At 40.3% G+C, this 144,179-nt stretch overlaps 6 protein-coding genes across 10 annotated transcripts; 5 read left to right on the top strand and 1 right to left on the bottom strand.

Annotated features, from left to right (window-relative positions):
• Positions 1-57,361: 57,361 nt before the first annotated feature.
• prdx6 (peroxiredoxin 6) lies at positions 57,362-62,500 on the bottom strand. The gene is made up of 5 exons (XM_004068172.3): positions 61,769-62,500; positions 60,576-60,732; positions 59,961-60,104; positions 59,509-59,655; positions 57,362-57,625 (listed from the first exon to the last, which is right to left on the bottom strand). The coding sequence occupies exons 1-5, from the start codon at positions 61,858-61,860 to the stop codon at positions 57,500-57,502; spliced, it is 666 nt and encodes a 221-aa protein (XP_004068220.1). The 5' UTR covers positions 61,861-62,500; the 3' UTR covers positions 57,362-57,499.
• Positions 62,501-62,655: 155 nt separating this feature from the next.
• On the top strand, positions 62,656-70,876 carry plpp6 (phospholipid phosphatase 6). Its single transcript, XM_004068174.5, has 2 exons — positions 62,656-63,124; positions 67,809-70,876. Exons 1-2 carry the CDS (start codon positions 62,656-62,658, stop codon positions 68,180-68,182), a joined length of 843 nt encoding a protein of 280 aa, XP_004068222.1. The 3' UTR covers positions 68,183-70,876.
• Positions 70,877-82,232: 11,356 nt separating this feature from the next.
• Positions 82,233-87,879, top strand: LOC101173929 (flavin-containing monooxygenase 5). The gene is made up of 11 exons (XM_004068171.5): positions 82,233-82,385; positions 83,865-84,003; positions 84,361-84,549; positions 84,628-84,793; positions 84,872-85,014; positions 85,178-85,374; positions 86,197-86,332; positions 86,421-86,640; positions 86,764-86,836; positions 87,066-87,318; positions 87,409-87,879. The coding sequence occupies exons 2-11, from the start codon at positions 83,872-83,874 to the stop codon at positions 87,556-87,558; spliced, it is 1,659 nt and encodes a 552-aa protein (XP_004068219.1). The 5' UTR covers positions 82,233-82,385; positions 83,865-83,871; the 3' UTR covers positions 87,559-87,879.
• A 3,606-nt stretch (positions 87,880-91,485) lies between these two features.
• Positions 91,486-95,985, top strand: LOC101173695 (flavin-containing monooxygenase 5). Of its 2 annotated transcripts, XM_011474347.4 has the most exons (11): positions 91,486-91,626; positions 91,800-91,933; positions 92,066-92,254; positions 92,352-92,517; positions 92,611-92,753; positions 92,867-93,066; positions 94,398-94,631; positions 94,760-94,881; positions 94,948-95,020; positions 95,104-95,173; positions 95,254-95,985. In XM_011474347.4, exons 2-11 carry the CDS (start codon positions 91,802-91,804, stop codon positions 95,578-95,580), a joined length of 1,656 nt encoding a protein of 551 aa, XP_011472649.1. In that variant the 5' UTR covers positions 91,486-91,626; positions 91,800-91,801; the 3' UTR covers positions 95,581-95,985. The 2 variants fall into 2 exon arrangements, with proteins under 2 accessions (XP_011472649.1, XP_004068218.1); XM_004068170.4 differs by lacking the exon at positions 91,486-91,626 and having other exon boundaries at positions 91,639-91,933.
• Positions 95,986-96,128: 143 nt separating this feature from the next.
• On the top strand, positions 96,129-103,288 carry LOC101159254 (flavin-containing monooxygenase 5). The gene is made up of 11 exons (XM_020702602.2): positions 96,129-96,200; positions 98,160-98,244; positions 98,980-99,159; positions 99,294-99,482; positions 100,093-100,258; positions 100,335-100,477; positions 100,553-100,749; positions 100,947-101,082; positions 101,164-101,383; positions 102,093-102,165; positions 102,687-103,288. The coding sequence occupies exons 3-11, from the start codon at positions 99,028-99,030 to the stop codon at positions 103,075-103,077; spliced, it is 1,647 nt and encodes a 548-aa protein (XP_020558261.1). The 5' UTR covers positions 96,129-96,200; positions 98,160-98,244; positions 98,980-99,027; the 3' UTR covers positions 103,078-103,288.
• Positions 103,289-106,339: 3,051 nt separating this feature from the next.
• On the top strand, positions 106,340-112,753 carry LOC101159005 (flavin-containing monooxygenase 5). 4 transcript variants are annotated; one of them, XM_011474344.4, is made up of 10 exons: positions 106,340-106,479; positions 106,751-106,894; positions 107,303-107,491; positions 107,625-107,790; positions 107,921-108,063; positions 109,702-109,898; positions 110,060-110,207; positions 111,327-111,534; positions 111,620-111,692; positions 111,781-112,753. In XM_011474344.4, exons 2-10 carry the CDS (start codon positions 106,760-106,762, stop codon positions 112,205-112,207), a joined length of 1,686 nt encoding a protein of 561 aa, XP_011472646.1. In that variant the 5' UTR covers positions 106,340-106,479; positions 106,751-106,759; the 3' UTR covers positions 112,208-112,753. The 4 variants fall into 4 exon arrangements, with proteins under 4 accessions (XP_011472646.1, XP_011472647.1, XP_020558260.1 ...); XM_011474345.4 differs by having other exon boundaries at positions 106,355-106,479; positions 106,670-106,894; XM_020702601.3 differs by having other exon boundaries at positions 106,359-106,479; positions 106,678-106,894.
• Positions 112,754-144,179: the final 31,426 nt, after the last annotated feature.

The raw sequence follows: 144,179 nt of genomic DNA, 5'->3' as shown, positions 1-144,179 counted from the left end.
CTCAAAACTGTACGGCTGGATGGCTCCAATATTGCTTGCATTGGTAATGTTAGTTTGGGGTTGTGAGGAGCTGTAAGCTAAGGGGAGAGTGGATAAATAGAGGGGAAGGGGCGTGGGCTTACTCCGCACCAACAGTTCCACAACCTAAATGGGAATTTCTGAAGAACTCTTGCCACTCTGCAGAAACTAGGTACAAGAAAACAACAGGTTTTTTGATTTTGTCTAATGGCATAATCATAACTAAAAGACCACTGGGAACACTTTTAAAGTAGATGAAAAGATTATTGGAGTGGGACTTTAACTAGCTTTTTCACAAATGCAGATTTCATAAAGTAAACAGTAAACCCTTGTTTTTCGCTGGGGTTACGTTCCAAAAAGAACCCGTGATAGGCAAAATCCGTGAAGTACAAACCTTTAATTTTTTTCTTACAATTAATATACAATTAAATACTCTATTATACACTGAAAAGAAAGAACAGACCATTTTACAGGCTCAAGCATTTGTTTCACAAATAAAGGTACTTTAGAAACGTTTTTTTCAACAAATAACTTCTGTACTGTACTGTCAAATAATAATTTTAATCATCAATGCTTCAAATCGCTGAGATTAGCCCCGCCCACCGCGACCCGAGTATTGGATTAAATGGGAGAAAATTTAAAATGATTATGAAAAAATACAAAGTACAGTAGGACAAATAGTGACTCAGGTGTATTTCACTGCTCTTCAGACTGAGCCGCTACATCCTGACTCCGCTCTGCAGTGTTTTCTCCTTTTGAAGCCCGCAGTGCAGGTGTGTTTGTTCGGGAGAAGAACATAGTGATTGGCAGTTGTTGTCGCTCTTTTATCTATGGTTTTTAGAGAAACTCGAAATTGCAAGAGAATTTGTACGTACGTAATGTTAATTTGGCAAGCTGTTTTACGTACCTGTACACTTTAAACTGCAACGTTATTGACGCACAGGTAGAGAAGAAGCGGAGTCACTTTTTAGCCAATCAGAATGCAGAACACAATGCACGATGCAAATCCGTGAAGTAGCGAAACCGTGAAAAGTAAACCGTGTTATAGCGAGGGATCACTGTATAACAATATGTTTGACTAAAAGCTGTCTTTTGATGACAATAATGGTTCCCTTTTCAGAGTGAAGAACTGCATTGTAAAAACAAAGTGGTAATCAGAAGGTAAGTGGCTCGCGAAAGAACGCACAAAAAAGCACTCTGACACAACAAGAGACTAAAAACACAAACACCATACCTATGATGGTGACTGTCATTTGTCTTTTAAGAGAAATGAAATCTCTAACGAGACTGGATTTAAATTAGCCAATATACAAATACAAGCTTGGTTTCAATTTTCTTTTCAAAATCAAACTAAGATGCTGTAGATTAGGTATTTAGGATAATGAAACCAGTTAAATAGTCTACAAAACTCCACTACCATATACTTATTGCTGCAAGCACATCTGCAGAAATCTGTCTGAGCCTGACTCAGCCATCTGTGGGAGAGGCAAATTATGTCTGACTGTTGAAAAATTAAAAGCAGCGCATGCACCACATTTCAGTTACAAAAAACACTAATAATACTTCAAAATGTTGCATTATATTATTGGCTGCCTCTTTAAAAAAAGACTCAATGGATGAGTCAGAGTTCACTGAATAAAGCAACAATATTATCCAGCTTAAATCTTTTATACAAAGGCCTCTGCCTTTGAATATGAATATCCCAATACAATGGTTGGGATATTCATTCAAAAGAAAATGCTGGTTGAGCACAAAAGAGGAAAATGAGATATTAGTTTATTTTGTAGAGTCAATGTGCTGCAAGTCGTCATGGCAAGTCGCCACATTGTGTGTGGCCCTCAAGTCTGCACCACTGGACTTTTTCTTCACTGAAGCTCAGCTCGGATCAACAGCACAAGATGTAAACATCCCTGCAGCAGCTGTTTGCCTGACTTCCCATACCTGCTAACAGTGTGAGACAATTTTCAGAGATACAGCTGCCAGTTCTGCTTTCGGCACTCTGCTTCAGATTCAGTCGTGAATCATCGAGTTAGAAACCCGCAGTCCCATTAGAGCCTGTTGCCCTCTGACATCTGGGAGAAGGTTAAGTATGGGAATGAAAGGGTCATTGAGAAGTGAAGGGTTAATTGTCATCTCTATTAGAACTAATCGCCTTCATCACCCACAGTTGATGCCCCCCCCCTCAACAAATGCCTCACAGCACACACAAGTACAGCAGCAGCTCAGCTCTCCATCTTCAACTGCATCTCTTCATATCCTGGCCCTCAGGCAAACAGTTCCCCTCTTTGCAGACAGATAGATGTTGTACTTGTTTCCTGCTGCATGTTCCGCATACCACAGAGAGTCAGAAGGTCAGCCCTTGCCCAAGCTTCACCCTTCTGGACTGAAACTGGATTGTGCCCCAAGGGTCACCCAAACGCACAACAGCAGCACAGTTTCAGACAGCCTTGCTCAGTTGAATGTGTAGAAGGAACCAAATGCCTTTATCTTATCTGTTTTGACCTGGAACACTTGGACATGACTCCAGCTAGAGGAGGATTAAATTGGACACCAGGAATTCTAATTAGAGGGATTTTTAGATCAGTTGGATCCTCACTTTATGTCTATTGAACAGTTGTCATTTATCATCCACGTGTTTATTTGAAGGACAGTGTGGGAGTGTGCGCACATATGTGCGAGAAGTAATGGTGGGGTGGGCGTGCATGTGAGGCATAGTGGATGTGATTAGAGGCTTGGATGTTGGACGGAGGGGGGGAAGACAGGGAAGCAGACGAAGGCCAGGTTTGAACAGGAGGGTAATTGGCTGAGATGAAAAATGTGAGTCCTTGACCTTTTGTTACCTTGTGGGACAGCATGCAAGCCCATCCCATTGCCATGTAGTCAGGCCACTCCCTCCACCGTAAAGATCTTTAACTACAGGGTTGGAGGACAGGAGCGATGGAGGTAAAAGCCAGCGGCGAACCTCAGGGGGGAGTCCCTAACGCTCTCTTGGGCGTGGTGGTCTTCCATTGTGTGTGTTGGGGTCTCAGCTGTCTCAGCCTCCATTAGGCACTAATAGGGCTGTCACTCTGGGCTTTTAACTGTGCTTGTTAGCACGGCAGACATTGAACCAACCTGCTCTCAGCTCGCAGCTCCAATCCCACAGATGTCTCCATTAGCATTGTTGGCCGTCTGGGTGGTTGCACTTAACATACAAACAGACCTCAGTTCTACAGCTACTGCAGCATCCAGAAGGGAAGGCTCTCCCCGGAGCTGCCATTTTAGTAATAAATCAGTATTGACTTTACAATACATTGTGAAATAAGGTTGAGCACAGCATCCCCACTCTTTTGCTCTGTGACAGGTAAGTTCATTCAAGTCCCACTCCCGTCATCTTTTAATCTATTGTAAAAACGTTCCCAGTGGTCTTTTAATTATAATGATGATAATGTTTTTAGCCAAAATTTAAAAAATCTGTGTTTTCCATGACACAGATTGCAGAGCAGCAGGAGTTCATCAGGAATTCACCTCTGAGTTGTGGGCGCAACTGTTGGTGCAGAGTAAGCCCGTCCCCATTTCCCATCATCCATCTATACATGCTCTACTGCTGGCTTACAGCCCCTCACAACCCCAACCTAACATTAGCAGTGCAACAAAAATGGCGAGCAATATCAGAGCTATCCAGTTCTGAGCCTGATGCCAGCTCAGACGAGGAAAACCCTTTTGCTGTTTTAAGACTGAACCCAACAAAGATGAACAACATAGTGGGCATCTCCGCTTGACTTTTTGGAAGAAAAAAAAATTTCCACAGTAAAATGTACATTTATGTGCATTTCCATTCATTAGTGGTAAACAAATCTCTATGAATGGTTTACAGAGATAAGCTGTTCTCTTAATTCTCCAGACAGAAGAAGGAGGCACATGGTTTGGATAGGAGGGAGATCCAGTCAAACCTTAAATGAAGGCAAAGTAGTAGTGTGATGGAAAGCCTGGTGAGAGCACAATTAGACAATTATGTGTAATGAAAGAAGTGTGCCAATAACACTGAATGCACGCTTTCTGTTGTCTTTTATCCACTGATGACTATAACAATGGAACTGCAGAACCAATGGGTACAACCCAGGAACTATACATAAATGTCCTTAAAGACTAAATCATGAATTTATTTGGCTGTTCAATTGTTCTTTTTAGCATTTTGTTATATCTGTAGATTGGATTTTCTTTCCAAAATGGAGAAACCAGCATTATACCATTTAATGAATCTACACATTTAAAGAAGTCCTGAGGCTCAAAAACAACATAAAATAAAATTTGTTGTTAAATGATGATCTGTGACTTGATGAGCCGACACACTGGACATGTCAGAAAAAGGTGGCACAGTGATCAGACATGTCATAAAAATAAAAACTGAACAGGGATGGACTGAACTCCAGGAAGCGAGCAGCTGCGCAGAGGTGTTCTTGTTAAAATCTCAGCCATATGGCCAGCATCTGAGCTAGTGCTGGGGGTTATTTTTATAACGGCTTTTATAGCTTGGCTGGCTTTCACTGCTCCAATGAGAAAGTGCCTGTCTACCTGCCAGTGTGGCTGTTCAGCTGATGAAGAGGAACGTTTGTGAGCAACAATCCTGAACCTTATTTTACCTTTTCATTTTTACTTTTTTAAACCACAAAGACGTTTTCTCTTAAAAAGTCACGAGCTGAGATTCAATGTCCTTAATCCTTTTGCTTCTCCTGCTACTTCTTTTCATCTTTTCCTGCATCCATCATTGACCGCTCCAGGCCTCCTTGGCCTATTATGATCAACCTGTCCATTTAAAATGAAAACAAACAAAGCTTATTTCAATGGGGTTGTTGTGGAGCTGATGGACGAGCTACCATAGCCCTCTTTGGAGCTGATGTGTGAGGGAAAAGAAAAAAGTCCTAATTCACTCTTGGACGCGTAGCAAAGATTTCTCTTCCCAAAGGTACAGTTGTTAGAAAAATGACACCCTGATACCCCAAAGTAACAATAAAGTACTAACCTTTACTTTCTGCTTCTTTTTAAAGAAGGCAGAAAATTGTCTGCAGTAATTGTCCCTTTGATAACCTTGAGAAATAACTCGGCTTGCCAAACCTAATGACAGATATTTTATTGTAGAGCAGATCTGGCAGTTTAATCAGTGTTTCTGGTAAATGCTTTCAATTTTTTTCAGTAACTATCCCCTTTCTTTCTATTTAGTTATTTCTATAATTACTTTTAATAGGATAATGTCAATCTATTTGGCTTTCTACATGCATCTCAGCTATCATTATACATGTGTATTTGACATACAAAAAAAGAGGCAACATTGTTAGGCTCTTTAGAACTTTTGCTTGTCGGAAAAAAAAAATCATCTGAGGTCCTTTAATGCTGACTTCGCATATTCCTTTTTAATGCGCCAAACAATTTAAGAAACATGATTGCCTTTATAGCCTTGTTTACGCTGAGCAATACTGTGCAGTCTGGTTTAGAATTCTTCAGGCAATGCAGGCGAGCGCTTCCACTTAAGGTTGGACCGTCAGGTCAAATGAGTGATCTTGATCGGTTGCATAGCTTTCCCTCATAGTAGAGCAACTACAGCAAAAGCAAAGCTATAAACAACAACAGTGGAGGTCATCCAGCAGCTCATTGTTTTTCCACTTGGCTTTTGGTGCCTCGTATATTTACAAATCATTAAATATCATTTGAGAGAAGACTGACGAAGAATAATATGCTGGCGCTGGTTTATCCGCTTTCTATTGTAGTAAGGATCTTCTGCTAATCAATGGGTTTCATTGTGTGACAACAGTGGCTCCGCCCTAACCGATACGTTCCATTTTTCTATGGACCTACAACTAACATGGACCCAAAAATGGTACAGTAAGGCCATGTTAAGGTTCCTCTGGTGCAGAGGTAGAGCGGTTCACCTGGTTCAATTCCTGCCTTGTCCACCCATGTGGCGAAGTATCCTTGAGCAAGACACTGAACCCCACGTTGCTCCTGGTGGTCACAGGTTAGCTTCAGTATAAGGCAGTAGAGTCGTACTTACCTTTTGCTAAAAGCGCTTTCAAAAGCTGAATCTGATAACAAATAATTAGAGGGGTGGCATAGTCTATATCAATACTGATACTTTTTCTTAGAATGTTTAATTATAGAACATTATAGAAATACACACAAAATTCTTTATAAACTGTCTGTCACAGGACAGAGACTTTCTTCACATAAAAATGTTTAACTAATTACAACAATCTGATGCATCTTATGAACTGAACATGCATCAAATAAAGAACGTGCATATTAATAATAGCATACTACTATCAAGCATACTATTATTGAGAAAACAGTGACCAGTGCAGAATAAAAAATAAAAAAACTACTACAATGTGACAAAATAAACACGCAGCACCACAAACATATTTCTTAAAATAAAGACAGTACTAAAGTAACAAATAAATCAAATAAAGTTAAATTAAAGTTCCATTAGTTGTCACACATCTTTTGTTCTCTACATTTGACCCTGATAATACACGAATGTAAAGAACACAACAATCCTGCCATTAGTACAAATATGTGGCTCTTTAATGAATCTTTCCACTGCCCAATAAAACGGAGAGAGAAGGGGCAAAAGGGGCAAGGTGCAGGCAGCAACGGGTGGGTTAGTGCTCAAATTGGACCGTTTTTCTGCCTTATCTGGCAACCCTTGAGACAGACTGGGCTAGCATGAACTACGTAAGTGAAGTCAAGCTCTTTACTGTATGTATTAAAGAAAAACTGCAACAAAAGTATCAATCTCATCACGCTAGTATCGTATCAATACTTCACCTTGGTATCGATACTATCGATACTCATTTGGTCAATCCGCCCACCGCTACTCTTAAGGCATTTAGATGTGAATTGTAGGTTAGTATGTTTCATGGCTCCACCAGCAGACTAAATAAAAACATGCTTGTTAGTTTTAACTCCAAGTATCATAGTGATCATATTATGCAATAAAATTCAGGAATAACCTGGACAGTAGTCATTTTCCTGGCAGGAGTGAGAGATATTGAGGAAACTGTCGGAAAATGTGACGCTGTGACATCATGGGCTGCTGACTGTGTGTTACTCAAAAAAATTCACAGAGACTTGTAAGCTTTAACTTTATTTAGGTGCATCACATGTAGGATTGCTCTTCAGAATTTCTTGGATGTTTTTTTTAAAAAGTGGAATGCATGTGAACACAACATAAATTTAGTCTCATATTTAAGATATCAAGAATAACTGCACAACTGAAAAGTTCTGCAACATGTTTAGCAAACCTGGCATACATTTTAAGATCCATATCTCCCCTCCACAGAAAATTTACCATTTTGGGATCCCTTGTTTTTTCAGTGCCTACCAACCAAAAGGGAAATACGCTGGAGGCTGTGCCATATCACTATCACGCGTGTTCCATTAGTTACTCATTACAATCAAAGACAATTGTTGTAACAAATGCTTAATAATAACAACTGCGATTACTTTTTTTAAAGATGTGAGACTACTTCAGGAATTGTACACTTAAAACTTGCTTAAAAAAAGCCAGTTTTTTCTTGAAGTAGACCCCCACTATGGGAACCTAGCCCCCTCCTGAATCACATTCATACATAATTTCAGCCATAAAGCTAATTTCTTTTTATCTTTTGCCACAAAGTTCATTAGGTTTTCCTGCCGCTGTTGTTTGAGCTGCCAAGCCTCTCCAGCAAATTGGATTTCTCAGGCTTTTCTCTCAGCGTTTGAACTGGAAATATGAAGAGGATCAGGTTTCACCAAAGGGAATTAGAGAGAGCGTGCATTCTTGTTCTCTGTGAGACTTGTGTCGACACAGTTGCCCCACACACTGCTTCAGGAAGCCCCGCCTACATGTCAGAAATGTTGACAGGCTACAACAGCTTTTTTTTGCAGTCATAAAAAAGAATGTTAAAATCTTGCGAGACAATAAATCATAAATTTATTCCTGCTTCTGTCTAACAAAAAGTTCAAGTGCAGATGGACATTGTAAGTTTGATATCAGAGTACAAATTTTGATGAGTTATTTTTCTTCAACAGCTTCTTAACAAAATTTGAAGCATTGCAATGAATCTGCTCTACATAAGATTCATTGCAGCATTGACAACAGCAAATCTTTTGCTCTGGTGCAAGTATTTTTTCACTTACAGGTGTGTCTTCAGCTCGTAAAATTAAGACATTTGACATTAGTAAAAAAAGTGTTAGAAAATGCTTCTTTTGCCCCTTTGTGAGTTGGGGGAAACAAGGCAACAGTAAACAAAGATGTGCTTCACAAAATGAAACAAAAACTGAGCTCTGCTTTCCAATAACAGACTGCTTAAAAATTCCACCACTTTTCCAAATATGATGAGAAAATGTTTTAACGCTTCTCTGGCATAAAGAATGAAATCTCTGCAGAAGATTGCATAAAATCGTGACCATAAATTAGAACAAAAATACAAGTTTTGTGGGTTTTTTTGTACTTTCTGTATTTTCTGCAAGATATAGGTCGCAATGAATGATAAAGGGAACTGTCAATAAATGGACTGTTTTTGAACACAGGCCACATATAAGGCGCACGGAACTAAGACACATAAAGCAAGACCAAAGAGTCAGAGATAAGTCTTTCAGTCAGTCAGACTTTAATAACTGCATTCACAATAACTCTAGAACTTGTTTGTAAGACACTACACCTTAGCCAAGTTAACATATTAACAATACCTATTAGTTCTAACCTTTTTTGTATAACATAAAACAACCAGACCAACAAACGTTACTGTGACCATGCTAACTCCCAACTAGGGTTGGGTATCCTTAAGGTTTTAACGATACTATGTCTCTTATGTATAATGCTTATCGATCTGGTATTTTAACGATACTCTTATCAATACTTTTTGTGGACGAAAAATAAATAAATAAATAACAAATTAAGAACATATAGTGTTTTATTTCCTCATAATGCAACATTATTTTTTTAACAAAACATTTTACTTTATACATTTTTCCAATTTGAAAAGTAAAATACATGAAAAAAGAAGTTATTTAAAGAAAAATAAACAGCAATGTTTTGACATATTGCTGCCACAATGTAAATATTAAACAAATTAAATTTAACTGTTAACTCTAAAACTCTAAAATAAAATACGGTTGCATAGAACAACATGGTGGAGTATGCAGAAAGCCCCACGTTCCTCATATATATATATATATATATATATATTATATATATATATATATATATACAGCTGAACATTTGCGTATTTACAAGACCACACAAGATAACTTGTAAAGAAGACAGGCTGACATTTTGACAGGGCGGTATACCTCTCAATATCACTTTGACATCAATGAACACAACCAGAATTAATCCATGTGTAAGAAACTCTGGATAAAAAGGCACACTGTCACTTTTCTGAAAGAAATGAAGGCTTTGAATTTGCCTTATAGTACAATAAACAAAACCACTTAGAAGTCTAGTACTTGAAGTTCCTGTAATGCTAGAATAATATTAATAATAACAATAGATTTAATTTTTCTGCGCTTTTCCAAATGCTCAAAGCGCTTACAATGTTTGTCCATTATTCATTGACTCCACATTCATACTTGGTGATGGTGAGCTACTGATGTAGCCACAGCTGCCCTGGGGCAGACTAACAGAGGTGTGGCTGCCAGTGTGTGCCTATGGCCCTCTGACCATCACCGGGACATTCATTCGCATCCACACACCAGTGGAGCCACACTGGAGACAGGGAGTTTGAAGTGTCCCGCCCAAGGAACCAACGACGGTTGACTGGGGGGGAGTGGGGATTGAACCACGATCCTTCAATCAATGGCAGACCTGCTCAACCACCTTAGCCACTGCCGCCAGAATGACCTGGCACCATGACCAGTCTGTTGTTTTCCTATGCAATGAGCATACACAAAAGCCTTTGCACTCTGACGCACTCTTTATTAGTACAATAAAATTGGTTTGGGTTGGTGATCTGTGAAACCAATTGTATTGCCTCACATTCACAGGGAACCTTTGATTTTAAAGAAGACTGTCATGGTACCCCCGGAAGTCCTCTCCTCCCCCCTCCCTTCTCTGCTCTTCCTCCTCAGATTGGACCCAGCTGTGGGCACTTCCCTCATCAACCCTCCAGTATTTAAGATGGCCTTGCTCCAGTATTCACTTCTTTGCTAGTTCGTTGCCCACTATGAAACTTCATCCGCCACAAGTGCCGACCTGGGTTCATTCTCAAGCTCCTGACTATTAAATCCACCTCGCCGTCCAGACCTCCAGCCACGCCATCTCTCCATGACACGCCACACCTCGCCACACCCCGTCTCGCTACCTGCTAACTCCACCTCTCCTGCCTCGTCACAACGGTGTCCCCAAAACGCAAAGGAGATACCTACCGTTTACCTACTCCTTGTCATGTCACATGGATCTCCTCGTCAACACCCAAGAACAAAATAAAACTCTCTTAGCCAAGTCCTCGTGCGTGATCATTCCGGGTTCCAGCGATTGGATCTGTTCTAGTCATAGCCAATAATGACAAAGACAAATGAATGGTATAAAAATGAATGGAGCAAAATGAATGCACAGAATTAGTATGCATTAGTTTCAGAGAACATGAAACAATTGTGATGGGCTGTACTTACATTTTTTTCCACGATTCTAGTTACTTCTCGGTGTTGTGTAAATTGTTCTCACTTATTCCCTAACATTTCCCTAACTCTGGGATTATGAAAAGCAGACTGAAGTCCAATGCAAGCCCTATAGTTGCTCCCTTTCACTATCAGGCATTTCTCTCACTCCAAAATCACGTTTATGGAGTTGGAAAGACGTCCAGATGGACACCTGCTGCAGCCTCCCTTCAGCGGAAAATAAGTGCGTATTGTTGTTTTCCAAATCTTAAATTTGTGCAGAGCTAGTCATGAAACGATGAGGTACTAAAACTTCAAATGCGCGCCTGTATTTGGACGCAGTTCATACAGAGGCCTCATTGTGGAAACAGGCACCCAGCTGTAGATACAGTTCAGCCGCAGCAGCAGTGCTTCATTAGCACATTCCTGATGTTTACGTACAGTTTTTTTTTCCTGCATGACAATTTACATGAGTCAAGCATAGTAAATACAAGTTGTGCATCTGAATTTCACACTTTTACTGGAGGTTTACAAATTATCATTGTACCACCTTTTTTGACAATGCCAAACTCCCAGTTGTCCCAAACCTGGATACATCAAAAGTTGCAGTTCTCTAAATGACCACTGGTGGCAGGTTGCAAAAAGGAGCAATTTCTAAATTAAAGCTACAAGTAGCATTTAGCGGGCCCGAGCACGTGCCACCGCCTGGCACGAGCGACCGCCCCGTGAGCAACGCCCTGCTCGAGCCATTCTCGTCGTTTTTTCTTGTCCATTCTGGAGCTCCAAGCTAATGTTAATATGACAGCAGCCTGTGGGGGGGGGGGGGGGGGGGGGGGACTATAATCTGTTGCCTTAAAGGACAAAGACTTTTGCATATAGCATGAAAAAAATTCTTAAATCTAAGCCTCGTTTAGACCTGCTCATTTTCTCATCAAGTAGAAGAAGGTTTTTATCAGATTAAGAAACAAGCAATGATGATAATTGCTATCACTGTCCCTAAGGATGAGAACAATAGAACTCATTCAATTTCCACTACAATGTCTAGATGAGTGTCAGCTATGTCTGATAACTTGGCCAATTAGCTGGACCGGGATCTTGCAAAGTGCAGGTGGTTAACGTCCAGTGTGATGAGTCTGTGGACGGCAACAGTACAGCATAGCTTTTGGTTTCCACAAGAGAAGAATTCCTGACACATCTGCCCTAACAGACAACTACAAGAGGAGTTGAAATGTATAACACGGTGAAGGAGTTTTTGTGCAGAAAAAGGTACCATTAGAAAAGCTGGTAGCCATGCCTGCAGACGGGACTCCTGCTATGATTGACCGACAAACAGGTTTCATCACTCACTGTAAAGCTGACCAAGACTTTCCAAAATGTCTGCATTACTGCTGCGTCATTCACTAGTAGGCCTTATGTGCAGAAGTGATTGGCTCTGGACATATAATGACTCCTATTGTGAAAATCATAAAAAACCTCAGCTGCAAAGCAAAACAGAACAGGATTTTTAAGGTGCTATTGGTGGAGATATCTGCTGAATATGGTGAATATGAATATGGTGAATCTGAACTTGTATTCTTGACTGACATTACTGGAAAACTAAACCACTTGATCTGCGAGCTGCAAGACATTGGTAAAACTATATTTTTTTATTGACCAGCCTGCCTGAGCCAGTGTTTTTCTTGTGGGGATCTTTTCTGCCAGGGCTTGCCAGCTTGGTCAGTGGATGTTGCTGCAGTTGTCTCCCTTGCTGGGACAGCTGGAGTTAAACATAGCAGCCTCACAGCTGTGAAGTGGACCCCGTTGCTGTCCCAGTCTGGATGGGCACTGTGGTGATGTTCCAATGTTCAGGCTGGCTCCTGGTATAAAGAGATTCCCAATTACCATTTCCTAACCGCAGAGCCAAGGATGTGTTTACATGTTTAGGTCAAAAATGTGATGAACAGCTTCATGTTGTCTATTGATGTAAGTTTAAACCTAAACATGTTTCCCTGTTACTAATCCAGTTGATGTGGTTCTCCATCTGTTTCTAGGTGATAGAAAAGCATTTTTTTATATTTAGAGCTCCAAGCAAACAAACAGTTGTCTATATAAGAGCTTTTACAATTGTGGACTTTTAGCAGGTCTCTGAATACATGTGACCAATGTATGGTGGATTTTCACAGACTTTGTTTAAAACTGAAGGTGACAGAGACTTTGGAGAAGTGGCTACATTGCTCTGGACTTCTTTGTTTCATCCACAGAAGAGTAAAATATGTGATTGATTTTGAAAAGCTGCTGAAAAATGTATCTTTTTAAAATTGCAATTTCTAATTTGGGTTTTACATTTTGTGTTCCATTTTTTGTGATTGTATTAGAAAGATTTGTTATTTATTTGGTGTTTAAAGGTGGTACATATTGTATATACACAATCTTCTTAGAGACATTTGCTATATGTTGTGTTTGTTGTCGTTGTAGTTTAATTTCTTTGGATGTATTGAAAGGAAATGAAAAGAAGTTGCAGCATTGATTAAAAAAGCATAAAAGAGACATTTACTGTCTGATGTTACATCTGTAGGAGTGTACTGAGACTGGGTTTTGTTTTGGAGCACATTCATATATTTTGTTTGTAAAAAAAAAAAAGATAAAATATAAAGTTAATTGTATTTTGGATGAATAAAAAAGCAATGATTAGTGCTAAGGATGTATAAAAGACAAACAAAACAAAGGAAATTGCTGTATTTTAGTGTTGAACTAGGCTTTCTAACTGTTCTACTTTCTGTCTGCCACTCCTGGCTAATTTACATGTGAGCACACAGCCGGGGGTTGGGGGGGGGGCTAACTCCACTCCTGCAGCAGGGGAGACTGATGAAAAGCTTGAGGATGTAAGATTGAATAAAATAAAATCCTAGAGTTGACCAGTTCATTTTATAAATGTAAATATTTTTTATTTTGGTGCTGATAAACTAAACAGAAGTTATGATAAAAATATTTGCTTGAGTCAAAATGTCCAAAAATTTGCTTTTAGCACAATAGGGTGATTAAGGTGGTTAAATGTTTCTCGTACGTATAGTGCTGCTTTTCAAACGTGGAGCTTTGTAAGACGCATCTAATTCTGAAATCTCAGCTTCCTGAGACAAACGGCTGATTTCCTATGAAGCTTGATTATATGATCATGCTTCATGATCATTTATGAACATATATAGCTCGTCCAAAATTGTCATATCCATGGGTTCAGAATGGAAGTTTCATCAAATCTATTTAATTTCAGTGAGATCAGACAAGGAATGTGAACGTGAGAGCAACATTTGTGCATGGCGAGATACCCAACTTCGCCGCTCTGTCACGACCACACCCCCGCGTTGAAAGATTTGTTTTTCATCAGAGTAAACTTCAATGGTTTTTCAACAGGTGGACGTCATTTTGAGGTGTGTCGGCTCATCCTACTTGGAGCAGTGATGCTCCAAGTAAAACATGTCATTTCCTGTTGCCAACAGGTGGCGCTACACCTGTTCCGGATTTTTCCACTGCAGATGTGTTCAAAGTCAGACTACAATCATGCACAACAAATTTGGATCAGATTAGATTATTTATGGCTGAGTAATGGCCATTTTTCTTTTCATGGCGTGATTTCGAAACGACCTCAAATTTTGACGCGCCGCCACGGTCACAAACAACCGTAAAAACTTAAAAGCTTCGCAATTTAAGATCGGACATGTGTTTAGTTTACAAAACCAAAGTTTGGAGTCATTGTTCAAAAATCTCTAGGAGGAGTTCGTTCTAGAACGAGGCCTGCAAATGACCAAAATACAGCAAAAATGACATATTGACACCAATATAGCAGACTTCCTGTGCGACTGACAGCTTGGTCCCAAGAGACTTTTTTGTAGGTTTCTATCTGATGAACATGTCCTGTAAAAATCAAGCTTGTATGTTAAAGAACATGGCGGGGCTCTCAAAAACAAACATGGTAGGTGGCGCTATTGAGCCGTTTTTTGTTCACCCATGCAAGTGCTGTGTATCTAAGTTGGAGATATGTAAGAGGCCTCTCATTCTGAAATCTCAGCCTCGTGATACAAACGGCTGATTTTTTATGAATTTTTAATTATCTGACTGCAACGCAATCAACCACTTCCTGTTTGGTGGTGGCTTGCGCAGGCACCGTCAGGTGTACACCCATGAAACTTTAGACGATGAGAGAAGACCCTTATGAGTATCTCCTGTTGTAATTTTATGAATGTCGGACAAAGCACAGAGAAAAGATAGGTCAGAATGTGACATAAAATGTATTTGTCAATATCTAGGTGGCGCTATGGAGCTCGTCCAAGATTGTCATATCCATTGGTTCAGAATGGAAGCCTCATCACCTCTATTGAATTTCAGTGAGATTGGACAAGGAATGTGCACGTGAGAGCAACTTTTGTGTGCATGGCGAGACGCCCAACTTCGCCGCTCTGTCACGACCACACCCCCGCATTGAAAGTTATGGCTTTTTATCAGAGTAAACATCAATGGCTTTTCAACAGGTGGACATCATTTTGAGGTGTGTCGGCTCATCCTACTTGGAGCAGTGATGCTCCAAGTAAAACATGTCATTTCCTTTTACCAGCAGGTGGCGCTACACCTATTCCAGATTCTTCCACTTCTGATGTGTTCAGAGTCAGACTACAATCATGCATATCAATTTTGGATCAGATTGGATTTTGCATGGCTGAGTAATGGCCATTTTTCTTTTCATGGCGTGTTTTCAAAATGACCTCCATTTTCGACGCGCCGCCACGGTCACAAACATCCGTAAAAACTTAAAAGCTTCGCAATTTAACATCGGACATGTGTTTAGTTTACAAAACCAAAGTTTGGAGTCATTATTCACAAATCTCTAGGAGGAGTTCGTTCTAGAGCGAGGCCTGCAAATGTCCAAAATGGAGCAAAAATGACATATTGACCTCAATATATCAGACTTCCTGTGCGAGTGACAGGTGGGTCCTTTCAGACTTTTTTGTAGGTCTCCATCTGAAGAACATGCCCTGTAAAAATCAAGCTTGTACGTTAAAGCGTATGCGGGGCGTCGGGACAAAAGTCACTGTAGGTGGCGCTATCGAGCCGTTTTTCTGCGCCCATGCCAATCTCCTATAAAATACGAAATTTTTCGCGACTCCTGATGTGTGTGCCAAATTTGGTGAGTTTTGGGGTATGTTAAAGGCCTCAAAAAGGCGACTCTTCCGGTAGAATAATAATAATAATAATAATAATAATTAAAGCTACAAGTAGCATTTAGCGGGCCCGAGCACGTGCGACCGCATGGCACGAGCGACCGCCCCGTGAGCAACGCCCTGCTCGAGCCATTCTCGTCGTTTTTTCTTGTCCATTCTGGAGCTCCAAGCTATTGTTAATACGACAGCAGCCTGGGGGGGGGGGGGGGGGGGGCTGTAATCTGTTGCCTTAAGGGACAAAGACTTTTGCATATAGCATGAAAAAAATTCAAGCAATGATGATAATTGCTATCACTGTCCCTAAGGATGAGAACAATAGAACTCATTCAATTTCCACTTCAATGTCTAGATGAGTGTCAGCTATGTCTGATAACTTGGCCAATTAGCTGGACCGGGATCTTGAAAAGTGCAGGTGGTTAACGTCCAGTGTAATGAGTCTGTGGACGGCAACAGTACAGCATAGCTTTTGGTTTCCACAAGAGAAGAACTCCTGACACATCTGCCCTAACAGACAACTACAAGAGGAGTTGAAATGTATAACACGGTGAAGGAGTTTTTGTGCAGAAAAAGGTACAATTAGAAAAGCTGGTAGCAGTGACTGCAGATGGGACTCCTGCTATGATCAATAGACAAACAGGTTTCATCACTCACTGTAAAGCTGACCCAGACTTTCCAAAATGTCTGCATTACTGCTGCGTCATTCACCAGCAGGCCTTATGTGCAGAAGTGATTGGCTCTGGACATATAATGACTCTTATTCTGAAAATCGTAAACAACCTCAGCTGCAAAGCAAAACAGCACAGGATTTTTAAGGTGCTATTGGAGGAGATGTCTGTTGAATATGGTGAATATGAACATTGTGAATCTGAACTTGCATTCTTGACTGACATTACTGGAAAACTAAACCACTTGATCTGCGAGCTGCAAGACAATGGCAAAACTATTTTTTTTTGACCAGCCTGCCTGAGCCAGTGTTTTTCTTGTGGAGATCTTTTCTGCCAGGGCTTGTCAGCTTGGTCAGTGGATGTTGCTGCAGTTGTCTCCCTTGCTGGGACAGCTGGAGTTAAACACAGCAGCTCACGGCTCTGAAGTGGACCCCGTTGCTGTCCCAGTCTCGATGGGCACTGTGGCGATGTTCCAATGGCCAGGCTGGCTCCTGGTATAAAGAGATTCCCAAATACCATTTCCTAACCGCAGAGCCAAGGATGTGTTTACATGTTTAGGTCAAAAATGTGATGGACAGCTTCATGTTGTCTAAACATGCCACCCTGTTATTAATCCAGTTGATATGGTTCTCCATCTGTGTCTAGGTGATAGAAAAGCATTATTTTTTATATTTACAGCTCTAAGCAAACAAACAGTTGTCTATATAAAAGAGCTTTTACAATTGTGCACTTTTAGCAGGTCTCTGAGTTCATGTGACCAATGTATGGTGGATTTTCACAGACCTTGTTTAAAACTGAAGGTGAGAGAGACTTAGAGAAATGGCTTCATTGTTTTGGAGTTCTTTGTTTCATCCACAGAAGAGTAGAATTGGTGATTGATTTTGAAAAGCTGCTGAAAAAAGTATCTTTTCAAATTGCAATTTCTAACTTGGGTTTTACATTTTGTGTTCCATTTTTTGTGCTTTATTTGGGAAGCATTTGTTATTTGTTTGGTGTTTTTAAGGTTCTGCAAATATACACATCATTTTTTAGAGACATTTGTTATCAGTTGTGTTTGTTGATTTGTAGTTTAATTTCATTGGATGTATAGATGTCGTGTGGGGGGGAGGCTCGACAGCAGGTAGGACCCAGGCGCAGAGACGGGAGGCAAACGGGTTCAGGGCAAGTGGGTTTATTTAACTAACAAAAAGCGCTGCAGAGCAGGATGACAAAACTAAAAACAAAAACTTACTGTGGCATGGCAAGGGACATGGACGCCAGACAAGAAGACGTGATCAACATGAGCAGAAGTTAATGGACCAGCACAGGAGGAAGGCAGAGACAAGACTTATATACAGACAGGGCAGACAAGACACAGGTGAACACGATTAGGGCAGATGGGGACCAAAGGAAGTAAAACTCAAAAACATGACAAGACAGGAAACCTTTCAAAATAAAACAGGAAACAGAACCAAACAAGACAGAACAAGAACTAAAGCGAAAAAAAAGACAACAAACTGAAACCATGACAATAGAAAGGAAAAGAAGTTCAAACATTGATTATAAAAAAGGATATAAGAGATAAAAAAAAAAGAAAAAGGAAAAGAAAAAAGATAAAATATTGATTTAATTGCATTTTGAATGAATAAAAAACAATGATTAATAGAATCAGAAATCAGAAAATGTTTTATTGCCAGGTTCAGTAGAGCGCACTTTACAAAACGAGGAATTTGACTTGGTGTATAGTGCAATTAAGAATAAGTTAAAAATTAAGTTAACAACAACAACACACTATATACAGTAGAGTCTTCTTCCACTTTCGGCTTCTCCCATCAGGGGTTGCCACAGCGAACAAGTCGCATGGTAAATTTGGCAATGTTTTACGCCGGATGCCCTTCCTGACGCAACCTTCTCAAACCGGGCTTGGAACCGGCAGAGGTAGAGAAGGGAACAGGGAGCAGCCCGGAGTCGAACCCGGGTTTCACGGATGGAAGGCGCCGCAAACCAGCACGAGCTAAACTGGCCCCACACTATATACAGTAGAGTAAGGTGAATTAAAGTGGGAGCACAGATGGGCTGGGATGGTGGGGCCTGTAAGTGGCACCGACAGTCCTTTGGTGGGCGGGGGGGGGGGGGGGGGGGGGAGGGGGGGTCACCTCGGGGAGTTGGGGTACTGTTCAGCAGGCTGACTGCAGTGGGGAAGAAGCTGTTCTTGTGGCGCGAGGTCCTGGTCCTGATGGACCGGAGCCTCTTGCCAGAAGGGAGGGGCCGAAAGAGATTATGTCCTGGATGAGAGGGGTTGGCTACAATCCTGGCTGCCCGCCTCCAGGTCCTGGAGATGTGCAGCTCCTGGAGAGACGGGAGGTGGCAGCCGATCACCTTCTCTGCTGAGTGGATGACGCGTTGCAGCTTGGCCTTGTCTCTGGCCGTGGCCGCAGCGAACCAGACTGTGATGGAGGACGTGAGGGTGGATTCGATGATGGCGGTGTAAAAGTCTACCAGCATCTTTTCAGGGAGGTGAAACTTCTTCAGCTGCCTCAGGAAGTACATCCTCTGCTGGACCTTCTTAGTGATGGAGCTGATGTTCTGCTCCCACTTGAGGTCCTGGCTGATGATGGTTCCCAGGAAGCAGAAGGACTCCACAGAGGTCACCGGGGAGTCACAGAGGATGACAGGGGGGAGGGGGGCTGGGGCCTTCCTGAAGTCCACTGTCATCTCCACTGTCTTCAGAGCATTAAGCTCCAGGTTGTTAGCGCTGCACTATGACACCAGCCTGGCTATTTCACTCCTGTAGGCCGACTCATCTCCGTCAGAGATGAGGCCGATGAGTGTGGTGTCGTCAGCAAACTTCAGGAGTTTGACAGACAGGTGACCAGCTGTGCAGCTGTTTGTGTACAGGGAGAGTAACAGGGGTGAAAGGACACAGCCCTGGGGGGATCCGGTGCTTGTGGTCCGAGTATCTGAGACGAGCTTCCCCAGCCTCACATACTGCTGTCTGTCCGTCAGGAAGTCTGTGATCCACCTGCAGGTGGAGTCAGGCACATTCATCTTGGAGAGTTTTTAATACTAAGTCTAGACAGATTTAACACAGGTTTTTGGATGAAAAAGGATTTTTTATAAATCATCTGTTACACTTTTAAGTCTGAAAAAAATATGGAAGGCAGCAAACACAGATCCCTACCGTTTTTAATTTTTTTGTGCTGATATTTGAAAGATAAGTTATGCAAAAAAATAGGTGTTTGCAGTTTTGCCTAAAAAGACGTTTTCGGACCTTTTTGGATCAAATGTTGTCTAAAAGTTCACCTGTAACTTCAATCATTCTGAATTTTTTTAGGAAAACTAAACCACTTCAACTGTGATCTGCAAGGCAATGGTAAAACTATATTTTTTATGGAACAGCCTGCAGTGTTTCTTGTGGGGATGTTTTCTGCCAGGGCTTGCCGGCTTGGTCGGTGGTTGTTGCTGTTACCAATCCAGTTGATATGGTTCTCCATCTGTGTCTAAGTGATATAATCAGAATCAGAATCGTTTATTGTCATTGTACATGGGGATACAATGAAATTGCAGCAGCCTTGGAGTGAAGGAGTTACATAAAATAAAAATAAAAATAGAATAGAAAAAGAAATACTGTATTTACAACTCTTAACAAAAAATGAACAATATGGACAGAAACTGTTAAATATTAAATATTTGTGAATAAAATAGAATGGAATTACATGAGTTGCTGTGAGCACAGCTTAATAAATATCAAGTTATTGCACAGTGACCCGGTTAGACAGTCAGGATATTGCACGCATTGTAGTAAAATTAGAGTGAGGTGTGGTTGGTGGACGTATGTGCATTCCGTATGATAATTGCCTGTGGAAAAAAGCTGTTTCTTAGTCTGTTTGTCCTGGTTCTGATGGACCTGTACCTCCTTCCAGAGGGCAGCAGTTCAAACAGAGGGAAAGCAGAATGGGTGGAGTTAGTGGTGATGCTAGTCACTCTGCTGAGGCAGCGAGACTGGTAAATGTCCTTCAGTGAGGGGAGGGGGCAGCCGATGATCCTCTGCGCTGTCTTTACCACTCTCTGGAGACTCTGCCGTTCTGCTTCAGTGCAGTGGGAAAACCACACTGTGATGCCATAGGACAGAATGCTCTCAATGGTTGAGCGGTAGAACGTTACCAGCAGCTCCTGGCTGACGTCGTTCCTCCTAAGTTTTCTCAGGAAGTGCAGGCGTTGCTGGGCCTTCCTGATGACAGTCATGGTGTTGTTAGACCATGTGAGGTCAGCAGAGATGGTGGTGCCCAGGAGGGTGAAGCTGTGGACCCTCTCCACACAGTTTCCATCGATGTAGAGTGGGGGTGGATCTGTTCTGTTTTTTCTGAAGTCCAGGATGATCTCCTTGGTCTTGGTGGTGTTCAGGATGAGGTTATTAGCCTGACACCACCTTGAGAGTTTCAGGACTTCGTCTCTGTAGGCCGTCTCGTCGTCCCCAGAGATCAGCCCCACCACAGTAGTGTCGTCTGCAAACTTCACCACGGTGTTGCTGGTGTGGGCTGGTCTGCAGTCTGCTGTGTACAGTGTATACAGCAGAGGACTCAGCACACATCCCTGTGTGGAGCCTGTGCTCAGCGTCCGGGTGGAGGAGAGGTGGGGGTCAAGTTTGACTGTCTGTGGTCTGTTTGTCAGGAAGTCCTTGATCCACGAGCAGGTGAGTGGGTGGAGTCCTAGTTCAGACAGTTTGTTGACCAGAATGTCAGGAATGATTGTGTTAAAGGCTGAGCTATAGTCCACAAAGAGCGTCCTGGCGTAGGTGTCTCTGTGTTCCAGGTGGCTCAGCGCAGTGTGGAGGGTGATGGAAATGGCATCATCCGTTGATCTGTTTGCTTTGTAAGCAAACTGGTGGGGGACGAAGATTGGAGGGAGGGAGTCTTTGATGTGTCCCAGGAGCAGCCGCTCCAGACACTTTGTGATGACAGCAGTGAGTGCAACTGGGCGGAAGTCCGTGAGGAAGGCTGTGGATGAGGACTTTTTGGGTATCGGGATGATAGTGGATGACTTCAGGCAAGCAGGGATGAAAGCCTGAGCTAGCGACAGGTTGAAGATTTTTGTGAAGACCTGGGAGAGTTGATCGGCGCAGGCCCGCAGAACCTTTCCGGGAACTCCATCAGGTCCCGCCGCTTTCCTGGGGTTTACCCTGCTGAACATCCGTGCCATCCGTGCCACGTCCATAAAGGCATTGTTTTTATATTTAGAGCTCTAAGCAACCAAACAGTTGTCTATATAAAAGAGCTTTTACAATTGTGCACTTTTAGCAGGCTGAAAAAATTATCTTTTTAAAATTGCCATTTCAAATTTGGGTTTTAAATTTTGTGTTCCATTTTTCTGTGCTTGTATTGGAAGGATTTGTTATTATTTTGTTTAAAAGTGCTACATATTGTATATACACATAATTTATTTAGAGAAATTTGCTATACGTTGTGTTTTTTGGTTTTGTAGTTTAATTTCATTGGATTTATATTAAGGAAAAGAAGTTGCAGCATTGATTAAAAAAGGATAAAAGAGACATTTACTGTCTAAGTCTTATGTTACATCTGTAGAACTGTACTGAGAGTTGGGTTTTGTTTTGGAGCACATTCATATGTTTTGTTTGTAAAAAAAAAAGATAAAATATTAGGTTAATTGCATTTTACATGACTAGAAAAGCAATGATTATTCATAAAAATCTATGAAAGACATACAAAACAAATGAAAAAGCAGTCTGCCCTCCCTCTTGTGTCTAAACTCTTGTCACCTCACTTCTGGGTTAGTTAGCATATGAACTGGCAGCTGGTGTGTGTGTGTGTGTGTGTGGGGGGGGGGGGGGGTGAAATTTGACTCCAGCAACAGGGATGATTGAGGAGCAGGCTGCAGCATGAGGAAAAGACTTAAGCATGTAAGAGGAAATGACATCCTACAGTTGACCAGTTCATTTTATATCTGTAAAGAATATTCAAGAAGCATTTAGACATGTTCAGCTATATGCGTGTGAAACTTGGTGTGGATATTTGAAGCATAAGTAATTTTAAAACACACTTGTTTGGAGTCCAGACGGAAAAAGCACAGGTTTTGGGATGAATCAGGATTTTTTTAAAATCATCTGTTTCACCTGGACTTCTGAAAAAAATATGGAAGGCAGCAAACACAGATCCCTACATTTGAAAAAATAAATGGTGTTGATATATGATGATTAAGTTATGAAAAAAAATAGGTGTTTGTAGTTTTGCCTAAAAAGACGTTTTCGGACCTTTTTGGATGTAATGCTCTCTAAGATGTCACCTGTAACTTCAATCATTCTGAATTTTTTTAGGAAGCAGTAGCACATAAATGCCTATGAAAGTTGAATTCTTGGTGCTGATAACCTAAACAGAATTTATGCTAAAAATCTTTGTTCAGTCCAAAATTTCATTAAAAAAATCAAGTGATGAAGTTTCTCGTAGACCCTATAGTGTTACATATCAAAGCTGGAGGTTATTAAAGGCATCTAATTCTGAAATCTCAGCTTCCTGAGACAAACGGCTGATTTATAATAAATTTCTATTATTTGGGTGCACATAATCGACCACTTCCTGTTACGCAGGCACCGTCAGGTGTACACCCATGAAACTTTACATGATGAGAGAGGACCCTTCTGAGTATCTCCAGTTTTAATTTCATGCACATCGGACAAAGCAAAGAGAAAATACAGGGCAGAATGTGCCCAATGCAATAACTAGGTGGCGCTATAGAGCTCGTCCAAGATTGTCATATCCATGGGTTCAGAATAGAAGCTTCATCATATCCATTGAATTTCAGTGAGATTGGACAAGGAATGTGCACGTGAGAGCAACTTTTGTGTGCATAGCGAGATGCCCAACTTTGCCGCTCTGTCACGACCACACCCCCGCATTGAAAGTTATGGTTTTTTGTCAGAGTAAACTTCAATGGCTTTTCAACAGGTGGACGTCATTTTCAGGTGTGTCGGCTCATCCTACTCGGAGCAGTGATGCTCCAAGTCAAACATGTCATTTCCTCTTGCCAGCAGGTGGCGCTACACTTTTTCCAGATTCTTTCACTGCAGATGTGTTCAGAGTCAGACTACAATCATGCATATCAATTTTTGATCAGATTGGATTATGCATGGCTGAGTTATGGCCATTTTTCTTTTCATGGCGTGTTTTCGAAACAACGTCGAATTTCTACGCGCCGCCACGGTCACAAACTTCTGTAAAAACTTAAAAGCTTTGCAATTTAACATCGGACATGTGTCTAGTTTACAAAACCAAAGTTTGGAGTCATTATTCACAAATCTCTAGGAGGAGTTCGTTCTAGAAGGAGGCCTGCAAATGTCCAAAATAGAGCAAAAATGACATATTGACATCAATATAGCAGACTTCCTGTGCGACTGACAGCTTGGTACCTACAGACTTTTTTGTAGGTTTCCATCTGATGAACATGCCCTGAAAAAATCAAGCTTGTACGTTAAAGCGTATGCGGGGCGTCGGGACAAAAGTCAGTGTAGGTGGCGCTGTCGAGCCATTTTTGCGCACCCATGCCAATTTCTCATAAAATACGAAATTTTTCGCGACCCCTGATGTGTGTGCCAAATTTGGTGAGTTTTGGGGTATGTTAAAGGCCTCAAAAATGCGATTCTTCCGGCAGAAGAAAAATAATAATAATAATTAAAGCTACAAGTAGCATTTAGCGGGCCCGAGCACGTGCCACCGCCTGGCACGAGCGACCGCCCCGTGAGCAACGCCCTGCTCGAGCCATTCTCGTCGTTTTTTCTTGTCCATTCTGGAGCTCCAAGCTAATGTTAATATGACAGCAGCCTGTGGGGGGGGGGGGGGGGGGGGGGGACTATAATCTGTTGCCTTAAAGGACAAAGACTTTTGCATATAGCATGAAAAAAATTCTTAAATCTAAGCCTCGTTTAGACCTGCTCATTTTCTCATCAAGTAGAAGAAGGTTTTTATCAGATTAAGAAACAAGCAATGATGATAATTGCTATCACTGTCCCTAAGGATGAGAACAATAGAACTCATTCAATTTCCACTACAATGTCTAGATGAGTGTCAGCTATGTCTGATAACTTGGCCAATTAGCTGGACCGGGATCTTGCAAAGTGCAGGTGGTTAACGTCCAGTGTGATGAGTCTGTGGACGGCAACAGTACAGCATAGCTTTTGGTTTCCACAAGAGAAGAATTCCTGACACATCTGCCCTAACAGACAACTACAAGAGGAGTTGAAATGTATAACACGGTGAAGGAGTTTTTGTGCAGAAAAAGGTACCATTAGAAAAGCTGGTAGCCATGCCTGCAGACGGGACTCCTGCTATGATTGACCGACAAACAGGTTTCATCACTCACTGTAAAGCTGACCAAGACTTTCCAAAATGTCTGCATTACTGCTGCGTCATTCACTAGTAGGCCTTATGTGCAGAAGTGATTGGCTCTGGACATATAATGACTCCTATTGTGAAAATCATAAAAAACCTCAGCTGCAAAGCAAAACAGAACAGGATTTTTAAGGTGCTATTGGTGGAGATATCTGCTGAATATGGTGAATATGAATATGGTGAATCTGAACTTGTATTCTTGACTGACATTACTGGAAAACTAAACCACTTGATCTGCGAGCTGCAAGACATTGGTAAAACTATATTTTTTTATTGACCAGCCTGCCTGAGCCAGTGTTTTTCTTGTGGGGATCTTTTCTGCCAGGGCTTGCCAGCTTGGTCAGTGGATGTTGCTGCAGTTGTCTCCCTTGCTGGGACAGCTGGAGTTAAACATAGCAGCCTCACAGCTGTGAAGTGGACCCCGTTGCTGTCCCAGTCTGGATGGGCACTGTGGTGATGTTCCAATGTTCAGGCTGGCTCCTGGTATAAAGAGATTCCCAATTACCATTTCCTAACCGCAGAGCCAAGGATGTGTTTACATGTTTAGGTCAAAAATGTGATGAACAGCTTCATGTTGTCTATTGATGTAAGTTTAAACCTAAACATGTTTCCCTGTTACTAATCCAGTTGATGTGGTTCTCCATCTGTTTCTAGGTGATAGAAAAGCATTTTTTTATATTTAGAGCTCCAAGCAAACAAACAGTTGTCTATATAAGAGCTTTTACAATTGTGGACTTTTAGCAGGTCTCTGAATACATGTGACCAATGTATGGTGGATTTTCACAGACTTTGTTTAAAACTGAAGGTGACAGAGACTTTGGAGAAGTGGCTACATTGCTCTGGACTTCTTTGTTTCATCCACAGAAGAGTAAAATATGTGATTGATTTTGAAAAGCTGCTGAAAAATGTATCTTTTTAAAATTGCAATTTCTAATTTGGGTTTTACATTTTGTGTTCCATTTTTTGTGATTGTATTAGAAAGATTTGTTATTTATTTGGTGTTTAAAGGTGGTACATATTGTATATACACAATCTTCTTAGAGACATTTGCTATATGTTGTGTTTGTTGTCGTTGTAGTTTAATTTCTTTGGATGTATTGAAAGGAAATGAAAAGAAGTTGCAGCATTGATTAAAAAAGCATAAAAGAGACATTTACTGTCTGATGTTACATCTGTAGGAGTGTACTGAGACTGGGTTTTGTTTTGGAGCACATTCATATATTTTGTTTGTAAAAAAAAAAAAGATAAAATATAAAGTTAATTGTATTTTGGATGAATAAAAAAGCAATGATTAGTGCTAAGGATGTATAAAAGACAAACAAAACAAAGGAAATTGCTGTATTTTAGTGTTGAACTAGGCTTTCTAACTGTTCTACTTTCTGTCTGCCACTCCTGGCTAATTTACATGTGAGCACACAGCCGGGGGTTGGGGGGGGGGCTAACTCCACTCCTGCAGCAGGGGAGACTGATGAAAAGCTTGAGGATGTAAGATTGAATAAAATAAAATCCTAGAGTTGACCAGTTCATTTTATAAATGTAAATATTTTTTATTTTGGTGCTGATAAACTAAACAGAAGTTATGATAAAAATATTTGCTTGAGTCAAAATGTCCAAAAATTTGCTTTTAGCACAATAGGGTGATTAAGGTGGTTAAATGTTTCTCGTACGTATAGTGCTGCTTTTCAAACGTGGAGCTTTGTAAGACGCATCTAATTCTGAAATCTCAGCTTCCTGAGACAAACGGCTGATTTCCTATGAAGCTTGATTATATGATCATGCTTCATGATCATTTATGAACATATATAGCTCGTCCAAAATTGTCATATCCATGGGTTCAGAATGGAAGTTTCATCAAATCTATTTAATTTCAGTGAGATCAGACAAGGAATGTGAACGTGAGAGCAACATTTGTGCATGGCGAGATACCCAACTTCGCCGCTCTGTCACGACCACACCCCCGCGTTGAAAGATTTGTTTTTCATCAGAGTAAACTTCAATGGTTTTTCAACAGGTGGACGTCATTTTGAGGTGTGTCGGCTCATCCTACTTGGAGCAGTGATGCTCCAAGTAAAACATGTCATTTCCTGTTGCCAACAGGTGGCGCTACACCTGTTCCGGATTTTTCCACTGCAGATGTGTTCAAAGTCAGACTACAATCATGCACAACAAATTTGGATCAGATTAGATTATTTATGGCTGAGTAATGGCCATTTTTCTTTTCATGGCGTGATTTCGAAACGACCTCAAATTTTGACGCGCCGCCACGGTCACAAACAACCGTAAAAACTTAAAAGCTTCGCAATTTAAGATCGGACATGTGTTTAGTTTACAAAACCAAAGTTTGGAGTCATTGTTCAAAAATCTCTAGGAGGAGTTCGTTCTAGAACGAGGCCTGCAAATGACCAAAATACAGCAAAAATGACATATTGACACCAATATAGCAGACTTCCTGTGCGACTGACAGCTTGGTCCCAAGAGACTTTTTTGTAGGTTTCTATCTGATGAACATGTCCTGTAAAAATCAAGCTTGTATGTTAAAGAACATGGCGGGGCTCTCAAAAACAAACATGGTAGGTGGCGCTATTGAGCCGTTTTTTGTTCACCCATGCAAGTGCTGTGTATCTAAGTTGGAGATATGTAAGAGGCCTCTCATTCTGAAATCTCAGCCTCGTGATACAAACGGCTGATTTTTTATGAATTTTTAATTATCTGACTGCAACGCAATCAACCACTTCCTGTTTGGTGGTGGCTTGCGCAGGCACCGTCAGGTGTACACCCATGAAACTTTAGACGATGAGAGAAGACCCTTATGAGTATCTCCTGTTGTAATTTTATGAATGTCGGACAAAGCACAGAGAAAAGATAGGTCAGAATGTGACATAAAATGTATTTGTCAATATCTAGGTGGCGCTATGGAGCTCGTCCAAGATTGTCATATCCATTGGTTCAGAATGGAAGCCTCATCACCTCTATTGAATTTCAGTGAGATTGGACAAGGAATGTGCACGTGAGAGCAACTTTTGTGTGCATGGCGAGACGCCCAACTTCGCCGCTCTGTCACGACCACACCCCCGCATTGAAAGTTATGGCTTTTTATCAGAGTAAACATCAATGGCTTTTCAACAGGTGGACATCATTTTGAGGTGTGTCGGCTCATCCTACTTGGAGCAGTGATGCTCCAAGTAAAACATGTCATTTCCTTTTACCAGCAGGTGGCGCTACACCTATTCCAGATTCTTCCACTTCTGATGTGTTCAGAGTCAGACTACAATCATGCATATCAATTTTGGATCAGATTGGATTTTGCATGGCTGAGTAATGGCCATTTTTCTTTTCATGGCGTGTTTTCAAAATGACCTCCATTTTCGACGCGCCGCCACGGTCACAAACATCCGTAAAAACTTAAAAGCTTCGCAATTTAACATCGGACATGTGTTTAGTTTACAAAACCAAAGTTTGGAGTCATTATTCACAAATCTCTAGGAGGAGTTCGTTCTAGAGCGAGGCCTGCAAATGTCCAAAATGGAGCAAAAATGACATATTGACCTCAATATATCAGACTTCCTGTGCGAGTGACAGGTGGGTCCTTTCAGACTTTTTTGTAGGTCTCCATCTGAAGAACATGCCCTGTAAAAATCAAGCTTGTACGTTAAAGCGTATGCGGGGCGTCGGGACAAAAGTCACTGTAGGTGGCGCTATCGAGCCGTTTTTCTGCGCCCATGCCAATCTCCTATAAAATACGAAATTTTTCGCGACTCCTGATGTGTGTGCCAAATTTGGTGAGTTTTGGGGTATGTTAAAGGCCTCAAAAAGGCGACTCTTCCGGTAGAATAATAATAATAATAATAATTAAAGCTACAAGTAGCATTTAGCGGGCCCGAGCACGTGCGACCGCATGGCACGAGCGACCGCCCCGTGAGCAACGCCCTGCTCGAGCCATTCTCGTCGTTTTTTCTTGTCCATTCTGGAGCTCCAAGCTATTGTTAATACGACAGCAGCCTGGGGGGGGGGGGGGGGGGGGGGGCTGTAATCTGTTGCCTTAAGGGACAAAGAATTTTGCATATAGCATGAAAAAAATTCAAGCAATGATGATAATTGCTATCACTGTCCCTAAGGATGAGAACAATAGAACTCATTCAATTTCCACTACAATGTCTAGATGAGTGTCAGCTATGTCTGATAACTTGGCCAATTAGCTGGACCGGGATCTTGCAAAGTGCAGGTGGTTAACGTCCAGTGTAATGAGTCTGTGGACGGCAACAGTACAGCATAGCTTTTGGTTTCCACAAGAGAAGAACTCCTGACACATCTGCCCTAACAGACAACTACAAGAGGAGTTGAAATGTATAACACGGTGAAGGAGTTTTTGTGCAGAAAAAGGTACAATTAGAAAAGCTGGTAGCAGTGACTGCAGATGGGACTCCTGCTATGACCAATAGACAAACAGGTTTCATCACTCACTGTAAAGCTGACCCAGACTTTCCAAAATGTCTGCATTACTGCTGCGTCATTCACCAGCAGGCCTTATGTGCAGAAGTGATTGGCTCTGGACATATAATGACTCTTATTCTGAAAATCGTAAACAACCTCAGCTGCAAAGCAAAACAGCACAGGATTTTTAAGGTGCTATTGGAGGAGATGTCTGTTGAATATGGTGAATATGAACATTGTGAATCTGAACTTGCATTCTTGACTGACATTACTGGAAAACTAAACCACTTGATCTGCGAGCTGCAACACAATGGCAAAACTATTTTTTTTTGACCAGCCTGCCTGAGCCAGTGTTTTTCTTGTGGGGATCTTTTCTGCCAGGGCTTGTCAGCTTGGTCAGTGGATGTTGCTGCAGTTGTCTCCCTTGCTGGGACAGCTGGAGTTAAACACAGCAGCTCACGGCTCTGAAGTGGACCCCGTTGCTGTCCCAGTCTGGATGGGCACTGTGGCGATGTTCCAATGGCCAGGCTGGCTCCTGGTATAAAGAGATTCCCAAATACCATTTCCTAACCGCAGAGCCAAGGATGTGTTTACATGTTTAGGTCAAAAATGTGATGGACAGCTTCATGTTGTCTAAACATGCCACCCTGTTATTAATCCAGTTGATATGGTTCTCCATCTGTGTCTAGGTGATAGAAAAGCATTTTTTTTTTATATTTAGAGCTCTAAGCAAACAAACAGTTGTCTATATAAAAGAGCTTTTACAATTGTGCACTTTTAGCAGGTCTCTGAGTTCATGTGACCAATGTATGGTGGATTTTCACAGACCTTGTTTAAAACTGAAGGTGAGAGAGACTTAGAGAAATGGCTTCATTGTTCTGGAGTTCTTTGTTTCATCCACAGAAGAGTAGAATTGGTGATTGATTTTGAAAAGCTGCTGAAAAAAGTATCTTTTCAAATTGCAATTTCTAACTTGGGTTTTACATTTTGTGTTCCATTTTTTGTGCTTTATTTGGGAAGCATTTGTTATTTGTTTGGTGTTTTTAAGGTTCTGCAAATATACACATCATTTTTTAGAGACATTTGTTATCAGTTGTGTTTGTTGATTTGTAGTTTAATTTCATTGGATGTATAGATGTCGTGTGGGGGGGAGGCTCGACAGCAGGTAGGACCCAGGCGCAGAGACGGGAGGCAAACGGGTTCAGGGCAAGTGGGTTTATTTAACTAACAAAAAGCGCTGCAGAGCAGGATGACAAAACTAAAAACAAAAACTTACTGTGGCATGGCAAGGGACATGGACGCCAGACAAGAAGACGTGATCAACATGAGCAGAAGTTAATGGACCAGCACAGGAGGAAGGCAGAGACAAGACTTATATACAGACAGGGCAGACAAGACACAGGTGAACACGATTAGGGCAGATGGGGACCAAAGGAAGTAAAACTCAAAAACATGACAAGACAGGAAACCTTTCAAAATAAAACAGGAAACAGAACCAAACAAGACAGAACAAGAACTAAAGCGAAAAAAAAGACAACAAACTGAAACCATGACAATAGAAAGGAAAAGAAGTTCAAACATTGATTATAAAAAAGGATATAAGAGATAAAAAAAAAGAAAAAGGAAAAGAAAAAAGATAAAATATTGATTTAATTGCATTTTGAATGAATAAAAAACAATGATTAATAGAATCAGAAATCAGAAAAAGTTTTATTGCCAGGTTCAGTAGAGCGCACTTTACAAAACGAGGAATTTGACTTGGTGTATAGTGCAATTAAGAATAAGTTAAAAATTAAGTTAACAACAACAACACACTATATACAGTAGAGTAAGGTGAATTAAAGTGGGAGCACAGATGGGCTGGGATGGTGGGGCCTGTAAGTGGCACCGACAGTCCTTTGGTGGGCGGGGGGGGGAGGGGGGGTCACCTGGGGGAGTTGGGGTTCTGTTCAGCAGGCTGACTCTAGTGGGGAAGAAGCTGTTCTTGTGGCGCGAGGTCCTGGTCCTGATGGACCGGAGCCTCTTGCCAGAAGGGAGGGGCCGAAAGAGATTATGTCCTGGATGAGAGGGGTTGGCTACAATCCTGGCTGCCCGCCTCCAGGTCCTGGAGATGTGCAGCTCCTGGAGAGACGGGAGGTGGCAGCCGATCACCTTCTCTGCTGAGTGGATGACGCGTTGCAGCTTGGCCTTGTCTCTGGCCGTGGCCGCAGCGAACCAGACTGTGATGGAGGACGTGAGGGTGGATTCGATGATGGCGGTGTAAAAGTCTACCAGCATCTTTTCAGGGAGGTGAAACTTCTTCAGCTGCCTCAGGAAGTACATCCTCTGCTGGACCTTCTTAGTGATGGAGCTGATGTTCTGCTCCCACTTGAGGTCCTGGCTGATGATGGTTCCCAGGAAGCAGAAGGACTCCACAGAGGTCACCGGGGAGTCACAGAGGATGACAGGGGGGAGGGGGGCTGGGGCCTTCCTGAAGTCCACTGTCATCTCCACTGTCTTCAGAGCATTAAGCTCCAGGTTGTTAGCGCTGCACTATGACACCAGCCTGGCTATTTCACTCCTGTAGGCCGACTCATCTCCGTCAGAGATGAGGCCGATGAGTGTGGTGTCGTCAGCAAACTTCAGGAGTTTGACAGACAGGTGACCAGCTGTGCAGCTGTTTTTGTACAGGGAGAGTAACAGGGGTGAAAGGACACAGCCCTGGGGGGATCCGGTGCTTGTGGTCCGAGTATCTGAGACGAGCTTCCCCAGCCTCACATACTGCTGTCTGTCCGTCAGGAAGTCTGTGATCCACCTGCAGGTGGAGTCAGGCACATTCATCTTGGAGAGTTTTTAATACTAAGTCTAGACAGATTTAACACAGGTTTTTGGATGAAAAAGGATTTTTTATAAATCATCTGTTACACTTTTAAGTCTGAAAAAAATATGGAAGGCAGCAAACACAGATCCCTACCGTTTTTAATTTTTTTGTGCTGATATTTGAAAGATAAGTTATGCAAAAAAATAGGTGTTTGCAGTTTTGCCTAAAAAGACGTTTTCGGACCTTTTTGGATCAAATGTTGTCTAAAAGTTCACCTGTAACTTCAATCATTCTGAATTTTTTTAGGAAAACTAAACCACTTCAACTGTGATCTGCAAGGCAATGGTAAAACTATATTTTTTATGGAACAGCCTGCAGTGTTTCTTGTGGGGATCTTTTCTGCCAGGGCTTGCCGGCTTGGTCGGTGGTTGTTGCTGTTACCAATCCAGTTGATATGGTTCTCCATCTGTGTCTAAGTGATATAATCAGAATCAGAATCGTTTATTGTCATTGTACATGGGGATACAATGAAATTGCAGCAGCCTTGGAGTGAAGGAGTTACATAAAATAAAAATAAAAATAGAATAGAAAAAGAAATACTGTATTTACAACTCTTAACAAAAAATGAACAATATGGACAGAAACTGTTAAATATTAAATATTTGTGAATAAAATAGAATGGAATTACATGAGTTGCTGTGAGCACAGCTTAATAAATATCAAGTTATTGCACAGTGACCCGGTTAGACAGTCAGGATATTGCACGCATTGTAGTAAAATTAGAGTGAGGTGTGGTTGGTGGACGTATGTGCATTCCGTATGATAATTGCCTGTGGAAAAAAGCTGTTTCTTAGTCTGTTTGTCCTGGTTCTGATGGACCTGTACCTCCTTCCAGAGGGCAGCAGTTCAAACAGAGGGAAAGCAGAATGGGTGGAGTTAGTGGTGATGCTAGTCACTCTGCTGAGGCAGCGAGACTGGTAAATGTCCTTCAGTGAGGGGAGGGGGCAGCCGATGATCCTCTGCGCTGTCTTTACCACTCTCTGGAGACTCTGCCGTTCTGCTTCAGTGCAGTGGGAAAACCACACTGTGATGCCATAGGACAGAATGCTCTCAATGGTTGAGCGGTAGAACGTTACCAGCAGCTCCTGGCTGACGTCGTTCCTCCTAAGTTTTCTCAGGAAGTGCAGGCGTTGCTGGGCCTTCCTGATGACAGTCATGGTGTTGTTAGACCCTGTGAGGTCAGCAGAGATGGTGGTGCCCAGGAGGGTGAAGCTGTGGACCCTCTCCACACAGTTTCCATCGATGTAGAGTGGGGGTGGATCTGTTCTGTTTTTTCTGAAGTCCAGGATGATCTCCTTGGTCTTGGTGGTGTTCAGGATGAGGTTATTAGCCTGACACCACCTTGAGAGTTTCAGGACTTCGTCTCTGTAGGCCGTCTCGTCGTCCCCAGAGATCAGCCCCACCACAGTAGTGTCGTCTGCAAACTTCACCACGGTGTTGCTGGTGTGGGCTGGTCTGCAGTCTGCTGTGTACAGTGTATACAGCAGAGGACTCAGCATACATCCCTGTGTGGAGCCTGTGCTCAGCGTCCGGGTGGAGGAGAGGTGGGGGTCAAGTTTGACTGTCTGTGGTCTGTTTGTCAGGAAGTCCTTGATCCACGAGCAGGTGAGTGGGTGGAGTCCTAGTTCAGACAGTTTGTTGACCAGAATGTCAGGAATGATTGTGTTAAAGGCTGAGCTATAGTCCACAAAGAGCATCCTGGCGTAGGTGTCTCTGTGTTCCAGGTGGCTCAGCGCAGTGTGGAGGGTGATGGAAATGGCATCATCCGTTGATCTGTTTGCTTTGTAAGCAAACTGGTGGGGGACGAAGATTGGAGGGAGGGAGTCTTTGATGTGTCCCAGGAGCAGCCGCTCCAGACACTTTGTGATGACAGCAGTGAGTGCAACTGGGCGGAAGTCCGTGAGGAAGGCTGTGGATGAGGACTTTTTGGGTATCGGGATGATAGTGGATGACTTCAGGCAAGCAGGGATGAAAGCCTGAGCTAGCGACAGGTTGAAGATTTTTGTGAAGACCTGGGAGAGTTGATCGGCGCAGGCCCGCAGAACCTTTCCGGGAACTCCATCAGGTCCCGCCGCTTTCCTGGGGTTTACCCTGCTGAACATCCGTGCCATCCGTGCCACGTCCATAAAGGCATTGTTTTTATATTTAGAGCTCTAAGCAACCAAACAGTTGTCTATATAAAAGAGCTTTTACAATTGTGCACTTTTAGCAGGCTGAAAAAATTATCTTTTTAAAATTGCCATTTCAAATTTGGGTTTTAAATTTTGTGTTCCATTTTTCTGTGCTTGTATTGGAAGGATTTGTTATTATTTTGTTTAAAAGTGCTACATATTGTATATACACATAATTTATTTAGAGAAATTTGCTATAGGTTGTGTTTTTTGGTTTTGTAGTTTAATTTCATTGGATTTATATTAAGGAAAAGAAGTTGCAGCATTGATTAAAAAAGGATAAAAGAGACATTTACTGTCTAAGTCTTATGTTACATCTGTAGAACTGTACTGAGAGTTGGGTTTTGTTTTGGAGCACATTCATATGTTTTGTTTGTAAAAAAAAAAGATAAAATATTAGGTTAATTGCATTTTACATGACTAGAAAAGCAATGATTATTCATAAAAATCTATGAAAGACATACAAAACAAATGAAAAAGCAGTCTGCCCTCCCTCTTGTGTCTAAACTCTTGTCACCTCACTTCTGGGTTAGTTAGCATATGAACTGGCAGCTGGTGTGTGTGTGTGGGGGGGGGGGGGGGGGTGAAATTTGACTCCAGCAACAGGGATGATTGAGGAGCAGGCTGCAGCATGAGGAAAAGACTTAAGCATGTAAGAGGAAATGACATCCTACAGTTGACCAGTTCATTTTATATCTGTAAAGAATATTCAAGAAGCATTTAGACATGTTCAGCCATATGCGTGTGAAACTTGGTGTGGATATTTGAAGCATAAGTAATTTTAAAACACACTTGTTTGGAGTCCAGACGGAAAAAGCACAGGTTTTGGGATGAATCAGGATTTTTTTAAAATCATCTGTTTCACCTGGACTTCTGAAAAAAATATGGAAGGCAGCAAACACAGATCCCTACATTTAAAAAAATAAATGGTGTTGATATATGATGATTAAGTTATGAAAAAAAATAGGTGTTTGTAGTTTTGCCTAAAAAGACGTTTTCGGACCTTTTTGGATGTAATGCTCTCTAAGATGTCACCTGTAACTTCAATCATTCTGAATTTTTTTAGGAAGCAGTAGCACATAAATGCCTATGAAAGTTGAATTCTTGGTGCTGATAACCTAAACAGAATTTATGCTAAAAATCTTTGTTCAGTCCAAAATTTCATTAAAAAAATCAAGTGATGAAGTTTCTCGTAGACCCTATAGTGTTACATATCAAAGCTGGAGGTTATTAAAGGCATCTAATTCTGAAATCTCAGCTTCCTGAGACAAACGGCTGATTTATAATAAATTTCTATTATTTGGGTGCACATAATCGACCACTTCCTGTTACGCAGGCACCGTCAGGTGTACACCCATGAAACTTTACATGATGAGAGAGGACCCTTCTGAGTATCTCCAGTTTTAATTTCATGCACATCGGACAAAGCAAAGAGAAAATACAGGGCAGAATGTGCCCAATGCAATAACTAGGTGGCGCTATAGAGCTCGTCCAAGATTGTCATATCCATGGGTTCAGAATAGAAGCTTCATCATATCCATTGAATTTCAGTGAGATTGGACAAGGAATGTGCACGTGAGAGCAACTTTTGTGTGCATAGCGAGATGCCCAACTTTGCCGCTCTGTCACGACCACACCCCCGCATTGAAAGTTATGGTTTTTTGTCAGAGTAAACTTCAATGGCTTTTCAACAGGTGGACGTCATTTTCAGGTGTGTCGGCTCATCCTACTCGGAGTAGTGATGCTCCAAGTAAAACATGTCATTTCCTCTTGCCAGCAGGTGGCGCTACACTTTTTCCAGATTTTTTCACTGCAGATGTGTTCAGAGTCAGACTACAATCATGCACATCAATTTTGGATCAGATTGGATTATGCATGGCTGAGTAATGGCCATTTTTCTTTTCATGGCGTGTTTTCGAAACGACCTCCAATTTTGACGCGCCGCCATGGTCACAAACATCCATAAAAACTTAAAAGCTTTGCAATTTAACATCGGACATGTGTCTAGTTTACAAAACCAAAGTTTGGAGTCATTACTCTCAAATCTCTAGGAGGAGTTCGTTCTAGAGCGAGGCCTGCAAATGACCAAAATACAGCAAAAATGACATATTGTCATCAAAATATCAGACTTCCTGTGCGACTGACAGCTTGGTCCCAAGAGACTTTTTTGTAGGTTTCTATCCGATGAACATGCCCTGTTAAAATCAGGTTTGTACTATAAAGCATATGGAGGTGCTCGCGAAAACAAATTTTGCAGGTGGCGCTATTGAGCCATTTTTGTTTACCTATGCCGTTCTCCTATAAAATATGAAATTTTTCGCGACTCCTGATGTGTATACAAAATTTGGTGAGTTTTGGGGTATGTTAAAGGCCTCAAAAAGGCGACGGAAAAGTCGGAAGAATAATAATAATAATAATAATAATAATAATAAACCTAACAGATACAATAGGGTCCTTGCACTCCGTGCTCGGGCCCTAATAATAATAATAATAATAAACATTCGAATTACAATAGGGTCCTTGCACTCCGTGCTCGGGCCCTAATAATAATAATAAACATTCGAATTACAATAGGGTCCTTGCACTCCGTGCTCGGGCCCTAATAACCTTTGCACCAAAAAGTCCAATTCTAAGTCCAAGCAATGTATACATAGACTGGATTAATAAATAATTGGGATATTATTTGCTTGAAATATTTTTTTTATGAAAACCATGATTGGGGGTGATATTTACTTTAATGAAAACCCACTTTTTGATGTTTTTTTTTTTTGTTTTAGAAAAACTCAATTTATTTCAGCCCCTTCTTAAAAAAAAGATTTATTTTCTCTGTTAGAGTGCTTATAGTTGATTATCAACAGTAAACATTCAAACGTTGTTGTAAAAAAATAATATTGTCATTTACCATTATTATGCAAAATTATTTGTTGTAAAGCATTTTTCTTTGTTCATTTATGGTAATATACCAGCAAAAATATACTGCTACTCTTGAACTGACTTGATTTCAAATTAAATATGAAAAAAAAAACTGTCTCTGCTGGGCATTGTATTTTATAAAAAAACATTTCCAAAATAAGTTATCTTTTATTATGATAAAGACTATCATCAGATATAAGACGAACTGAGAAAACAATATTTTGCAGCTCAAAGAACTTTTTAGAAAGAACTTTGACCGTAAGGTCTCTATTGTTAACATTAAAAAACACTATCTTCTAAATCTTTATTTATGAGTAGGGTGCAGAAGGGTGGGGTTTCAATGGTATCAGGGAACGGTCTATTCACCTTCAAAACCAAGAGATGTGTCTGAACAAAGAAACTAAAGCCTTGAATGCATGTGAAAGAATTGTTAAAGAAAATATTTTTGTCAGGTTTTCTATGCACTGACTGACAATCAACATTATCCAGAGGTGGAAACATGTTTGACTTCTTGGTTTTTTTTCTATTCACACAAGTATTTAGTTTTAATCTGTGATGTGTTTAGCATGCAAATTTACCTGATGATCTCCACTGTGCAATTTCCAATTTATGCAAGTCTCACACCAAACCTGCATAAGAAAACTAAAACAACATTTAGTCCGCTCAGATTTCTTTCTATATTCCAGAAAGGATTGTTAAAGTTCCATCCGTCAGTCTGGCAACACTGATGGGCTCGAGTTCAAAGTGAATACTCGCTGACGCACATGTCGGCCCCCGGGGTAAAGTGATCTTTGATCAGGTAACCACAACAGTGGGGGCTGTGTTTGTGTTTACATCACAATAATAGAGTCCCCCTGCCTCACCATGCTGCCTCGTTTCAGCTCTGTTTCTTTCATTGTAGCGTCTGGCTGTGGATGGTGGCCAGCGAACTGTTCCACATCTCTCCTCCACAACCTCCTTTTAGCCACTTGCTGTCACATTATGTCTGACCTTTGGAAAGTGACAGCAAACCCACTTTCAGTAAGTGTTGGGTCAATGGAAAATGACAAAACCAAATAAGAAGGAGGCATGTTTTCGGAGCTGGAGTTAAAAAAAAGAAGTTTCAAATAGCCACTCCAATAAAATCCATGGTAGTTTTAGTTTTAACATGTTTTTGTGGCATTTTTATCATCATGGAGGACATAAATAATGAAAATTAGGCCCAAAATTGAATTTATGAATATTTCTCAATTCAAATTGTGTGAATCAGGCCAGAAAAGAACGTAGTTGTGACGTAAAATTTACAATCTGCAAGCCACAAGCTCCCTGCTCCGCTCCATTCTGATGCATCCACTTGGAGACAAATAGATCCTTTTCCGTCTTTGTTTTCCTCGTCTGAGCTGAAATCTGGCTAAAACTGTACGGCTGGATAGATCCAATATTGCGCGCCATTTCTGTCGCAGCGTTATTGTTAGGTTGGGGTTGTGAGGGGCTGTAAGCTAGCAGGAGAGCATGTAAACAAAGGCATCATGGGAAGTGTGGGTAAGCTTACACTGCACAAACCCACCCACAACTCTGAGGCAGATTTCTTTAGAACTATTTCCGCGCTGCAGGAACTATGTCCTAGTACATGGCAGCATTTTTAATGTTGGTTTAATAAAAAAAAAGCACAGTCATAAATAAAATACCTCTGCAAGCGTATTTAGAATAGATCAAAAGATGATTGGAGTGGGACTTTAAAATACATTTGACAACATTCAGACACAGGAAAACAGACAGCGGAGAAGAGCTGTAAAATGGGGGGTGCGAAACTGAAATTTGACCCATGCTGAACAGTGTGAAGACAGCCTGCAGCTGTCCTGAAAATCTTTCCCACCACTGCACATCTGTCCCCATTCCTCCTCTCGCCTCCTCTGATGATCTGATCACCAAAACAGAGAGATTTTCTTTGCACTGTGGGAACTCAGCACTAACGAGAATTCAAGTCCACGCACAGATCCTGAAGGGCTGATATGTTGTGAAACCTAAAAGAGTGTTTTCCAAAGGAAGAACGAAACAAGATGGAAAACTCCCCTTGGGTTTTGCATATAGGGTGAAGCTGGAAAGGGGAGAGATCGCTAAATGGAAAATGGCCATTTGCCAAGTGGCAAAGTGCCCTTTCAGCTGTCTGCTTGTTGTAAACACACCCCTCCATCACAGCCGCTGCTTAGGACAAGCAGCAGCAGCAGCATGCTTGGTGCTAGTAGTTGCTAAAACCTGCTTCTCTTGTCATAAAACGTAAAAGGTCTAACAGGGCTGCAGCATGGTTGTAAAGGGGCTCTTCTGCTCAGCAGACAGGATTGAGGACACTGAGATGTGTAATTTAGAGGGCAGCCTGACTTCCTTTCAGAAACTCATAAAGGCAAATGATAAGACGCCGGCGGAGATGTGCCTGTCACTGACTGCTTGACAAAGCTGCCGTACGTGCCCTGAAGTCAATCAAACTCCTGTCCCCCCCCTCTCTATTCAATGAAGCGTATTGTCTGCTCTTATCTGTATCTCGGCAGAGGGAGGACAGGAGGAGGAGCTGACAGCTTAAACCTCCTGTTGCCTCCTCCTTGCTTTTCAGCCAAAGTCATATTCACCTTTTAGTGCTGAGAAAATAAAACAAAACCAAACAAGTTTGTTGCCCGAAAGACTGGATTTCTCCCAACTTTCCCTCTATTTTACAGTGCTGGATGATGAATGGGATCATCTCAGACTATATTAACTCTTTTTTAGCACAGAAAGGCCAGCAAATAAAAGTTTTTGAAACACAGCTGTAGAAAAGAGCAGAGGAGACAGGCTCGCTTGCTGTTTTAATGAGTTAGAAAATGACTGGTTGCAGTTGAGCTGAGAGGATCATTTAGTGATTTCCATCAACTGAAAATACAGCAGATCTTGAAACATGTTTTCTTACCACAGCTGAAACAACTTCATTGTCAACCATCAGCTAATCTCTCCATCAGTTCATAAACATAGGGGAAAAAAATATTAGTTCAGCAAAAATGTTTCAGATATAAACTTTTAACCCATTTCCTTAACATGTTAGGAAAAATGACATAAATAATAATATGATTTATACCATTTATTATCAGTAAGTGAGCTATAAACCAAACATGGAGAGGCTGCATTCAGCTTCTACGCTCCATAGATCTGGAACAGACTTCCAGAAAGCTTTAGTTTAGATCAAACACTCAGTTAATTTAAATCCACATTTAAGATTTACCTGTTCTCGGCTGCATTTGATTAGATTTTATTCAATAGTTTACATCCGCCCTGTTGCTTTAGGCTTCCTTGAAATTCATTTATTTTTATATGGTGATCATCAACCTTTTAAATATTTCAGTTTCATGTTTCTTTAAACATATTATGTAAAGCACTATGAAAGATGGAAAATGAAAACAAGTTCACGTTATCAACTTTTAGTTCCAACTAACTACTGATTAAGTGTCAGCTGTTTTAGCTACACTTTACTGATGTAAAGTCTTAGAAAGAACTTGACATCTGACAAATAATGCATGTTGCTCGTCTCAGATTTTCTATCAAATAAAATTGTTACATAAAATTGAATTATTTCAATGTTTCCATAAAACAAAATAGAAACATTATGATATTCACCTGCCCGCTGATGGTTGACATATTTGACCTAAGGGTTGATCTGCTTGGTGATTCTTGAAAATTCGCAGAACAGGAGTTCTAGAAACACAAAGGGGTGCAACAAAACAGGTGGAAACTCATATGTGGACTGTGACTAGAAAGCAACTAGACAGGCCAAAACAGGAGCAGAGACAGCAATCTGACCACCTAGAAAAATAAAATAAAAAACAGCCCAGTAACTGTAGAACGACAGAAAAGAGCATTTAGATTTTAATCTACAAAAAAAAAAACAAAAAAAAAAACAGGAAAGTAAGGCTACAAAGAAGGCGGGGAAGGATAAAACATTATAACATTTCCAGATGGTTGCCTTACAGCGGCAACCAAAAACCTACCCAGACAGTGGAAAGAGTTCATTGTCACCCACAGTAAATAGATTTAGTAAACACAATGAAGGAAGAATGTGATCCTCGGATGACCTTCTTATCAGGAAAGCATAGGGGTGGCAGCATCATGGTGCCTCATTAAAATATGCTCATGCATTGTAAACTACCATTTTCTTTTTTTGTGGTCTGTGTTTTGAGGTACAAACCAGTGTGGGACTGACATTGACTTTTACATTTCATTAGATTAACTAACTCGTGCAGCCATGTTTGTAAATACTTTATAGTACAACCATGTTGTAAAGTACAGTAAAGTACAGTTTCTGTACTTTGAGATGCATACAGATTTACGACAGAAGCATTATTTCGGAGCCAGGGTTAACTTCTTATCTTATTATTCAGTGTCAATGCTTATGTTGATGTTTTAGGTTTGTGTGTTTAACATAACCAAAATAAATGTCTAACAAAAAAAACCAAACATGTTTACCTAATAGAACAAAATATTCTCTTAAGGAATGTCCAGTATTGTTTCTCGATGGGAAAGGAATATTTTGCACAAAATAATAAGACAATAAAGACAAGAAAAGACTTCTTAATCATTTTTGTTGTAATCTTTGGGTGCTTAATGTTTGAATAATGATTGGTCATTTTAAAATAATATCCTAATTTTTATGTAGACAAGTTCGACTTAGGTCTTAAATTCTACCATTGATTTAAAAAATATTTGTAGTAATGGAAGTACTTGCTAAAGGTTACTTGACATGACTGCTGAAATGCTCATAGCTGCCAAACACAAGCCTCTCAGCACAGTGTGGCATTAGCAGTATATAACACTGTTCACAGTAGTACAGTATGAGTATTGTTTCTGCTGTAGTTAAGAGTTCCCAGCAGAGTAGTAACAACAGTAAATGCAATAAAACAAAGAGCTCTATTTAAAGCAAGCTCTGTTTGCAGTTTAAATCTTGAAGCCCTGATCTGCAGCCTTTTTCCCACTGTATTCTCCAAACAGTTTTAAACTGATTTCTGTTGCTATTTTGGAGAACCGAGATAAGAAACATGCTCTGAATCCCCCCCACCCCCCACCCCCACCCCTCTCTGTCTGTGTCTGACTGTTGTGCCCTGGCATGAGAAGGCTTGGCTGGGCTTCTCTGAGAACCGGAGGTACAAAGACTCTCTGTGCTGGAGTGGCACACAAAGTCACACCCTGGAAGCAGTTCAGGCCAGCACTTTCCAAGTGTCTTCTGTCTCACTTTAACATCTTCCTTGTTCTGCCTTGAGTTACTCACCTGCATGTACTTTTTCTGTCAGTCCATCTTCAAACCTTCACTCTTAACTTTCTCTGCATTTTTTATGACTACAGTAGCTTCTCACGATAACTGTCCCTTCCAAAGTACCATTTTGCAAATCGCCCCAGTGGCAGGACTGTTTCCCACAACAAAGTTTGAGATTATCCTGCTCTGTATACATGAGGGTTTGCAGAAAAACCTCTTAACAGCAAAGCTGCCATGTTGTCCTTGTGAGACTAGAGGATTGAGATTAGGTGTGCTCAGACAGCTTTACTGGAGATCTGAAAAATCACACCAAAATAGGCAGAAAACTTTAAACCTTTAAAAAAAAAGCATCTACCAGGATCTGTCAATTTAATTGTAATTGATCCAGATGGCAAAAAACAGATTAAACCTCAGATTTAATACTTTTGCCGCTTGTAGTCACTGCAGCACAACTGTCCGGGCCGAGAACTTCAACTTGAAAGCAGCACATGTAATACAACAGTTCTAAAATTCCACAAAACTGGACCCCATCATCACATGGTCAAAGTACAGGCTATACATCTGTCCACATCAAAGGACAAAGAAGTCATAGGACCTGCTTTATTAAGTTGCATAATGATGACTCAGACCAACACGGACCAATCACTGCTTACTAATGATTTCTGGTTCCAATTCTGGTTCCATGGTGACTTCCGTGCCGCAAAAAAATGGCAAATGAATTGACTTCATTTCATTGTCATTTTTTAATCGGTGAAGTCACACTCACTTGTTCCAGTTCTCTTACACAGTCAATGCTTTTCCCTAAGCAATACTTTATTATTTGTGCAAACACCAAATAAAAAAGAAATGGTATGATTTATTTCATTGTTTTAATCACTGATGCACACATGCCTCATACTTCCCAAGCTACATTCACACCGGCAGTGGCAATGCGCGTTCCAGCAGCGACTTTCAATAAAAAATATGTAAACGCAAATAAACTCACATTTCGGGCTTCAACGTTCAGAACTTCAGGCTTTTCGCATTCAGGCTCTGCTACGAAAGTTATGCGCTCTTGGGGATATGAAGTTCTTTGACCAGTCACAACATATGGGTGGCGTCCTTTCTGAATCTCGCAAGGTTGTAAACATCAACATAGACAAGAAAGTTGTAATTGTGTAGTGATGCGTAAATGCAAGACTTCTGAACACAGAGACCCAAAACGGGTTTACGGTGGGGCAAAAAAGTATTTAGTCAGCCACCACTTGTGTAAGTTCTTCCACTTAAAAAGATGAGAGAGGCCTGTAATTTTCATTATATGTATACCTCAGTTATGACAGACAATTAAAAAACAAACCCAGAATATCACATTGTCTGATTTTTAAAGAATTTATTTGTAAATTATGATGGAAATTACGTATTTGGTCAATGACAAACAAGCAAGATTTCTGGGTCTCACAGACCTGTAACTTCTTCTTTAAGAGGATCCTCTGTCCTCCACCCATTGCCTGTATTAATGGGACCTGTTTGAACTGGTTATCTAGATAAAAGACACCTGTCCACAACCTCAGACAGTCACACTCCAAAGTCCACTATGGCCAAGACCAAAGAGCTATCTAAGGACACCAGAAACCAAATTGTTGACCTGCACCACACTGGAAAGACATAATCTGCAATAGGTAAGCAGATTGGTGTGAAGAAATCAACTGTGGGAGAAATTATTAGGAAATGGAAGACATACAAGACCACTGAGAATCTCCCTCCAATCGCGGGCTTTACGCAAGATCTCACCCCGTAGGGTTAAAATTGTCACAACAACGGTGAGAAAACATCCCAGAACCACACGAGGGACCTAGAGAATCAAACCCAGAGATATGGGACCAAAGTTACAAAGTCTACCATCAGAAACACACTACGCCACTGGGGATTCAAATCCTGCAGTGCCAGACGTGTCCACCTGCTAAAATCAGTACATGCGCAGGCCCGTCTAAAGTTTGCTAGAGAGCATTTAGATGATCCAGAAGAGGATTGGGAGAATGTCCTATGGTTAGGCAAAATCAAAATAGAACTTTTTGGTAAAAACTCTACTCGTCATGTTTGGAGGAGAAAGAATGTTGAGTTACATCCAAAGAACACCATACCTACTATAAAGTATGGGGTTGAAACATCATCCTTTGGGGCTCTTTTTCAGCAAAGGGACCAGGACGACTGATCCCTGTAAAGGAAAGAATGAATGGAGCCACAAATCGTCAGATTAAGAGAGAAAACCTTCCATTACAGTAAGGGCATTGAAGATGAAACGTGGCTGGATCTTTCAGCATGACAGCTATCCCAAACACAGTGCCCGGGTAAAGAAGGAGTGGCTTCAAAATAAGCATTTCAAGGTCCTGGAGTGGCCTAGCCAGTATCCAGATCTCAACCCCATAGAAAATCTTTAGAAGGAGTTGAAAGTCTGTGTTGCACAGCGACAGCCCCAAAACATCACTGCTCTAGAGGAGATCTGCATGGAGGAATGGTCCAAAATACCAGCTTGAGAAAAAAATCTAGTGAGGACTTACAGAAAAGGTTTGACTGCTGTCATTGCCAACAAAGGGTATATAACAAAGTATTGAGTTGAACTTTTGTCATTGACCAAATACTTTTTTCCACTATCATTTACAAAAAATCATTAAAAATCAGACAATCTGATTTCCTGGATTTATTTTTTCTCATTTTGTTTCTCAAAGTTGAGGTATACCCACGATGAAAATTAAAGGCCTCTCTCATCTTTTAAGTGGGAGAACTTGCACAATCGGTGGCTGACTGAATACTTTAATTTTTGTTATTCAAGAGATTTGCACCATTTTTATATTTCATACGAAGCCTCTTCCAACTGCAGGCGCTGGACATGTGTTCCTAAACAGTAGAAGGACAAAAAAAGAAGTGCCCCCTCCCTGCCTCTCCATGCTTGTCCAGTGCTGGCCTGGTTTTGAGCACCATGGACTGAATGCGCATTCAAGTAACCGTAGTGGTATAGCGCATTCGTGAACACACAACACATTTGGTGTGAATTTAGCATCAGACCCATCAAAAGCATTACATCTATACAAGTTTTGTACAAAAATAGAGACACTGGCACAATATTTTGTCCAGGTGTCATAAGGAAACATTTTACAAACGCCCTATTATGTGATTTGTGATGATGAACGCCGCATGCATGAAATGGCCTGAGGGAGACAAGGGAACTTTCAATCATTGTGATCACTAATGCCAAGCATTTCTGTAAAACAAGTGTAAATAGTCATGTGACAGATCTGCTGCAGCCCGAGGTGGACCAAACCCATTCTCATGCAGACTCAGGAAAAGACTGCTGACCTGTGACCTCGTGACGGTTTCTAGGAGTCTGCAGAGCCCAACAGCTGCCTTCACCAGATTCATGTTTCCGCCTCTGCTTGTTTGGGGACTGAACTGAACTCAGGACTGTGGCCAGCGGGTCAGCGCGAGGTGTGAAACCAGTGATCCGGCGTCAGAGTTGATGTTTTTGTCCTTTTGCTCCCAGTGGCAAACCCAAACAAAACAAAACAAAAAGAAATCAAAGTTGCAACAACTTGTTCCTGCTCCTCCTCTTACCACCCTCTGATATGGTGAAACCTGCGTGTATAAATAAACATGTGTACAGGCGCTGGAGTCACCTTTCCTCCCCACCTACTCTTACTTAAATAAACATGCAGAGGGGAAGTGAGGGGTTAATAAGGCCAAGTTTAGGAGAGAGGTGGAGAGAGGAGGAAGGGATGGAGGCCTGCAAGGAGAGGTGGAAGGTGGGGGAGACCCTGGGGAGCTCATTATACACAGCAGAAAAGACGCTCACTCACACACCCACCCTGACCCACACCTCTAAACGTTTTAATGCACATACAGAGACTTATTAAGCTTTCTGTGCAACACATGCTGTCTTAAAGTCCTGTTAACACAACGTTTTAAAAGTTTACAAAACTATAAGCAGAAGCTTAAACATGTTTTCTAGTGGTTTGAGGTAAAAGGAGAAAAAATGTCAGCTTTTTCAGAGAAAACCTTCTGTGAAAACTGTAGTTTTATCAGATATGACCAAGGTAATAATTTACTTTTCTGTTTTTTAGCTTGGCACTGTTTATTTACAAGTACTTGTTTTATGATCATCACTTTAATTGATAGTTAACGGTGGTTCTGCTCTCCCCCTGTTGGATGAACATAAACAAGTACTAAAACAAAACACATGTCGCTCATTCTGCTGCGGGTGCACGAGATCTGGGGTGTGAGAGCCAGAAACCAGAATGTTTACTCCGAACCAGATCACTATGTTTTTTGGAAAATCATCCAAACCTTACACAGTTGCTATGGCAAAACCATTCTAATTTCCACCCCTCCTTTTCCTTTTCCCCCCTCTTCCCTTGCTCTTTTTTCATTCCTCAACTCGCGGTCTTAAAAACGACTTGCAGTCTCTCTCCGTCCCCTCCTCCTCTGCTCTCTCATCGATGCACATTGCGCTCAACTCACACATTTCCCAGCGATAAAGTTTCCCAGCTCCCCTCCCTCTGCCCCCCCTCGCCCTGGACTGTGCTCGACTTTAAGAAAATAAACTGAAGAAGAAGGGAACACAGCCGTTTTTGTCTTTATCTTTTCCCCTTTCTTGTGTTAATTTTATCAACATTTCTTGTTGCTGTCATGTCAAAGTCGCTCCACTTCCTCTCAGGGTGATGTCCAGATCAGGACCTTGTGAGGCGTTCAACAGCAAGAATCAGACATGTGACAAGCACTTTTGATCCGATAAAAATGTGGGGAATTGGAACTCTGTTCAATCAAAAGGTGTTTTTGATTTAACACAAATGTACCCCATTAAAACTAAAATAATTGTAAACTGCTGCCAGAGAACTTTATAGTCTTTATAATAAAATGTAAGAAAAGCAGATTGTGATTATAAAAGACAGCTTGTAAATAATAAAAACTTGTATGAAAAGTGTTCTTGGTGTAAAATGAAGTAAAAGATTAATGATTAAAGTTAGAGATATAATATTGTCACAAAAAAAGAGAGATTATGGCTACTCTCATACATACATCACAAAAAAAAACATAAACTTGAGACTTCACATTGGACATAACAGTGGAGCTGCATGGTAGTGTAGTGGCTTGTCCCATTGCCTCATAGTGAGAAGGCCCTTGTCTGAATCTTAGCTGGGAATTCCCTGTGGGGCCTGCATGCTCCTCTCGTGCATGGGTGGCTTTCTCCAGCTTTCTCCAACATTCCAAAAAAATATGCTTCATAGATGAAAGGAAGAATGAAATTGCCACTGGGTGTGAATGTGATTGTGTGGCCATACAACAGACTGGCAGCCAATGGGTGTACCCCACCTTCAAGCAACAGCAGCTGGGATAGGCTGGCTGGGTGGGTGGGTGGCTGGATGGATGGATGGATGGATGAATAAGCCTAAATTAAGGCTGTGTTGATGAAAAAAATTGTGAAATTCTTGAATGTAAAACCCACCCCCATCATCTTTTGTAAAAGCGTTCTTAGTGGTCTTTAAAATACAATCAGGCTGTTTTTATCCAAAATTAAAAAATTAAAAAAATGTTTTCTTGGACATAGTTTTTGCAGAACGGTAGTAGAAATTCACCTAAGTTACAAAGTGCTGGCTTGAGTATCTTTCTGTTTACACTTTCTCCTGTTAGCTTACAGCCCCTCCCTACCCCAATCTAACATTAGTGCAACAAAAAAGGCGAACAGTGACGGAGCTGTCCATCCATATCGCTTTGAGCCGATCGGATAAGGAAAACAAAGACATATCGGTCCATAAATATTTTTGTCTTTAAATGGATGCATCAGAATGGAACAGAGCAGGGAGCTTGTGCTGTAAGCATTTTTCATCTGCTCCTGATTCACAACAATCTGAATAAATAATTCCTCAGAAACACAAATTTAAGCTTAATTTTTTTTATATATGTCCTCTATCATCAGAAAAAAGCCACAAGAGCATAGCCTATATCATGCTATTCTTAAGCCTTTCAGAGTAAACTATATCTATATTAATGATCTTTAGCATAACAAAGAACAAATTTTTATGAAATATTAGTCATTTTTGTAGTTCATTTTCCTATCTGGAAGTAAGATGACTCAATCTCTCAGGCACCGGTTTTGCTCCTTGTCGGTGCCGCCCATTTATCAAGGTCAACCTAGAGCCGACCTCGGCAGCCTGTCTGAGTTTGGCCAACGAAAACAGAGAACATCCAAACATTTGCAAAGATAGATGTGCATTTTGTGGAACCTTACAAAAGCGTTTTGACCAACACCACCATCTCTACGGGTAAAGTGGGAGTGTGTTAGCCTGGGGACGGTGCTGGCAGCGTAGACTCTTCCTGGAAGGGGCTGTTCCACACTTTGTGATGTCATAATGTGACAACCCACTTGTTGGTAGGGATGGTGATCATAGCACACAATTTTAGAAGGATACTCAGAAATGCGTGAAAGGATCAAATTGACACTTTAGGGTTGTTTTTTTGTGAGAACTGAACATTATAATAGCCTTAAAAGCTCAAAAAGTAGGTTTTGTATGGTATAGGCCCTTTAAAAACACACAAAAAAAAACGTTTTAATTGGAGTGGGTTTAAACCCCATTCATCTTGATAATGTTTCAGCACTTTGACTTCAAAGTTATGCTTATATTAACTTTTTTGTTTAAGATCTAACTCTGTCTCCAGTTCTGATCTTGGAAACATGGTCTTTATTTTTGAAGCCTTAGTTTCTTTTTTTTTTTGTTGTTTTTTCTTAAAATTACCTCAATTTTAACTTTAGCTAATCTGGATCTAAATTTACTTCTGGACTACATCACTTTGGTCTCTGTGTCAGCTTTGATAAACTTTCACCTCAATGTATCTGGTCACTGGTGACTGTGGAGCATGTAGGGGCCAATTCCTGCCTTGCCCGCCCATATGTCAAAGTGTCCTCAGGCAAGACACTGAACCCCACCTTGCCTCTGATGGTTATAGGTTGGCGCCAGTGTTTAGGAGCGGAGCCACCATCATTGTGTGAATGTGTGTGTGTGTGTGAATGGGACTGTGACTGGAAAACGCTTTAAACCTTCGAGGAAGGTAGAAAACGGCCATATTAGTGTACACCAATGACCATTTACTCATGTCAGCATCAGCAGCAAATTGCCTGGTGTTCAAATCTCTGGCAGACACAAATACTGGCTTGAACGATGAATGGTGCCTGATCATCTCTGCCTTTTTCCTGAACGTGTTTGATTCAGAAATGCTCAAGTTATTATGGTTGAGACCATCTTCAGTCAATCTTCAGGTTCTTTCTATGATTTCTAATATTGGATCTCTGTTGCATTTAAAAGCATTTTCACAAAAGGCTAGAAGAGACTGCAGCACAAATGAACATTCACTTAAGCATCCATCCCGCAGGTCTGTGTTTTGTGGCCCAGCCAACAGTCTGTTATCATTAGACAGCATTTAATGACTCCTTCCACCTTGCATTAGAATTCTCAAAGAACCACATTTTATTGTGTCAGCAACCATTTGCCCTGTCACCATGATGAAGCTCCTGGGGCTTTGGTGGAGCTGCTTTACAGCCCAGACACCCTTAGCCATTACTCAGGTGAAGTGCCAGCGGCGGATGATTAATGCATCTCTACTATTGAAGAGGAGATGGCACAAAAAGCGAGAGAAAGGCCATGAAATTGATAGAGAGAGATGAAAATAAGCCAGAGGAGAAACTGCAACTTTACCATCTCATTTATCATCCGGTTGCTTCTGAGCTCTGACTGTCCTCAACCTGCTGCTGTAATAGCCTGTCTGGATGTTGTATTTACGAGGTGCCATCGGAATAGCTGCGTTTCTGTGGGCAGCCAAATCATACACCTTTATCATGTGTGTCTGTCCATTGGAAGGCCTGCTGACCCAGACTTTATCTAGACCAGAGCTCTGTCCACTTTGAGGCAAATAATGTTCTTCAGGGCTCAGCCAAACTGGGAGATCACCATCTGCATCTCTGTTTGACCCTCAGTCTGCTCATCCATCTTCCTGTCTTTCAGTTAGTCTACCTCTATCTCAACCTCTTAGTCTTTGCAGCGCTTTTAGATCGGTGAGGGGGGAACGAAAGTCTGACTGTGTGCTGTTTTGTCCACGCATGGGAAAAGGAAGCTGAAGAAGCAAAAAGAACGTTGATAAGCATGCTGGGCTGAGAGACGAGGGAGGGGGGGCTTTTGTCGTGATGTGTGTGTTCAAGTGTGTGGGAGACGGGGCGAGCGGAGAGTGCCAGGCAATGTAGGAGGGGGGAACGCGTCTGGAAAGCATCAAGCCATCGCTCCACAGATGTATGAGTACTCGTTCACAAGCGCCGTGTTCAACTCCTCTGCTTCTCTGGCTTGTTAACCTGCAGGTCACGGGCAGCTTCAGGTGATGAAGTCAATGCCTGGCACACAAGACGGGAACAATGACCTCTCCCAGGGTAAAGCACATTTTCACCAATAAACACATATGTGCGTTCACGCTCTTTCTAACGACAGGAGATCTGCACTTTCCACTCTTTTGGGGGAGTATTTTTCATGCTCAAGAAATCCTCCTTTAATGCAGCTTTTTTGTCAAAACTTAGATTTTAAAATCTCATTTTTAAAAAGATTTAAAAAACATTTTTTAGTGACAAGAACTGAAAACAGATTACAAAAAACAGTTCATCCTTGTATAAATCTAAATGTTGTTTAAAGTCCCACTCCGATCAACTTTTCATGTATCGTAAAGGTGTTCCCAGAGGTCTTTTTATTATAATTTGGCCATTTTTAGCACAAAAAAAAACCATGTTGTTTCTAGGACATAGTTTGTGCTGAGCAGTTACAGTTCTTCGGAAATTTGCCTCCCTTTGTTTACACGCTGTCCCGCTAGTCCCCCAAACCCCTAACCTAACAATAGTGATGCAACAAAAATGGCGAGCAATATCAGCTTATCCAGCTGTACAGTTTGGAGCCAGACGGGGAAAATGAAGACATACATGGATCTATTTATCTGCAAGTGGACACATTGGAATGGAAGCAAAAGAAAAGCAGGAAAGAAGAGAGAGGGATGTTAAAGGGGGGAGGTAAGGGCACAAAAGAAAGGGGGAATTCATTTTGTCATGACAATGATTTCAATAAAGAAATAATCAGAAATGCATTTTAAAGTTTAAATGTATTTGTTTATGTCCTGGGAAAAAAACACAAGAACGTGTTAAAATCAGCAAAAGGATAATTTTTATTGGAGTGGGTCTTTAAAAAAACAAATAACCGAGTCAGTGTTTAGTGGGAGTGATGTCCTACAGCTGCTTCAGTCTTACTAGCTTAAGTCCAGATACTGAAATTTAACTTTAAAAACTGAAACCTTTACCAGCAAAAGTTTGCACGCTCAACAGAAAAACAATGAAAGATGTAAAAAGATCACGTTTGTTTTTAAAAATGGTATTTTTACTTTCTTAGATTCAGTTCAGCTTTTGCAGTGTAAATGCTGATCAAATCTGATAAAACTGTTTCAGAGCAGCAGTGATTGTGATTTCTAATTAGTCATATGTGAAGAGGATGCAGGAATCTACAGAGGGCAAGAAAAAAAGAAAACTGCTGAAGCAGAGAAAGATTTAGCCAAAAAAAAACAGTGTGACCAGGAAAATGTGCTTAATCTCTCTTGAATGTGTGTCAGACTTAGGGGAGAGGTCACCCAGCTCATCTATACTCATAGATTGAATACAAACACGTTTCATTTTTATTCATAGAAAACTGGTTTGGTGATCAGAATTTTTTTTGCAAGGCAAAATATAATCTACCATCAGGCGTACAGTATTTTATTTTAATATGTTCCAAAAATGTAAAATACATGGAGATAGAAAAGCTTCATCCTGCAAAATAAGGTTTTTGATTGATTAAAAGTGTTTGTGTGTTTGAATTTTGTCAAAATCCTGTTTGTCTTTTTTACCAAATAAACTTACTTTATGCATGAACTTTATTGTTCATGCTTGGCTGTAGTGCAGAGGTAGAGTGGTCAGCCTCCTGTTGAAGGATCATAGATTTGGTTCCTGGCCTGCCAACCCATGTGTATGTGTCCTTGGGCAAGGCACTGAACCCCACATTGTTTCTGTTCGCTATGAGTTCGTGTCAGTGTAAGTCAGCGGAGCCACCACCAGTATGTAAATGTGTGTTTGCAGGGGTGAACTGTACTATGACTGTAGAAGCCCTTTGGGCCTTAAAGCAAGGTAGAAAAACACTATATAAGTACACGCCATGTACTGTTTACACCAACAAAAATACCAACCTGCCTATGGAGTCTGTTCTCATCCAGATATTTGTGCATAAAAGCACCTGATCTGGAAGAATTGAGAAAGTGGAGTTTATGAAGGCCGGATCATAAGTGTGCTGTTAGACACAGATATATGTTTGCAGTGTGTATCACACACTGAAAACATATATCTGTACACACTACACAGCTGGTGTAGTGTTTTGCTGGGATGGGGTTGGTATTATTTTCACGAGACGTTGCGGCGAGGGGGAATGAGCTGGCTCTATAGCTCACAAGTGAAAGCTGACATATGAACAGGGCTATAGGGGGGGGGGGGGGGGGGGGGGGGGGGGGGGGCAAGTAGTGGGCAATTAGGCCAGCATCTGACACCCAAAGCAAATCTCCTGCTTTGGCACAACCTATTGTAGTGTGGAATTTGAAAAATGCATTTGAGCAGAGCGTCTGGTGGATGTTGTTTTGGATGACATCTGGGGAAAAACCCGCACCGTAGAGGAGAAAGGGACAAAATAGAGACGATGTAAAGAGCGAGATAGACCTGATGGATACATGGACTAACATGTCAGTTAGAGGATTTTTCTGTCCTTACATTTAAAGACTATTTTCTTTCTGAAGAAATAAAAGAAATTCCTTCATATTTTTGTTTGACAACAGCACAAGTGCATGTTTAAAATCAGATCCTGCAGCCTCTTTGCCTCCCTCCTCATGTAAGGGGAATCCCATCTTTTGTATTTGACCTCAGCATTCCTCAGCCTCAGTGAAAGGGAGCGGGGTGGATTGTGTGCCTGTGGGATCACTGCTCATCTTAAGATAAGACACGGTTAATATGATCCTTAGTTTTGACAGTTTGAGAATTTATCCAAGAAACAGACACTTTGGTTTTGGTAACTTGTCAAGAGTTAAAGCAAACACTTTGTTTTATTGTTTTAATTATCATATAATTTTGTATTTCTGCCGGCTAACAAAGTCAATTTCCATATGGCAAATAGTATTTTGTAAGTCACTGATTCTGGAAGTTTTCCCACTTAAAAAGATAAGAAAGGTCTGCAATGTTTACCATAGATACACTTTAACTTTAAAATAATGCATGGAATCCAGAAAACGTGTTGTTTGTTAGTATTTTTTGTATTGTGATGTAGAAAATAAGTTTCTAACTCCCACAAACAACCAAAAATTATGTTCCTCACAAACCTGTTACTTTTTCTTTAAGAAATTCTTCTATCCTCCACTGGTTAGCTACATTGAAGTCACCTGTTTGAACTGGTTTTATGTATAAAGACACATGTCCACACCCTCAAACAGTCACACCTTAACCTCTCCATCATGACCAAGACCAAAGAGCTGTCAAAGGACACCAGGGACAAGATTGTTTACCTGAACGCCAATCTACGATAAGCAGGAAATTATTAGAAAATTGAAGTGATACAAGATAGCTGACAATTTTCCTTCACCTGGGGCTCCATGCAGGATCTTACCCGGTGGGATATAAATAAACTTGAAAACAATGGATAAACAGCCCAGAACTACATGGGGGAACTGGTCAATGACCTGAAGAGAGCTGTGACCACAGTAACAAAGGTTACAATAGTGGCATGGGACATTGGTATGATGTCAATCCTGCAGTGCTCAAAAGTGCCCCAAAACACCAGATCAAATGTAAACAGGTGAGCAAAAGGGCAGGAGGAGTGTTTCATATGAAGGAATGGATGAATGGGACCATGAATGGTGAGATTTGGTTCAAAAACTTCCTTCCATTAGTGAGAACATTCAGGATCAAACACGAGTGGATCTTCTTGCATGACAAAGATCCCAAACACAAATGAATGGATACATAGAAAGCATGACAAGGGTTCGGAGACGCTGAGCCAGTCTGTGGACCTCAATCCAATAGAGCACATCTGTCAATTCAAGGTCCATAGGCAGGACACAGCCTGTAAATGTAACAATATTTAATCAACGCTCGCCCACCGAGGCGCTGATGCTCTGCAAATTCTGATAGACTGTCAGCATGAGTCCTTGTCTTTTTTGATGAAGATAAGACAGGAGATGCCTACACTCGATCTCAAATGTTTCCTTAGGCCAAGGCCTGATGTCTAACGTTGATGAAGTTGTATCTAAAATGAAACACACAATATATGTAAGTGAGCTTCAGGCAGAACGGTCAACTGAGCTTTAACTCTTGTTTCCTATTTTTGTGACGTTATGATTTTTTCTCACACAGAATTATACTGTATACTGGCTTTTCCTTGCCTTTAGAAAAACATTTTGAGCTGAAAACAAATCCAGAAAAGCTGTTGAAAATTCTTTAGAAGATAAGTGCAGCTGAATTTCTTCATATTTAATGTTCTTTTAGGTACAAACAGTCCCGTGAGCTTTGTCAGTTTCAAGTATAAATGTGTTAATGTTCAACATAAAGTATTGAGCTTTAATATGTCCGTCATTTCTACACTTTTTATTCCTAGCTGCTACATGAACTTCTTTTTCTTTATTGTTTTGCTTGCAGTTAGGCAGTGTGAAGTTTGCATTAAAAAGGAACAGTGGATAAAAATGAAAAACCCCATTTTAAAAATGTATGTCATGATTAATGTTGTTAAATGTCCCACAGGCTGTGTCAATTTCAGGTTATATTCAGGGAATACAGTCATTTGCACATTCTCAATAAACATTGAACCGCTCTGGCCGCTGACTTTCAGAATTTCTTTTTTTTTGGCCCACTGTTTATTTGAATTCGACACCCCTGCAATAAGGACTCTGTGGTGAGAGTTGAAAGTCCATGTTGCCCAGCAACAGCCTCACAACATCACAGCTGTAGAGAAGATCTACATGGAAGAATGGACCAAAACAGCGGCGACAGTGTGTGTAAACCTGATGAACTACTGGAAACTTTTGACATGGTACTGAGGAGAACTGAACAAATACGTATTTACTGAACTATTCTACAAGTAAATTCTTTTAAAAAATCTGTGTTTTCGTGGATTATTTTTCAACATTGTGTCTCTCACCTCTCACTTCTCTTTAAGTGAGATACTTTGCAGAATTGGTGAGATATACTTTTTTTTTGCTTCATTGTAGCTTTAGTGTTACTTCTTTTAGTTTATCAAAAATAATATTTTTCCCTATATTTTTAGAATGCAGGTCTAATTCAAACACCAAAAAAGAAGTAAAGGCACTTACACAAAGACACAAAATCTAAAAATTCTAAAATCTAAAAAAAAAAATTTATGTGAGGTGTGCAGAAATTTATGAAAAAATTCTTGGTAGGGTTTTGCTGTGAATCTCCAACCATTTACAAAAATAAATCAAATTTTTTGAGGATTAAAAAAAAGAAAATTGAATTTTATTTGATTTGACTGTCTTTTTTTCTCTCCAGAGAAACAAGGTTTGCGTTTTGAACATATAGGAATCTGAAACTATGTCCAGCTGGATAAAAGAGGATCTTTACTAACATTAAAAGCAATTGCTATAAAGTATGGGGCTTTTACCATCTTCTGCATGAATATATGTTAAATATTTTAAATACAATAATTGATATTTGATTAAAACTATTCATTCTTTATAATTTAGTTAGGAAAAAAACTGTGAAAGCACCCATGTAATGGGGTGACCCATCTGGGTGCTGTGAGTTTTTGGGTTGTACGGGTCCATGGAGGTTCAAAGAGAGGAGCGGCTAAATCTTAAAGGGAGCGCGGGTGTGGCTCCTGTGGCACCTTAACCCTTGTGCTATCCTATGAACCCACCCTTACATTGACGCGTTGTTCCTACCATGACAAAGGTGGATAAAGGTGGAAAGATTTCATGTAATCCATGGACACCAGTGAAGATCACAAATCATTGAAGAGAAAAGGTTCAGCGCACTGTCTAGTGGGTCTAGATGACCCCACTCCCAACGTTAAAGTGCCTAGGGTAGAACAAGGGTTACAAAAATGTTTAAACATTTAAGACCTAAAAGTATTTAATTACAAATACTTTTTTTTTTTAAATCATCTTAATTGCTTTTCTGGTCAAATCAATTAAAACAGGCTTAATCAGAAGTATTTTAATTTCTTAAACTCGAGTTATTGGATATGTTCTGCAGAATTTCAACCATATTCCTAAACGTCATAGTAATATGATAGCGTGGGAGCCTCTACTTAATGCAGATGACTTCCATAAATTGGTGCCAATTTGACAGGAATGATTTAGGTGAAAATTTTACTTCAGAAATTAATAATTCATCTTTACAGGAACACTTCCTTGATGGCTGATGTTTTCACATTTTCACCTCTATGCATGTACTGCCATCTATTGAAACTAGACAGTCCTGCAGCAAAAGAGAAGTGAAGATTTTCTTTTTCATTTAGGATTGAAGGAGGACATCTAGTGGTGAACTAGTTACCAAACTTTTAGAGCAGCAATGCTCCAATCCAGGCCTCATGGGCGCCTGTCCCCCTGCTCTGACATCTTTACATTAGTAACACAGACCTGCGGCAGGTTGAACAGAAATGATAACAAAACAAGTAGCACATGGGTCTTCAAGGATTACTCTAAAGCAGGTTAGTGTGTCCTGAGGGCTGGAGGTGAGAAACCCTGCTTTGGAGCAGGACGTTACGGCTCTTAATGTGTACCAACATTAGGCGTACAGTCAAATGCGTCTGTGAAAAGTGGGTTTATTTTAGGTAAACAAGGCACTTCACAGCGACAGTGTGCTTAATAGCAATATGAAACACCAAATCATAGAATGAGATTGGTTGCGAGCATCGGAGGTTCCACCAGAGCCGCAGGTGTTCAGGGCTGAGTGTAACGCAGGTAGTTCTTTCCAGAAGGAAGATCTTTGGTTGTCACGCCGTGGGGGAACAGGGAAGCAGCTTCAGCATCAGAGAGAGAGGGGATGACCATGACTTTATCACCTGGCTGCAAGAGACAGTCAACAAGAAAGGAGGTTTGAATTTATGTGATGTGCATTTAGTGTAATATGGACAAAGCACTGACTGAAAACTGTCTGATTAGGAATGTTTTGAAGTTTTGGGCATTTCTATCCTGATACTTTTCTAAAAGAAATGTTGTCCTCCATCTCTGCTACAGTGCGGGTGTTGGGGGGGGGGGTACCACTACGGCCTTGGTGTGGGGATGACTGGGCACTCTCCCCCATTTCTTTTTCCTTCCATCATCCACCTCAGAAGAACAGAAACACTAACTTGAACACAGGTGCTATATCACCTTTGCACAAATAGTTTGAGCGACTGAATAAAATGTTTCACATGGGTTGGTCTAAAGGCATAAGTATGGGTGTGTGAACATTATCTGATGACAGCTGCAGAAGGAAAAGGACCTTAATTTAAGTCTGCAGACATTACAGCGAAAAGAGCTCTGTTAAACCCAGAAGAACGGTTGTTAATCAGCAGAAGATGGAATTTGGACAATTGACAGGATATGGACCCTTTTTTATTCCACAGCATTACCTTAAAATAATAATAATAAAATTGTTTAATCAATTATTGAAGATGGTTAAAGTGACTGATCTCTAATTATAGCACTTCACTTGCTCCAAAAAGTCATGATTTGTTATGTTTATTTTCTGATATAGTTTTATTTTTAATCATAATCATGATTTTTCCCAATGAAAATAATCTGAATATATTTTAGAAAACTCATCTGTAAGTGGTATGTTAACATACAAAATAGAGTTGTGTCTAATTTACATAATAATTAAGTGATTCATCATTGTCATGTGATTTATTGATACTTGAGCAATCCTAATGACCTGAAACTGTGTTGGTAAGGCATTGATATCTAATAAAAAGTTATGAACCGGATAATGATAAATCATTCAATAAAAATGGTCACGGTAGATCAGGGGTGGGATTATATAAATTTGCTTCCCTCTACTCCCTTTCTAGCAAATTGCTGTGATTGCTTGAAATAAACCATTTCAAATCAAATAAAAAATGTCCATGTTGACTTGTTTGTATGTGAGCATTATTGGAGCAGACAGGTATGTTTGTAACATTTAAGTGTATGTGTGTAAGGACAAGCCCCGCCCGCCCATTTTAGATTTGTTGTACATCTAAACCTGGCAGTAATGATTATAAACTTCCAGCAACTTGGTGTTTTATGATGTATAATTACCCCCCTCCCCCCACCCTTTTCTTCTTCTCTCCTTTTCTTTTCCGTCCGGTCCAACAAAAAACTGTTACAAATCTAATTAATAAAAGTTTAGTCTCAATTACAAAAGGGGTTTATTCAAATATACACCTTGTGTGTCGGCTCACGCGTCGAGCTCATAAAGTGAAACCCTGTGTCTGTGCACGAATTGCTTCAGGAAATACAGCCACTGTGTCGGCGTGTCACAGAGGAGCCAAACAAGGAAGCGCATCTACCAGCAGTGTTGCCAGATTCTGCGGTCTTCCACCCAGTTGGATGATTTTGATATTGCAGAGAAAATTGATGTCCAAGCACCCCCCCTAACAAGGGTTCTACACGTCTAAGGTGCAATTAAAATCAAGAGCCCAATTCCATGTAGCCACCATGGGAAGGGGGTGCCACTGCCAAGTAGTTGACACCCTAAGAGCATCGCAGGCTGAGGGAAGGTTGGGGACAGCTGGCAGACTAACCCCCTGATTGGTGAGGCAACCGTCCCCCAGCCCCCCCGCAGCATTGGGCCCCATCGCAAGGAGAGCCAATCCCCCTGGCGTAACGCCCCACACAAGGAGAGAGGAGCCAAAAGTAGCTTTATGACCGCCGTTGTCCTCGTAATAGACTTGTCATAAACAGGAGTCCATGGTTCAAAGGTGTACCTTCCAGTCAACAGGCGTGGCGACTTTCTTCTGTGCAGTCAGCTGCAGAGAATCGATGACTCTGAGTATCTCATCAAAGTTCCTCCCTGTGGTGGCGGGGTACAGGATGGACAGCTTCAGCTTCTTGTCTGGACCAACCACAAAGACCTGAGAGGGAATCAAACCAGACGACACATGTATCAAGATCTATGATGAAACATGTCAATTAATAGAGGTTACAGTTTATTTTTACATTTTAGGTATTCAGGGAGCATGTTTTAAAGAACAGGGAGGCTTAATAACTAAAGACTAAACACGATATTCTACTCAATCAAGGAAAATTCTCATTCATTTCAATCTTGAATATTCAAAAAATGAAGTTTAGCTCCAAATAAAGAGTTTTTATTTTTTATTTATTCCAATCTGACTTTATGCCTTTAATGAATGCATGGATGAGAGACCGGCTCTCTTACGCAGCGAGCAGTGAGAGGAAGGCCGTCTTTGTCCTTTTCATCAGGGTCCAGCATGCCCAGCTGGACCGACAGCTCTCTGTTATCATCAGCAATAATGGGGAAAGGCAGAGGGCTCCCAGCATCATCGTTGAACGCCATCACGTCCTGTGTGGAACAAAGAAACAAGCGTAGCTTTAATAGGCTGTTAAAAGTTGGGATCTGAAAGGTCTTTAAGGTCAAAAGGTCAGAATATTAGCTATAACCTAACATAAATATATCTGTGTTAAATAGAATACATTTAAGCTAAAATACTGAAAGTGCTGTTAAACTTTAAATGCAAAGTCAAAGCATTTTTTTTGTTGATTGGATGAAAACTGCTTTTATAAATAACTAAAGCCTTTAGAGAATGTAGCTCCTAAAAAAAAGGAAGGAAGCAGAATTTTCTAGTCAAAATAAAGGAACTTTGATATGAGATATGGTGGGGAAGTACACAGAAGGAACCTAACCAAATGATAATCAGTGCACTGACTAATGACAGCTGTCGAAGCGTTCACATTAAAGTAAGCGTTTCCTCCAACCTAGAAGCACAGTGCACGCACTGGAAGAGTTTAACCGCAGCGTAGGTGCTTCTCCAACCTTGCTCCAATGTTTGTGGTCCTCAACACTGTCAATAGACAAGGCAATCATCTTGACGCCTCGCTTCTTGAACTCGTTTTCGATCTTGGCCGCACAGGCCAACTCTGTGGTGCAGACAGGTGTGAAGTCCCTCGGGTGGGAAAACAGGATCCCCCATCTGCAGATAAGAACACTTATTGAATGACAAACCCAAGAGCCGTATTTGTGCAATCACCGTCATCCAGCAACCTTGGAAATAAAAAAAAAAAATAAAAATAAAAAAAAATCTAGGAATAGGTTTATATTTCACTTTTGCAGTAAATCAAATTTTCTAAATGCTCATCTGAAGTGTTTGAAAGGTGGTTTCCATTTAAACTATGTACTGAAATTAATTATTTAACAACAAGTGCAGAGCATGGGAGTAGAAACAAAACTTTAAAAGTAAAGAGCACAGCATTACTAGGCAGAAGCGACAGCTGTCACTGAATCCAGATGGGTTTCCCAGGGCGGGAAAAAAAAGCAAAAATAGAAAAGAGAAGGATGACATTTGTATTTCTGGAGAACAACAAGTCTATTGTCTTTTTTTAAACACAGTGAAACCAGAAAACCACAAGATGGTCTTCTAAAGCAGCGTGGTTACCACCTGATCACAGCTTAACTAGTCACATGATGGCTGTTGAAGAAAAAAAAAAAAAAAAAGCTTTTTATATCACATCCTTTTACGATTGAAAGAGTACAAGTGTGTTTATCATCATAAATGATCAACAAAACTCTTGTTTTGATAGGAACATGTGGAACCAGTGATCTGCTGTTTCATAACAGACCGGTCCAAACAGGATTGGACTCAGGGGGGGATGCCAGCAGGTACTAACGGTGGTTCGGGTTCATCCAAACAAAAAACCGCACGACTTTCGGAACAGGGTTCAATGGACAAACCCGGATGTTGCAGAAATGCAGCAACTGAGTTGGTTCTGAGTTGCTTGTGGTAGTCCTCAAATGCCCCCTATAATCCCACCCACTACTTTAGACGAAAAATTAAAAAAGTTATGGAAGCTCGCGGCATCGCCCCGGCTTTACCAAGTCCAACACATAGTCAAATAAAAGCCCCCTTAGAAGATCTCGTTATTTCCCTTTTGGTTTATCCTCAAGTTTAGCGGTTACTCCTGAACTGCAGGCGGCACATAATCATATACTCGTGTAATGTGCGCACTCACGAGTTTCCTAAAAAATCGTGGAACTTGATCCGCCCGGCGGTGGTGTCCGCCTCGAAATTGGGAAATACGTCTCCGAGCAGAATTCCTGGCATGGTCAGCCGAGTTATGGTTCTCGATTACCAAACAGGGCAGAAAGGATGTTGTGGTTCACTGCCAAATATGAATGAACGCTATAAGGCGGGGCTAAAAACCTTACGTAGTTACGTCCACCAGTAACCAATCAGATAAGGGTACAAAAAACGAACAAACAAAAGAAACGAAACGTACCTGTATTATGTCTATGAATATTCATATGTTATAGAATCAAAAAATGTTTTTTAAACCTGTTAGTTGTATCTGATAAGTTGCATATTAAATGAAACTCATTTTCCCAGGGTTCTTTGCGAAAGAACCACAAACGTCTAGCAGAACCCAATCAGAAAATAGCACATTGCAAATAAAAATGGAAATGTAAACAAAACATAAAAGTTATATGTTTGTATTAAACAACCAAAAATATTTTTCTTTTACTATTAATAATATCTAATGAGTTGTTAGTTAGCAGCGCTGTGAGGGGGCGATTGTGTTTTATAAATGTACGTGCAGCAATATATATGTATGTAGAAATTTAATTTAGAGTACTATTTGTAAATAAAAATGCTTTGTTTCAGTAAAACACACACGCAAAAGAAAATAAAAATAAAATAAGAAGTATCCTACGTATTTTCCTTTGCAACTTTAAGGCATTTACCCAAAGTTCTTTGCGGAAAGAAAAACAAAAATGGCGGCTTTCCGGTGTAGTAGGAGATGAACTGAATTGGAAACAACCTGCTCCCCAATCCGCCACAAAACGACCATAGCGGATTCATCGCATAATTTCACGCACGGAACCGCAGATAAACGGTCAAATGCCTTCTCCTAAAGCAAAAAACTCTGCGCGAAGCGGAAGCCCGGTGCCCGGCGGCAGCTCGTTTGAATTCATGTCGCTGACGAAGCCGCTTAACCGGTCCTCGCCGCTCCACGTCCAGCGCCAGGGCTCTGACCCGACCACCGCACGTCTACGAGCGTCGGAAAGTCCCACTCGGCGCCGTGGCTCCAACTCCTCCACGGCCTCGGGGCCACCTGAAGAGGACGGCATACGGCTCAACCCTTCACTCATCCGCGTCGCGCTCAGCTCCCTGCTCGCCATCGACCTGTGGATGTCGAAGCGGTTGGGGGTGTGCGCCAAGGAGGACTCGTCCTGGGGGAGTGTGCGACCCGTCATGAAACTGATTGAGGTCTCGGGACACGGCATTCCATGGTTGGCTGGTACCGTATACTGTTTGTACAAGAGTGACAGTGCTGCAGGACAAGGAGTCATGCTTAACCTTCTAATAGGTAAACAAACATTTGTGTTTTTTCCTCACGCAGCCTTCTGGAATAACTTTCCTCATCCTCCCTTCACGTGGAATTAACTTGTTTACAAAAGTTAATCTCATTTCAGTGTGCTATTAAAAGATCTTTCCACTTAACAAGTCGAAGGAAGTACACCTGCAAGGACCCCACCACAATAAAAGCTCAGAAGTCAATAGATTGATTTAAGGTTGGATCCCACTGTGAACCATGAGTGCGTATTGAAACAGTTTGTCTGGGCATCGTGCTACAGATAAGTCTTGGAGACCGTATGGTGTTTCGTGTCCTGTTTGAATAAGTGTGCTTTGACTTCAGACCCTAGATAGTACTTTAGGGCAGGAAAAGTGGCCAGAAACCAAACACACTGAATTAAAGAAAAAAAGTATTTAGTCAGCCACCAGTTGTGCAAGTTCTCCCACTTAAAAAAAGATGAGAGAGGCCTGTCATTTTCACCGTACCTTAACTATGATAAAAACAAAATGATGAAAAAAAAATCCAGAAGATCAGATTGTCTAATTTCACCAATTTATCTGTAAATTATGGTTGAAAATAAGTATTTGGTCAATAAGAAAAGTTCAACTTAATACTTTGTTATATACCCTTTGTTGACAATGACAGCTGTCAAATGTTTTCTGTAAATCCTCACTAGATTTTCTCAAGCTGGTATTTTGGCCCATTCCTTCATGCAGATCTCCTCTAGAGCAGTGATGTTTTGGGGCTGTCGCTGACTTTCAACTCCCTCTAAAGATTTTCTATGGGGTTGAGATCTGGAGACTGGCTAGGCCACTCCAGGACCTTGAAATGTTTCTTTAGAAGCCACTCCCTCGTTACCCGGGCACTGTGTTTGTGATCGTTTTCATGCTGACAGACCCAGCCACGTTTCATCTTCAATGTCCTTGCTGATGGAAGGAGGTTTTCTCTCAAAATCTGATGATACATGGCCCCATTCATTCTTTCTTTTACACAGATCAGTCACCCTGGCCCTTTTGCTGAAAAACAGCCCCAAAACACGATGTTTTTGCCCCCATGCTTTATAGTAGGTATTAGAGTTTGGCGATGTCCCTTACATTGGCAGTTGACGATGTTTACAGTAAAACACCGGGATGGCCGATGATATCGTTGGGGGGGGGGCGTTTTTAATTTCTCGTTATTATATAATTATTATTTGTTATTTTACTTTATTACTTTATTTATTTTAGTTCCTAACTAATGACTCGTCCGCGATGACAATAATAATGTCCAGTATAAACTGAGGGAAGTGACTTTAACAAAAAAAAATAACAAACAAAATGGAAAAGAAGTAGTTCGCTCCCGCTCTTGATTAGTCAGGTGGACCGGTGGACTGAGCGACCGTGTCTCTGAGCAGAGCAGCCGGACTCATAGCTTTGTGTTTGAGGGAAAGGGAGGATGCTTTGTTACGTGTGGGAGACTTCAGACTGCGATCCGTTCCGCAGCTCTAGCTGAACGAGCTACCGAACTCAGGTGAACCGGGTCTTCCGGTAAAAGTGTGTGTGTCCGGGCAGAGTTCGGACCGTCAGCTCACACAGCGGCTTTGGGGCGGTGTGTGAGTTTTTCAAAGCAGAAATGTCGCTCAGTCCTTAGAAACTGTTCAAACAATCAACATGGATTTGTGTTTCCAGTCGTGTCCCGACAAAATAAAGGCTGATGTTATTCCCACATATTTGCATGCAGCCAAGCTGCAGATTTCAGCATTTCCTGCATGGATTTTATGTTTATCAAACAGGGCTAATGTTGTTGTTAGCGCATGTTAGCCTCTCCTAACCCTGGCTATTTCCGGCTCCGTTCTTCCACAAAAAAAGCACTGACCACACAGATTAAACTTAAAATGAGCGAACAGGCCCTTCATAGTAACCGTAACAATAATAAAAGCACGTTTAGAAGATCATCTCGTGTGTTACCGAGCTGCCAGATATCTATGTATGTGGCAGCTTGCCATGTTTACAGCGGAACTCATTTCCTCTTCCGGTATTTCAAACCCTACTGCGCAAGTGCGAATGTGACCCATGTGAACGTTTGTTATAATCGGAATAAGTTTTTCTGGGCCCATGTACACGGTTAAATTCTAATCTGACCATTGATCCGATCAAGATATTTTGCACATGTAACCGCGGCTTATGGTGTCGACTTGCAGCGTGGCAGGGGCGTGGCATCATGATGGTGTCTCTCCATTGTGAGGTCAGTCAGCCATCACCATGGACGATGGTATCGGCACAACCCTAGTAGGCATGGTGTTCTTTGGACGTAACTCAGCATTCTTTCTCCTCCAAACATGACGAGTGGAGTTTTTACCAAAAAGTTCTATTTTGTTTTTGTTTAACCATAGGAAATTCTCCCAATCCTCTTCTGGATCATCCAAATGCTGTCTAGCAAACTTAAGGCGGGCCTGCGCATGAACTGATTTTAGCAGGGGGACACGTCTGCCACTGGAGAATTTGAGTCCCTGGCGCCGTAATGTGTTACTGATGGTAGACATTTTAACTTTGGTCCCAGATCTCTGCAGGTCATTCACTAGGTCCCCCATGTGGTTGTGCGATGTTTGCTCACCGTTCTTGTGATCATTTTGACCCCACGGGGTGAGTTCTTGCAGGGAGCCCCCTAATAAATTCTTCCACAGTTGATTTCTTCACATCAAGCTGCTTACCTGTTGCAGATTCAGTCTCCCAGCCTGGTGCAGGTCAACAATTTGGTTTCTGGTGTCCTTAGACAGCTCTTTGGTCTTGGCCATAGTGGAGTTTGGAGTGTGACTGTTTCAGTTTGTGGACAGGTGTCTTTTCTATAGATAACCATTTCAAACAGGTCCCATTAATACAGGTAACGAGTGGAGGACAGAAGATCCTCTTACAGAAGAAGTTACAAGTCTGTGAGACCCAGAAATCTTGCTTGTTTGTCATTGACCAAATACGTAATTTCCATCATAATTTACAAATAAATTCTTTAAAAATCAGATAATGTGATTTTCTGGATTTTTTTTTGTGAATTTGTCTCTCATTGTGAGGTATATCTATGATGAAATGACAGGCCTCTCTCATCGTTATTAGATGGAGAACTTGCACAATTGGTGGCTAACTAAATACTTTTTTTGTCCCACTGTATATAGAAAATACCAAAAGCCAAGCAGGAAACAAGGGATCTGCTGGATGATGTCCTTTTTTGTTGTTGATAGCTTTTCTTTTGCTGTAGTCGCACTATTATGACACAAAGGCACACAATCGGTCTACACCCTGCATGCGCCGTGATGGTCCACCATTGAGCGGAAATGCTCACATGAATTTTCCGGAATATTCGAAACCGTACCGCTCAGTGGAACGAGGCTTCATTGTAACATTAAATACAAATGAAGTATTTAATGACATTCTTGTTGCATTGGGATAGTTTTATTTCTTCACATGAACAGAAATACATCTACATACATTTTTTAAACCAAAATTACTGCCAATTTCATATTTGAAGACAAGAAATAAAATAAAGAAAATATTTAAAAGAAAATTGAATTGATGACAGAAACCATGGGCCTGGGACAAATTTGAATTTAGGCCACATTCGGCCTAAATTCATGGGCCGGACTTTGGACATGCCTGTTGTCATTTTGATGCGTGTTCAATTTTAAAAATGATAAATACATTAAGTCTTTACTCAGTTAATATGCTAAATATGTAAAGTTCTTCCAGGAACTGCCAAAATAGTCATTTTTCTTTCAAAAGAAAGTAGAAGTGTAGTTTATCTAAGTCACAAATAACCAAATTTAAAGACTTAGCAATATTTTCAGGACATATGAAGTCGAAAAAGGTATTTTTGATCATTATAGCATAATTGTAAAGTTCCATCTGAATGCTGAATGTAATCACAAAACATACTGGTCTAAAGCTCTTACAGTGCGTCTTCTTGTAGGAATGAGAGGCTTCATGGTTGCAAACTCACACAATGACATTTTGTTCTGTTGATTTGTTTCTTCGCTCCTCAAATTCTTCTCTACTTGTGGTCTCCTTGAATCCACAGGAACTTGGTGTAGAAACCCTGTAGTTTGTTCAGAGGCCTCTGCTCAGTGTAACATGCAGTTAACCGCACAGAGCTGGAAGCAAACACTGAAGGATGAACTATGATCACATTAGTTGCATTGATTTAAATGTGTGACCTGATCCTGCCCGATAGTGTGATGGCTTACAGGACACTGAAATGAGTCACAGCTGATTGGATCAGCTGCTTATTTGATTCTTTTTTTTTAAATGAAGTCTGCTTACAAAGGATTTAGGATTACTCTAGGAAAGAGGTGTTAAGCTCCATGCTGACATTCTTTTTTTACCTGTTATTGCAGCATCTTAGTGGCCAAACACACCTGATCCAGGTAATCATCAGCAGAAAGGTTGGTTTTCTGAAAAGCCAGCAGGATGCCGTCCCCGGTCGTACTCCCCTGATCTAAGATGATTCATTTGTAATATCCTAAATAGAAATTATTCCAGTTTTAATGGGGCTAGGTATAGGATGAAGTGTGAGGCTTTTCACTTTTCCTAAAGTTTCCACCAGATGGCGCCAAAGCAAAGACTTGTTAAATCCAGGCGAGATTGTCTTTTTGATTTCAAGGCTGCATGTTTTTGTGGCTGTAGTGTCCTCATCCCCTCTAACTCTTCTTCTTCACCTTCATCACCTATAGGACTTTTGCTGGACCTCGTCCTGGTCGGCATCGTTAAGGCCGTGGTGCGCCGCCGCCGTCCAGCACATAATCGAATGGACATGTTTGCCACCTTCTCTGTGGACCGCTTCTCCTTCCCCTCTGGCCACGCAACGCGCGCCGCCATGTGTGGCCGCTTCCTGCTGGTCCACCTGGTGCTGGCTGCACCGCTGAGGGTCCTCGTCGTCCTCTGGGTGCTTCTGGTGGGACTGAGCCGTGTGCTGCTGGGCCGCCACCATGTCACTGATGTGCTGTTTGGCTTCTGGATGGGCTATTTCCAGTACAACATAGTGGAGATGATGTGGCTGTCGACTGAAACTCTACAAGAGCTGCTGGGACAAACCGTTTTAAACTGAGCCCTGCAGAAAGAGGATATTTCTATCCTAACACCTTTCTCTTGTTCTTTACATTCACATTGATTCATTCATTTTTCTTAAACACATGTTGTTCCTTTCTTCTAAAACTGAACAGTCAACCGAGAATTCTGGCATCCGTAGTAAAGGCACTAAGCAAATAGTTCAATGTTTAAGCTTTCAGTGGATTTGTGGAGGACATGTCCTCGCATGAAGATTTCTTTCTTTCGATCTTTTTGTCCTTGTTTGTATTTCACACATAATATATGAATATTTTTAACTGTTTTTACTGTTCGGCCTTTTTTTTTTTTAAATTAATCATCAGCCAAATCTTATCTGCTCAGATAAATTCCATGAGCGAAATGATTTTGCATTTGTTATCAGAAATGTTTCGATCCAGAATGCACTTTTAGACCAAATGCACTGAAATATTGAGGCTGTGGGTGCAGCTTTTAAATCACAAGATTACAGCTAAATTCCTTAGTGGAAAAATGTACTTAATGTACTTTTATCAGTGCAGTTCTGATCTGAGGTAGTCATTTTCTGCAAAATAGGTTTATGTTTTATCTCTAATATTCCAGCAAGCAAATACTGCACTAAAGCTTTAGATGTTTGCATGCAGACTGTTTGCTGGCAGAAACTACAGGTTTTTTCTCGCTATGCTGTAAATGCGTACAAAAGTACTGTACTCCACTGAAGACTTTGCAACTTTTTACCGCTGGTAAAACTGGCAGCAGTTTGGTCTCCAATTAGACCCACAGCGCATGAAGTCTTGCGTAACGGCTTTACGTCATCTTCACTGGTTCTTATCCTCGGAAGATTGGTGGCAGTAGAAGTCTGTGATCTTGTCACTGCTGCACACATGATTATATGCAGCAGGATACATTTCTGCTTTCATCTTCTTCTAAGCAATATGAAACTTATCAGTGTTCTTATTTTTGTCAAAAACATGAAATTATAGAAAAAAATCAACAAACGACTGTTATGTGGAATTTCATTAGTCAGTGCTGAGTAGATTTCCATAAAAGTGTGCTGCTTTTGCCTTTTATACAGTAAAGTAGATGTATTTAGCATGGAATAATGTTCAACCTTTTCTTGTTCTGTGTTAAAAAAAAAACAAAAAAAAGCATCAGATTCCAAAAAAAAGGAAAAACCAAAACAGGAAATTGAAATTTCAGCATGAGCTGAGCACAGACCTCTTGTCTATTCTCATCAGTTGTTTTTATTTGTGGAAAATAATATATAGTTTACACTGATAATCTTTAAAAAAAAAAAAAGAGCAATATTGGAATATAAGTGATGGCGCCATGCAGTGTGACTGTGCTCGCTTCCAGAAGCGACTGAAAACGAGTCACAGCATCAGATACTATTGAAAGGAAAAATATCATCTGTTATTCCGAATCTTGCGTCATTCCAGAACTGTGAAATCATTCCCGAGGACCCTGTAGATATTTCCTATGTTTACATTTACGATACAACAAACATGGTTTTACGAATCCACGCAGCTTCAGCCTTTAAGGCGCATTTTATGCATTAGTGTCACATTATGCAGGAAGTAATGCTTAGATGACAATGTGCTGAGGTGAATGTAATAGTTCCTCACATACAGCCTAGAATTTCACTGATTTCACTGTGCAATAGTCTGTCAAGCTGCCAAAAGGGTCACATTGTTGTTTTTCTTCTATGTCACGACAACCAAAGTAGACCTGCAGACCGGTTCTGTTACCCAGAGAAAGAGATGCTTTTTTGGATCTGTAAATTGAAATGATTGGTTTAAAGTCATTCCAGCTGCTGCCCAAACACCTTTGTATTCAAGAGTTTATTTTAAACAATAATCTATTGTGACAATAAAACACAATTTTTACTTGAAGTTATTTTATGATCATATGAATCCCATGAAGTTAGGGGTTTTCCTGTCTTGCTTCATATTGCCTTTACAACGTTCAAAGTTGTTGTTTCCATCCTGCATGAGTTCCCTGCTCTCTGATGGGTTAAGCAGAGTTTCACTATCTAGAATACCAGCAGTCAGCTTGAGCTGGAACATTTGGCTCCTGCTAGTTTACATTATTTTTCACAAGATCGCTCTGTTTGGATGTTTTTTTTTCCACCTGCTTTGCTTTCATCAAGATTAAAATGTGCTTTGTGTTAATTGATTGAATCAAATGGGAGATAAAGGGATGTAATCTTCTATTCTCTTTCATTCTTTGATCGCTCTGTGTCCTCTTTCTTCTTCCCACTGCAATTTTTTGGGTAATAAAAAAACAATAGCAATAGGCTGGAATATAGAGTTTATGACCAAATTAGTTTAGAAACTTTTTTTTTTTAAATGTCTCAAAACCAAATGAAATTGTTAGTGTTAAACAAAAAAAGTTGTCACTTTAGATCTTTGTTGGTTGGAGTGATTTTTGCACATCACACGTGAGAAAATGAAACTTTATTTATTTTTTTTGTCTGTGCACCTCTTCATCCTAGTCACCTTATTCTGTTCTGCACATCAAACCAGCATTTTTTCCTACACTCAGTAATATGCCTGCTATGTATGATAGATGTTTCTGTGTTTATTGTGCCGATATGATTTTTGGACATATTTACATGGTGATGTAACTTCTGTGCCGTTATAGATGGGTTTAAAGCTGCTGTCAGATATTCTCTGATTTCAGTTGTGATCATTTCTTATTAAAATGGGAAGAAACTTGACCGACTTCCTTCATGATTATCTACCTACTGTTGTAACATAAGTCCAGGAAATCCACCCTTTTTTTTAAAGAGAGGAAATGTTTATGTTTTACTTTCACACTAAAAATAGCAGAACACGAAAAAGGACAGAGGCGAATGTGCCTCATTAGGGAGAAATATATTTGCTCACTGGCTGACATTTGGGATGTTCTAACTGCTTAAGTATGTATCCTTTAAAGCTGAAAAACTACAATAGAAGGGAAACATCTCTAAACTATTCAAGTAAACTTTTTTCTGTTCAAAATGGTCCAAAAAATGAACTTGAAATGCCAAAAAATATTCATTTTTGTACTGCAAAAGGTTAAAAAAAAAATAAAGATAACTTAAAATTAAAAATTCCGTAGATTTAAAACAAAGACGGCCTTTCAACAATTTAACAATGAACAATTTGAGTCTATTTATGTGCAACAATGGTTGATAAGTTTTAAAAGTAATTTCTACAGGAACTTTTTTTTTAAATTTAGAACTTAATGTGGTGCCAAATCCTCATGAACTTAAATATTATTCTGCTAAAATTAGTGTGTTGTTTGAAAAAAATGGCAAAAAAAGGGGAAAAAAAAAAACCAATGGAAAAGACTTTCTTACTGACAGAAAGAGAAAGAAAGTCAAAGTGTCTGTGAGAACAGTTACTTTTAGCCTCAAAACTAAGAATTGAAAGGATCTCAAACAGTAAGAGGTATGACGGAACCGAAGTCACAAGTGAATCACGAGGCAAGTTAAAACCTGCATATTAGGCAGCTTACAAGTCTAAAGCTTCACAAACAGCTTAACTGTGGTCACTGGAAATGTGAAGAGAAGACTTTGAGCTGCTGGGCTGACAGGATGAGTTGCAGCAAGAAAGGAATCTAAGACTGAACAGGCTTCCTCGGGCCATTAAACACACCCACTGGACTGTGAAAGACTGCAAGAATGATGATGATGATCGATGATTCGCAGTTTGAAATCTTTGGTTAATCGTGCAGAGTCTTTGTAAAAAAAATGGGTGAAAGGATGGCTCCACTGGGTGTAGCATCAACTGTGAAACATGGAGGGGGAAGTGTAATGATATGGAGTTGTTTTGTAAGATTCATGGTGGGTGACTGACAGCGTGAGAGGGAACCTGAGCCAACACGGTTACCACATCATTCTGCAGCAACATGTAGTTCTACTTCTGCACTGCACCTATGTTCAGGGGTTCATCCTGCAACAAGATCCATGTCAGAATAGGAAAGGACTGAAATCATGCAAATGGAGGCAGCAGCAAGGCCTGATGAAGGCATGGGCAGGCGGGGGAATGCCCCCTAAATTCTGTGACTGCCCCGCCAAATGTGATGGCCTGAAAAAATTAAATAATTGGATGGTTTTTGCAGAGAAAAAATGGCTGGGCTTCCCCCTTACCCCTCCTTATCTACTCGAGTGAACAGAACACAGGCGGAGACTAGCAGTTCTGGTTCAGAGTGGGTTTTATAAAAATAAGCATCAGCACAAATTTAATGCATGGATAAATTATGATTTGTGAGTTAAAAGTGCACATAGTGTTGCAGTCATAAAGCAGAGTTCCTGAGACAAAACTTAACAGATACTTCATGCTCTGCCCTGGAGCAAAGCACAGCCCACATCATAACAGTAACTTGACATTCTGAGCATGAGAGTATTCTGCTGAAATGTAAACAGCTGATAAAGCTGTTTTTTTTTTGTTTTTGCCTCAAGGCATTCCTCTGGTGCACACTTAAGAATAATATGTGTGGTTTCCTCGAAAGAATCAAATCTTGACAGTAAAATCTAAAACTACTTTTACAAAGATGTAAAAGTTTTGCAGAAGACAGGAAAAAAACAACAATAATAGTTAAACAAAACAGGACTTCAAAGAAAGGTAGCAGAAAAAGCAACGTTTTACATTAGACCTGAAAACCACACTCCAGCCTGTTAATGATTTTATGGTCATAATCTGATTTGGTCTTGATCAGGACTAAACAGAGTGAAACAGCGTTTTGCTTTTATGCAATCTGGAGCAGCAGTGCTGATGACATTAGACAAACCAACATAGCACAAGTTCTGGGTACAAACCTTTAGATTAATCTACAAGTGAAAGTCTTTTTTTCTGCACCCCTCTTTGCTAATCTTGTTAAAGGTATTTCTCATGATTTTACGCTTTATAGTGCATCTTTACTGTTTAGTGGTTATCTTGTTGGGCTTTCAAATTTCTCATTCTTCTGTAAAGCACTTTGACTCCCTTAGATCAGTGTTTTTAAACCTTTTTTGAGCCACGGCACACTTTATCCTTGACAAAAGTCCCGCGGCACACCAGCATCCAAAAATTAAAAAAAAGAAGAAACTTATAGTCTGAATTGATCTATAGCCCCTCCACAATCTGCAGCTGTTTTTTTCTAAAAGATGTAATAAAAGTTAAGTTAAAAGATTTGAAAAATGTTTGATGTGTGTTCGTTGTGGTTTCAAGACGTTTAAGAGGAGAGACTTACTGTGCGCTGAGACGCTGTCACTTTAACCCAATGCATCATGGGAGATGTAGTGGCAGACAGACTAGCGTCTCCTAGCTTCATTGTTTTGTTCACATGTTCCACGGTCTGACACCGGATCCTGGGGAAAATTAAACCGCTAAAGACGAGCTTTGGCTGGTATTTTTGTTGGAACTGAGAGACTTTACGAGCAGAATTGGAACAAGCAACTGAAGACTTTAACCACTTCTCATTGGTCAGACTGATGACGTGTGATTAAGCCTCCAAGAATGATTGGTGGAGATAGTTAAAGGGGCAGGACTTTTCCGAAAACAGCTTTAGCTGCAGCCAAGTCGCGGTACCATCATTCTTATCAAAATTTCTTTAATAGAATCAAATACAGACAAAGAAAAAAGTATTTTATGATCTTTCATATTCCTAACTATTCAGTGTTTTATCAGGGCCTGTTTGGATGAACAAAGAGCTGATGTCCTGGAGATGGGAAATGCTTTTAGATCAGTTAAAAAACACTGCCTTAAGGCCCGTTCACACCGGGACGAATTTCGTGTGCAATATTCGCCGACGTTTAACGCCTCGTGACTAAACAAAGGGCACCAATGTGAGTGTGCACACCGACGCGAAAAACGCCATGCGTAGAAGCTTCATTTTTTAAAAAAAGCCTCGGGTTCGTTTTTTTGGTTTGACGCGCCACCTCAAAAACTATGCGACCAATGAGAATGGCGCTTTTGCACACGTATCTGGAGCTTCTGAAGTTACAGTAAAACACAACTTGGGAGCGCTCAAACACAAAACTGTCTTGCTGAGCACACATACGTCACGGCGAAGATATACGCCAAGTAGCGTCTACACTGCCGCGAAGAAATAAGACGAAGAAGATGCACTCACTGACGGACATTCTAAAATATCCCTGAAAACGCTCATGATACATTTTCAGCTCTTGTACCAGTCGATAAAACTCCCCAGGTTCTTCTCTTCTCGTAACTATGGGATGTACCCAAAATCGTCGTCTTTTCCGGCGTCTTTCATCATAAACAGAATAACAGTTTCTTCTTTGCTGGAACTGGAGCTAGAGCTACTGGTGCTGGAAATATTCATGTTTTTTTTGTTTGATTCTGACAAACGCGTAAATACTTCTGAGTGAAAAGCGACTTTAAGAAGCATAAAGTTGCGCAGCGCCACCTTGTCTACAGGAGTATTTCTGTTTTACATTAAGCGCCATCTAATGTCAGGGAACGAAATTGCATGTTCGCTCGGCTCATCGTCAGCGAAAATCGCCTGGGTGTGAACACAAAAAACGTGTTGAAAAACGCTGGCGAGTGACGGCTGGTGAATATTCGTTCCGTTGTGTACGGGCCTTTAGAGTATGACTTTTGTTGTACAAATAAACCTGTCTTGTCTCGCCTTAAAATCTGATGAATGCATCATCAATTATTCAAGTTTTATTGACACTAATAAAGCATCAGATTTATGTCAAAAACCACAAGTACATAAAAAAAGGCAGAACTTTTCTCTTCCTCGTAAAATTAAGCTCCTTTTTTATCTCTAGTGCAAAAAGACAGATATATTACATACACGCCTCACCCTCTGTGTTCCTCCACTGATCCATTTGTAGTTTGTAATGGTGGATGACATCCAAACATTCTCTGATCTGCAGATTCTGATGTCAATGTTGTTGCTATCAAATTGTTTGTCTGTTTTGGGACTGGTCTCTTTTAATAGCTAGTCTCAAAGGCAGCTTTTTTTTTAATCATCTATGTGTTTCTTTGTGTTCTACCAAAAGGCTAAGGAACCCCTGTTTAGTCTGTGCAACTGTCAGTCTTATGACTATGATAAATGTCTCTCAAAGATGCATTTCTAATTTGTGAATGGAAAATATATACATTTTAAAATCTGCATGCCAGGTTGTGTGCGTGGTAACATCCCTGCTAATGTGCTCACACTGCAAAAAATGAAATCTTGAAAAGTAAAAAGAAAAATAAATCTGTCTTACATGAAAAATTATCTCATCAAGAAAGTTTTTCAAAAGCAAAAAACCTTATTTTGAAGATAAACTGCCAATGGGGTACAAATGTTTTATCTTTTTTAAAGGGGCCTGTTTTTACAGTGCAGTTTGATGAAAAACATCATGAAAAGGGAATGTGTTTGGGTTTTATAATCAACAGCGCTACATACATGTGTATCCAGGTGTATCCTTGTGTTACTTAACTTGCTATTAGGACACAAACTGAACTTAAGTCAAGTAAAAAGGATTTGGGTCAGCATTTCACACTTTCAGACCTTTTAAGAAGGATCAGGTCATAATAAAGATGGGTTTTGTTTTGTCCTTGATCTTTATAATAACAATACTAAACTTATTTATATAGCACATTTCAAGATACAATTCCCAAAGTGCTTCACAGTAAAATAGAGAATATAAAAAGAGAATAAAGAAAAATAAATTTTATATACGTTTTTAGCTGCTTCTGAAAGAAATCACAGAGTCCACAGGTCTGAGGCTAAGAGGAAGGAGTTCCAGAGGGATGAAGCCAATGCTGCAAAGGCTCTGTCACCTTTAGTTTTTAACCGGGTTCTCTTAACAACCAGCAGACCCTGGTCACATGATCTCAGGAACCTGCTGGAGTGCACGGCTGCACAAGGTCTTTTATATGGACCGGTGCTTTGTTACTCAGAGCTCTGTATGTTAAAACCAGGATTTTTAAAATGCACTCGGAAACAGGGAGCCGGGGCAGCTGGATTAATAACGGGGTGAGGTGTGAAAACTCTGAGGATTTGGTTAAAAGCATTGCAGCAATATTCTGGACAACGTGGAGCTGTTTTAGAGATTGTTTGCCCAAACATGTGAAGATGGAGTTGCAATAACCAAGACGAGAAGTTATAAAACTGTCTCCATCTCAGAACAAAATTGGAAGCTGAATATCATCAGCATAACACTGATAGGAAATATCATTAAAATAACTTAAAATATGCTGCAAAGGTAGCAAATATAAAATTAACATTAAAGGTTCCAAAACAGAGCCTTGTGGCACACCAGAAATGAGGGATGGAGGTCTTAAATTTAGGACTTGAACTTGGAAAATAAAACAGAAAACAATATATCAGTCAGATAAGAGGAGAAGCAGTTTAAAGCAAATCCAGATACTCAAACCCAGTTTTTCAAAGTCATTACTTTTTTTTCTTATTGTTAGTAATTTGCAGAATTGCCTATGAAAATTTTCCATTTTTAGCAAAGAAAATTATGTAATCCAGTTTTTTTAAATATAGTCTCAACTGTTTTGCCATTTTTTAAAAATTCTATTCAGGAACCTTTGCACCTTCATGTATTTCCAAGAACTGAAAACCTTTTATGACAGAACCCAAGATTGTGAAATGATAACTTGGGATAACTTGCATGCAATGGCTGAACTATTAAATACTTACACAGCAAAAGTAATTTCATAATATGTTGTTAGTTGTCAAGGCAGATTGTGCAAAGTTTAAGTTCTATTAGTTAAAAAGTCTTTGAAGCCATTTGATCATGAACTTTATCAGAGAACCTGACTTAAAACTGATTATGATCTGAGTGGAACCACAAGCTTGTTGTGGGGCAAAGAAATAATTTCTAAGTTACAAGGAGTTCAATGTCTACACAATAGACCTTCAGGTTAGCCCTTGTGCTATCCTAGGCACTTTGACATTGGGAGTGAGGTCATCTAGACCCCACAAGATAGTGCATTGAACAGCACTAGGGTTACTCTAAAAAAAAAACTTTTCATCAGTGAAGTGAGAAGCAGCCACATAGAATGAATATCATGCAGGTAGATCTGTAGTGTACAATGAATCTTCTTTCAGCTCTGTTATTGTGCGAACAGTAGCAGTGATGGGGGCTGGCTCTTCAGGTAAAGTCTATCTGACTAGGGCTTGGTGCCAATTTGCACTGAGTGAACTGAGTGAACTGACGAACTGCGGAGGTTCAAGGCAAGTCATTTCTTTATGATAAGGCAACTATTGTCCGACTATGATAATGTATTGCCTAATAAACCTTAGCCTTTTTGACTGTAGTAAAACCATGATCTTAGTTCTGTGAAGAAGCCTTACAGGTCCAGTAAGTATTGCTCTTCTACCATAAACATATTCTCTTCAAATTCTTTACGTCAAACATTTTCTTTGAAGCCTTCCTCCTGTATTACACAGAAATTTAAACTTTCAGTGCCTCTGCTTTTGTCCTCCAGATGGTGGGCCAGTAGCCCATAATTGTTGGCCATCTGGTGAAGCTGAACTTGATTGTAAGCAGTTAACTACGTCCAAACACACAGGCCACCTACCATTCTCACTTTTTTGTCCAACCTTTCTCCGCCTGAATCTAGTCAAACGCTGTGAACTCTGAACATTCAGGTTTGCTGGATGCTATAGTAGGTTCGAATGGAAGTCAACTTCAGATGCTTAAATTGGGAAATATAATTTTGAGAACTCTAAAGACGTCACTGTTTCTGTATTTATTCTAGAATTATTTTTCCAAAGATTTTTTTTCTGAAGATTCTGCTACACTAGTAAATGCATTTTAAGTAAGATTGTGGATACATTAAAAGCTAATTTACCCCTCTAATTGGAAAAAGAGTGGTGCCCGATTATAAAACCACCTTCTTAGAAGGCTCAAAGCACTGTACAGTCTCAGACCCATTCACCGATGCACACACACAGTCACACACTGATGGCGGCTCCACTGCCAAACATTGGAGCCAATGTACAACCACCAGGAGCAATGTGGGGTTGAGTGTCTTGCCCAAGAACAGTACAATGAATGGGTGGGCAAGGCGGGAACCAGTCCTCCAATCTTCCACTCGGAGGTTGACTGCACCACGTTCTTTTCAATATTAACGAGTACAGCTCCCAGCTGAACTCCAAAGGGCAGTAGGAATCCAGATTCCTCACCTTCTGGATCACCATCAAACTGTCTTTTAACTGTCCCACTGACTTGTGTTAACAGGATAAGATGAAATTAAAATGGTTACAGACCAAGGCCCAGCAGGCTTGACTTGGGTATAACCTCTTAGGTGACAATATTGGAGGTTCTTTTAATCTAGAAAGTCCAGAAAGTGTTGCTCTGCCCCTTCCAGCAAATGTCTCCATTCCTTCAAATCAGTTTCATAGCAATTAGCTTGCAGTCTCCAGCACAGCAGTTTCTTTATTGGAGCTTAAGTGCAAGGAAGATAATGCCCATGGATGTACCTTTTGATCCTCAGAGCACTGATACAGGATGCTTCCGACCCCAGTGTCACTGTATACCTAGAGCACAAATTTCTTACTAGGGTTTTGAAGTGTCAGCATGGGCTCAGAGGATAAAGTCTCCTTAAGCATATGGATGGCATGCTCCGCCTTGGTGTTTCATTAAAATTATTTTTTTAATGTTTTGAGGTGAGGAAAAACTGATGCGATAGAATTGATTATGATTATGAATTGGAAATTAGATCAATGTAGAGTGTAAATCACATTTTTCTGCGTTTCTGAATAACTGGTTCTGCCAAAGCCCCTGAAGCACCTGGGGAGTGTGTTGGCATGCTCAATCTCAGAACGGGAATAGGAGAAAATTATCCAGAAAAACAACCACTTTCTACGTGTCTCCTAGAACATCATTGACCAAGTGCTGGAAAAGGGCAAGGATGTTGGTAAGTCCAAATTGCATCACCAGGTATTCGTAGTGGCTAGAAGGTGTTTGAAGCTGTTTTCCACCCTATTTGATTCGGATCAGGTGCTATGCATTGCAACAGTCTAGTTGGGTGAAGATACTGGCACCCTGGGAATAAAACAAAAGATATTTAACTGTATTTTGGCTCAGAACTCCTTGATCAATGCAGAGCCACAGACCTCCAACCTTTTTCTCCACCAAGGAAAAATCTAGCTCCTGCAGGAGTATAGAATGGTCAAACCACTCCCGCATCTACTGATATGGCATCAAATGATATATGTGTTTCTAGTTCCCTGTTCAGCAGCAAAGTAAAAAAAAAAAAATTTGTCCTTGAGGTGGGATGTTCTAGGTATGAGGTCTGGGTATAACTGGGGTCCTTTAGAAAGATCCTGAAAAAATAATCCAGAACTCTTAACAGGCACACATGAAATAGAAGCATTAGTCAAATCAAAATTTGATATCAGATCAGGCAGAAGAAATCCCAGCTGGGGAGTCAATACAGGGCAATCTGGCAATGTAACAGACAGAAATAGTAGTCTAAACATGACAGCTAACACATGAGTGAAGGCAAAAATATTAATTGTGTGTAGAACTAAACATGTTGAGAAGGTTAAAACAGGAAGTCCTGCGACTGGGACAGGAAGTAGTGCCAATTTCGTAACACTTACAAAATCTAATTGCTGTAACATTAACAGTCAAAGTGAAACATCAGCGCTGAGAGGATTATGTCGCCTCAATTTTCAATTGGTGTTCAATACGTGTGGCTCCTTCAGTCTTACCCTGGGCTCACACTGCATCCAGTCCAGCTCCAGAGCAGCCACCGAAGTGGTCTAGCTACGGTAGATCACTCACATAATAGCTACGGATGGCTGCAGTCCTGCTGCAGCCCAGCCTCTGTCCTTTTTTGTTGTTATCCTTATAAAAAGGATGTGCAGTATCATAAAGGATGGGGCGGTTCTGGAACTCTGTGATCAGCCTCTCGTCATCCATAGTGTTATATGAACGATATGTCGCTCTACCACAAGTTTGGGACCTTGTGTCAGCAGAAATTACGTACTGTTTACACCTCAGTGAAAACATAGCAAGTACAGCGGATAATAGGTTTAATTTTGAAAGCAAACTTACAGGCGATTTGCAAGTGTATATAAAATCTAGTTAATCTTGTAGTTTAACTTGTGAGGTAAAACCATAAATGCTGAATTACTGCAATTAAAATGAAAAGGAAATAAGATAGGCACACTTTGTTTTTTTCTTTTATAAACACAGGAAACCTGCAACAAAATTCACACCATCGTGTTTAAGTCCGTACACACTGTTCCGTGCATATTGATTCATAAAATTCAAAGGACCTCTAACCCAGAAAACAGGTCAAGCATGACATATTGTGGTTGTACCACGTGAAATTTTCAGACTTTTCAACTTCTGGTTGACCAATGTGCTTTCTAAAAATGTCAGTTTTTGTTTAGAGAAAACAGTGGCCATAGCAGAATATAATGGAAAAAGCTTTTACTCTGCACTAAAATATATTTTTAATCTCTGTATTTCTTTGAACACATTTTTAAAAAAGTGTTTTGCAAACATTTGCCATCTAGGATTCCTCCAAGCAGAACATTTTTTACATCCAAAATCAAAATGCATATATATTGACTGATTATATTCATCAAACACCTGCACTTTCTTTTTAAAAAGACATTAAACAAAAGGCTGCTTGTCTCTTGTCTGTTTGTGCACTGCAAAAAATCAGCCTTGGTCTGAATGCCAGCGACACCAGTGGAAATTTCCATCAGGCTGACCAAAGTCTGACCTGCTCTTCGTGTAATACCTTTCTGACCTTGATGCATTTTTCCTTATGACATTATTTTACACCTCCTTCGCTTGCTAGCTCCTTCTTCCATCTCGATATCTCTGTTTCTTACAGTACTCCTCCCACAGCTTTGATAACAAACTCCACTCTTGTTTGTAGTGTAAAATCAGCCCTAACTCTCTGGGTGTCTGGGCTCACTGATAAGGACTTGATGGACAGATGAGCCCTAAAAGAGGACAAGTGAGGTGGTTTGTGCACTTTATACCTTTCAGTGGAGGGTAATAGGGCAGATCTCAAACTGTTCAACCTTATCCCTCTAGAAACTGAAAAAAGAAAGATAAAAGAAAATCCATCACCTATGTGTAGCCCCAAAGAAATTTCATCTTCATCCTAATGAGAGCATTTAAGATGAATCACAATGCAATATATTGACATTAGAGCAAGGAAAACACAGCCTGAAGAAGACATTTCAAAAGTTAAAGTGCATTATTAAATCAGCAACAAAGATGTAGTCAATGATGTAGTCAAGATCTTAATGTTACCCCCTTTTTATTTGCTGTAGTGCTGTCAGGGACCAAGACACTGATGGTTGAAGGACTGCATTTCTCACTCCTCACACATATCAGACTGAGCTAATTCTTCATTGTGCTTTGAGGTAAACACTCAGCAGGATGATAAAATCTATAAGCCACAGTAGCTATACAAACTCTTGTAAACAGAAGAGGTAGATTAATTCAAAGTTTCCCCAACTGGAAGGACTAGAATAATCTATAAACTTGCAGCATCTCAGCGTATTGCATAAACACAGCAGAAGCCTTTATAGCACATAGTCGTAATAAATGACATGTCACAACTAGGAGTTCAGCCATCTGGTCTGTCCTGTCTGAGCACACAAATGAAACTCCTGCTAAAGTTACAGCTCAAGCCTTGAGTAAACACTGCTACACTGTACTGAGCAGAGTTGGGCCACATTCTTTTGTAACTAATGCACCAATTGCAATAAACCCCCTATCACAGCATTGAAGAAAACACAAGACAAAACTACATTTTATAAAATATAGTTTTTTAAATAAAGCCTATTAAAAGTTAAAGTTCAAACGATGCATAACACAAGAGGATTTTTTTTACTACAAGATTTTATGTATTTTTTTAACGTAAAACCACAAAATCATGCATTCCTTAACCACCTTAAAAAATGTCTACTTGGAAAACCAAACAGTTCAATCAGCTCCACGGCATTCATGCAGAAGGGTTCAAAGAGTTTACAAGAACAGCTATGCAGGCAAAGAAAGCCTACCCCCACTGTGCTGAATTAAAGATGCTATAATAGATTAACTATTCACTTTAAAGTGGAAAATAACTGCGTGGAATAATGCTGAGGTGTAATATAGATTCTAATGTACAGATCACATTGTCTGTTTTGGAGGCAGAACAGTTTACAGCCTGAGGAAGAAAAGCCCGCCTGCATGGGTTCCTGTCTCAGTATAAAAGTCAGGACTCTGATGAGTGTCGTCCTTTTCTCCAGACAAACGCCATCCAGCACACAAGGTAGGAAAGAATAGATCATTTCTGCTGTCAAACTGTTCTGGACAAATGACTTTGTATCACAATGAGCTCACAGTATTTTTTGATGGTAAAACTTTTTTTTGTTCAATGTTTAAAGTGTTTTTCAAACATTCCAATGACATTTGTCCTGATTTATTATCCAACTGTGAGCTTTTTTTTCTTATATTCATACTTTGCAATGTTTCACACATAAATGTTCAAGAAAGGGACCTTAATTCTCAACTTCCTTGCATTTTTTTCTTACAAATCGCAAAGTAAGATTGTGCCAGGCGTTTTTTTTTAATTGTTTTTTTCTGCAAGTTCATAATAATCAAAAGATTTAATAAAAGGATGTGAGACTAGGAAACAGTGAGGAAAAGAGAAACTTCTATAACCAATTATTTATGTGTACATAGGTATTACAATAGAGTAAATAATTCTGTTAAAAGTAAACATTAGTTATCTCAGGGAAGATAAAAACAAATAGAGAATAAGTGTTTGAGTTATACATATCTTGATTTCGACTTTATTTTAATCTATATGGGTTTTAAATCCATCACTTAAAGAAAAACCAAAAATCAAACTGAGGTAAACATCTTAAAACTATAACTGACAAAACATTTGAAAGGTATAACAGAAGTTTTCTCTCATATCTGGATAGGTCCAAAGATTTGACTGTGTAAACTGCATCCATAAGGTCATTCCAAAGTTTAACAGAGATCACTGCAAAGTTACCTTTCACCTTTTTGCAAGTTCGGGGAACTGTTTTGTGACAGAAGCTGCAAAGCAGGGCAAAAACTCCACAGCTGAAACCTAAAGCGTTATCTTGCTTTACTGTAGAATAAACCATACCATGAACCCACTATAGGTCAGTGCAGGAATGCTGGAAGTACAGTGTCTGTTTTTAATGCATCCATAGATATGACAGACTAAAATTAACATTTTAAAAATGTCCACATAGTACTCTTCTTTCTTCCTATGTAATACTTAAGCAACACTTTTCAAAGGGTCCAAATTGATTCATTGTAAATGAGTCCAGTAGGAATCAATGCAGCTTTGTACTTATGTTGACAGACCAACAATAATGCTTAGAAAAAGGTTGGACAATGAAAGTCTTGTCTGCTTAGATAAAGGTTCCAGAGCAGTTTTTGCTCAGCCCTTTAATCTGACTCAAGGAAAAAGAGATACAATATTTTTCTTTGAACAAAATTCAATATAGTACTCCTACTACTATTGATAGTAATACTATTATTCCTTTACATTTATAGGTCAGGCCTAATATTTAATTTGGACACAAAAATTGCATGAGGTTCTATACAAATTGGTCAAAATGAAGTTTTTTATTTGCACTAAAGTTTAAAAGTATGTGCATTGATTATGCTGCATATTGAATTTTAAGGCTAGAAAGAGTCACAGTCAGAAAACCATGCTTTTTCAGCAAAAGCATGAAAGGTAGTAGTTAATTTCTAATTCTTTTTTCAGCTGCACCATGGTGCGCACGGTGGCAGTGATTGGCGCTGGCCCTTCAGGTCTGACCAGCCTAAAGGCTTGTCTGGATGAGGGCTTGGAACCAACCTGCTTTGAAAGCAGTGACGACATGGGTGGACTATGGAAGTTCAAGGCAAGCTTTTACTCTTGAAAATGTCTAATAAGTCTGTTTTTCTACCTGACATGTAAAATGTTTTATTCAGTTTGTGATCATTATTGAATGGCAGTGGATTAAAGACCCACTCTGATGAAAATTGTGTTTTTTGTGTTTTTAATATGTCCTTGTGGCATTTTGCTGATAATGGAGGACACATTAGTTTTCTCTGGTGGGTTGAGGTGCACAGGCGCCCCCGCTGCCATTGGTGTGTGTGTTCATGTGAATGAGCTGATAGATTAGAAGTAGTGTAAAACGGCTTTGCATATTAGTGGGTAGAAAAGTGTTTTACAAGTACAGATGACAATAAAAACATGTCAAATACCTTCTTTACAGGACGTGTCAGAGCCAAACCGAGCTAGCATCTATCGCTCCCTAACGATCAACATCTGGAAAGAGATGATGTGCTACAGTGACTTCCCTATCCCAGCTGATTATCCCAACTACATGCACCATTCTAAAATCCTGAAATACTTCAGGATGTATGCAGATCACTTTAAACTGCTTCAGCACATTCGCTTTCAGGTAACTAGACACTACAGCTAGTGTGTAGTTGAATACTCATGGTTTTGGGTGGATAGTCTGACTGGTTTTGGATCCCAGACCTCGGTGAAGAAAATTACCCAGCGACCAGACTTCTCTCGCACCGGTCAGTGGGAAGTGGTGGTGGGGACTAAAGATGGGAACGAGGAGAGTCACATCTTTGATGCAATTATTTGCTGTTCTGGTCACTTCAACTACCCGAACTTGCCTCTCAAAGACTTTCCAGGTACCTACCTAGAGGACACAACGCAAACCTTTGGCCTGGTTAGTGTCAAATAAACGTTAATATTATGTTGTGTTGCAGGAATTGAGTCATTTGAAGGCAATTACTTCCACAGTTGGGATTACAAGGGGCCGGAGGACATGTATGGGAAGAGAGTGGTGGTCATTGGGATTGGTAATTCAGGAGGAGACATTGCAGTGGAGACCAGCAGAGTTGCAGAAGAGGTAGGAAAGTCCCAGTGATTGTTGAGATTCTGCTTTCAAGTCCCTTCCATTACTATGCAACGTTGTGTTCTCATGATGCACTAGCTCCTCCATCTTCACATGTAAACACCATCGCAATGACCTTGATCATTTCAAATCTGCTTCCTTTTCTGGCTCCCTGCAGGTGTTCCTGAGCACTCGCAGTGGTGCATGGGTCATTAGACAAGTGTCTGACAACGGCCTGCCAGTTGACATGTTCAACACGCGCTTCGTTCATGTCATGCTCAAGCTTCTCCCAATGAGTTTGCTCAACTGGCTTGGGGAGAAAAAACTCAACTCTATGTATGACCATGCAATGTATGGTCTCAAACCCAAACACAGGTAGAAAACAACTCCAATTTAATTATTTTTTTCTTTCTTGGGCCATAAACTTTATCACAATCACTATCACTTCAAATAGATACAATTTAAATGGTGGAAGCCATTTCTGTCCTGGAAGTCATAGGACTTCTCCTTGTCGGATTAATAAGGTATAATTGAATTAAATTGAGTTGATAATGGGTTAATGATCCTAAATTGTTTACCAAATCTGAGTACCTGACTGGTCAAAGTTCAACTGGTCTCACCTTCAGAACGTGGAGCCCACAAACAAGGGCAGCCATGGTGCAGAGATGGTGCGGTCGACCTCTGGTCAGAAGACCGCAGGTTTGGTTCCCTCCCTGCGCATCCATGTGTTGAAGTGTCCTTGGGCAAGACACTGAACCCCACATTGCTCTGGATGGTTATAAGTTGGTGCCATGCAGTGCTCATTAGCGGATCCGGCATCAGTGTGTGAATGTGTGTGTACGTGGATGAATGAGACTGTGACTGTAAAGCGCTTTGGGCCTTTTAAAAAGGTAGTAATCCACTTTAAAAGTATGCGTCATTTACATTTAAAAACTTGCATAGTAATGCATGAACACATGAATTTTGAGTGCGGAGGCCCGAAACACACATATCAATGTGTTTATATAGACTTTTTGTTGGAAGCCGTTACCCGAACGCATGTTTCCAAGCCTGGTGCGAAGGTAGCATTGGAGTTACTGTTTCACTAGTTTTTTTTACTGTAATCAGTTTTCCTTTAGTTTTTATTATAATAGACCCCTTATAATAGATTCAACTCATGTGTGACTTCATCTTCTCCATCTTCTTGTCGGTCAACAGGCTTCTCAGCCAGATTCCAGTCATCAATGATGACCTGCCTTTCAAGATTTTGTCTGGAGGAGTTATTGTCAAACCAAACATCAAGTCAATCCATGGCTCCACTGTGGTGTTTGAAGATGGTAGCTCTGTGGAAAATGTTAGCAAACATCTAATTTCATGACATCCTTTTACCTTCCTAATAGCGTCCAAAAAAATCATAATGTTTTTTTTCTTTTTTCTTTCAGGTGGATACCATTGTGTTTGCTACAGGTTATAATTATGATTTTCCTTACTTACCAAAAAATGCTTTGTATAAGTCTGGCCACCGTGTGGGTCTATACAAGCATGTCTTTGCTCCAAACCTGGATCATCCCACCCTGGCCATTGTGGGTTTCATTCATTCTGATGGCGCCATCATGCCACAGGCTGAAATGCAGGCCCGCTACGTTGCACGTGTCTTCAAAGGTGAGTCTGCATATAAGTAAAGATCACTGTAGTACTAAAGTATTGCAACTGCAAACTATAACTTGTACCAATAATTCATGTGAGCCTGTTTGCTCAGCTTTTTGTCCTTTTTTGGCCCTTCAGGACATAAGAAGCTGCCATCAAATCAGGCCATGATCAAGGCTGTTGAAAAGGACACCAGAAATATTGAAAAAAAGTATGAGAAGTATTGAATCTGAACCATATATCTTTATCTTACTTTCATGTTTAAAAAAAAATTTGTGCATAAAATATCAGTGAATTGTTGCAACTTCATGTCTGTGTAAAACTGACACGTGACTTAATGTTGTGGAAGTGTAAATTGTGCAAGTCATTTCTGAATTGAGCTTGTTGTGGATGTGATTTAGAGAACAGCGTGTCTTAATATTAATTAATTTCTCTTGCAGCTACATCACGTCCAAACTGACACCAATTCAGGTGGACTTTGTTGAGTACATGGACAACTTGGCAAAGGACATCGGAGTGAGACCAAGCCTCCTCTGGCTCTTCTTCACAGATTTCCCCTTGTTTAAGAGGGTTTTTTGGGGGCCTGTCACTGCTTATCAGTATCGACTGTTTGGGCCAGGAAAATGGGATGGAGCTCGCCAAGCAATCTTCACCCAGTTTGACCGCATGTACCAGCCAATGAAAACGAGAAAGGTGCTAAAGGAGATTTTTTTTTCTATGGGTTTAAGGAATAAACTAGAAGATCAGTTCCAATAATAATCTTGTTGGATGCTTCATCCACAGGTGGAGGTGAATAAAGGTTCAGCAAAACAGCTGCTGTTCAAGCTGAGTTTGGTCACCGTTGCCGGAGGAACTGCTCTGTACTACATTCAAGCTCACCATCCAAACACCATTCCCGCCCTGCTGTCCAAGTTCCGTCCTCAAGTTGTCTGAACAAACCAGGAGTCCACTGTCCTAGTACCTCTGACCATATTTATTGTTTCAAAAACATTTCTGACTAAGGATTCTAAATAACACCAGACACCATACTTTTCTTTCAGCTTTTTTACTTTAAATTGGATTGTAGTGTGAGTTTAAACAAAGAGGCAAAGCAAGGCAGCTTGAATACACAGAAACTTTCACACACAGAGACCACTAGTAGTTCTTTACAGAGACAAAAGATCTTTGTCATTATTCTTGTTTCTTTTTTTTTACTGTGCTGAAACATTAACACCAGACTTTAACAAAATTGATTAAAGTTTTTAATTCTTCCGATCTGTTTGTGTCAATTTCCTCCTTTATAATGTTGGGCTGTCTTCCCGTAAAACATCTATAAACAAAGCGTTCCTTCCCCCATGGTTTGGCAGCCAGAGAAGTCATAACAGGGGCCAGGTATCATTAAGACGATATAACCGTTGTAGGTGTAATGATCCTTTTTGCAAAAGTAAAAGTAATAGATGTGGTAAAACAGTGGGGAAAAATGTATTTGTCTGCCAACTGTTGGAACAATTATTAGAAAATGGAAGAAATACAAGACTGCTGAGAATCGTTCTGCACCTGGAGCTCCATGCAAGATCTCACCTGGTGGAGTATACATGATCTTCAGAACGAGGCTGTCCCATCAGGGGTCGCCACAGCGAATCAGCCACCTTACAGCGGAAGATTTGCATGAAAATTTTGGCAATTTTTTACGCCGGATGCCCTTCCTGATGCAACCCTCTCAAATTAACCGGGCTTGGGACTGGCACAGAAGTAGAGAAGAGAACCCAGGTTTCACGGACGGAAGGCGCCGCAAACCAGCACGAGCTAAACCGGCTCCCTCTTCAAATCACCAGACATAAAGTAAGATAAGAATAAAGATATATAGGATTTTTTACTCACATTGCCAATGGTGTTTGCTGAAATGTAAAACAGATGTTGGAATTGGTTTATTTTAAGTGATCAAAATAAACAAACAAACTAAAAGTGACAAAAAAGCTATACATACATATACATAAATATATCAAACTTAGTTTGGACAATAAGTCATAAATTAACTAGGAATATTTTCTTCCCACTCCTCCAAAATACTAAAGGTCCCCACTTCCTAACACCTTCGCGTTTCCTGAATCTACAACCTCTGACTCTCTTCCCTTTATTGATTTTTGAAGCTATATCTATCACCAGGTTTGGTGAAAAAACATTTTTCAAACTTTTGGTTTAGAATGTAAAGTCAAATGTAAATCCTGATGCATTTAATGTTGTTTTCTTTTAAATGTTAGATTATATACATATATATATCTATATATGTATATAATCAGCCGGATGATGACAAAGAGAGTCAAGGTAGTCCACACAGGAGGCGTCTCACTTCCAGAAAGAACAATAGACGACGTTGAGGACAGTTACAAGTACCTTGGAATTCCGCAGGCAAATGGCAACCTGGAGCAGGCAACAAGGAAAGCTGCAACAGCTAAATACCTCCAACGGTTAAGGCAAGTCCTGAGAAGCCAGCTCAATGGCAAAAAAAAGACCTGGGCAATAAACAGCTACACACTGCCAGTTATCAGATACCCTGCAGGAATAATAAGGAAGAGATACAGACCACGTATGTTAAGAAATGAAAGCTCCTCACCATGCATGGAGGGTTCCATCCCAAATCCAGCACTCTGAGACTGTATGCTAGCTGCAAGGAAGGAGGCCGAGGACTAGTGAGTGTAGAAGCCACTATCCAGGATGAAACATCCAAGATCTATGAATACATCAAGCTCAAGGCCCCAACTGACAGTGTGCTCAGTGAATGTCTTAGGAAATGGAGAGCAGAGGATACAGTGCTGGAGGACAAATCCTCATGGGAGGACAAACCCCTGTATGGGATGTACCACCAGACCATAACTGAAGTGGCTGATATCAAGAAGTCCTACCAATGGCTAGAAAGGGCTGGCCTACAGGACAGCACTGAAGCGCTCATCCTGGCAGCTCAGGAACAAGCCCTGAGCACAAGAGAAATAGAGGCTCAGATCTACCACACCAGACAAGACCCAAGGTGTAGGCTGTGCAAAGAGGCCCCTGAAACAATCCAGCACATAACTGCAGGATGTAAGATGCTGGCAGGTAAAGCATACATGGATATATATGGATATATATATATAGACAGTATTATTACTTAAAGATTCAATGTAAAAAGAGAGGCGGCGTCTCTGATTAGTCTATCATGTAGACTAATCATGCCTGCATTTTTTTATTATGAATAAATTCAGTTAATTTCTCATGAACATTCGTAAGTCACAGACTTCATCATACATCTTGTTCCTTTATATCATTTGGCTTTTGTCCTTATCTCTGCTGCTTTACTCTTAAGATAAAAATTCAATTATAATAAAAACAAATACATCACAAAACATAATATAACCAGATTTATATGATGTTATATAATGTTACAAATACATGACAATGGCTATTATGCAAAGGAATGTATTCCTTTTTTTGGTTACGTAAATGATCATTTATTATTAACAGTAAACAACATTTAAGTTATACCAATTATAGCATAGTCATATGTGATCCATCCACCCCTTCATGAAAAGAAAAGTGGGTTGCAAAATCTGATTTGGAGTTCCTGCCTAACAAACAAAAAACTATTTGAACAAACATAGAAGCAATTGTGAAGTCAAGTTTCTTTGCACACCAATAAATTTTAAATTTATATGAACCTATAAAAATAGTTTTTTTTTCATATATTGCAATATATTTTATTGGAATATATTTTGTAATACATGATATATTTTTTAATATATTGCAAAACTTATACTTTTTTTTATAAGAGTTTCTTTGATTGTGAAACATTAAGCTACTGGCTAATGAGCAATCATGAAGACTTTTTTTATATTCGTAATTTACTTTAATAATGACTTGTGGGGGGGGGGACTAGTTTTTAATTGTTTGCTTTTAAAACTTAAACACTGAACGTCAATTTTAAGAACATTTTTTATAGAAGTCAAACAGAAAGGTTTTGTGTGGCCTCTTTGTGATTTGTTTGGTTTTTGTTTTTTACCTGATTTTCACCAGTATGTCTCCATAAGTCAAATTGAAGTCAGATCAGATTTGTTTGCTAACATGGGGACTTTTTTTAAGCTGGATCAGTTTGTGGTAGATAGTCATTTTCTCCTTTGTTGTTTGTTTAACTGTGAGTCTACCTTTCAGAAGTCAGAACTCCGTTTCCCCCTCTGGTCACCACAGGAACCGTTTCCCGACTTCGTTGAGCACTACATCTCCCAGCATCCCCGGCGCAATGTTTCTAGATGCCACACACCTGACTTTCATTTGCAATCACTCACAGTCTACTTAAGCACTGCACTGAGAACTCAGTGTAAATTGTTGCTTGTGCCACTCTGCCTGGATACTGAGTGTGATATATTCTGACCTGATCTTCAGATTTCCTGACTGTTTTGTCTCTCACCCTGTTTGCCTGCCCTGAAACCCTTTGCCCTGAAACTCTCTGATACTTTGTTTTTTTTAATTGATTTTTATTTTTAACATTGTAATCAAAACAAAAAAGAATTCACACAAATGTACCAAACTCATTAAAGACATGATGAAATGCATAGTTAAAAAAACAAACGAATCACTTAGATAACATTTGCGTTATTAAATATGGTGATCATTAACTCCTCTTATCTTCATATCATGAAATCAGAGTTTCTTTATACATTTTCTTAAATATTTGGATATTTGGACATTGTTTGTGGACTTTTAGCTGTGCTGCAGACGGAACCAGCAATCTGCCCGTTTTGTAACACTAATGGTTATCCAAACAGCTGAGACTTCTGTTACCTCCACTTAACATGCAGTGCCTTCCTAGAAGAAAAAAGTCAGTCTATTCATTTGCAGTGTCTGGGTGGGGAATTCCACTCGTTCTGGCAGGTCATAGTCCTTTCTGTGCTGTGGGGTTACTCGTTACGTAACAACTTAGCACACGCTGGTTTGCAGAATGTCTTTTTGTGACTCCTGTTGCGCAAGATTTTAAAGAGCTTTCATGAGGAGGTGAGAAGAGCTGACACAAAATCTGAGACTTGTTTTAGAAGTGCTTATTTTCTCATCTTTTCTCATGCTGTTGGTGCTCTGCTGGTGGCTCAAACAAGCCATTTGGGGGATTTGTGTTAGATAAATTGATGCCTTCTTTGTTTCCTTTTTTTCTTTTGTGGAACGTGGATCAGCAATGCCTCTCCGTGTGGCCGTGGTTGGGGCAGGCAGCTCAGGCCTGACCTGCATTAAGGCCTGTGTTGATGAGGGCTTGCAGCCTGTCTGTTTTGAAAGCAGTGACGACATTGGAGGCTTGTGGAAATTTCAGGTGGGTGGAGTAGTTTGAGAAGGTCAACTAACGTACGTACACCGAGATTAAGATTTTGTTTCCTAACAATACTCTGCATGAAACTGTAAACGCATTTGTTTAATCTCGAGCCTAAATCTTCTGTGTATGCAGGAGCTGCCTGAGCCAATGCAATCCAGCATCTACCGCTCTTTGGTGTCAAACACCTCTAAAGAGATGATGTGTTTCAGTGATTTTCCCATGCCAGATGACTATCCAAACTACATGCACAACTCCCAGCTGCTGCAGTATTTGAGGCTCTACACTGAACATTTTAACTTACTGAAATACATCGTGTTTCAGGTTGATCTAGTTTTAAACATGCTTTCTTCTCTCTGTCAAGTCCATCTGCTCCATAGTAACATGTATGTTTTTGTGAATGTGGGCATGCACACACCAGACCAAAGTGAGAAGTGCTACACAAAGACCAGGCTTCTCTGTGTCGGGACAGTGGGACGTAGTGACGACAAACAAAAGCGGAGAGGAAGAGCATTGGATCTTTGATGCGGTTCTGGTTTGTTCAGGACACTACACCCATCCAACTTTACCTCAATTGGATTTTCAAGGTGGAAAAACTTCAGTTTAACAGTTTTTTTGGTTATCTCAATAAACCAAATAATAAAAATGTTTTGTTTTGAACACCATCTGTTTCTCTGCAGGGCAGGAGACTTTCTCTGGCAAATGTTTGCACAGCTGGGAATATAAGGATGCAGAGCCCTACAGAGGAAAAAGGGTGGTGGTGGTCGGCCTCGGCAACTCTGGAGGAGACATTGCTGTAGAAATCAGCAGATCTGCAGAAAAGGTCAAAGTGAACAGGAGCAAGAAGTGGTGTCATGTCGCTTTGTGCACCATCCAAAGTTATTTTCTTCAGGTTGTAGAAAGTGTTTCATTCATTTCTATGTTTTATTTTTCCAGACATTTCTCAGCACACGACGTGGAGCCTGGGTAATCGGTAGGATGGCCGCCAACGGCCTTCCTCTGGACATGACGGCCATCACCAGGTTCAACGGCTTCATAACGCAGCTGCTTCCCAGAGGTTTTGTGAACTGGGTGACTGAAAGAACACTGAACCAGAAATATGACCACGACCTTTATGCTTTGAAACCCAGACACAGGTTATTCACTAGCTTCATGGTCTCTGCATTGTGTAGAACAGTTCATTTTTTTTTCTATACTTTTTTTTTTTAATAAGGTGGACTAAACTGAGATTTTAACAGGAGGTTAAGATGCAGGTCATAGAGTTTGAAAGAGAGATATATGTACATCAAACTTCGAGGCTCTATGACCCTTGTGCTATCCTAGGCACTTTAACATTGGTAGTTGGGTCATCTAGACCCACTAGACAGTGCTCTGAACCTTTTTTCTTCAATGATTTGTGATCTTCACTGGTGTCCATGGATTACATGAAATCTTTCCACCTTTATCCACCTTTGTCATGGTAGGGAGAACACGTCAATGTAAGGGTGGGGTCATCTAAGATAGCACAAGGGTTACATTAGTTGCATGGCAGCACACAGTCTGCTCAGGGGGAATTTGTTGTCTCGTTCCAACAAGGAGGTTTTGGAAGAGTTTTTAGCCTCTGACTGGTAACCACTTAATGAAACTCAAGGAAATTGTCATTTTAGGGTTATAACATGCTCAGTCCGCACATAAGCTTTTTTGTTTTTTAGCAATTACTCTTTTGCAAAGGGAAAGATTTCCTCCTGCAAAGACTCCGCCTCAGTCTTTAGTGCAGTGGCACACAACACGGCTTCTGGGTTGCCACCTAAAACCAACAGTAGAAGTCTGACATGACCACACCCAAAGAGTCCTTTTCTATGGCTGCTCATGTACCACTTCACTCTGATCATGATCTCAAAATTGGGTGTTATCTTTTCACAAATATGCCAGAGCAAAAATTATCCAACATTATTATTGTTGTCATTAATATTCCTAGAATAGCTGGATTCAGATCACAGTCATCTCTCTCCTGCAATCAGCTGCGGCCCGACAGCCGGGCCCCATCAGCTGTTTGTCAGCCGATTTCATTCCAGGCATTTGGCTGGAACCCCTGCTCTGCAAGCTGCAGCTGCAGACATTCTGCTACAGCTCATCCCTTTTCTCTGTATTTGACAGGATTCAAATATCTGTCACACTGATGCTTTCTCGGTTTTGTTAATTCAAACGAAATCAGTGACAAAGAGGGATCTAAATGACAATTTATCCCAGTTTAACATGTGAGAACTGTTACAATTGACAGGCACCCGCTTGTGGTTTACTATGATACTGCATAGTTTGAAGATTAAGAACTGGTGTCAAGCCAAAACAAAATGTTGACATTCAGCTGTGTTGTTCAGTTTCTAGGAACCCACACAAACTTTTGTCAATGTAAGGATTGTAGCTGTGCAAGCTGCAATGACTTCGTTATCATTGAAACAATTCCTGATAATCTCTTCATTTGTTACAGATTTATAGACAGAAGACCTTTGATTAATGACGATCTTCCCGGTCGAATCCTCCAGGGGGCGTTAGTCATAAAGCCCAACCTGAAGGAGCTCAAGGACACATCGGCTGTGTTTGAAGATGGCTCACAGGAGGAGAACATTAGTGCAGTGATCTTTTGTACTGGTTACAAAGGAACTTTCCCCTTCCTGGACACTGCCCTGTCTGAAAGACCACATGGGGAGTTGACACTGTACAAGTATGTTCACAATTTTAGCTTGACACGTAACTGGACATTGTGGATGATTCCAGATCTTCTCCTTGCTTCATCAATGGCTTCAACTATTACATTTATATTGAAATTGCAAACACTCTTTTGCCATTCAGAAGAGTATTTCCACCATCCCTGGAACACCCCACTCTGGCCATCATGGGTCTTTTTCAAGCTAAAGGACCAATCATCCCAGTAGTGGAGATGCAGGCTCGCTGGGCTGTTAAGGTCTTTTCAGGTATGACCAACCTGAAATCAGAAAAAGGAGGGTAAACAAAATAAACAAGCGTGTTTGTTCTTCCAGGCTCAACCCATCTTCCACCCAAAGAAAGGATGCTAGAAGTCATTGAGTCTGATAGAAAGAGGAACATAAGAAGGCAAGCATCTCCCCGAAATTAAAAGTGAATTTCAGAGTAAAAGAACACGCTAAGATTCAATCATTTGTGTATTTAATTTCCAGCTATCCCTGCCCACAACAGGCTGCTCTGCAGATAGATTACATACCATACCTGGATTTCATGGCTACTGAGGTTAGTTTTTGTGAGCCCCGAGAACAATTTTGCCATATATTTTACAACATGCAAGGACATTAAACCTAAACGGTTTTTAGGTGGGTGCTCGGCCAAACCTCCTGAAGCTGCTCCTGAGAGATCCTGTGCTCTGGATGAAGGTCGTCTTTGGTCCCTGCACTCCCTATCAGTACCGCCTCACTGGGCCTGGACAGTGGACGGGGGCCCGATGCGCCATCCTGACTCAATGGGAACGGGTTGCTAAACCTTTCAAGACCAGACTAGTGCCCCAACCTGAGCCCAGGGCAAACTTTTTATATTCTCCCTGGTCAATTGCGCTTGTAGGAACTGTGATAGCAGCAGTGCTTTTGTCTGCATTGGTGCAAAATGCAACTTTGCTCAGGGGCTCTTGGTCCCCTGGCCATTGATATGGAGAGGAATATTCACTGTAGGAAAAATTAAATAAACAGGTCAACAAAGTACATCTTAAGCTTTTGGTTCAACTTAGTACAGAGTATTTTTATTTAACCCTCCTGTTGTGTTTGTGTCAAATCTGACCAATTTACAATTTCAAACACTCATACTTTTGTCTCCATTAATGTAGGGAAATGTCTCCACCTAATGGTCTTTCTGTGTCACTAGAGAATTCTGCATCATGTTCATCATTAAATCAGATTTCTAGTGCATTTATGTTTTGTGTTTATGTTTATGTAGGTATGGTTAATACTAATAAAGTTGCACATTTTGTTTGTGTTTGTGTTCATACGACTTTTAATTTAGTGTCACTCAACTGAAAACAACATAAATAAAACACAAATGTCAACTTTAAAAAAGGTTTGGAGTTTCAATTAAATCAGTTCTTAGCTTATGTTCGCATTGCATGTTGCTACTTACCTCAATGACCAAAGTTAATCTATAGATTATGTTAATTATGTTAACTGCTTTAAGGACCTGCAGTTTCACCCCACCCTGTTTTGTGTTTGCTTAAAGTGTTGACAGAGGGGTCTAAGCTTTTGGTTCATTGTTCTTCTATCCCTGCAAGGAAGAGGTAAGGCTGAAACAAAAATGTCTTCTTATGGTGTAATATTTTCTTTTAGTGTTAAACTAGTTTTTAATGGATATGGAGAGTTGCATTCTGTGCTGAGATGTCTGAACTAAAACTGCTGAGATGTGAGATGCCAAGGAATTAAAAAAACAATTTAAAATGTTTAGTTTAGGCAGTCATTTTTTGTTGCTATTTGATAGGTTAAAATCACCATTTGCAATAATAAAAATAGCACATTTCAGCACTTTTGCTCTGGATGCTGTGACTAATTTTTATTTAAATGAGAGAAAAGCATTATTGGCTGTGTAATCAATTGCATGGAATTAGTATATAAACACTCAAAGTACATGTTAATTTTTCTTGGACAACTTTCTGATTATTTTTCCATTTTTTAAGAATATATCAGAAAATAAATTCTGATAACAATGCAGAAAAGGGATAAAAATACATATTCTCATCACTTTTGCTTAAGAAAGGATGATAAATGTATTACCTTAAGGGTATTTTGATAGCAAACTTATTTTCTTATATTTATCTTTCTTATTTTTCCCATATTTTTAATTTTGTATTGCTTTAAGAAAAAAAGTCTTGATTTGTGTTTTCTGACAAAGGTCAAGCAAAGACACAAAAGTTTAAACATTAAACGTGACTTTAGGCATTGGCGTCAGAAAGTAGGCCAGCACATGACCCAAGACGCTTTAAAAAGTGGGCTGACCAAAAGTCAGCACTGTACTCACAAGGGGGGGGGGGGGGGGGCACTCAATTGGCCAAAAGTCACATGAGTTGGAAAGGAGAAGAAAGCCGTCCAATGTAAACAATTTACTATTCCAAAACTCTAGACGCTCTTTCAAAATGAGTCAAGTGTGTCCAAACTTATGTCTGCTGCATTTCTGTAAGAAAATTTAGAGGTGACTAAGATCTTAAGATTAAATAAGAAAAGACCATTTTGGTTACAAAGTAAACCTAAAAGTTGATCCAAAGTGAAGAGTTTTGTGTTTAGAGCTTATCTCAGGTCAGGAGACCCGTGATAAGAAAGCGTGACGCAAGATGACAGAGAGAGTTTTTTTCTTTTACAATATCAGAGAATTGTATTTTTAAAACAAACACTTAAAAATGCAGTAATGTAGACGACGTAAACTTCAACCTTAATTATCTTGTTCACAGCTTTTGTTTTCATATTTTCATCCATTGATTTAAAAGAAAAGTTTTTTTTTATCCTTTTATCACTTATAAAAATAGTTTCTTTTTTTAAATCAACTCTTGCTTTTGCAGGGGTATTAGGATTTTTAGAAACTAAGATTGTTACAGACAGACAAGTACAAGCAACAGGTTGACCTTGAATTTGCAACAAATTATAGAAAATCCAATTCCCCAAACCATGATGTTGCTGTTTCTGCATGACTTCTAGCTCTTCATTAACTTTAAATTTCCCTTTGTTGTTATGATGGATCGAGCGGCCAAAGAGGAGAACAGAAGTTTATCAAGAAACGAAAGTTTAATTTTTCTCAAAAAATGAAAATAATTTACAAACTGGGCCCTTAAAAGAGTTCAACAGAAGCATAATTACCTCAGGCAACAAACTTTGACTTTAACTTAACCACCCGACCAGACCAATTAACAGAAACAAACTGACCTACCCAAAGACACAACAGGGGACATATATATATAATGGCTGATCAGACCACTTGAGAAACATGGGGGGAAACTAACATGATGACACAGACATTTAACAAAGACTACACAGACAAGACTAAACACAAACTCGGTCTCTTAGTGGAAAAGTAAAAAAAAAACAATGGTACAAAATTACAACAAAATGAATACTAACCAACAGAAGTGAAACAAATAAACATTAAACAAGTCTATGGTTTCTCCCATTGGAGGCTTCTGTGGATGGCGCCTGCCCAATTGCCTGACTGGAGCATTTAAAGGCTGTGATGACTTGATTTCCCCTTTTGCCAGGCCTCACAGCACAGTTCCAGGAGCAGAACCTCGGCCACACCCGTGGCGAACAGTAGCACCCTCAGAACTGGCAACTCAAAAACAGGTGACAATAATTAAACAAACCAAAATGAGTAAACTAAATGATGTATATGTACATGTCTGTGCTACTGAAAACAGAGAATAAATGTATATTTTAACTTTAAGAAATGTGTGCATTTATTTAAAAATGAAAAATCTGAAATAATAAAATTAAAAAGAAAGTGTGCAGTGCTGGGGGGAGGTTACCGCCATTTTGTTGTGGGTGTGGCATTTAACACTGCCATCACAGTTGTCTTCTCAGAACTTAAAAAAAAAGAAGTAAACAGCAGACTTCTTTAGGAGCTGAAATCTACATACTTCACAAACAAAAACAATTCTAGCATTTTCTGTTGTAAGCCACACTGAAGGATTGAAACTCCTTAAAATGAACTCAAGACTGTCTATGCAATGTCCAAATCAATATATCAATCTGTTTTAAAATGTGAAATGAAGAAATTAAGTGCTGTGCAACTTTACTCGATTACAGTAACAAAGATCCCCTCTGTTACAATGTCAGAGTATGCAATCATTTTCTGCATTCCTGATTAGTGTTTGCAGTTTTTCTCTTGAATGATTTTCTCTTGCAGCTTTCATCTTTGTGTTTTCTGATATACTCCATAGGATGTTGACACAAAATTCACGGTGTAATGAACAAATCAGAACAAAAGTAGCTGGACTAAACCTGGTTGATTCATAGTAAACATGCAAATTGAAACTTCAACTCATAACATTAACTTCCCTCCTTTTTTTTTTACTTCAGCTTCCAGCCATTCCAGATTCCTGTTTGCATCTGAGCTTCTTCGTCACCATGGTTCAGAGGGTTGCAGTGATTGGCGCAGGCCCCTCTGGTCTGACCAGCATTAAATGCTGCTTGGATGAAATGCTGGAGCCCACATGCTTTGAAAGCAGCAATGACATAGGAGGCCTGTGGAGATTCAAGGTCAGAGAACAAGCTGGTATTGTTCAAATATTGCAGTAAATAGTTTTAAATTCAGTCGAATTCCAAAGTATTTGTAGTATTTACACATTAGCTGGTAATTTTAACACTTTGCTGTGTTTAACTTCACTTTCCAGGAAACGCCAGAGCCTGGAAAAGCCAACATCTACCAGTCGGTGGTCATCAACAGCTCCAAGGAGATGATGTCTTACAGTGACTTCCCTCCTCCAGCTGAGCTCCCCAACAACATGCACCACTCTGAAGTCATGCTTTACCTGCGTCTCTATGCCCAGGAATTTCAGCTGATGCAGCATATTCGATTTCAGGTTTGTGGCGGTGAAATCCTCCGAAAACAATAAATCCATCCTCCACAAAGAGTCAGAACATTCAAAGACCTGCTCTTTTAATCTATTGTAAAAAAATAAAATAAATAAATAAAAAGTCATATTCTAGGACATAGTTTCAGCAAAGCGACAGGAGCTCATTAGAAATTTGATTCAGAAGTGTGGGTGGGACTGTTGGCATGGAGCACACCCGCCCCCCTTTCCATTGCACTGCTGGTAGCTTGTGGGCCACCCAACGTGTTTTCTATGACACAAAGAAGCTCTTTTTCAAACTGCATTTTTTTCATCTGCTCCTTATTAACAATTTGTTTAAATAATCAGAAATGCAATTTCAAGGCTATTTTTCTTTATATTTGTCTTGTATCATCAGAAAAATGCTACAAGAAAAAAAATTAAAAGAAAACAATTTTCACCGGAGTAGGTCTTTAAGTTCTCCACCTCAAGACAGACGGATTTTAAGAGTTCCTGACCAAGACGAACTTGGTTAACAGTGCCCTAGTTTGTAAAGTTTATACATGTATAAGGCAATGTTGCTTTTTGGCTGTATTTCCTTGAAACAGCGTTAGCTCATTTTTCTCCATATGTTTATCAGACAACAGTGGTGAGTGTGAGGCAGAGAGCAGATTTTGCTGTCACAGGACAGTGGGATGTGGATACAGAGAGCGCAGCTGGTCAAAGGGAGACGCACATTTTCGATGCAGTTTTGGTCTGTTCTGGTCATTACACTCAGCCTCACCTGCCACTCAGCGATTTTGCAGGTACCATCTTGTTTATATCTTACTGAATCATGTTTTGCTCCATGGCTCATACTGTGATTCTCTCGTTTCATCACAGGTATTGAGAGCTTCAAAGGTCGGTACTTTCATAGCTGGGAATACCGTAATTCTAAAGGCTTGGAGGGAAAAAGGGTGCTGGTGATTGGAACGGGGAACTCTGGAAGTGATATTGCTGTGGATATCAGTAGGGTTGCAGAGCGGGTACTCATTCAGACTTCTCAAACTTCTCGGGCACTCATTCAAACTTTTGACTCGTGACATTTTCCTGCCCTGCAGGTGTACCTCAGCACCAGGCGGGGAGCTTGGGTCATCGGTCGTGTCGGACCGGGGGGTCTCCCAGGAGATATCGTTTGGTCTTCTCGGATGCAGTCAATGATGAGAAACCTATTTCCCAATTGGAGCACCAGGGCAGTGGAGAACAAGTTAAATGAAGCATTTGACCACAAACTATATGGTCTTAAACCAAAGCATAGGTAATATTCCATTGTGGGGGATTTTCCTTATGAGTTCCTGCTTTTGCTCAAACTCTCTCCAGCAAATAAAATAATAAGTAGTTATAATCTAATTATTAACTGAGATTACTCATTTTTTTCTGGCTTTCTTGCTAGATTTTTATTATCTTACAGCATTTAAGTGCTAATAAGATACTAATACGTTGTTCTGTTGGCAGTTTCTGGGCTCAGATTCCTATTGTGAACGATGACCTGGCAGGTCGGATTATCGCGGGTCGAGTTCAGGTGAAACCAAACGTAAAGGAGTTCTTGGGGACCAGTGTGGTCTTTGCGGATGGAAGCATCATCAATGAGGTCAGTGTCTGGAAGATCAAGAAACACAAAGATTTAAGTTTTAAGACAGATTCCTGTGCCGAAACTGTAAATCTGTTACAGGTGGACACCGTGATATTCGCCACTGGTTACAACTACAGTTTCCCTTTCCTGCCTCCCAAAATTCAGACTAACTGTGGTTATAGGCTGCGTCTCTACAAACATATATTCCCTCCTTCTCTCACCCGGCCCACACTGGCAGTAGTGGGCTTCATTCACGGCTTCGGAGCAGTCAACCCTTTGGCTGAGATGCAGGCACGTTGGGCTACAAGAGTTTTTAAAGGTACTGTGATCTAAAAATGTCTGACCAAAAGTAATGCACACAGGAAAAAAGTATTCAGAGAAAATTCTCTGCACCACCAGTTCCTAAAACCAGAAAAATAGTTGTGTTGTGCTCCAAAGTGTCTCCTCCCGTCTCCACATTAAAGGAGAGAAAAGGAAAGCAGGAGTTCAAACAAAGGAATCCAACACAAAGGCTGGCAAATCCAGACTGTGATCCTAATGCAAACACCAAAAACTAGAAGTACGAGTAAAACCACACGAGGGAAACAGACTAAATCATAAATTGGGTCAGAAACAGCTGACATAAATTGTAGAAACTAACATAATGTCTAGAATGTGAGCTGAGGTACAGCAAACTGGCACAGAAGGTAAGAAAGAGTCCGTCTTCAACACCATGTCTCAGGTGGAGCGTGAACATTATTTAGTCAACACTCAAAGGAAAAACCAAAGCCTACGTTTTTACTCAGTGAAGCTTAAATTTGCAAATTGTGTGAAACTCATGACAATTTTTGCTCTGTTTAATTTTTTTTTTCTAAATCAGTATTGGAAAAGACGAACCAAACTCAAATTAAAGTAATATTTTCAAATAAAGATTGAAATAATCTACATCACAACAGTATTTTCAGTCTTTAAAATTGAGTCCTGTCACTAAAGTTTCTCTGCAGGCAGCCTTATTTTGTTTTTATTGTTAAAAATGTAATTTTTTCCAGAGTTAGTGGAACTTCCTTCAGAAGAGATCATGTTGAAGGAAATTGAAAAAGACTCGGAGATCATGCATCAGAGGTAACTTTCCAGCTAAACTATTCTTTGTCCACACATGAACTTCTTGAAGTTGACCTATTATTGTCACGATTCAATTCAGCTTACTTATAAAACGTTGGTTCACAACAAAAGGTTATCTAACAGTGTGCTATCTCTGTACAATTTCTTTATTTGTTTGACATGTGTATTTTGTGATGTACCAACTGTTGCGAAACCAAAAGTAAAAAAAAAAAAAACGTTTTCTAAAAGCACTAAACAAAAAGCAAAAAAAAAACATCAATGTTCAGCGTTTTTTTTTTTTTTTAGTATTTTATTTTATGTTTATTATTATTATAATCCAATTCAATCCGGGTCATTTTAACAAAACCCTATTGCCTTAACAGTTGAGGAGTATGTGACCAACAGACTTTGTAAATGAGTTTTTGGTATAATTTCTGTAGTGATAACAGGGAAGAAAACCCTTCTAAAATATCAATTTCTTAAACTGTCTAATCATTCTTAATCTTCTGACTTTTTTTTCTTTCTTTTTTTCCTTTTGTCAGTTATGTGTGCTCAGAGCGCAACCCTTTGCAGGTGGACTACCTTCCTTACATGGACTCTCTGGCTGAGAAAGTGGGGGTCAAACCAAACGTGCTGAAGCTTTTGTTGAGGGATCCCAAACTGGCACTGGAGGTCTTTCTGGGACCGTGCACTCCATACCAATACCGTCTCAGCGGGCCAGGCCAGTGGACTGGAGCCCGTCAGGCCATTCTGACTCAGTGGCAGCGGGTGACGCAGCCTTTTAGAACGAGAGTGGTACCAGAACCTGAAAGTAGGACAGCACGTGGACTGAGAAGCTTAGCAGCACTTACAGGGGCTGCCCTGCTGGTCTGCCTTTTCTTCTACCAGCATGGATCGGTCTCGTTCTCCTGGCCTTTCTCATTCATCCACTAGATGTAGTGAAATAACATAGCTGAAGTGTTAAAAATAATAAAAATGCAATTTTTTAAAATGTTTTTTATCTTAGAATATTATATTATTTTTCATTTAATGGATGGCAGAATTGTGTAAACATATTGTACAAGCTGGTTTGTTCTATAAATGGAGCCGTTTACTCTTTAAAATCCTGCATTCTTATTATTAAAAACATGATTTTACACCTGAATTTGTTTCTTGCTCCACTCTTTTTCAGGGTGTCTGACACTTAGCCCAACAGCTTCCTAATTGCCACATTCTTGAAAATGTGTTTTTTATTCCCGCAAAAAATAAAGTTTGAGGAGGATGCCGATTCTGTGACTCCAGGTCAGATTCTTTCTGAGAGATTTATTTTCACCTGATGAGGTGAAACCTAAAATCCAAATATCGCCTAAGTGTGAAAAGGCTTCAACAAAGCTGCCTTAAAATGGTTTTAGCTATAATTAAAATTGATATATTTAAAGATGTTGGGGAAGAAAAAAAGCATTGCAAAGACACCAGTATGTCTTCACTGAGTATCTGCGTTCCAAAACACTAAAAGTTGCCTCTATTTAGGGATTATTCAATGGGTATTAAGCAGTCAAATGAGAACAACAGCAAATTGATCAAAAATTTAGTTTTTTTTTCTTTCTTAAACTGAGAAATTGAAAAAAGGAGGATAAAAGAAGTGCAATCAACCCATGCAGCCTTACCTTAACCAACTGATCTGAAACAAACTGACCTCACGGGAAGAAGCATTAGGGGAACATAAAGGGGTTGATCAAACCACCTGACAAATTTGGGGAAAATTCAAGACACAACAAATCCTGCAAAAAAAACAACAAAAAAAACTCATAACTGGTCTTTTACTGTAAATAGAAAATACACATAAAAAATTAACAAAAAAAATGGCAGCACAGACATGACAAATTTTTTTCTTCCCTGGAAAGGTAATGTAGATGGCACATGTCCAGTCACCTGGCTGGTCTATTTAAAGTCTGTGCTTCCAGAATTTCTTGCTTTGGCATTACAGCACCAGAATCGCCAGCATCCTTCCTTCCACTGGTAATTTGACACAGGTGACTATCTTGTAAGCCTACTTAAACTGATTTGAATGTACCTGTCAATGTTGCCCGTCAATTCTTTGATGTAGTGGGCTTTACAGGGTTAACACCCCTGCTAGTGTATTATTCACTGTTTGTTGCATGGTCGCTTCCTTTAGTTACTGAGTTACTAGACCTGTGTGAAAAAATGGGTCAGCTGAGCTGGAAAACAGACTCCACTCTGTCCGGTGCTGGGAAACCTCAGAAGAACCTGATCTCTTCTCTGTATAAAGTGATATTTTCCAGATGCTGAACTGTTCACGTTTATACCAAGCAACTAGCACAGTTCTTACATTGCTAACAGTTTAAACACAGCTTAAAAAAAGGTTACGCAATAAAGTTGATCAATTCTATGGTACAAATCAGGTTCTTGTTTCAGAGCTGAGCTCTTGATGGACTTTCTGTTCCAGCTCTCTGAAGACTGTTGACAGTTGTCTGCTTTCAAAGGCAGTCATGACTCCAGTGGACTGGGGGTTTAAGATGGGAAACTAACCATGGCCTTTTGGAAATAATCCAAAAGATCCACCTTAAATGAAACACACAGCCCAAAGTGAAACCACTTTAATCCTAAATTTAGTTCATTCAAAAACATGGAGAAAGTGCAAGTTCACATACAATTTTGAAATAAAGCATCTTGAATGTGGCTTGAAAGCAGAAGACAATATTACAAGTACTTTAAGAAGAAATGCACAAAGTTTGAAGCAGAGCACAAACATTGAGGTGAAAGTTGAAACTAATGATCACCGATGAAAACGGAACAAACAGGAGGGTCAGAGCTTTGAAACAGAGCACTGTTTGTGCGAGGAGGAAGACGGGAGAGCCAGCAACCTTCTGAGGAGACTTGCAAGCTGCTTTGAATTCAGGAGGCGACTTTGTTTCTGTCAGTTCTGAGATAACGTGTGGCTTTACGTTTAGAAACACTCTGGTGTTCTGAAATAAAAAGATAAGTGATGGAAGTTTTCAGTTTTTGATTTTTCTTTTAGTTTTTGCTGGAATATTTGACCAATTAAATCATTATAACAAATAAAAACTGCAAAAAGCCATTTTGAACATGTTAAAGCTTTTTGCTGAACAGTTTCATTTTAATCTGATACAGAATGATTGACTTAAATTTGTAAATAGAGCCTCTTTATTATGTAATTACCAATTGCAGAGTACTAGATCCATGTGCATCTTTGTTTTACTTGTCTCAAAACTGTACGGCTGGATAGATCCAGTATTGCTTGGCTTTTTTTTCCACCGGTAATGTTAGGTCGGGTCAGGGGCGCAATTACCTAATTTCATAGGGGTATGCGGCCACGTAACCCCCCCCCCCCCCCCCACACACACACAAACAAACACACTAACACACAAACATAAATGCACGTGCTGTCTGTACAAGACCCGAGGGAGGGGGGAGCGGTTGCTGCGGGGGTGCCCAATCAATTACGATGTGCTTTTGTTACTGATCATAATATGTAAATATGTATGTGCACAAACAGCTGTGAAATTAAAAAATATGGACTATGAATAATTTTCACAACTTCGGTTTGGCGCCCCCTTTGGCCCCTGTGCCACGCATATGCTGCATACCCACTTTTTGCACCCCTGGGTCGGGTGTGAGGGGTTGTAAGTCAGCAGGGAAAACTGAGCTCTCAGCAACAGGGAGGGGAAGGGTGTCTGTGTGTGTGTGTGTGTGTGTGGGTGTTGTAATGATTTCCCGCTGCTCTGCAGAAACGGTGTCTTAGAAACGACAGGCAAAAATGGCATAATCATAATTGAAAGACCACTGGGAACACTTTGAAAATACTGAAAAGAGGATTGGAGAGGGTCTTCCAATTAATAGACTCATTTTGAAAAGCAAGAGGATGTGCCAACAGATACAATAATGTCCAGCATCCTTATTTTCTGTTTGCAGCTACAGATTTTTATAGAAATCCAAAGGGTCAACTGTGTATTTTTAGCCCACAAATTCAACTCTAAAGATGTGTCTTTACTTGAGGTTTATTATTTAGTGTACATCTGCAGAGACCATGCTGATTGTAAGCTCCTTTAAGTGAAAAATACATTTTAAGAACTTTTGGAGACACAGAAGAGTAGAAACTACAGTGCAGTTGCGTCTGAAGTCCAGAGGGCTGATGAGGGGGCGTGGTCTTCCCTCATGCTGTGTGCACAGCTGGGTGTTTCCTCTCTCCGTGCAGAAACGAGCGCGCGCTCCTCCGCGCAGCTGCGTAAGCGATCTGGACAACAAACCAAGCTCCGCCCACTGCCGACCACCCCACGACGAAAACAAACCGCTTCGTTCAACAGTCTAAAGAAGGTGAGCTGGTTTCTAAGACTTTATTAAACTTAAGAACTTTTTTAGAAAACTTTGTAGCTGAACTGCTTTTAGACTCCACGTGTGATAAACAACAAAAGCAGCACGCGCTTCTTCTATTGACGTCGATGAGATGCTTGACACAAATCTATGAGAATGGGTCGCATGGAAGTGAACTGAGCGGGGTCGATAGTTTCGCAGACAAACACAAAGCAGGACGTCTCCTCCTGTCCTGTGCGCTCACGTGTCTGCACGTCTCTGACTGACTGAGCAGTGAAGCATCATGACCGGACGGCGCGTGGCGGTGATCGGAGCGGGGAGCTCGGGCCTGGTCTGCATCAAGTGCTGCCTGGATGAAGGGCTGGAGCCCGTCTGCTTCGAGAGCAGTGATGACTTCGGTGGACTGTGGAGGTTTAAGGTGGGAAAGCAACCGCGCTCAAACTGTTTTTTTATTCAAATGATATGCCCTGCCCAGATTTACTGCATTCATACAATCACTATTACACCCCACAAGGACATATACGGTTGATGTGTATTTTTTTTAGTTGTGCAACGGTTTGGAGGACACAAAATTTGTATTCAATTCACAAAGTTTCATTAAACCTTTTGTGTTAAAGTTTGCATGTACCATCCATTTATTCAAATAACCTACTTTATTGAGGCGTATTTTCTTGTAGCAAAGGCAGAGAAGTAGGTAAAATGGGTATATTTTTTGGGAAAAAAAAGCTTTTGATCGTTTTCAAAAAATGAGCAACTGTATTCCTGCAGTTTGTCTCCTGGCTGGCTCCTTTGACACTGAAGCCTCATGCATTTCTTGTCATTGCAGGAGAAACCTGAACAGGACAGGGCCAGCATCTATCCCTCAGTCATCATCAACACCTCCAAAGAGATGATGTCCTTCAGCGACTTCCCCATTCCCGCCCACTTCCCTAACTTCATGCACAACTCTCTCATCATGGACTACTACCGAATGTATGCCGACCATTTCGGGCTCACCAAGCACATACGCTTCCATGTGAGGATCCTTTATCGCATTTATGGCGTTGTTTTCTTCTTTCTGGGGGTCATAAAAATTTATGACAAATTTGATAAAGAATAAATAAAGCTGCTGAGATTTTTTAACCTACTGCTTTTTTTTTGGTGCCCAGACCAAAGTTTTGCTGGTGAAGCAGAAGTCAGATTTTTCTCATTCAGGCCAGTGGAACGTTGAAACAGAGAGCAAGGATGGGAAAAGGGAAAAACACATATTTGATGCTGTGATGATTTGCATTGGACATCACTGCCAGCCCCACCTTCCTCTTCATGACTTCCCAGGTAACAGCCATTCCCTTGTCAATCCTCTCATAAATTCTGGTCAAAGGTCAATTGGAAAGATTTTATCTAAGTTGTGGAAATAAGCAACCTTTGACACCGCATTGTTGTTAAATCTGGTTTGTTTATTCAGGAATTGAAACTTTCAAAGGGGAGTACTTCCACAGCAGAGACTACAAGACCCCAGAGGAGTGGAGGAACAAGAAGGTTGTAGTGGTTGGAATTGGCAACTCTGGAGGAGATATAGCAGTTGAACTGAGCAGAGTCGCCAAGCAGGTAAGGACATAAAAATGTGAACTTATTATACAGTCAACACAGAAATATATATATATATTTCTAAGAAATAACTAGTTTTGGAGTAAAAGGGATCAAAGCAGAATCATTTATCACATAAATGTTATGAATTTGACAAACATAAATTGATTTAGTGTGCTATCCAATCAATGTCAAGCTTGAAGGTAGAGTCCTTTTCAAAACACAGTAGTCCCAACACCATGAGCTGAATGCGCTTTCATGAAACTACATAAAGCGCCTTGAATGAGCATCACATGCAGTGTGAATGTAGCTTCACCTGTCACCTGATAGACCTGTCTTGGGAATAGCAGTGTGCAGTTTGCGTGAAATACCACATTCAATAACCAGGTTAAACCAGCTAGTTTGCGGCACCTCCCGTCTGTGAAACCTGGGTTCGATTCTGGGCTGCTCCCTATTCCCTTCTCCTCTGCTGTGTCGGTCCCAAGCCCGGTCAGATTTAGAGGGTTGCGTCAGGAAGGGCAAGTTAACCATGCGACTCATCCTCGTGGGAGTGTTGTTTCTCTGTGGCGACCCCTGATGGGAGAAGCCAAAAGTGACAGACCACATTCAATAACCAGTAGGAAATGTTGTCTTCAAATGTTTGATGTTTGAGGTGGCTTATTCAAAGATTTGAGCAGCTACTATTGCAAAGTACAGTTTTGATTAGTTGTAAAGGATGAGTATGTGTCTATTGTCGCTACTTCATTCACAACGACCACTTGAATATTTAGTGTTCTAATGTTATGGTTGTAACTATCCGAGTTTCCACTGCACTGAGCCTGACGCTCCCAACCTCATCGTTCTGATTGGTCCTTCATGTAAACCCCGCCCACACGTCAGAAATAGGGCCAAAAGTTCAAACTGAAGATTTCTGATTTGAAACTGAAAAAGATAAAAGGAAATAAAAAAAGATTTGAATGTGAAAAATTGAGTTTTGGAACAGAAAATTTGAATCAGAAAAAAAATAAAAGCTATATTTGACTTGCAGAAATCATCGTTCACCTTAACAAAGTCTGTTTTTGTTTTTATTTATTTTGAGTTGTGACACCAGTTTTTCAGCTTTCAGTTTCAAGCTGTTGTATTTCGATTTTTTAAAACTTTTGGCCCCGATTTGGCACGATACTTGATTGCTTTTCTGGGTTTGGTTTTAGTCCTATTCCTCGATCGTTTGACTAGTCTGTCAGTATTCACACTAAACTGCACCAAAGTTCACTTGCAACGAGCTGAAACTGCTGTTTTTATGCGGCGCAGATTTCACTCATTTGACATCATATTTTAGATGAACTTTGAGAAACAAAAGAATTTGAGGGAAAGAAAAGTCCTGGCATGGACCAGACAGGACAGTGTAAAAGCACTCTTCAGTGTAAATGCAAACCAAATAAGCAAGTGAAGCAAAACAGCATAAATCTTTCTCAAAAAAATGAAAGAATGTATTCCAGGTAGTGCATTGGTGGGATGAACATGTCCTTAGCATTATATGACTCGAATACTAGAAAAGAACTCCTATCCCTAGGCTTGTTATTGTTTTTCTTTCTGGTTATTGTTATTTTCATATCATTTTTATCTTCAAACAAACTACAGTTGAGGAAACTGAGTGGTCATTTATGTTTTTGTGTGCAGGTCTACCTGAGTACTAGAAGAGGAGCCTGGGTTTTAAACAGAGTTGGAGACAATGGAATCCCGCTGGACTTGACACTCAACAGAGTTTTGAACTTGTTGGCTAAAATTCTTCCATATGGTTTTGTCTGTTCCACGGCAGAAGGCCGGCTCAACCAAAGATTTGATCATGCTCTGTACAACCTAAAGCCAAAGCACAGGTACTATTTTAAAGCAGTCTGATTATTAATGAAACTCCCTTAAGTGTTTTTAAGTTTTACTATATATAAATACACGTTTTTACAAAATATAGTTCTATTTTTTTCATGTCCTTTAAAAGCCGTTTGTCTGCTGTTGTGTTTAATGTTCTGCTGGTTCTAAGGTTGTTCAGCCAGCATCCCCTTGTGAATGATGACCTTCCCAACCGTATCCTGTCTGGAACCATTCAAGTCAAGCCCAATGTGCGCAGAATACAAGGATCCAGTGTGGAGTTTGATGATGGGAGTGTTGTGGAAGACGTAGACCTCGTGGTAGGTTTGATTTTAGGTGGTCCACTGTACACCATTTGTCCTACTACAAATGACATGGTGGGTGTACTGTTTATTCTTTACTATTAAAACTAAGTCTACAAAAGCTTTTAAAAAAAACTAGAAGGAATATTATTAGCTTTCACATGATTCTATTCTTTGTTACTGGTTGCACTTTCTTCAACATACTATACATCCCTAAAAACTGCACTTCTATCAATCATAAATGTAAAGCAAATATCTTGATTTTTGTACACATTTTTATTAATACATATGAAAGCTTTAAATGAGCTTCCTCCGTAAGGTGGCTGGGCGCTCCCGTAGAGATAGGGTGAGAAGCTCGGTCACCCGCGGAGAGCTCGGAGTAGAGCCGCTGCTCCTCCACATCGAGAAGAGCCAGTTGAGGTGGCTCGGGCATCTAGTCCCGATGCCTCCTGAATGCCTTCCTGGGGAGGTGTTCCGGGCATGCCCCACTGGGCGGAGGCCCCGGGGAGGCCCAGGACATGCTGGAGAGCCTGGGAACGCCTCGGGGTTCCCCCAGAGAAGCTGGAGGAAGTGGCTGGGACGAGGGAAGCCTGGGCATCTTTGCTTAGACTGCTGCCCCCGCGACCCGGTCCCGGATAAGGGGAAGAAGATGGACGGATGAAAAATTAATTGTTCTAATGTATAGGTTCAAAGAAAGGGCTTTGGCAGTATAAAGAGGAAGTCCTGTTCATTCTCAGTTATAGTCCCAAACCTCTATGCAATGACTTAAAGTTATTCAAATATGTAAAATAAACACTTAGGATGATAACTGTTAATACATTCAATTTAGTTAATGTCATATAGATAAAATGGTATGGGACTCAATATGAATCCTTGTGGGACACCACTGTAGGTGTGTAAGGATTTCACTTCTCTGTGCCATAGTCATATGATTTTTTGAAACCAACATGTATTGCTGTTAATGTATGTATTTTGTCTACAACAGTTTTGATTAATTCACTTAATCAATGATAAAAAATGTTATTCATTTCTCTACTCTAAATATGTACCGACTTTTAGTTGATACATCATTGTCAGTGCTTTGACGACCAGCAGGTCTTCTAGCAAAAGATTGTAACCCTCTCCTTCGTCTCACAGGTGTTTGCCACTGGTTACAAGTTTTCCTTTCCTTTCCTGACGTCTCAAGTGGTCTCTGTGACTGAGAACAAGGCGTCGCTTTACAAGTATGTGTTTCCGCCTGAGCTGGACCGCCACACGCTGGCTGTTATCGGTCTCGTGCAGCCTCTGGGCGCCATCATGCCCATCTCTGAGATGCAGGCGAGATGGGCCACGCGGGTCTTTAAAGGTATGGAGCGCCTGTTTTCCTTCACTTTTACTGTCTTTATCACTCAGTGTTTGTAAATATTGACATTGGAAATCATTTTAACCAGGTTGCACAAAGCTTCCTTCAGTGTCTGCAATGATGAAAGATGTCGAGTCCAAGCAGGAAGAAATGCAGAAAAGGTCCCGATTTGCCGAAACCTTGCAACACTTTGTGTGGGTTTGTATTTGTGAATTACATTGTTGTGTTACACTTGATTCTACTTTTCAGGTACTTCAAGAGCCAAAGGCACACCATCCAGGTCGACTACATCAGCTACATGGATGAGATCGCAGAGATGTTGGGGGTGAAGCCCAACCTCACAAAGCTGATGGTCACCGACCCCAGGCTGTGGTTGAGTGTGTTATTTGGCCCCTGCACCCCTTACCAGTATCGTCTCAGAGGGCCGGGGAAGTGGGCGGGAGCTCGCCAGGCCATTCTTACCCAGTGGGAGAGGGTAGTCAGACCAATGCAGACTCGGCCATGTGATGAGCCTAAATCCAAGAGTTCATCAAAGTGGCCTGTGATTCTGGCTGCTGCTGCCCTGGGGTTGGCTGGATACGTCTACAGGGCCAGCCTTCATGATTTTCTTCAGGATCCATTCGCCTCATTGGAGAGGATCAAAGTGTATTTGCCCGTACCCTCGTTCAGAGTTTAATGAACATCAATTTTGGCAAAGATTCACAACAGGCTATAAAAAATTAATCAATGTTAGTAATTATAAAATAATTGCAGCAGCACTTCACTCAGGTTGTCTAATTGTCTGATTTGTGTTTTGTTAATTTTAAGCTCTTCTATTTGTAAGGATCATATCTTTCAGTTCATTTAAATCTAGCCTTTTATTGTCAATATTCATCTTTCAAATTCATTCCCAGAAAATGCTTGTCTGCTTGCTAGAACATTAAAAAGTACATTTTCAGAGCTTTTATACCTTTTAGACCCTGTCGATAGGAGAAGAAGAAGCTTTAGGTGGAGGAGGAAGAGGTGAACTGCTATTCTTTCATTTGTCTTTTCATTAATGTATATGCCATAATTACAAAATATACACCTGTATTTTATTCTGCACTGGAGCTTTTTAATAATGCATTTCTACATAATGAAAAATGTTTAAGCGTTTTTATTTGACAAAATCTGGGAAGCAGAAAAGTGAATAACATTTTTTTCACTTAAGCTATATTAATAAACTTTTTATTGTGTGGAAAAAGTTGGTTGATTTAATTTTCCTGCAGCTTTAAGATAGTGTTTTCAAAGTCGTTTTTCATTTTATTTTGTTTTTTAACTCACATCTATTACAAAAATGAATGCAATGTCTGCCATGTCAACAAAGATACTGCCATGTGGGAAATAAAACCACTATTCATTAATCAAATGACCTTTGGGAACATTTTCGATTAGGCAGGTACAGTACATAGTAAATCTTTCAGTAGTTGCGCAAATATGAATCTGTCTCACAAACAAACACCTGTACCACATAGGGATGTAATAATGGCGAAAAAGCTAAAGAATTAGACTTAAGGTCTATGATCTCTATGGAAACCAAATGTGCTACAGACCTGCATGTTTTCCATGTTACCCTGTTAAAACACACCTAATTTAACTCATTATCAACCTTTTGCTGTTACATGGTAGTCATTATAGGCAAGTGTGTCTAACCAGGGAAATGTAAGAACATTCAGAGTGATGGGCCCTGAGGACTGGAGTTCAGAAATATTGATCTAGTTGAAGCATGAAGACAGAAGAGTGTGCAGCAGGTTACCATCAAAAGCGGTTGGATTTGAGCTAAAAGTTGGAATGTTGACAAAGATTGTGTGATTTATCAATCTGCCCTGTGACAGTGAGGTAGCAAAAAAATGAAGGAAGATGAATACAATCTTTGTGCAGGCTCACGTACATGGTCGTGTTGTCTGTAATACTGCAGTTGATATCAACCCTATAAAGCTATTTTGAACTCAGTACAACAGTACAGCGGTGAAAAACAAACAGAGATTACAACAATCTGAGATCTATCATTCTTCCCAGAGAGGTGGGATCAACCCCTAACCCTGACCCTAAGATAAGGGTTAGCGTTGATAGTTTTGTGTGTTTGCTTCATACAATAAGAGAAACTTTATTTCATAATTTAGTAAAGTGGCTACAAACAACATGCTAGGACACGGGTTATTATGACATGATGTAACAGAAATATTTAAATGCATCAATTGGTGTGTTTTGGAAATGTCTTTCCTGTTCTGGTAAACTCACAGAGAAAGAAGTTATATTTGGGTTTTTGTCATGCAGCACTGTTTAAATGCCAACCTGGACAATGTCAAGCATGCTAGTAAATGGTGCCATCTAGTGGTGTCTTGAGGATTTGCCTGGTATTTGTACTAAAACAGTCACATGAAAGCTAGTTGGTCTTCACTGTATCCCACTGGAACCACATGACCAGTTTATGTCTTGAAAATGTTTTGGGATTGCTGGATCATGTTGCACATGAAGATATAGTTCAGATGTACTCAAAAGTTTTCTTTTCTCTGTTGTAACAATTATATTTTGTTAAAATAATGAAAATATGCCTGAACTAATGAACTGTCCAGGGTGTGCTTGCCTTTACCCATCAGTGGCTGAAATAGGGTCCAGCAACCCAGTGACCTCAAAAGGGCTTAAGTGGGTTTGGAAAATGGTCAGATAACAAAAGATAACATACTTTACAGGCTACTCACAGAACGAGAGCAGAACGAGAGCACTGCCTCCACAGATCAACAGTTAGTTTGGGGCTGTGAGGGCTTTTGGTTGAGGAGCTCCTTCTGCTCCTCTTCCCCTTCTTTCTGCTTTTAGAGCACAGAGCAGATTTTTAAACAGCCAAATCCCAGAAAAACAAGACAGATCAGACCAGGAGTTGGGTCATCTAGAGCCAGCAAGACAGTGCGCTGAACCTTTTTTCTTCAATGATTTGTGATCTTCACTGGTGTCCATTAATTACACAAAATCCTCTCCACCTTTATCCACCTTTGTCATGGTAGGGATACTACGTCAATATAAGGGTGGGGTCATAGGACAGCACGTGTTAAACCTAAACTGGGTTTTACTTAAGTCTGCAGTCTCAGGCTCCTTCAGGTTTAAGGGATATCAGCAGAAGCAGGTGTTATAAGCCTGGATCTCATCAATTATTACGTCCTCCAAATCCTCAACGTGTCTGTTAGACCCAATTCCCACTAGACTTTTTGAAGAAACTTTTCCCCTAATTAATGATCCCATATTAACAATGATAAATGCCTCTCTGGAAACGGGTTACGTGCCACAGTCTTTTAAATATGCAGTTGTTAAACCTCTTCTGAAAAAGCCCAGTTTGGATCCTAGCATCTTGGCCAACTATAGACCGATATCAAACCTGCCCTTTATTTCTAAAATCCTAGAAAGAGTTGTGGTTAAGCAGCTTTACTGCCACCTACAGGACAACAGCCACTTTGAAGACTTTCAGTTGGGGTTTAGACCTCACCACAGTACGGAAACTGCACTAGTTAGAGTCTCTAATGACTTGTTATTGGCCTCAGAAAAGGGACTACTTTCTATTCTGGTCCTGTTGGACCTCAGTGCAGCCTTTGACACCATCGAACACGGTATTTTACTCCATAGATTAGAGCAGGACATAGGGATCAGAGGATCTGCTCTCCAGTGGTTTAAATCCTATCTGTCCGATAGGTATCAGTTTGTTAATGTAAATGGCCATTCCTCTCAGTGCACTCGAGTCAACTATGGAGTCCCACAGGGCTCAGTCTTGGGACCGATCCTGTTTACGCTTTATATGCTACCCCTAGGAAACATAATCAGGAAACACAGCATCAATTTTCATTGTTATGCCGACGATACGCAGTTGTATTTATCCATGAAGCCTGACCAGAATGACCAGATAGAGAAACTGAACGCCTGCATCAGTGACATCAAGACCTGGATGACAATTAATTACCTCCTCTTGAATTTGTTACGTCGAGGCTGGATTACTGTAACTCCTTGTTAGCAGCGTGTCCTAAGAGTTCCTTAAGAAGTCTCCAGCTTGTTCAGAACGCAGCAGCTAGATTGTTAGCTGGAACTAGCAGAAGAGATCACATCACTCCTGTGTTAGTTTCGCTCCATTGGCTCCCAGTTGATTCCAGAATCAAGTTCAAGATCCTCCTGTTAACCTATAAGGCCTTACATGGAATGGCCCCGTCCTATATTAAGGACCTCATAGTCCCTTACCATCCAATGAGAACACTTCGCTCGCAAAATGCAGGACTGCTTGTGGTTCCTAGAATTAGCCAAAGTACGGTTGGAGGTAGAGCGTTTAGTCACCAAGCCCCTGTCTTATGGAATAAACTCCCAGCTCATGTAAGAGAGGCCGACTCAGTTTCTACATTCAAAGTTAGACTGAAAACATTCCTCTTTGGACAGGCTTATTGTCAGACTAGTTAGTATTCAGAGATTATTTAACTTAATGTTAATTTGTTTAAATTAAACTTAATAATAACTATTTCTTTTAAAAGGCTGCTAGAAGTTGAAGCTGGGGTAACTATGGTGCACTGGGGTTCTGTCCTCTTTCCTTTTTTTACTTCTACCCTTCCTCTCCTCTATTCTTGATCATAATTTATCATTTAGTTCTCCATGCCTCTGTTTGGTGCAGTGCGATTCATGTATTGTCCCTCTTTTCCTCTCCCCTCCTGGGGAGTGGGAGTGCTTCCAGACTCCAGTTGGCTCATCCGTGCTCCAGTTCCTGACCGTTTACCTCGCCTTTGCTCGCGCTCCTACACCTGGCTGTGGATCCTGCCTCTGGCTCATCTCTGGCTCGTCTCTGCTCTGTACCTGACCGAGTACCTCGCCTCTGCTCCTGCTCCTACACCTGGCTGTGGTTCCTGTCTCCGGCTCGACTCGCGCCTTTGACTGTCCCCACAACCACGGCTGGATGAAGCTCGTCTGCTGGACTTTTATATATGTAGTTGTAGATTTAGATAAGTTAATTCTTCTCTAAGATTTCTGGTAAATCCCCTGTCCGTCCTGGGGGAGGATCCCTCCTTCATGTGGGCACCCCTGAGGTTTCTTCGTTTTTTCCGGAATCCGTTTTTTTTGGGAGTTTTTCCTTACCGCGAAGGGGGGTCTAAGGGCAGGGATGCCAGTATAGCTTAGTCAGTTTGTTAGTTCATTTTAGTATTTTTCTATTGAACTCTTTGTATTCGTGATCCTTTTGATTTCATGTTTTACTTCGAAGCCCATCGAGACGACTGTTGTTGTGATTTTGGGCTATACAAATAAAATTGAATTGAATTGGATGACTGTGCAGTAGTTGGAGCAGGCTGATTCTGACTTGCTGGTGTCTGCAGAAAGACTGCCGTGATATTCCTTTACCGGGACAGAAGCATAGGCTTTGTATGTGGAACATTAGAGTTCTGTGGCTCCTCTCTTCATCCTGAAGGTGAAACTCAGTGTCTAATGTGATAAGGCCTTTGTGGATCAGGAAATGAGGGTTCTTGTGTTCAGAGCCCAGATAGTCTTCGTGTTTGGACGTTGAAGTCACTGCTTTAGTGGTACATGTTTAAAATTTCCCTGAGGAATAGTTTTTGTATTTCTGGGGTTTGTTTATAACCTTGATCAGAACTAACACATTTCCAAAACTGCCATGGTTTTGATATATCCATTATTTTCTCTATCATCTTCCCCTCTTACCACAGGACAGCATCTAAGCAGAGATGCCCAGACCTTCTGCTCCACAGGTCTTTTTGGGGAAACCCCAAGGCGTTCCCAGGCCAGCCAATACAGCAGCCTGGTACTTCCCCAAAGCCTCCCCCGGGTGTGTCAGGGCTCTCCAGGGAGGCATCAAGGTATTATACAGAAGAGGTAACAAAGCCACTACAACTGTCCTCCGATATAAAGAAGTAATGACTCTCCTCCTAGCTTCTACAGGGTGGCTGCGCTCCTTGCCTTATCTCTCAAACTCATTCTAACAGCACATTTTTTAGGATCTTCTCCTTTTCTTCATGATCCAAAGCTCATGACCAAAGTTGAGTTTAGAAGCAAAGAAACAAAGATTGAAGTAAATAGAGAACTTTGTCTTTTGGATCAGCTTCATCTTAATTACAGTAATCCCTTGTTTTTCGCGGGGGTTACGTTCCAAAAAGACCCCGTGATAGGCAAAATCCGTGAAGTAGAAACCTTTATTTTTTTAAACTATTATTATACAATTAAATATTCTATTATACATTGAAAAGAAAGAACAAACCAATTTACAGGCTCAAGCATTTGTTTCACAAATAAAAGTACTTTAGAAACCTTTTTTTCAACAAATAACTCTGTACTGTACTGTCAAATAATAATTTTAATGAATGTGAACAGAAGGCTTCAAATTGCGGAGATTTGCCCCGCCCACCGCGACCCGAGTATTGGATTAAACGGGAGAAAATTTAAAATGATTATGAAAAAAATACAAAGTACAGTGGGACAAATAGTGACTCAGGTGTATTTCACTGCTCTTCAGACTGAGCCGCTGCATCCTGACTCCGCTCTGCAGTGTTTTCTATTTTGAAGCCCGCGGTGCAGCTGTGTTTGTTCGGGAGAAGAGCATAGTGATTGGCAGTTGTTGTCGCTCTTTTTTCTGCTTTGCAAAAAGATCCTTATACACCGACATGCCACCATCAAGAGAATTTGTACGTAGTAATGAAAATTTGGCAAGCTGATTTACGTACGTGCACATATTAAACTGCAACGTTATTGACGCACAGGTAGAGAAGAAGCGGAGTGACTTTTTAGCCAATCAGAATGCAGAACAAAATGCACGATGCAAATCCGTGAAGTAGCGAAACCGTGAAAAGCAAACCGCGTTATAGCAAGGGATCACTGTATAACAAATCGGTGCAGTATAACTGCAGCTGCTGCACCTCTCCACCGGCCAGTGTGGCAGTCCATCTTTCCTTCTCTCATGAACAAAATCTGGGTGAGGTAAAAAACAGAGCATGAGATAAAAGCACAATTAGAGCCAGCTAATAAAAACTGGACTTTTTTTGTTATATATTTGAATTTGTGTTTTATTCCTTATACATTTAATTTGTAACTCCACTGTTTTCCTCAGAGGGATCCTCCACATTGGTGACTGACCCTTCTCAGTGAACGGGGTCGCTGCAGTGGGATCTCCTGGGTCTGGCTCTTTTGATCAGATCTGGGGGGTCCTGTGGTAGTGTACTCCGTGAACTTGAGTGGGGGGTCACCGATGTGGACATGTTCCCTAAATATCGTTTCGCCTCTTGTAAAGCCGGGTTTGTGCATGGCGTCATTTTATCACTCTTTTTATCATGGTGTGTGTGTGTGTGTATCATTTCATTTAAACAAACAAACAAATAAACAAACAAACAAAAAAACAAACATGATTTAAAACAACTAACTTTTATTTATAAACTGATAATAAATTTCAAAAAACACTAAAACCATTTTTTTTCTAAGCAAAAAAGACTTAAAAAAAAGACTTTAAATAAATGTTCTTAAACTAACATACTTTTTGTAGCTGACTGAATTCCATCATTATATCAAACTTCCCAAGTGAGAAACCTATATAATGGCGTAGTCATAGCGACTTTTACGGGTCGACCCTGGGTGTCATTTGCTGATAAAAACGATAGCTGCAATGTAAATCCCTTATAGTTTACAATAACCTGGAAACAAACAAAATTAGTTACTAGCTTTACAAACTAAGTTTTGTGTTTGTATATTTTCTATGTATTCGGTATCCGTTTTTTTTAGGATTTTTCTCATTACCGAGAAGGATGGTCTAAGGGCAGGGATGCCCAGTATAGTTTAGTCTTTTTAGTTTAGCCATTACCTATTGAATTCTATGACTTCATGTTCTTTATGATATCATTCATTCATTCATCTTCTTCCGTTTATTCCCTTTCGGGGTCACGGGGCTGCCGGAGCCTATCCTGGCCACTTGTGGGTGAAGGCAGGGGACACCCTGGACAGGTCACCAGTCTGTCGCACGGTAGAGTGTCCACAATCACACACCCACACACTCTCACATTCACAAATTTTAGATTAATTAATGAACCTATGAAGCATGTTTTTGGACAAGCCAGAGACAAACCCACGCATGCACGGGGAGAACATGCAAACTCTACACAGAAAGGTTTCCCATTGATGTTCTGGTTCAGGTCCCCCAGCCGGGACTTGAACCGTGGGAACGTATTTGGCTGATCAATTATAAATGCTTTTATTTTGTACATAACAATAAATCGTTATTTGCAGAGTCGAACTGATTATAAATTTAAATGTATGAATTGTTCTCTTCCAGATGTTTCCATGATGAGGTCCTGAAGATAGATACCAGGAATCTTCTGAGCTGAAGCTCATCTCATGGTCATATCTTATGTCATCAATGATGATAATTTGATGTTATTTAGATCATAATAACATTTATAAGAATTAGGTTTGGTTGAAGTGTCTTGCCTTGAGGTATCCTCAGTTTGAACTTTTGTTTTTTTTTAATAAACTGAACAAACAGGATCATTATTATTTTTTTGTAATCAGTGTTTTAAATGTGCATTTTAGCATTTGTTTTGAGCTCTGCATATTATTATTTTACCACGGGAACTCTGTGTTATTTTGCAGAGGGTCATCATACATGCGTGGCATGCAGTGAAGGGGAAGTGGGGTGGGCATGACTCATTTATACTCCCTCATCAGCCCCAGCCATGCAAGCAATGCATTTAGGTTGTTTAGCATGCACATAGACTGGAGAGTGGTTGGCCTTGTTTCTTTCCTCCATCATCAGCAACCATTGATTAGATCTCGGCATATAATCTAGTGTTTTATTTTGTTCTGTGCCCCTTCTCACTCTGTCCCTTTTCCACCTTCACTCTCCTAATTAATGTGACATTATTGAACTGCATCGTTTACCTCTGTGACTTTGTTGATTTATTGCCAAGCAGCCAATAACGGCTTCAAACACACACAGCTAAATGCATCTGAGCTGGGAGGATGGAGTGGCGCGGAGAGTTTGTTTACACCCTTAAACTCCTGTTTGTGATTCTCTGCAGATTGCAAGCAAGAGACACAAAGTGATCAATACCTTCAAGGGTCCACTGGGACAGGCGAGCCCGCCTCCTCCACTGAAACATATATCACTGATGCCACTGCTGGGCATTCACATGGGTGTCCTGTAAGCCTGGACCTGCAGGACACTCAGTGTGATAAAACTCACACACTTTAAATTGGATTCTGCCTTAAAGTTATTGGTTAAATGCTGTAAAGCATTCAACCCTTTGTTTTCCTCTTATGCTATCTTCCGCCGTTTTTCGGCACTTAACTCCTTCTACAATTTTTAACATATTTTAACCATTCAACTTTTAAAATGTTCAGCTTTTTCAGCTTATTAATGCTATGACTTTTGGTTTTTCAAATCCTTCAACTTTTTAAGATATTCCAGGTTTTCCGGGATTTTTTGTCCTATTAAAATACATAGGGAAGTTATGGTGCATGAGGTGCCCAGTTCAACACCCCGTTCGGACACTTCAAATTTTTCAACCATAAAATTATTAAAATCTTTAACTATTTCACTTTATTTCAGCTATGAATTTTGGCACTTCACATCCTTCAACTTTTCAAGATATTCCAGGATTTTCCAGGGTTTTCCAAGATTTCTGCTCCATTAAAATATATAGAGAATCCTTAAAACCTTTGTTTCTTTCAACCATAATAACTTCAACATGCCTTTGGCTAGAAACACCGTTCAAACATTAAACTGCTCACAGGACTTTGGACTTCAATATAAGTTTTGAAATTATTATGGGATGGCAACGCCAACTATGGTTTGGCGGCCATTTTGAGCTTAAATGTGAGGCGATTTTAAACTTCAGTTTTTACCTATTTTAACCATTTTACCATTTAAATGTTTAGATATTTCAGCTTAATCCTTTCAGCTATTACTTTTGGTCCTTCAAATCCTTGAACCTTTGAAGATATTCCAGGATTTTCCAAGATATTTGCTCCATTAAAATACATTGAGAATCCTTGAAAACCTTTGGTTCTTTAAACCAATATAACTTCAATATGCCTTTAGCTACAGACACCGTTCAAACATTAAATTGATCACAAGGCTTTGGACTATAAAAATACGTTTATAGATCATTATGGGATGTCGACACAACCTACTGTTTGGTGGCCATTTTATGACAAAATCTGAAGCAAATATTGCAAAATACTTCATCCATGCCTGGAACTGAACATATTAAAATTCACTGGATCTGGACATATAAGGAATGTGGGCGTGGTTAGCAAACAAACTTCGTTGCTAAAGGATGTCCAAAGGTTTACTTTTTCCGATTTGTCTGAAACTGACGTCGATTTGTTCGTCATCCCCAGGCGACCCAAACAGAAAATGGTTGCTATGGAGATAAAATCAATAGAGAAGCCACCATTTTGAAAAAAGTGGATTTTCTATCAACTTGTATGACACTCTCAAACAATGTGTTTTTTTGAGTCAGTTGATGATGCTGATGCTAGCACTTTTAGCCATTTTAGCATCATCTTCAAATTTTCAACAGTACATCCATTTTTTCAACAATTTCAGCTTTCATGCTTTACTCCGTCTACAAATTTTGACCTGTTTTGGTCATTATGCTTTTACAATGTTCACCTTTGACTTTTGGTCCTTTAACTTTTCAAAATATTCCAGGATTTTCCAGGACAGTTCAGCCATTTTTTCAACAATTTCAGCTTTCATGCTTAACTCCTTCTACAATGTTTTTTCATCATATTTTTGCTTTCATTCAGCAATACAGCATTCAACCCTGCATTTTCTTCTGGAAATGCAGCTTCTTCTAGTTTTAGTTGTTATTGGCCTATCCTTGCTTTCATACATGGTTCAACACTCATGTTCACATTTGATTAATCCTACACATCACCGCCCATTTTCCCCTGTTTCTTTTTCTAACATTTTCTTTAGACTTTTGTAACGGGAGTCACCTGAAGGTGTCGCTATACCCATTGTTCAGAGGGTATAAAAAGGAAGTTGACGTGTGGTTGCTATGGTGCTAACTTCCTGTGAGAAAGCCGGTTAGCTCAGGGAGCAGCATGAGTTGGCTTGAGCAGAGTGCGGATCACGGCAGAGGTAGATCCTGTTTTACTGGGGGGGTTTAAAGACTGGGCGTGAGGTTTTGCGACGCACCAGTGTTGGAATACTGTGCCCTGCTGTCCTGTGTTTAGTTTTTTGTTTTTTTTGTGTTTTGTTTGTCCGCTCCTCACGGGCTCGTGCGGCATGATTGACTAATCAAGTGCAGGAGCGGACTATTTCTGTCTATTCTGTTTGTCATTTTGTTAAAGTCACTTCCTCTCATTTATATTGGACATTATTTTTAAAGTGACATATCTGACCGAGTGTGCTGTGCATCACAGTTTTCTTGCATGTTTGAATTTTTTATTTTTTGGTTTTGCATTAATTGCGATTCTTCTTTTCTGCACGTTTGCTGTGGTGTCATCGGTATAAAGGTATTGTACTACAAATAATGATCCTGTGTTAATAAAACTTTGACTTGCTTTACGGCAGTTATCAGTCTTTACTCGGTGCAACATTTGGCGTTGTCGGCAGGATTACCAAAGGGAAGTGACTTGATTTTTTTTTTGTGAACTCTGCAGAGTATTTGTTTTTTTCTTATTTTTGAGGACAGCAGGGGCAGTATCTTCCCAGGAGTCATGGAGTCTGAGGAGCAGGACATGTCACGGCGGATAAGGGACCTGGAAACGGAACTTGCTACTTTGAGAGCGGCAGCCACAAACCCCGGACCGTCATCCTCACCTGGAGCCTCAAATGCGAACATTGAGCCTGTAAGATCAACTCCAGTGATCTATGTGCAGCAGGACAGAACGCTGCCTGTTTTTTCAGGAAAACTGGACAATACAGACTCATTGACTTTGGATGAATGGATTGCACAAATGACCATTGCTGTACAAACCAGGGGAAGATGTGAGAATGAACGAGCCCAAATTGTTTTTGATCATCTTGAGGGAGCTGCACGTACAGAGATAAAATTTTTGCCCAGAGATCAGAGAGAATGTGTTGAGAGTATATTTGCGGCTCTTACGGTGGAACACACTCTCGAGTTACATTACAAAGAAAGTTTTTTAACCGCAAGCAACAAGAGAGTGAATTGTTAATCGATTATTCACATTCTTTAATGGAACTCATGGAGCAAATAGTAAAATCTGATGTGCATGCCGCTGTTACAGCAACCAAAGACCTGCGTGACCAATTCTGTGATGGTGTCATTAATCCAGCATTGAGGATGAGGTTGAAAGATCTGGTTAATGTCAACCCACAGTGGACTATTCGCGAAGTAAGGGGTGAAGCCACTAGATGGATGGCACATTATGGAAACCAGCCTCTAAAGCTTAACTGTAGTACAATGGCTGCCTCTTGTGAGAGTGCCACCTCTACCTCCTCAGAATTTGGTGAATTAATGTCTTTACTGAAAGCACAACAGACACAGCTAGAATTGGTCATTAAGGCCCTCACACCTCAGAGTCCCCCTCCCTCTAGAGTACACACAATGAGACCCAGAAAAACTGTAGATGGGAAACCAATCTGCTTCAGGTGCGAACAGAGTGGGCATATTGCCAGGTTTTGCCCTGGAAATGTTAAAAGGGGAGCGAGTGTGACTGGAATGCCATCAAAACCAGCGGGAAACTAGAACCCGCCAGTGCACAGAGCCAAACACTGGTGGGGGGTTTGCACGGCTCCATTGATGATCTTCAAATGAACAGGTTGATTGGCGAGTGTGTGGAGGGGGAGGTTAATTTTGCAGGGGTTATGGTTCCATGTCTGATGGATACAGGGTCTATGGTCACCACCCTAACCGAAAGTTGTTTTCAAACTAACTTTTCTCACCTGTCTGAACAAAGCCTTAAAGACTGTGGGTGGCTGGGCCTGAAAGCTGCAAATGGATTGAACATTCCATACTTGGGTTACATTGAGTTGGATGTCACAGTACTGGGTGTAACCCTTCCCAGCCGAGGCATATTGATCGTGAAAGATCCAATGGACTATTCCATGAAGCAAAGGAAGGTTTCTGTGCCTGGGGTGTTGGGAATGAATGTGTTTTACCCTTTGTTTTGTGAATTACACAAGCAATATGGCCCAGACCTTTGGGAGGCCCCAGTCTTTAAGGCTGCACCGCAGAGTTGGAGGAAGGCCCTGAGATTCTGCCAGATGATAGAGGTGATTAATAACTCTCCTGACCCTTATCCTGTACGTGTGCAGGGTAAGAAGCCTGTTTGCATTCCTCCGGGTAGCCTGGTGTATGTCCCTGTGACATGTCCACATATGCCTTCACATCAACATGTAGATCTTTGTGTTGAGCCCTTGGGGCCAGAGGGTAGTGGTCTGCCTGAGGGCCTGTTGGTTTCGCCTTCCTTAGTGAAAGCACAAGGAGGTAGGACATATGTCCCCATTACCAATGTAGGTACGAGTGAGGCATGGCTAACACCCCTGAGAGTGGTGGCTACAGTCCAAACGGTTTGTGTGGTACAGGGGAGTGGACCTGAGGCATGCATTTCAGTTAATTCTGAAAGTTGTGTGGCCACGATCTTTAGCTCCGAAGTTACTCCAGATCCCACTGACTCAATTCTGCCACAGCTTGAGCATCTGGATGAAAGGGACAAAGAGCGGGTTAAGGCTCTGTTGTCAAAATACAACAGAGTTTTTGCTAAGGATGACCTTGATGTGGGCTGCACAAATCTAATGACACATGAGATCCCACTATTAGATGAAACACCAGTCAGACAGCCATACAGAAGAATTCCTCCCTCCCAGTATGAGCTGGCACACAGCCACATCCAACAGTTGCTACAAAGTCAGGTTATCCGAGAAAGCAGCAGCCCCTATGCATCACCCATTGTGCTTGTGCAAAAGAAGGATGGTGGTCTTAGAATGTGCGTAGATTACAGGCAGCTGAATGCTAGGACCAGAAAAGATGCATTCCCCTTGCCAAGAATTGATGAGTCCTTGGATGCTTTGGCTGGGGCACAGTGGTTCACAACACTCGATTTAGCCAGTGGATACAGCCAGGTGGAGGTGGCTGAAAAGGACAAGGCAAAAACAGCTTTTTGCACACCGTTTGGTTTATTCGAGTTCAATCGAATGCCTTTTGGGTTATGCAACGCACCCAGCACTTTCCAGCGCCTCATGGAAAGACTTTTTGGGGACTGTCGTTTTCAGTCTGTGCTACTGTATCTGGATGATGTCATTATTTTTTCTTCTTCCGTTGAACAACATCTGCAACGTTTAGAACAAGTTTTTTCTCGGTTAGAAGCACAGGGCTTAAAGGTAAAACTTTCAAAGTGCCATTTTTTTCAGAAGCAGGTGAAGTATTTGGGCCATGTGGTTTCAGCTGAGGGAGTGTCAACTGATCCAGAGAAAGCGGCTGTGGTCCGTGACTGGAGAAGACCAGCTAACCTAGCTGACCTCAGATCTTTTTTGGGGTTTGCGAGCTACTACAGAAGGTTTATCGCTGGGTTTGCAAAAATTGCTTCTCCATTAAACAGTTTGGTGGCTAGACTTCTTCCTCCTGGAAGAAAGGGTAAGACGCCTAAAAAGCCAGTGGATGAATTCTGGGATGCAGAGTGTGAGAAAAGCTTTCAGGAACTGAAGACTGCTTTAATAACTGCCCCTGTTCTTGCTTATGCAAACTTTCAGAAACCCTTTGTGCTGGAGGTAGATGCTAGTCATGGAGGGTTGGGGGCTGTACTGTCTCAAGAGCATGAGGGTAGGCGGCGCCCTGTGGCTTTTGCAAGTCGTAGCTTAAAGCCTACCGAAAGGAACATGAATAACTACAGCTCCATGAAGTTGGAGCTTGTGGCACTTAAGTGGGCGGTTACAGAGAAGTTTCGGGAGTATCTGCTGGGGAACGCATGCACAGTGTTCACGGACAACAACCCGTTAAGTCATCTAGCGACAGCAAAGTTGGGTGCCACCGAGCAGAGGTGGGCATCTGAGCTGGCAGCATTTGATTTAACAATAAAATATCGCCCAGGTTCCCAAAATGCCAATGCTGATGCGTTGTCCCGTCAGCATCCAGTGTTGGAGTTGTCAGGGGCCAGGCCTTTGGAAACTGAGAGGGTTTTAGGGGTGCAAGCGGAGATGAGTACTTTACCTGGGTTGTCTCCTTCAGACCTCTACACCTTACAGCAGCAAGACCCTGTCCTTGGTCCCTTTATAAAATACTGGGAAAGAGGCAAAATGCCAGATGCAAGAGAGAGGCACGGGTTAAGTAAACCAGTCCGGGAATTGATAAGGCAGTGGAAGCGTCTCCGGGAGCACGAGTCGGTGCTCTACCGCTATATTTACGGTTCAGACGGACATGGAGAAACTAATCAGTTGGTGCTGCCTCAGTCTTTACAGGAGTCCATTCTTCACTCCCTGCATGATGACCATGGCCATCAGGGCACCGAACGGACCTTGCAGTTGATTCGGTCGAGGTATTATTGGCCGAACATGTATTCAGATGTGGAGAAGTGGTGCAGGACCTGTGAGAGGTGCGTGTTGTCAAAAGCATTACAGCCAAAAGTAAAGACCTATATGGGTTCAGTGAAAGCCTCTCGACCTCACGAAATTCTGGCAATAGATTTTACTGTGTTGGATCCGGCTACTGATGGTAGGGAGAACGTTTTGGTGATGACAGATGTGTTCTCAAAATATACACAAACGGTCCCTACAAAAGATCAACGAGCTAGCACTGTTGCAGAGGCACTAGTGAAACATTGGTTTCAACTGTTTGGTCCCCCAGCCCGCATTCATTCAGACCAGGGGTGGAATTTTGAAAGTAATTTAGTACACCAGCTTTGCAAATTTTATCAGATCGACAAAAGCCGCACAACCCCTTACCATCCCCAAGGGAATGGCCAATGTGAACGCTTTAACCTTACACTGCATGACCTCCTACGAACATTACCTCCTGAACAGAAACGCAGATGGCCTCGGCACCTTTCTCAAGTCACATTCGCCTACAACACGACTGTCCACCAATCAACTGGTATGACCCCATATTTTCTGATGTTTGGCAGAGAACCGAGGTTGCCAGTAGATTTTTTGCTGGGAAGTGACACAGAACATGATGTCCCTTTGGACGAATGGCTCGAAGAGCACCAGAGCTCTTTAGCTGTGGCCTATGAAGCAGTGCAGCGTAGGATGGAAAACGTCAGGGCACAAAGAGACCTGAAGATGCAGGATCAGTGTCTGGCCCCAGATTTTGAGGAGGGTGATTTCGTGTACACTCGGAATCATGGAGCTAGGGGAAGGAATAAAATCCAAGACTTTTGGGACCCAACTCCCTATCAGATTGTTTGTCCACCATCTCCACAAGGTGTTGTGTATTCTGTTGCACCTGCAGGTCAGGATGGCCCCCTGAGACGGGTACACAGGGCCGAGTTAGGGAGTATCCCTGAGAGGAAGTTGGCTGAGGATGTTTTGGTAAAGGGGGAGGCTCCGGAGCATGCACAGGAGGAAGCTGGTGTGAATAATGGCATTGACCTTCAATTGGACGACCCATTGAATGTACACGATGATGAGGTACCACCTCAGATGCAACCTCCTCAAGGTCAGGAGCTCACAGAAGGAATTGACAGGCCTCTAGTTTGTGAGCCCAGGAGGTCAACCCGAAAAACAGCAGGCCAACATTCTAACCCACATAAATTGCCTATGTCGGCAAAGGTCTCGGTGGACCCACATCGTCGGGTCGACGATGCACTTTGAGGGGGAGAGATGTAACGGGAGTCACCTGAAGGTGTCGCTATACCCATTGTTCAGAGGGTATAAAAAGGAAGTTGACGAGTGGTTGCTATGGTGCTAACTTCCTGTGAGAAAGCCGGTTAGCTCAGGGAGCAGCGTGAGTTGGCTTGAGCAGAGTGCGGATCACGGCAGAGGTAGATCCTGTTTTACTGGGGGGGTTTAAAGACTGGGCGTGAGGTTTTGCGACGCACCAGTGTTGGAATACTGTGCCCTGCTGTCCTGTGTTTAGTTTTTTGTTTTTTTTGTGTTTTGTTTGTCCGCTCCTCACGGGCTCGTGCGGCATGATTGACTAATCAAGTGCAGGAGCGGACTATTTCTGTCTATTCTGTTTGTCATTTTGTTAAAGTCACTTCCTCTCATTTATATTGGACATTATTTTTAAAGTGACATATCTGACCGAGTGTGCTGTGCATCACAGTTTTCTTGCATGTTTGAATTTTTTATTTTTTGGTTTTGCATTAATTGCGATTCTTCTTTTCTGCACGTTTGCTGTGGTGTCATCGGTATAAAGGTATTGTACTACAAATAATGATCCTGTGTTAATAAAACTTTGACTTGCTTTACGGCAGTTATCAGTCTTTACTCGGTGCAACACTTTGATGACTTGCATCGTAAAGAATTTTTAGAAAATTATTATTTAATTTAAACAGTTAGGGTTTATGAGTGCTGCTGCTTAGGCAGCGTAGTTGCATCAAGTGAGGTTCTGAGTGACTAAGCAAAGGGTTGACGCACAAAAACATCTATAGGTAAAGTCAAAAAGCATCCCAGCTTCTGGTGCAGGTCAACAATTTGGTTTCTGGTGTCCTTAGACAACTCTTTGGTCTTGGACAGTGGAGTTTGGAGTGTGATTGTTTGAGGTTGTGGACAGGTGTCTTTTATATAGATAACGAGTTCTAACAGATGTCATTAATACAGGTAACGAGTGGAGGACAGAGGATCTGTCACAAGAACAGGCAGACGGCTGGATCCAAAAGCAGCAGGTTCATTAGCTCAGCTAAAAGTCCATAAAGCTAAATCATGGTCAGGCAGGCAGGGGTCAGTCACAAGTATGAGAGCATAAAAGAAGTAATGGGGGCAATAAGGATCCAGACGATAGTCAGGGCAAGTGGCAGGCAAAAGAGTCCGAAATAGAATCAGAAACAGGGTCAAATTTGATCCATTATTTATTGATGATTGTAAACTTAAAAATGTAAATCATGTGAACAATACAATAACACAGATAGTTATTTTATTCTGAAGTATGAAACGATGTGGCTTTTTTTTATCAGAGAAATACATCTGCTCATTTTGTTTACAGTCAACATTTTATAAATAACCTTGATAGTTCAATGACGGGTCCCACAACAGTGTTGCCACAGGTTTACAATGGCTTATGGAATTTAGTCAATTATAAACAAGGAATTATACACATCGTTTTTAGAATCAGAATCAGAATCAGAATCAGAATCAGAAATACTTTATTGATCCCACACGTGGGAAATTTGTTCGTTACCATAACAACTGACAGGAAAAAAAGAGTAAGAATAATATAAATAAAAATAAAAAAGAGAACAAGGAAAATGTGGTATAATTTAAAGAGCTATTTACATAACAGTGCAGGTAAAGAGATGTGCAAAAGAAATGTGCAAAATAAAGAAAAGAGAAAAAAAAAAAAAAAAAGGGGAAAAGGTTATCTTCTGCATTGTGAATTATTGAACAGGGTTATAGTATTTGGCAGGAAGGATTTCTGGTACCGGGCAGTTTTGGAGCGGAGCTGTCTGAGCCTTCTAGAGAAGGAGCTCCGCTGTTTGTCCAGAACAGGGTGGAGAGGATGCTCTGGGTTGTCCATGATGGATAAGAGCTTGTTCAGTGACCTCCTCTCCATCACTGCTTCAAAGGTTTCCTGTTTGCAGCCAATGACAGAACCCGCCTTCCTGATCAGCTTGTTCAGTCTGTTGGTGTCACTGACTGCAATGCTGCTTCCCCAGCAGACCACAGAGGAGAACAAGGTGCTGGCCACCACAGACTGGTAAAAGATCCCCAGCATTTTAGATTTTAGAAAACGCTGAAGGCCACATACTTGTTTTATTTGATTTTATGACAAATTTGGATGTTGGCTGCATTTGGCCCACAGGCCGGACTTTGGACATGCCTGGTGTAAATGGTCAAAGATTTACAGTATGTTAAAGAGCGTGGGTTTTTTAGGTGTTGCTGCCGACATCTTCGGTATTAGAGGGTCAAAATAAAGTAATGCACACATTTAAAACATAGTAGATAACTGACAGTTAAAAACTTTATTTAAATAACATTTTTTTTGAAAGTCTACTCAATACAATATGTGAGCTTCTGGATTTGAAGAGTCACTGGTTTGCTTACATACATTTTAATTGCTTCATAAAAGTCAGGCAATATTAGGGCATTATTTTTCAGCTTAATATTGTCTTTTTTTTGCTTTAAAACGTAGAAAGTATTAAAAGTAGAAAATATTTAGAACAACAAACAAGCAACACACAATAAACCGTCATTATACCTAGGCTTAGGTTAACTTGTTTTTATCAGTCAAGTCATGGAAATATTAAGAATTCTGACAAATCCTGGTCTCCCTTGGTTTCTTTTGACTTTTCAGAATTGACAGCTTATAGACAAACATTATATGCCAGTGAACCTATCTATCTTCTAAACCCATTTTATCCCTTAAAACATGTCCCGTTGATGGGGCTGCCGGAGCATATTCCAAAACAAAAAGCAAGAAAAGTGAGAAAAAGATAGTGCTTTTTTGAGAAATCCAATTAAAAAACTAAACGTTAATACAACTCTGTAAACCCACATCCCAGTCAATTTAAGGATCAGGATCAAAATAGTATCTAAACAGAAATTAGGGTTTCTAGTTTTGTTTAAGTGTTATTTCATTTCACTAGTTTTGTTGGCGATTCAAAATAAAAGGCTTTAATATAATCTTGGTTATGTTTCCTAAAATACAGCATAAATACTCTCTGTTGTCTCACTTCTTGTACATTTATTAGAAAGATATATCAATGAAGTAAATGTTGTGTTCGACTTTGTCATAAATCTTTTTCATAACAGAGCCATAAAAGTGTCTCACTTAACTAACACGTGACACAAAGGGAGTAAAACGCAGGACAATCACAAGAATTACACAGCTAGAGTAGGATTTGTAACCAAAGATGTGACCTGGCTTTAAACGTAGTAAGCATAGCTAACGACCTTTCAGTTTATTGACATTTTATTGACAATTTAAAACAAACTCCTGTTCAGATTTTACCTTTGTCCTGCAATTCTCTGATGGATGATTTCAATGAGAGACTTAAGTTTGCCATTGATTCAGCAGCTCCAATGAAAACAAAAATTCTGAAACAGAATCGAAAGACGCCTTGGAGAAATTGTGCTGTTTTAAAATTGAAGAGAATTTGCAGGAGAGCGGAAAGAAAATTTAGAAAACCGAATTCAACAGTCGATTATGACTTTTTTAAGGATCAGCTACAAATCTACAACCACGCTGTTAAACAGGCAAGGACAGTTTATTTTTCAAATCTCATCACAGACAATAAACACAACCCCCGGTTTCTTTTTAAGAACATTGATTTTTTATGAAACAAAGATTTTAATAAATCTATCATGCCTCCCTCAAAACAGCATGTGAGGACTTTGCTGACCACTTCAGGAGTAAAGTCAATGCTATTAACCTTCAACCGGTACATAACAGTAATCCTAGCAGTTCAGTGGCATTGTCTTTACCTGAGGAAACACTGGAGAGTTTTGTCCTGGTTGATGCAGAGGTGCTTGGTCGAGTTTTTTCCCAAGCAAACACTACAACCTGCCTTTTAGACCCCATTCCCACTTCTCTTTTTAAAGCATCTTATGGATTCTTTGAGTCAGAGCTTTTAAACATGGTAAACTGCTCTCTTCAGACGGGGGTTTTCCCCTCTGCCTGTAAGACGGCGGTGGTGAGGCCCCTTCTGAAGAAGAGTAACTTGGATCCAAGTATAATGGACAGTTACAGACCGGAATCCAACTTACCATTTTTAGGCTAAATTATTGAAAAAATTGTTTTTATTCAATTACATGTTTTTTTTAAATGAACATAATGTTCTTGAAAAATGTCAATCTGGTTTTAGGACAAATCACAGTACTGAGACGACCCTTTTAAAAATGTTCACTGATCTCAGACATAATTATGACTCGCAGAAAATTTCTGTTCTGGTACTGCTAGATCTTAGTGCCACCTTTGATACGGTAGATCACCAGATTTTATAAGACAAACTTAGGAGTCGGGTTTACTTCTCAGAAACTGCTCTTAACTGGTTTCACTCCTATCTCACAGACCAACACTTTTTTATAAGTATGGATACTCGGTCCTCAAGGGTCCATGAAATAAGTTGTGGGGTTACCCAGGGGTCGATTTTAGGTCCAATACTTTTTAATTTATATATGTTGCCTCTTGGGGAGGTCATCAGGAGACATGGCGTTGACTTTCACAGCTATGCTGATGATACACAGCTTTACATCGCTGTGTCTCCTGATGACCTTGAACCTGTAAACACCCTTTTAACCCTTGTGCTATCTTAGATGACCCCACCCTTACTTTGACGTGTTCTTCTTACCATTACAAAGGTGGATAAAGGTGGAAAGATTTCATGTAATCCACGGACACCAGTGAAGATCACAAATCATTGAAGAAAGAAGGTTCGGCGAACTGTCAGTTAGATGACCCAATTCCCAATGGTAAAGTGCCTAAGATAGCACAAGGGTTACACTGTATTTTAGATATAAAGTCATGGATGGCAGAAAACTTCTTACAGCTCAACCAGGACAAAACTGAATCATTTGTCCCGAGGACAAGAGAGAGACGATTTAACCCAAACTTAGGAATTCTAAACCTTCTCAATGTGTGAGAAACCTGGGCGTTCTTTTTGACTCTGAGCTGACTTTTATTCCTTACTTCAGAAATGTTGTGAAAACAGGTTTTTACCATCTTAAAAACATTGCCAGAGTCTGCCCGTTCCTCTCTCTTGCTAGCACAGAGATGCTAATGCATGCTTTTATTTTTAGTCGTTTAGATTATTGTAATGCCCTGCTCTGTGGTTTACCCAAAAAGTCGATCTCAAATCTACAACTATTGCAGAACTCGAGTTGTGACGAGGACCAGAGGGCGTGAACACATTACACCGGTTTTAAAATCGCTGCATTGGCTCCTTGTGCATTTCAGGATTAATTTTAAAGTTCTTTTAATGGTTTATAAATGTTTTTATTGTCTTGGGCCTTCTTATTTAAATGATATCATTTTAAAGTATGAGCCCTCGCAGACCCTGAGGTCCTCCGGTGCTGGCCTCTTAGTTGTTCCTAAAGTGAGGACCAAAACTTATGGTGAGGCTTCGTTCTCCCATTACGGTCCTGGGGGAACGTGGTGGGTGGAGGAAGGAATCTGGTGAGGGAGGGGTCCCATCTGTGTGTGATTGTCCTGTGGTTACTGTTTTTAATAATTTTCATTTTCTATGATTATTTTTTCTGCTTTTATGTTAAACGCTTTGTGTTTTTTTAACTGAATTGAAAGGCGCTATATAAATAAATAAAGTTTGAGTTTGAGTTGTTCAGAAAAAAGGTTATTTAATGAAAAACACTAAAATCAAAAGGGCCAAGGTGTCAGATCTTCGAGTAAATATATGTTGGAATAATGTATATAGGTTATCTCATATTTGCTTATTTTATGCATCACCTTGCTATATATGTATAGGTGATTTAATCATGTTTGCAGAAGTGTCTGTGTGTGTCCAAATCTGTTTCACAGGAAGGTGGAGGTGACACCCTTGGGAGAAAATGTTTATCTTTGCGTCTTTTCAGCATTCTCCTGAGAACCTGTGTTAGCTGTGTCTAAAATGAATCGAAGAACGCTCTGTGTTAGTTTATCTGTGAGAAACGGCTTTGCAGGTCCAGAGATGAATTGAGAAGACTGTGGAAGGATGGACATGTTGTAATAAATGCTTTCTGATAGCGCTGCAGCAGTGTTTTTATCTGTTTCCCCTCCTTAGAGCTCAGCGCATGTGTAACTTAAGGACAACCCAAATCAACTTATTAAAAAAGGAGGCAGCAGAATTTGCGCCAGTGTGGAGAGAGATTGTTTACTGGGTAGATCTCTGTCTGCTCTCCTAGTAAAGGTACCTTTGCCTGTTGGTCTTTCTTTCCTTTTTGAATTGTTATGATGTTGCAGGTTGTTTGAACCCAACAATATATAATAACACCATTTGTCATTCACCCTCTTTGAGAAGATATAATAGTGCGAGAAATTTCACAATGCACAAAGAAATTTTCCTCTTATTTTATTAACTTGTTCATACTTGCTTTAATTTTTCTGTCCTCAGACTGTGTGAATGCGTTTGGTCTGCTGCCCCCCTCACACACACCCCATTACTGAACAGGAGAACTTGTTGTTCAGCTTCCAGCTGGTTGGGGAGGAAACTGTTAAAAGTGCCTGGCTGCGAACACTTTGCCGTCATGTTGCCAACACCATCTGCAGGGCTGATGCGGTGACAAGACACGCACAAATGAGGAAACAAGACCTACAGAGACAGACAAATAACAAGTTCTAACAATTTTTAGCCACTTCTTTTCACAGAACTTTTCCCTTCTAAATGCAAAAGAATCCAGTCATGACATGTGTATGAGAAAAAGCATCGCAGAAGTGTTAACTTTGACAAGTATTCTGTTCAATTTTAAGAAACAAACTGTGGGCGTCTGAGGAGCCACATTTGCATACAGATGTTTAAATGCTTCTGTTTTTGGATTTTTATAAAATGACAAACAGTAAAAGTGCATTTATATTAAGGTAAATTTATATATCATTGTTCAGATGGGGTACATCAGAAACTAAATTAAATAATATTAAAACTTTGATAAAAATACAAACTCAAAGGTATTCTACAAACAGTTGTTTTACATTGTTAGTTTGCATGTCTGATTGAGTGGTTGCTTGCTTGCTTGATTTTATTTTCAAACACTAAACGAAATAGTTGAACAAAATGATATAACATGACAAACACAAAGTGATGAAGTGCACAAAAAGGAGTGGGTAGAAGAAAAATCCTAACTCCTAACACCATTGAACATATAATACATTATTCACATAAACACAAAAGAACAAAAAAAAAACTCGTCAAGGTACCAAAATAACTTAACAAGTCACGTTTTTCCACATATTGTCCCATTAGAGTTTTCATTTTCTGATTTATACGTTTCCACAAATGTAAGTTTGTATTTTCATTTATTTAATTGCCTGCAGACTTTACTTCTTGATAAATGTTACACCTAAATAATCTATCAAATATCAAAACTATGCCAAAGCAACAAAACTTCACTTTACTGGTTACTTTACGTTTGCTTGAATGTCACTTTTACTGTTTTGGATGTCTTTTTTTTTGCTGCTGCAGACAAAAAGAATTTTCCCATCGTGGGATTAATAAAGTCTTAATTAATCAACGTTAACATTTAAATCCAGATTAGATATGTTTCAAACCACTGAGGATATTTGTTGACTAACGTAATACATTTTCTTTGATAAGTAATTTTATTTGACAGCTTCAGTAAATTTGATGACAATTAATAACTGTATCAAATTCCTTATTCATGATTTATATAATCTTTTAATGTCTAGTTTTTAAAGCTGGTTATGCCAGAAGTATGACACATTTATGGCTGCTAAACAGCAGAGAGCGCTGTTGCCTTACTCTGAACCTCCCTTCACACAGCTTCATTCCCATTTCTGGTTCCTCTGGTCCACTCTGCAGCGGGAATGCAGAGGAGATGCAGCTTTTGTTGCTAAAAAGAGCTTTGCAGGGTTGGGAAGTGTTGACTCCAGTCTGTACATAAATTCTGCAGCGCATCCCGCCTTCAAGCCACGTGACCAGTCTGCCATGATCAAAACAAAAAAAAAAAAAAGTATTGTTTATTTTTTGTGGTCAAGAGGATCTTATCCAGATCACAAATCCAGACTTGCTGCAGGTCAGCACCATGAATACAGCACTGAGCAAAGCATCCAGAGTCATTAGAAGACCTTTAACCCTTGTGCTATCTTAGATGACCCCACCCTTACATTGACGTGTTATTCCTACCATGATAAAGGTGGATAAAGGTGGAAAGGGTTCATGTAATCCATGGACATCAGTGAGGATCACAAATCATTGAAGAAAAAAGGTTCAGAGCACTGTCTAGTGGGTCTAGATTACCCAACTCCCAATGTTAAAGTGCCTAGGATAGCACAAGGGTTACAAAAGGTACCTGTGCTCTCACCATTTCAAAGCGGACTCACCAAGTGGTGATAAGAAAAGCCCTGCCTACCGGTACTTTTAATGAAGTAAGCTTAATAGTAATTTAAGATCATAACATTTGTTTTTTAGTAACACTTTTATTCAAAACCATTTTCCTACGTGGTCATCTCTACATGTGCAGAGACTCACTCCATGTGAGAGCAGAAAAAGATGAATAAAAGCACCAAGAAAAGACTGCAGCCAGAATATAAAGTTCAGGTTGACTTGCAGTTTGTAACTTCACTTGTTTAGCTGGAAAACATCTGGAAGGGACAACGGCATAACAAAGTATCACTGAAACTTCAACAATTGCATTTTATCAGTGGTCTTGTGGAAGAGTGTCTGCCTTGAAACTGGAAGGCCAAGTCGTGCCAAAGACTAAAATTGGGTCCCAATGCCTCCCTTCTTGATGCTCAACATTAAAGGATTAGATTGGGTTAAGGGACCTTCATGACGTCCCTTAAGGTGGTTGATCGAGCCACACCTGCGCTCCCTTTAAGATTTAGCCGCCCCTCTCTTTGACTGTCCACAACCCAAAAACTCACAGCACCCATACGGGTCAACCCCCCTACATGTGTGCTTTCACTGGTTTTCTCCTAACTAGCTTATAACGACTAAATAGTTTTAATCAAATGTCAATTCTTGTATTTCAAATTAACATGTATTCATGCAGAAGATGGTAAAAGCCCCAGAGTTTATAGCAATTGCTTTTAATGTTAGTAAAGATCCTCTTTTATCCAAAACACGTCTTGAAGTTGGCACTCAGACTTAACTGGCTTCTTGTCTTGAAACTCATCCAAGTCGCTGATAAAGCTTCTTTAATGTTAAATCTCTGGTGTTTGATGTATACTTGCTCTCTTGGAGACAGCAGACATAGAATAGTGCATTTAAAATAAGCATTCTAAACTTTGATTTGAGAAAAATCTACTGCAATCTCAAACCACTCCCATCAGGATCTTTAGGGCAGTATTTTATAAATGTTGCAGCACAAAAAGCCTGGAGTTGTAGCAGTTTTAACTATAGTCAAAGTTGCAATACTTTTTAGGACTAATTTTTCACAAAACGCTGCAGCGGGACAAATACATTTTAAAGCAGATTTTCCTCTTCAATGTATTAAAGTCCAATTTTATGTAACTCCCCAAGAAGTGTCATACATTGAAATTCCTTATTGAACAGCATTTTATATTTAAATGGAGCATATGGACTCATTTTCACTTCATTAAAAAATATTTAAAACGTACTAAGTAAAGGGGTGCTGTTACATCTGACCACACATTAATGGATAAAACTGTATTTTGTGTAGTAAAAAAACAGCTGTCATGTAGGGGAATAAAGGAGCCATTTATCAGATTCCCACAGCAGTGACAACAACTAAGGGCAAATATATAGAGAGTTTTCCATCAATGCTCTCAGGGGAGTAGCTTTAATTCTGCTTTCATGCCAGAATCATCATTACCAACAATTTCTCTCTACAAGGATCTTGAAGTGACCTGGGTGTTTCCCTTCACAAAGGCTCCAAAGTGAGTGATCCAGGGAGCCCTCATGGCCAACAGCTCTCCTGACAGGAAAAGCCAGAGCCTGCAGCAGTTCCATCTGCTTCTTTTATGAACAGGGGGAACAGTTGATTAGTTTTTAGGAAAGTGGTTTTGTGTAAACTTCAGTAAAATTTTATGTCTAGGGATTTATTTAAAGACAAATGTCTGGGATGACAAAACAAACAAACCAATGAAAAGACAGGATCTAAATTATTTTGCATTTATTTAAATATCAACACAAAATTGACATTAAAACAAATGTAAATAGAAGAAACAAACCTTTTAGTTTGGTGCTACTTGTAGTTTTTTCTACAGCTGATATCATGCCTGTGTTTTTTCTACCTGTTTGGGTAGATACTGTACTTACTAATGTTAAACTTGTATGAATTCCTTGACTTCCAGCAAGCCAGCAGCTACTTTTTGGGGTGTGCAGAAATTCATGGTGTCTCTCCTCCACTGAGGACCTCCTGCAGCCCCAGGACACACCCACTCCAACAGAAGCAGAGGTGTGCAACCAAAAAACTGAGGAGACCTATAAAACACAAACCCTTGCAGGTTATCAAAACTTGTTTTTACAACATGTCTAATGCTGATGAGCTCACACAGCATGCAGGAAGATGCTCTTATGATTGCAGCAGTAGCTGCATCCATCCTTCCATCCATCCGTCCATCCATCCGTCCATCTATATAATTTCAGAACCCGCTGTATCCCTGTACCACATAGACCTCTAAGATAAGAGGCTCCTGACATTATTTTACAGAAAAAGCGAATTTTTCAAATAATAATAATAAAAAAAAAACTGGGTTTTGCCTTTTACTAGCTTTGGACAGAAAATGAGATCCTCTGGCTCTAGCTTTGTCTGGCTGGAGATATAAGTGACTCAAAGCCACTTATTCTGTCTGAGCAGCAAATGAAATGTATGAGCATCTTTCAGAATCTTGAGATGCAAAAATTCTTCCGTTCTTCATTCTGCACCCTCTCCTCAGCTCCTAAGAGAAATGAGCTATGCTGAGCAGTTGAGTGGGATCAAACCACAGGGGAATTGCAGGGGCCTGAACTCACCTGTAATTGATGTATTTATACACAGATTAAAGCAGATATTAAGTGATAAAATATCTGCTTTCTGTGCCCTTGCCAGTGTGGACAAGAACACAGTCCCGAGGGCACAGGATCAAAAGAGAAATCCCATCAGCAGCACATCCTCATCTGTTATCTATTAACAACATTACTGGGGTTCACTGAGGTTAACAAAGCCAACATAACAATGTTAAGCATTACCACTAGGGATGTAAAAGATAGAGACATATCCAGAAATGGATCGAGTAACAGCAGTATCAGTTGAAAACCACAAGATATGATCAAAGTATAAAATTGATTGGTAAGTAAATAATACATTCATGGAAAACTTTTTCAGTTTCTTTTCCTGTTGTGGTCTCCACTATCTTTGTCTTTTTATGTACATGTGATGCAAAACAAACAAACAAACAAGCAAAGAAAAAGTAGTCCAATCACAAGCTAGCTAGTTGGGTCATTTACAATTGGCTGAAGGTGAACCACAGGGAGGAATGTGTGTTGTTGCACTATGATGACCTTTTAACACAGCACTTGAAACGATACCTGAATAAATTAATATGATACACTTTTTTAACCCCAAAGAACAAAACAGTCCGAAAAACCCCAAGATACACAACAGTTTTGCTTTTGCTTTCTCTTTCATTTGATCAGAATGGTGCCTGCATTGGATCCAGTGCTGATGATCGGTATGCAACCTTCATTTAGGACGTTCAGGTGTTTAGTTTTTGTCTGTGTTTTTGTTTTTTGTCACAACTAGATCAAATTTTTACCAAATCTATCTCACACAGACACTCAAAGCTCTCATGTTTTTGTTTTGTGATGTTCATGCATTTATTTCCTCCAAGCTGGACAGTGTAACAAACTGTTTCTCAGAAACAAAGAGATCACTTAGTTTTGTGGTGCGTAAACACTTCTCCCTTCTAATTAGTATTCATGCAGTTTTATGTTCCTCATTCTTCAAGTAATTGCTTTAGAAAGGTTTTCAGTGACCCATGAAGTCCTTCGTTGAGGCAGTCTCATTGATATTTAAGACAAATGAAGATTTTTCAGGTGCAGATGACCTGATCTCGTTAGAACCACTTGTGCTCACACATATGCAGGCATATTACCTCCTGAATAATTTCCTCAACTTTCCAGCAGGTTTCTGTGGCCACACAAGAGCTTGACATTTCTGGATTTCCGTGCCTTAACACACAGCAAAAAAATTCAAATAACAATCTAAGGAAGGCAAGTGTAAGTGTTGATTTGGCCTTCATAACTGCCAGAGCGCATCCCGATACTGAAAACCACACTGCACCTTCTCTAGCTGTAAAGGGATCCAAAGCCAGAAAGTAAAGCTCATTATGTTTTTGTATCCATTCATTTTACAGCCCTGACTGTTACCTCATTACAGTCATTAAAACAAGACTACATGACCATTTTTTTACATTTCAAGGGGATGGTAACCGGTGTGCCTTGCTTCTTTTTTCAGTGACGGTAGATTTGCTGCTGTTTAGAAATATTGTTGGGTTGCAAGACTTGATTTCCATCAACCTGTAAACATCGTCACATTTTATTCAGCGCAAAAAACTGAATCTTAAGAAAGGAAAAAGACTGTTGTATCAAGAAAAAGTGACACATATTCTGTCTCGCAAGAAAAATCTTTTGTGCTAATAAAGTTTTTCAATAGCAAAATCATTTTAGTTTAAAAAAAAACATGTCTTAGTGAACAATTATGCATAATTAAAGTTTATTTTTTTGTCATTCAAAAGGAAGGAAAATTGCATTCCTTACAGCAAATTGACAGTGACTCAGCTTTCATCTCATAAAAGCCTTTGCCAGATTCATATCTTTGTTTTAACTAGAATTAATCTCAGAATGATACATATGTAAAAAAAGAGTGACTTTCTGAACTTTGCTACTCTCAAAGTTGTTTAAATAATCTCCAAGGTGAGTTGATCTTCCTCTGCACTCCTTTTACTTGACTATAATCATTTCACAGACCTGAGAGGCTCAGTAGCCTGAAGCTCAGCTAAGCTGTGGTTTGAATGAGGATCTTTTTTTATTTTTGTCACTTTAGTGTGTCACATCACTGCATTGGGGTTTAGTTCCCTTTTTGTCCTTCTCAAATGCAAATTCTTCAAAGCATTCAAAGATAATCTGTCTCTTGGAAACAGGAGACGTGCTTACCTGCCAAGCAGCTGGAGGAGGGATGCCATACAGGCCCGAGGCCAGAGGAGATCGGGGGATAAACTTCTCCAAAAATGCTGCTCAACACACTCTTTATATTTGTCTTTTTATTTGCTTCAAAGTGCATCTAATTGATGGTTTGGGTTGGAGGAAACAAATTCGAAAGAAGCTTCGTATTCTGAAGGAAATATATCCAAAACTTCATCCAGGTTGGTTCCATTGTAGTAGGTTTAGGGGATGTCATCTGGACTTGGTTTTTAAAGTTAGAAGACGTTTCACCCCTTATCCAAAAGGCTTTGTCAATTCTGAATTAGTTGTGCATACACCACCTCTTCGACCAGCTAATTCAGAATTGACAAAGCCTCTTGGATAAGAGGTGAAATGTCTTCTAACTTTAAAAACCAAGTCCAGATGACATCCCCTAAACCTACTACAATAAAACTTACTGAAGAAAAAAAAAGGAATGGGGCACAATTTAGATCAGGGTTCACCAACCTTTTTGAGACCGAGGGCTATTTCATGGGCACCAAGTGGTATGAAGGGCGCCACTAAAAACCTCCTAGCCCCCCCCCCCCCCCCCCCCCCCAAAAAAAAAAACAAAAAAAAAACAACACAATTTGAGGACTTCCTTTTGTGTGCCCTATTTTTATTTGCTCATTTTACACACAAAGACATGCATGAATTTTCTAGACTCGTATTACAGGGGGGGGTCAAACTCAGTTGCAGAGGGAGCCTAATTTCAAAACAGACTTTAGGTTGCAGCCGAACAAGATAAATATTTATTGAACACACTAAAGCTAAACTTTTAAACCTTTAAAACTTTAACTTAATTTTAACTTTTTAAACATAAATGTAAATAAAAACAGACAGGAATATTAATCCTCACATTAATGGATTACTCAACCACCTCAACCTATTCTCAAAATCTTTACATTACATGAATCATAAGAATGTCCAGAAATTGTGTAATTTATTTGATCTATTTAAACTTTTGTAATAGACCCTTACTTTTAGTGATTATTTTTTAAGTTATATTTGTTTACATATTTGGGTTTTCTTTGTCTACCTTTATCTCAGAATTGATATTGTCATTGACATGCGGTGGTTGTTTGTTGAATATTTGCTTCAATAAAAAAAAAAAAAGATTTTATTTGGGTGCATTCCCTGCGGGCGCCACAAGGGGTGCTCGCGGGCGCACTGGCGCCCGCGGGCACAGGGTTGGTGACCCCTGATTTAGATGTTTAATGGAAATGTTTAATAAGAAAAATTAGGGAAATGTCTGTAATTTAACAAAAATTTTCTGTAATCTTTGTCAGTTCAGTTATGGAATTACTGCAGGTAAAAAACAAAAAAAAAAACTCCTGGACTGCTCTGTACTGCTCCCCTGTGGGCTACATGGCTTACTACAATGTGAGGTTTTCTCATAATCAGGGGTTCAAACCTTCACCCTTCAGAAATGCAGAAAATCAAAACAAGGGCATTTTAAGAATGCAGGCGTTGCTAAATCACATTTGCAGTTGGAAAGAAAACTACAATAAATCTTATTGACAAAGGAACTAAAACAAAAAAAAAAAAATCAACCATAACTACCAAGGAAGTCAGCAATCCAAATATCACACACACATTGAACAAAGGGTATGACACGTTCTGCTTGTTTTGTTTTTGTCTTTCATTTTTTGATCTTGTGCAGGTCTGCGGTGGCTTCTCCTCGCTGCTCCGCCCACTCACCTGTGCTTCCTGCATGAGTCAACAGCTGCACCTTGTTAGTTGATTAAGTTGTCTGCCTATTTAAGTCACCTTGTTTTTATGTCTCGGTGTTGAAGCATTTTGTGTGCTGTTTTGTTATCATTTCGGGTTGCAGACGCTGCGCCCTGGTTTTGGATTTACTGTCCTGCTTTCCCTTGTTTTTCCCTCCTGTGAGGTGATCCTGGTTACTGACATTAAACTGTCCTCAACTGCATCCAAGCCTTACTCTGCATGATCTGGGTTTTTGAACCTTAAGCTGTAACAGGGTATAACCAAAAAAAAAAATAACCTTCTTTTTCAAATAAAGTACGAGTTACTGACAATGTTCTATAATGGAACTTTAAGTAAAGCCACTTGTCAACTAATATGATGAAATGTTTAAAAAAATAATAAAAATACAGATTAATGCAAAGATTAGAACTGATAAAAATAAATTGACTGCTAAAATTATAAATGATATTTTAGATAAAACATGATTTGATTAGGTATTTATTTAAGGTTTGTTTAAAAAATGTCCTGTGTTTGAAATCTTTTCTTCTATCCTATTGTAGAAAGAGACCTCTATGTATCACCCTCATTAACATGCTTTCATGCAGCGACTTCCAATGAAAATGTAAACACGCATAAATGTGTGTTTTGTGCTTACGTTCTCAAAACATCTGCATTCACATGTGGTTACAGTACACAAGTTTTTACAACCATTTTTTTAACTCCACGTCCAAAAAGTCCATCCATTGAACTTTGAGCCAGGTTGAACTTTGACCAGTCAGGGACTCAGATTTGGTAGTTAAATGTGTGCCTTTTAACCCTTGTGCTATCTTAGATGACCCCACCCTTACCTTGAGGTGTTATTCCTACCATGATAAAGGTGGAAAAAGGTGGAAAGATTTCATGTAATCCATGGACACCAGTGAGGTTCACAAATCATTGAAGAAAAAAGGTTCAGAGCACTGTCTAGTGGGTCTAGATGACCCAACTCCCAACGTTAAAGCGCCTGGGATAGCACAAGGGTTAATTAATTGAAGTGCCAAACG

Source organism: Oryzias latipes, chromosome 4 (assembly GCF_053564925.1).
Source record: "Oryzias latipes strain Hd-rR chromosome 4, Olatipes_Hd-rR_3.1".
Lineage (NCBI taxonomy): Eukaryota > Metazoa > Chordata > Actinopteri > Beloniformes > Adrianichthyidae > Oryzias > Oryzias latipes.
The sequence above is the reverse complement of the archived record's forward strand: the minus strand, read 5'-3'. Positions and strand labels throughout refer to the sequence as shown.

Coding starts and splice junctions, on each gene's coding strand:
- prdx6 (XM_004068172.3), bottom strand. CDS start 61,860: ATGCCAGGAATTCTGCTCGGAGACGTATTTCCCAATTTCGAGGCGGAC. Junction 60,733..61,768: donor CACGATTTTTTAGGAAACTC/GTGAGTGCGCAC, acceptor TCTTATCTGCAG/ATGGGGGATCCTGTTTTCCC. Junction 59,656..59,960: donor TTCCTCTCACTGCTCGCTGC/GTAAGAGAGCCG, acceptor ATTCCCTCTCAG/GTCTTTGTGGTTGGTCCAGA.
- plpp6 (XM_004068174.5), top strand. CDS start 62,656: ATGCCTTCTCCTAAAGCAAAAAACTCTGCGCGAAGCGGAAGCCCGGTG. Junction 63,125..67,808: donor CATGCTTAACCTTCTAATAG/GTAAACAAACAT, acceptor CATCACCTATAG/GACTTTTGCTGGACCTCGTC.
- LOC101173929 (XM_004068171.5), top strand. CDS start 83,872: ATGGTGCGCACGGTGGCAGTGATTGGCGCTGGCCCTTCAGGTCTGACC. Junction 84,794..84,871: donor GCCTCTCAAAGACTTTCCAG/GTACCTACCTAG, acceptor GTTGTGTTGCAG/GAATTGAGTCATTTGAAGGC. Junction 86,837..87,065: donor ACCAGAAATATTGAAAAAAA/GTATGAGAAGTA, acceptor TTTCTCTTGCAG/CTACATCACGTCCAAACTGA.
- LOC101173695 (XM_011474347.4), top strand. CDS start 91,802: ATGCCTCTCCGTGTGGCCGTGGTTGGGGCAGGCAGCTCAGGCCTGACC. Junction 92,255..92,351: donor TGAAATACATCGTGTTTCAG/GTTGATCTAGTT, acceptor TGCACACACCAG/ACCAAAGTGAGAAGTGCTAC. Junction 94,632..94,759: donor GGGGAGTTGACACTGTACAA/GTATGTTCACAA, acceptor TTTGCCATTCAG/AAGAGTATTTCCACCATCCC.
- LOC101159254 (XM_020702602.2), top strand. CDS start 99,028: ATGGTTCAGAGGGTTGCAGTGATTGGCGCAGGCCCCTCTGGTCTGACC. Junction 99,483..100,092: donor TGCAGCATATTCGATTTCAG/GTTTGTGGCGGT, acceptor TATGTTTATCAG/ACAACAGTGGTGAGTGTGAG. Junction 101,384..102,092: donor GGCTACAAGAGTTTTTAAAG/GTACTGTGATCT, acceptor AATTTTTTCCAG/AGTTAGTGGAACTTCCTTCA.
- LOC101159005 (XM_011474344.4), top strand. CDS start 106,760: ATGACCGGACGGCGCGTGGCGGTGATCGGAGCGGGGAGCTCGGGCCTG. Junction 107,791..107,920: donor TCCTCTTCATGACTTCCCAG/GTAACAGCCATT, acceptor TTGTTTATTCAG/GAATTGAAACTTTCAAAGGG. Junction 108,064..109,701: donor TGAGCAGAGTCGCCAAGCAG/GTAAGGACATAA, acceptor TTTTGTGTGCAG/GTCTACCTGAGTACTAGAAG.